At 35.5% G+C, this 144,179-nt stretch overlaps 1 protein-coding gene and 1 non-coding gene across 2 annotated transcripts; both read right to left on the reverse strand.

Moving 5' to 3' along the window:
- Nucleotides 1-22,411: 22,411 nt before the first annotated feature.
- On the reverse strand, nt 22,412-45,215 carry FAM174A (family with sequence similarity 174 member A). Its single transcript, XM_032845823.1, has 2 exons — nt 44,590-45,215; nt 22,412-22,550 (listed from the first exon to the last, which is right to left on the reverse strand). Exons 1-2 carry the CDS (start codon nt 45,012-45,014, stop codon nt 22,412-22,414), a joined length of 564 nt encoding a protein of 187 aa, XP_032701714.1. The 5' UTR covers nt 45,015-45,215.
- Nucleotides 45,216-95,739: 50,524 nt separating this feature from the next.
- Nucleotides 95,740-95,846, reverse strand: LOC116864024. The gene has a single exon (XR_004381913.1). It is a non-coding gene; the product is annotated as a U6 spliceosomal RNA (small nuclear RNA).
- Nucleotides 95,847-144,179: the final 48,333 nt, after the last annotated feature.

Consider the following 144,179-nt stretch of genomic DNA (forward strand, 5'->3'; position numbering starts at 1 on the left):
CCCCACGTGGAGCTCCCTGCTCAGCGGGAAGCCTGCTTCTCCCTTTCCCACTCCCGCTGCTGTGTTCCCTTCTTGCTCTCTCTCTCTCTAATAAATAAATAAAATCTTAAAAAAAAAAAAAAAAAAGATTGTCCTTCTTTAAAAAAAAAAAACAAAAAAAAAACAACTTCTTGCTGGTTGCTTTTGAGCCATCAATCTGATAAAATCCAGCACTATAATGCTCCAGACTCAAACGCAGATATGGAGATAGAGTTAACAGTCTCTTACGGAAACTGAAGAGCCTAATTAGGATATGTGCCTAGTTGGAAGACTGTAATTCAGTGTGCACACTGGCTGAGATAGTAGCCAGTAATGGAGTTAGCATTTTCTAACAGAACATTTCTGTTCATTTTACAACAAAAATGGCAAACTGAGATGCTAATAATCTAGCCCATATAGTATATGCCTTGTAAGTTTTTCTTATGCCCCATAATTTTAACTTTGAAAAAATTAAATAGTGTATGGCTATAATGTCTCTTTGATTGTATGGGTATGTGAACATGGTGTTGATCTGAATATGGGAGGTGAGGGAGATGCTAAGGAAGATTCTGTGACTTCTGGCTTGCATACCTGAATGACTGTTGAAGTCCTTTATTGAGAATGGGAACACAGAGTAAGGCCTATTTTGTGTGAGGATGATCATGAATTTGAGGGTTCTATGAGCCATCCACATGGTGGGGGAAGTAAATATAGGAGTTTAAATATATGGGACTTAAATGTCAGAGAAATTTAAGAAAATATACACCTGTGAGCAACCTGCTGACCAAAATGGCCTTAACATTCCATTCCCCTTAGCTTGACTAAAATGATAGACCTCTTCCTAACTCATGATTCTTTACATACATTTTTTGAGTATTTACTTAAACATAATTATAAGTCTTCTGCCCATTTGAGATGTAAATCTTAAAACAAAACAAAACAAAGAACTCCTGACAGCCTTACAACCCAGAATGTTTTTCTTTAGGGACCTGAGAACCATCTGCTGGAAGTATAAGTAAACATCAAAGGAGACAGTACCCCCTCCCCCAGTTTTTGTGGGAGAGTAGGAGCCTAACTTTAGTGGGGCCAAGATGCAAAACTATCTCTCCTTATAAAGATATGAGAAGTTTATTTTCCCATCGGGTAAAGCCAATTAGCAAACACATACGGCCTATAACTTCCCCTACATCCTCAGTACTTTAGGGCTTAAGAGCCTTTCTGATCTTTGTTTCAGTGGTATTTAGATTTTGTTCTGGCCTCTATTTTGTCCACTATTGTAAGAGCCTTTACTAAAGTCTTCCTTGCCTGGTGCAATTTTTTATTTGACATTGTCTGTATGATAACTGAAGTCATGAGTAGTTATGCCTAAGGACAGATCAAAGTGTGAAGAGGAGAGGATCTGGGAGAAACCTACAAGTAAAGAGAGCTACAAATAAAAGGAAAAGCAAACAAATGAACAAATAAAGAGGATATCAGAGAAGTGAAGAAATGATTCCTTTTATAGTTTTTTTTTTTAAATAGAATATTGTGGGAAAGGCTGCCTTAAATATCATTAAGACTTACCCTTCAGTTAGTATAAATCAGCAGGTGGTTGCACACAAACAGGATTATTTTGCTTTCCTGTGAAATTAGTCTTACTGAATTATATTGGAGTGTGAGGCTCTCAGTCTATATTAGAAAACATTATTTAAAAGATGTGCATGATATATTTTGTGAGTTTATTGTAAAGACGTTGAGGAAAGAATTCATTACTGTATCCCAGAGGACCTTCATTACATGACTATCTGAGAAACTGTGAAAAATTTCCCTCTAGTCCCTATACTAGCAATAACTGAATAGCTTTGCTGCTCTCTTCAGTGACATTTATGGCACGTTTATAGCAAGTGTAGAGAATTTCACAGGACAGATAAGAGAAAATAAAATCACATTATGACCTTATTTTCCTACCCATTCTTTCTTTCTCTGAGCCTCAATTTCCTCACCTTCGCAAACAGATTTTATCTTTTTGTTGTATGTACATTTGTAAACAACCTTATCCTTTCTTTGGAAACAAAGTAAGATTTACATTAGTAAAAACAAATTTCCTGAACTCATATTCAATAGGCCATTCTGCTACTTTCTAGCTGTTGGATTTGAAACAAAGTCTCCAATCTTTCTGAGCCTCTGTATCCTTATCTGCTAAGTGAGGATAATAATCTCTCTCTCAAAGAGTTAGTGTGAGGATTGAACGAATGAACAAATCTAAAGCATTTAGCACACTAGTGTTCAGTTAGTCTGAACTATTTGTTATAGGTGGAGAATAGGAGGTTGTGAAAAAAGAAATACTGAAGATACCAAGAGGAAAATGATGGAGCCATAATTCAGTACAGGTCTGTTAGACTCTGAAGCTCTGCTCTCAATCACAATGTGATTAATCTTTAGACTGGAGAAGGATCTCAATCTGAGTTTACAAAATAATCGCTCATGTAGCTTTCTAGCTGTAGAGATGCTTACTTAAGCCACCCCTTATGCCAATATAACAAGAATTTTTGTGTGTGGAACCAGCATATATGTACTTAATCTGCACCCCCCTGCCCCCCCACTGCCAGGTCTAGGAGCCATCACTCTGCCTAACAGAAAAAAATCTTGCTCTTCAACGTTTCTATAAAGAGTCCCACTGGTTCTACTAATAGTTTAGGCTTTCAGATCCTCAGATATAATTGCTTTTTTTAAGCCATGTACATCATAAAAAAGTTAAAAGTAAATAACACTGTGAGCAGATATCCAGAATAGGTGCTTTTGTTGGGAATAATGTTGAGTACCTTGATAGGTAACTAATTCAGGAGCAATAAGCAGTGGATTCCTATGGATATAAGAAATAAATTTGATTAATCTACCTCTATCTGTCAAAGTCTATTTAGCCACAGGAAGTTGCACGGAAAAAAAAAAAAAACCCAAACTATGGAATATTGTGAAATAAAATTAATTATCCATATTTTGAACACAGAATACTGAAATCCATCAAAAGGGTAAGCAAAGAATTGGGATAATTACTTTTGGAGCCTGGCTTGCCATAGTTCAAGAAAGAAATAATCAACAGCAGAAAAGATAGAGAATTTATCTTTTCTGAAAGACTGTATGTATTGATATCACCTAAGATCCTAGGATTTGTTAAACCCATAGCTTTGGGTATGTTGTATTGCAAATCTGACAAACCAGCACCAGCTAATCAAAGGTCACATATTTGTTGCTTGGAAACAAGTTATTATGCAGGCTTCCTGGATCTCCCTGACTATACTGGTACTAGAATACCTAAAATTTAGCTGATTTACCCACGAGAAGCTATTAGCCCAAGAAAAGCTGCCTGAGTAAAATAAAAATTTTAGAAAAGGAGAGTAGACCCTGAACAGATGAAGAGTTGCAACAGAATCAGTGGGGAAAATACATAATTTAAGGGGAGAAGAGCTAAAGTCTGAAGGTTACTATTTTGTTTTGGAGATAAAGGACAAACAAACAAACAACACAGCCCTCGAACTTTCTTCAGGCAAAGGGATGAGCAGAATCAAAGGTTGAAATGAACTCCTAATCCTTCTTAGGTCATAACAATAGGTGGGGCCCCTGGTTGCTCCAAAAAGGACCAAGGCAGATTAACAGAAATAACTATCAGAGATGTTTGGCTTACTTTGCTTCAAATGCCTATTTGACCAAAGCGATCTGAGTAATTTTGCCTTATCGGCTGGATGACACGGCATAGGCACTAAAGGAAACTGTATATTAAGAATAAAGACTGAATGTAATAAAAATAAATAAATAATTTTTTAAAATGGAAATAAAAAGGAATAATGAGAAATCCAAATAAAAACACACAAATTTAGAGTCATATGTAAAAAACAGAAACAAAAAAAAAAAAAATAGAGCCAGACAACTGCCCATACTAGGGCTCTATGACAGAAACTTGAAATGGAATACACAGCATTCAGGATTTCTCAAGCAGCTAGTCATGAAAGTTTTGGGGAGGATCCCCCCCACCCCTAATTTCTTCCCTTCTATTTTACCTCTTGGTTTGTAACATGTTAATCCCATGGGTAGGTAAAAAAAACAAAACAAAAAAACACTGGAGACTGTGGATTTAAAATGTTCAATTTCTGATACAGAGACTGATAGTATAACATGAGAGAAAATATCAAACATCTTACTAAATCAAGCATAACATCTATAATAAGAACTTTTTTCGCTTGATTTTTTTTTTTTTACGAGAGAACAAATCTACACCTTTGCTTATTTACTTTTCATTAAATTTAAATCCTTGAGGGATACAGTATCACATGGGTTCTATGGCCAATGACTTTAGCAGGAAGGCTGCTTCAAATTTGGCACAAACCATGACACTGTTTCCATGAGCATGAGTTACTTTTCCCCAGATTACTCTGGTTTGCCGCCAAGAGTCACTGTGTTGTTCTTTCCTTTGTACACATAAGCACATCTCTTGCCTAAACAGAGTTCTGTTCCATCTCGAGCATATACACCTTCAATTTAAGAAGAGCTGTGTGCTCCCTCTGGTTCTGTTGACCACGCTTATAGCCAGCAAAAATGGCCTTGGATCACAGCCTTCCAGATTATTATTTGGCGTTGTAGGAGTCCTGTTCCAAGCAGGCTTACACCCAAAGTTCAGCAATAGGAGTTCCACTCACCTCTATTTTTTGCTTGATTCTTAAAAGTTACTGAAAGTTTTCTTTGACTAGGGTAGCCTTGGCAGGGTAACCAGAGGAATATTCGGGGGAGTACTCTAAGTGTCTACAGAATAGATTATTTTGCTACATTCATCCCTTTAATCTTTTTTTTTTTTTAAGATTTTATTTATTTGTTTATTTGACAGACAGAGATCACAAGTAGGCGGAGAGGCAGGCAGAGAGAAAGAGAGGAGGAAGCAGGCTCCCTGCTGAGCAGAGAACCTGATGTGGGGCTCTATCCCAGGACCCTGAGATCATGACCCAAGCTGAGGCAGAGGCTTTAGCCCACTGAGCCACCCAGGCACCCCTCTTTATTTTTTTTTAATAATTTCTTTTTACATCCCAAAATGAGAAAGACAAACTATCTTTCCTTTATTGGTAAATTACGTAAAGCTATACTACATGAGTAAAAATAAATAAAATTAAAACTAAAGTAGCAAAAAAAGAAAAAAAAAAAAGAAAAGAATAGGTGATACAATGTAATAGATTATACCTTCAGGGAGGGAACTAAAGCCAGTAATTTCCTAGATGCTGACTGGGTGCAGTTTGAGTACCAAGCCCAAGGGCTTGTTTTCACTGTATTATAGTTGGTTATCTACCCACTAATTATAAGAAATTAGGCAGAAATAAGCTACTTAATTTTCCAACCCCATTGGTCAGTTGAGTGTATAACATCTATAAATTATTCCAAACCTACCCTTTCTCTAATTTAATCCTAAACTATGAACACAATTATATTACTCTCTATTGATCTCTAATTCTTAGTTTAGGCTCTTAACAAAATAGCCACAAAGAAATACAAACTGGGAAAGGAGAAAAGTAACAGGTTTTCACAAGATTTATGATCCCCAGCTATTTTATAATGTACATACAGCTCTGTAGATGAAAATTCTAACCATTTTATTGGCATGCTTGTTACATACCTAATGAATCTAAAATCTGGCTTACTACCTGGCATTTTAATAAGAGCGTGGCTTATTATGATGATGATTTAAGAGTAGATTTGCAGTTCAGGAATGACTATATGAATGTTATGAAATAAGAGCATATTTAACAAACATGCCATAATTTCCATATTCAGTTGAAGGATATTCTCTTTAAAGTAGTCAGTCACCTACTGAAATTGTGTATTTCTAATAAAGTTGCTGCTGCTGCTTAAAACATTTTAGTAACATCTTTAAACCTAACTTGGAGATCATTTACTAAAATTATCATTACTTTATCTTAAACAGAATTCTTATTCTAGGGTAGATTTGATTCTTAACTCCATTTAGTTTTAATGCAAATGTCAGTTTATAAATAACAGTGATCAGTAGATTAATTATTACATATAATACATATATATCACATGTACTATTATATGGGATTTTCAAATATTGCAAAATGGTAAGTATGGAGCTAAACTTAAATCCAAAAATGTGTTCTATTTCACTAACACTTCAAAATGAGGAAATGTACAAGAAATCTGGAGTCCTGGCTTCTCTTGGGAAATAAAACTATGACTTACTAGCATGAAGCAAGTGTTTCCTCAAAGTAACTGTTATGGGAGTCAAACAGAGGTTGATCCCTTTAGAAGGGGAAATACATTTGCACTTTAATTCCTCCTTACACAACACATAAAAATACAATGACATCAGGGGGACTTGACTCACTGTGTTAAAGCCAGTTAGCATACTTGGTAAAACTAAGTTGGCATTTTGGGTGGTCAAATACTTCAACTTACCTCATTGCTAGAAGATTACCTATCCTTGCCTTGTTGAACTCTGGAGTAGGCTTAGGGTTTGTTTGGACCAATAAAATGTAGATGGAAAGGAAATATATCACTTTAGGGCAGAAGCTTATGAACTAGCATGCAGTTCACACGTCTGGACATTTAGCTACGAGGCAATATTCCAAGCAGAGGTTTCTCCATTAGCCTTGACCCTGAAGAAAAGACAACGAAGAGTAAAATCATAGTCCATAACAAATGGGCAGCATGAGTGAGAAATAAATCTTTGTTGTAACCCACTGTGATTTGGGGACCATCTGTTACTACTATATGACCAAACCTATCTTGATAGACACCACATATTTACATTACCTCCCTGGCCTCTATAAGCAACTAAATTTGTGACCCACGCTTTTCCTTTAAGTTCCCCTCTAATTTTAGAATGTGAAAAACTGAAGCTCAACAGGGTTAAACAATTTGTTCAGAGCTATTAAGTCAATCTCTGTATTCAGGTCTGTCTGACTCCAGAGTCTACACACTTTAATTCCTTACTCTACCGCACCTTAATATATTACTAGAAGGCTATTCTATTACTTCTATCTTTCATAATACTATAAGTAAATAAAGTGGCTTTGAAATTCACTGTTTTCTAAAATATCTAATCAAAGCAGGTATCTTAAGTTGCTACATGCAATAACCCTTTTTTGAAAGATTTTTCTAGAAACCATATAAAATACTTTTGTTAATATATAACACTACACTCTTTGGATTTATTTTGTAAACACATTCTGTCTGTACCACTTTAAAAGTAATTTTAAATCATATTTATTTTTTGCATACAATTCATTTATTAATATTTAAAAAAACCAAATGCAAAGTAATAAACTTGGCTTCTTTTTCCCACAAAAATGGGGAATACATCTCTGTAAAGAAATTTTAAATTATTTTTACACATCAGTTTGTTGCTGGGATTAGTTTCAGCAAAAAACAATTAATGGGGAAAAAAAACAACTAATGGGCAACCCCTCCAAAAACAAAACAAAACAAAACAAAAAACCCAAAACAAAACATTAACTAATATTTAAAACTGTTTATAATATGGTAAGTAAGAAACAGTAACTGATCAGAAAACACCCTGCTCTAAAGTAATTGTCACACAGATTTCTATTATAGTGCAGTTCACTCCCAACAACTCTGAGCCCATTAAGAGCACTTCTATACATACAGACATAACAAAATGATACAGTATTTATTGCAACAACAAATTAAAGTTTTTCATAATATATGTAACTTAAATACCCTCCCGCCCCCAGTGATAAAGTGGCTTCTTATTCCTTAAACATAGAAATTCTGCTCTTCATTGTAGAAAGATGAAGTCCTCTCATCAAAAGGCACATTCTTATCTGCAAGAAAACAAAAATAAAAACAAAATTTTAATATTCATTCTGGAACAAATTAATATACATTTTAAAATATTCCCAAAGGTTTGGAGTAGCAGGAAGGTAATGAAAATATTTAGGGGAATTATAATGAATGGCACTCATAAAATACATGATTATTTTGCCTATATTAATTATATCAATCTTATTAATTAATTAATAACATAATTAATTAAATTAATTATATCTATCTTTCAAAATATGATTCTAATATTTCCAGGGATTTTATATATAATTAGTGTAGGTAATCAAAAATGATTTTAGTTATACTAAAGTGATAACCTCACATAAATTCTCAATTGACTTAAGTAAACAATATAGTTATTTGTTTCTATAGTTTCTGTAAATAAAATTCTTAACTAATCCTTTTTCTTAACTCTCAGAAATAGGGATTTAACCAAAGCTGCAGGCCTGGAAGTATATTCTGAAACAAACAAACAAACAAATAAAATGTGTTTTTTTAATTTGTTTATTTGAGAAAGAGAGAGCAAGCACATGCACATGTGCACATACACACCAGGGGGAGAGGCAGAGGAAGAGGGAGAGAGAATCCCAAGCAGACTGTACTGAGAGCAGAGCCCAACCAGGGGCTCTATCTCACAATGCAGAGATCATGACTTCAGGCAAAACCAAGAATCTGACAATTAATTGCCAAGGCCCCCAGGTGCCCCCTAAAATGTTTTTAATATTTATAATACAGTCAAAATGTATCCATATAGAGGTTTTCCACAGGTTTGCCTATTTTCTTACTCTACTCACTAGTTTATGGTAATACGAGGTTATTATTTTTATCACATCTTTATAGACCTTAATTCTAATTACACATCAGGCTGTACTGTTAATCTAAATCACAGCTTCAAAAAAACTTCTGCTAGTAAAAACTATTACAACAAAAAGTATTTAGAGTAAAAGAACAGCAAAGGTGTGTGGATCTTACTAACTTAATAAATCTTTCTTCATAATCACCATTAAAATTTAGAATTCGTTGGAGATATCAATGACTAATACTCTCTTCTAATTTATTATTTTGTCTGAATCTTTAGTAAACAATCTAAAGCCAATGAAATTCTTATATATCTTAATTTGAGGATAAGTTTTTTAACAAAAATTCTGAAGGTTATTAAAAAAAATGTAATCTAGTCCTCATTTTTACACAACTCTTGTCTTTTGCATGACTGAAACTCTTGATCGTTTCAATAATGAACTTGGGGACTATGAAAAAAATCAGATAAATAAAACTTGCAGTTCCATTTAGCAGAGTGAGAACATAAAATGACAGGTACCTAATTCCCCACTGTAGAATTAAATAGACTTTTGAATTCAGACCACTTTTGAGAACGTAAGCAACATTTAACAATGTTTATAAAATGTTTTGGAATCAAGAAATACCTAGTATATGATGAATCTCTTAATGTACAGTTTCAGGAATGCAATTTAAGATTCATAATCAACCCCAAAACAGGTAAACATGCATACCTGTCTATTATTTTACATATACCCAACATTTTACTGAACCTGTTTTTACTTTCCAGACTCTACAACCTGCTTTCCTACTTAGAATATTGCATTACTTGGGATTTCCTCAGAACTCCATCCCAGATGTTTCATCCTGACTAACACTTAAAATGTGCTATGCAGAACTACCATTCCCTAATTTTTCTGGCATGACTAAACTACAGATCACCAATACCTAAGAAAATGTTCTTTCTCTACATGCCCAGTAGGAAATATTTTTAACCCATCAAGAATCAAACCCATTATCTTCTAGTCTTAAACCTGGTCTTCCTCTGAAACTTTTTTTCTTTTTTTTTAAGATTTTATTTATTTATTTGACATAGAGAGAAAGATCGCAAGTAGGCAGAGAGGCAGACAGAGAGAGAGGGGAAAGCAGGCTCCCCACTGAGCAGAGAGCCCGAAGCGGGACTCGATCCTAGGTCCCGGAGATCACAACCTGAGCCGAAGGCAGAGGCCTAACCCACTGAGCCACCCAGGCGCCCCTCCTCTGAACCCTTTTAAGTCAAACATTTGTAACACAACCTACCTAGTCACCATTCCACCTGGGGGAGGTAGAGGACACTGAGGTCCTCCCTGCATTCTACTGAGTACTACTGTTTTTGTCATTTTTTCATTTCCCTCCCCTCCTAAACTAGCTTTTGCTTCTGCTTTGATACCTCTCAAGTGAACAGGTGAAACAGCTTCAAGATATTAGACCTTAGTTTCTTTCCACCTCTAATTTTTTCATAAGGTTATCAGGATCCATTTCCTAGAACATATATCTCGTGGTATCACTCATCTCCAAAGCAGTTGATGATTTATGACCATTTCACAAATAGTAAAATTCAAATCCTATATATATATATATATATATTCTTTTTTTTTTTTTTTTAACATGGCCTTCTAGATCTGGCCCCAAATCTGACTGATTTTCCATGACCCTAGGACATAGCCTGTGTTTTAAGAGGCTCACAACATACCACATGCATACACCCTCATACAGGGAATCCCTTAGCAATGCTTTCACTTGAAATGCAACTTTCCTTTTTCATAAGGCTCTTATTTGAATAACTCACTAGTTTTAAAAATAACTACAACTCAAATATCACCTCTTCAGTGAACTCTCTTATTTTCTACTCTAAACTCAGTTTCTCAAGAGTTCTCACAGCAATTTGAAAAATGTGGAGCTAAGCATGGCATGAGGAAAATACCAAGGGTTCCCACTGTCCAGAGACGTAAAACTGTACAAGACAGACTGGAGACTCAAAGAAACTTGGGGACAGACCCAGGATTACATAGTTTAATCCATGTGGACCTGTTAACAAGATGCTCTTTTGGCAGAAGTGGCAGGACCAGAGGCTCACGCCCCAAAACCTAGCAATACTGTAAGCCTACCTCCTCGTATGGAGACACTATATTTCAGTTTCTAAAACACAGTTTTCATATTTTAACATCTCTGATTTTGAGATGCATCTTCCAACTGATGACAGGCTCCTTAGAATTGCTACTACACAGTTATCACTGCCTATATGTGCACAAAGTTGATCAAGCTGTTGTCACTTCAACAGAATTACAAGCATTTTTACAAGGGATGAGTTTAATATTTGGAATGCCTTTAAAAAGATAATATCCTGAATCATCACTGAAGCAAAAGTTACTGTATATGTACATAAAATGAAGGTAGTAGGCTATAGTTTATTGTCGGTGAAGCCTAAGTTTATTACTGGAACAATGGTATGAATTCCATATTTTTCCAAGAAACAACCATGTCTTTAAAAATGAGAAGAGGTCCCAATGTTCCAGGTAGATGAAACTCTAATTTCTGTTCTGAGGAGCTATTACAAACCAAGAAATGCATGTGAAGGCAGAAGCAACTGCCAAATTCTTTAGAAGCAATAGGGTGTGCAACATATTGGGCTGTGTGTGCTACTAAGTTTAATACTTAAGCACATTTTTAAAAAAAGGACATTCAATCAATCACTGAACATATACTGAGTTATTATCTGTCAGGAAAACTGCTTGATAATGGGTAATATGGTGATGACAAAAAAGAATAAAGGAGAAAAACAATAACCATAATTCCCTATTCTTATTATAGAGCCACAAATACAGCATAGAAATCACTTAGAGGACAAAAAACCATGGCCTAGAAAAGAAGTCTGAATTCTAGTACCACTGATCAATTATTTACTGGGTAAGTCTTTCTTCATAATAATGGGATAAAACAGTTTCTAAAAGATTAAGCATATCTTTTTATGGAAGTTTTCAGGATGAAAAAAGAAACCTTTACAGAGCCCAAGAGCTGAAAAAGCATTTAGGGATGCAGTACAATCACACTATTGTCAGGTGATTTGGTAAGAAAGAGCCAAGATTCAGGAGACTGAAGTAAGGAGATTCAGTTGTCAATGCCAGAAGCTCATGAAAATACACTTGAGTCTACATAATCATATTATGCTGCTCCTTATTTTACCATAACACTTCTCAGTCTTTTTTTTTTTAAAGATTTTTTATTCATCCATTTGACAGACAGAGATCACAAGTAGGCAGAGAGGCAGACAGAGAGAGAGAGAGAGAGGGGGAAGCAGGCTCCCTGCTGAGCAGAGAGCCCGACGCGGGGCTCCATCCCAGGACCCTGAGACCATGACCTGAGCCGAAGGCAGAGGCTTTAACCCACTGAGCCACCCAGGTGCCCCACACTTCTCAGTCTTGAGGATTTAATCACTGAAGTCTAAGGATTAGATCAGATGTCAAATGTTCTATTGTTCAGCCATTTACAGAATTCCCACTGTACTAAAAAACAAAAACAAAAACAAAAACAACCTCATCTCTTTACGATGTTAAATTCCTATTCTTACCGTTCTGTACAACTGCTACTCATGAACAATTCATTAGAACTCATACCTTTATGCAGGGGCCTTCAAAACCAAATATTTCTCTTACCAGGTGCCAAATTTAATCTTCAGAAAACATTCTGAATAATTAGGGTGACATATTATAAGCTGTCTATTCAACACTTACTATCTCCGTTTTGATTGCTAATAAAAATATTGACTTTTTGTTTGTTTTTGTTTTTGCTAGCAAGGCGGGTAAAAGACTGTTGGGAAGAAGAGGATAGTTCTGAGAAATTTTGATTTCCTGATCAAGAGCCTGATGTGAGATGGGTTCTTGCCTCCCAGACCCTTGTTGCCTAAAACACAGATGCAATGGCTGAAATTACAGCAGTCATCTAAGCAAGGTAAGACAAGCATGAGGAAAGGTTGAAGGAAACTGCCTAACTGTAGATCTTATGATCAAATAGCCACTGAATCGATACCAGGAGCTAACTACTACAGACTTCTTATGACTTGAAAAAAACTCCTGAATTCAGAAAAAAATTCTGTAATTCTATGCTCTTTATTTAAATAGACAAAACTAAAAACGTAGTTAAAAAAAAAAAATAGTCCATCATAGAGAAGCAGAGAGTACATTAGTGGTTGCTTACATTTAAGAGGAGAGTGAAATGGAGAGTTGCTATTCAATGTTAGGTATAAAGTTTGAGTTATGCAAGATGGGTGCGTTCTAAAGATTTGTCCAACAGCATTGCACCTATGGTTAATAAACTGTAGTGTACACCTAAAAATTTAAGAAGGTAGATCTCATGTTAAGTATTCTTAACACAATAAAAAAATCACCATGCTCTTCTGTGAGGTAAAGTGAACTGCAGTTATTAATAAATTTTATGGGAACCTCAGCTTAAGTATTTTTCAAACCTCAAGAATGTTCTGCCCTTCATACTATATAATGATACAACGATTAAAAGAAAAGACACTATTTTCAAGGATAACTTAAAAACTAACTCAGAAAATCTTAAACTATAAAAACAGCTACAAATAAATGCACATCAGGCTCGGGAACAAAACAAAACAAAACTGTCCTAGTAGAGGCAAGAGTATTGTTCCTCTTTACTAACTTAAAAAAATTTGCAAATATTAGATTCTTGGAGCTATCGGGGGTTTTTGTTTTGTTTTGTTTTCTCTCTCAAGTTCTTTTAAAGATATGGTATCTAAGGATTTTAAAGAACGGATAGAATGTGGATTTTAAAGAACACTATCTGAGAATACAGGGAAAGGTTAATGACTTAACTGTGTTTATAACTTTTCTGTCCATAAACTTGAGATCTTTGTCCTGTACTGTCTTTAGCCCTATTCACACATATCAGCCTCATGAGTAGTTATGGTCTGCCTCCCATATCCATCTATATCACCATAGAGAGACTGCAATCCAAACAATCACAGAATATAAATCCTGAACAAAAGCAGTAAACATTTCACTAAATGGATCGAGTGCTATACAAACAGAAACTTGCGGGGCACCTAGGTGGCTCAGTCAATTAAGTGTCTGTCTTTGGCTCAGGACATGATCCCGGGGTCCTGGGATGGAGCCCTGCAACAGTCTACCTGCTCAAAGGGGAGCCAGCTTCTCCTTCTCCCTCTCTCCCAGCTTGTGCTTTCTCTCTCTCTCCAATAAATAAAATCTTTAAAAAATTATAATAATAAAAAGAAAAAAAAGAAACTTGTGATTTAACTGTTGGATAAGCTTTCATTTAATAGAATTAATTTGAACCAGATCAGTCAAACATACTTTGCTCCAGGTCTGTTTTGTCCAACACAACAGCGACTAGGCACATCTGGCAATTAATAGTGAAATTCAATAAAATTAAAACTTCAGTTTCTCAGTCACACTAGTCACACTTCAAATGCTCAAGAGCCACATGTGGCCAGTAGCTATCAAATTAGACAGGACAACTCTAGATCGTGCAATGAGGGAGAAAATAGCACTATCAAATAAAATTTGATGTTACAGAGCATTTGTTAAAATAATATACAAATGATTCATGTTCTTAACTAATAAGCACATTGCAATGTCTAATTATTAATGGAGCAAGGCAAATTTTCTTCTAAGGCTTGATGTCCACAGAAACGTAAAACATACCAAAAAAGAACAGCATTACAGTTCTCTTTTATTACTTTTTATCACTTACTATTTTTATCATTCAAGTAATGACAAATATAGGATAACACCCTTTAAAGCAGAAAAAGTACAGATGATCGGACTAGTAACACCACTAGACATCCTAAGATACTAATTTTTATCTAACATAAACATTAGTAATTGACTCATTCCTATAATCCTTTTACTTTGAATAACCTTAGTGTTTATTCTGATAAATGTTAAGTTTCACATTGAAATTATTTTAGAAATTAGAACTGTTTTCCAATTGGAAATTCTTTGAATAAGATCTTAATGAGTGTTTCTTGTTAAATGCTTTCATCAAATTTGCTTTCTAATTCTGATATGCTGAGGTTAATTGTCAGAAAATATTTTGTGGTCAAGTAACACTGAGCACAAATGTAACGAAGACATACAGTATTAAACTTAATGAAGCAGAACGAAAGTAGCTAAAAAGCAAATTTAGGGTTTTAAAAATTATATACTTGACAAAAATTACTTAAATAGCCTTGAAGTGATGGTATGTGTCAGCTTCTATTTTTTCTTTTTAAGATTTTATTTATTTATTTGACAGAGAGAGCGGATGTGCATAAGCAGGGGGAGCTGGACAGAGAGAGGGAGAAGCAGGCTTCCCACCAAGCAGGGAGCCCGATGTGGGACTCAATCCCAGGACCCTGGGATCATGACCTGAGCTAAAGGCAGATGCTCAACTGACTGAGCCACCCAGGCACCCCGTAAGTGTCAGCTTTTAGAAGCTGCTACTAAGGGGCGCCTGGGTGGCTCAGTGGGTTAAGCCTCTGCCTTCGGCTCAGGTCATGATCCCGGGGTCCTGGGATCATGCCCCGCATCGGGCTCTCTGCTCAGCAGGGAGCCTGCTTCCCTTCCTCTCTCTCTGCCTGCCTCTCTGCCTACTTGTGATCTCTCTCTGTCAAATAAATAAATAAAAATCTTTAAAAAAAAAAAAAAGAAGCTGCTACCAACACTGTTAAAATGTCTTATAGCGTACATCATCATAAAATACTAATAATTTTACTTTTCAGGAGAAATCAAACAAAATTACAAAAGAGTATTGTTCCCATTTGTTGTTTTGTGTTGTAAAGCACTGATTTAAACTGTTATAGGGACTGGTTATGAGTATTTGTTTCCAATATTTTTTCTTTGAGAAAATGAAGGTAATTTTTAGTCAGCATATGCTAATTCCTCATTAGTTTTTCTATCCAAGAGGGCTGAAACACCCAACAAAACAGTTAAAGAATCGACATCCATTTTTTAGTTTTATAAAATCTTTGTGCAAAATGTTTCAGTAATCAAACATAAGAAATTACCCTAATATACAAAATCAGGATGTCAATAGCAAATTTGAGAAAAATTATATTAACCAAGTTGTTCAAGATATTTTTTTCACATTCCTACATTTTCCCAATTTGATTAAATTAACCTCAATGCTTAAAGTGCTAGATATAGTGGCAATGGTGGTTAACTCCTCAGTATCTATTCAAACACAGATGATAATTCTGAGCTAATCATGATACATGGTACCATTTTTCTTCCCAGGTTTTAATTTAGAAATGGCCACATGGCCAATGACATGGAAAGCAAAAACAAACAAACCAACCGACCAAACAAAAAAACACCTCTATTAAAAGCTTCTGGGGAAATCTTTCTCATTCCTAAGGAAGGTACACAAGAGAGCAAGTCCCTAACTTCCACTGAAAGTTACCATTCTAGGTATAATTATAGGAACAGCTCGCACCATCCTATTAATCAGCCTAAAAATGAAGCCAACACATGGTGTGCAGAACCAAGGGGATTGCAAAGAAAAAGAGCCAGAGCCTTGATATACTGTGTTTAGAGTCAGCCCTATCTGTGACATACTATTATATGAAATAATAAACTTCCTTGAAATTTAGATTAAACCATATATTGGCAGATTCATATGGTTCCATCTAATCCACAGAAACAGTGAAAATAATTACCCCAAATTCTAACTACCAACAACAATCGTTAAAATTCTAATGTATTAAAAAACACAATAAAAACACTCCTCTCAGAAAGAGCTGACTACAAAAGGATAGTTTTATGCTGTGACAAAATTATAGGCAAGGAAATTCATTTGCCTCTCTGGAAATAAGTTGCTTCCTGTTATTCTGTGGATAGAATCTGGAAAATAAAGAGGAACTAATTTTAGAAAGCACTTAAACAATGAAGGCAGCATCAGTAAGAGCTAATTCCACAAGAATTACCAGCAGTTATCCTGTAAACTAATATGATTCTGCATTGCAGTTGGCAAGGTAGGCAAATCATAATATTTACATTCCTCATTTTTAGGGCCCTCATTTGCAAAATAAAGAGTAATAGCAAGAGCTGATATAGAAGATAGAATGAAGAGAATTTATAATTATTCTCTTTATAAAGGTATAAATCAAATAAATATTTAAGAAGTAGAATTAAATTAGAGCAGGAAGAAAAGCCTCAATTACTTCAACTCTCTGAGCCTCAGATTTCTTATCTTTAAAATAAGACCAAAAGAAACAACTTTATAAGACTGTCTTGATGATTCCATAATGTATGTAAGGAGCCTAGTACAGTGCCGGTATATCCTGTACTCAAGTAGATACTAACAAGTGACTATTTAATTGCTCCTAGTGTATTCTGTTACTCCACTGTGTCCAGGCTCTCCCCTGGGCTCAGTGATAAGTCCTCTGATTTTATCCTTCTAAAGATATCTCTACCAATATCATCATCCATTCTCCTGGTTTCTTCTACCATTTATATAAGACTGCTGGGAAGTCTTTGGTGGAAGTCCTCTTTCAGGGTCTAAAAATACCTTACAATACACTCTCCATATAAGTATTGATTTTCCCCCTTTATTAATGGGAGAAACAAATGGCATTAACCCTGATAATGTTACTTAAGTCAGTCACAATAAGATCTATATGTATCTTTCCCACAGGATAAATTTGAAATGTTGACTAAATTGATGGCATAATGCATGTTTAATCTCTAACACTAACATTAGAAGATCAGAGAGAGCCTTGCTCAATGAATCAGCTTCAAATAAAGTAGAAGAGTTTGGACAATGTATCTTATCACAGACAATAATCTCTAAGTTACAGACGGTAATAGGAATATTAACACACCTCTACGAAATTGTTGTCAGCAGCAGAAAATGACTGTTTTCTGCTATGAGACTGTAGCAGAAATGTGTCTACCTTCCTGTAAGTGAGAGTCAGAAAAAGGGGTCTGTAATTGCACAGACTATGAAAAAAAAAAAAAAAAAATCGAAGCAGAGGTCTAGAATCAGTGTAGGTGTTATTTAAATGATGTTTAATATTGTGTGAAGAATTAAAAAAAGGAGAACAAGAGAAAAACTGCTTCTGAATGTTTGAAATATCCATCTTATTGCTCATTTTAGAAGAGGCAAAAGTAGGTGTGCCCTGGAAAAGAACATTACCCCTGATTTTGGCAAGGTCAAAAATAATAAAGGGAACCCCAAGTCTAGCCAGGATGTCTTTGTTCTCTATTCTAGCCCATGCATATCTACTACATTGTTAACTAAAATGAGGTTGGGCGTTTTGTCTACTTTTGTTCACCACCATATCCCCATAGCTTAGTAAAGTATTTGGGGACAAACAGGCAGTTTTTCATTGTTTTTAATGAAAAAAAAAAAATGAATCCATGCAATTTGCTAAGTCCACTGGGATGCCTCATAGTCACCTCTCATTTTCATGGTTAAAACTGCTTTCAACCTTTTTGACCTATAATCCCAGTTCTGGAAATGTACCCTGAAAATGACCTGTAACGATACAAAAACACATATGCACAAGGTTATTCACTGAAGTATAACTTGTAATTGCAAAGTAATTGAAAATTACCTACATGTCAAAGCATAGGCAATGGAGTGAATAAATCATGGTACCTACACAGCATGGGACATTATGCAGATGTTAAAATTGAAAAATATCTCTATGAATTATACAGCATGAGTTATAGGAGATATCAAAAAGTGCAACAAAAAAGTATAAAAGAACATATATTGTAGGCTACCTCTTGTGTAAGAAAGACAAGTGTTAAGAAATACATATTTCTATCAACTTTTATCAAAAGAACCACAGGGAAGATAGACAAGATAAATAATGAAAGTGATTACCTACAAGAGGTAAGATGATGAGAATGGAGAGGAAAGAATACAAGAGGGAAAGATAGTTCTCTGAGTGTATGTGCATGTATAATCTTCAAAACAATGTGTACAGTTTTTAGTTTGGGAGGCATGTTGGTATTTTTCATATTAAAATGACAATGACAAATAAAAAATCTTTAAAAAAATGACAATAAAAATGGGAAGGGGAGGAAAAAATCTACAAGTTCAAATTACTTCAATTATATTTCAAGTGACTATGATAAACACACTGAAGAGGGAGGAAGAAACCAGGCCAAATCACTTACATATCTAATAATAAACTCTAAGTTTTGGGCAAGATGGGATTGTGAAGAGAGAAGAAACAAATACTAAACCTTCTTAGGAGGCTTGTTTATTTTAGTGCCATAGGAAAAGCAATTCTGAAACTGTATTAGTTTTATTACAGAATTGAGTAAATGAATAAATGCTGATGTTGGGATCCAAAAGATTGTTGGAAGTCACTTTAATGACGGAACAAAGAGAATGCCACTATGGAAAAGGAAGAAGGCAAGAACACAGTGGCAACGGACCACCAAGGTAGAATGGGAGGTATGAAGTAATACTATGCAAAGTATGCATATATATGTGAATATGCATGCGCATGGACACACATGTGTATGTACACATACATCTCACACACCTGTCTGCTGAAGGGGCCAAGAAGCAAGGACACACCCTAGTAACGAAGAGCTCACTTGGCCACTCAAAGAAACCAAAGCTCTTTGGAGAAATGGCTAATTCTACCACTAGGGCAGGGTAGGTATAAAATGAGCCTGGAACATCTTATTAGGCCAGAATGTGGGGAACTGCTTTAAAAAAATGAAAGCAAGTCACAAGGGCACAGAAGCCAGCTTGAAGAGGCTCTCACTGGCAAGGAGAGCAATGGATTCTAAACCACTGAAAAGGGAGAAAAATCATGACTCCGTACTGTCAATAGTTAGATAAATGAAACAGAAGGAATGAAGGAGAGCTCTAGCTTACACTACAATATCAACGCTGACTGGTAAATATGAAGGAAATGTTGAAGTTGGAAAATTATTATTTTGCAATTATCACAGTGAAGATTAGATCAGGCAAGAATCAAGACTAATGACTGCTAAACTTAGGCAAAATTTTGATAAAAACAGAATATTTTCATGATTTTAAAACCTCTTATTAGTTGCAATGGAGAAAAAATAGTAACATACTAGAGAAACTGGGAAAACCTTAAGCAGGTGCATCAAAGTTACTACTGCTAATGAAAGAAAGAAGGGCACTGTGGGTCTCCAGACAGGATACCCTGAAAAAGACATATCATGATCTATACAGTGTTTCAGGTAAGAATGCATAATCTGAATCTAATTATAAGGAAACATCAGAATATTAGGTAAATATAAAATGAGGAATACGCATTCTTCTGTATCTATATTATAAGATAGAAAAAGAGCACACAAGAGAACAAATGAAATAAAATGTCGGTAAATCTAGATTTAAGAACAATAGGATATTCTTTGTACTGTTTTTATTCTTATAGCTTTCTGAAATTCCGAAATTATTCCTAAATAGGCAAAATTTTTCCAAAGTAATGCATAAATATGTGATCTTTGAGAAAAGATCACATATTTATGTGAAAAAATCAACATAGAAGGATATACAAGGACAAATGAAAATAAAAATGAACTGTCAATCTCCCAATCTCACCTTTTCAATACTAGAAGTTAAGCGTCACAAAGTCAGGATTTTTTTTCTTTTTCTTTTCTATTTTGTGACTGCAGTATATCCCAAGTGGCCAGATTAGTGCCAGACATTCAACAGCTGCTATATAAATAGCTGCTCCATCATTCATTCCTTAGATGAATGAATGAATGAATGCATGCACGCATAAATGAATAAGTAAGCAGCATTTATTTGCTGTTCTTACTTTAAACATATCTATATTAAAGTTTTTTTTCTAAGTCTTTTTTTAAGTATATGGGGTCACACTACTAAAAATCTGAAGATGATGTCATTATCAATTATCATTGATATCACTGATAATTATCATTACCCCTGAAACATGCTTCTCCATTATTATAGCCATTTCTCCCTCCTTTACTCCCCAAACACAATTACTAAATTGTGTTCATAATACCTTTCAAAGTCTCTAATAATTTACTCCTTTCTATTTCTCTTGCTATTGCTCTGGTACTGGATACCCCATGAACTTGTGCCAGTCACCCCATGTACTTGTACTATCTAACTTGTCTTCCTGGTTGCCTTACTCCTTGTCTTGCTTTTCTTCAATCTACGCAATCTTCAGAACAGAACTTTGATTATGTTTCCCCTGTCTTAAAATTTTCCAGGTGACTTTTCATAACCTGTTGAGTGACTTCTCACTGACTGCCATGGATCATGATCTGTCTTTTGATTCTTTGTTCTGCCTTACCCATTACTCTTATTTTTGCATTTAAAGCTCAAAAACTATTCATTCACTCAATCTTTTATTCTTATAAATATTAATATAGCATCTATTTAACTTCTTTTAGTTCCTCGAATACTCTATATTCTCTGGCTTCTGGTACTTTGTACCTACTGTTCTCTCTCCAACCCCAACCCCTATATCCACTTTTAATTCTGCTAATTTTTACTCATTTTTTTCAGGTCTCAATTAACATATCATATCCCAGAGGCTTCTCTGGACCATTAGTTTTTGGTTATTTGTTCTATGTCACCACTACAAGTTCTCATATCACCTTATACTTTGTTCACGTAACCCTAATTAATGTCTAGCTCCTTAACAGAATACAAAATTCATGAAAAGTGGGGCATAAGAGAGGGATAAGTACTGGAGAAATATCTGTGATGATGTATGCTGCAAAATAAAAGATAACTATAGGTAATTATATCTCGTGGAAATCATTCCCTTCTTTATGTGCCTCCTACATTCCCTGGTCTGTCTCTCTTCATCCTTCATCTTTCTATGCCACCTTCCACTAATACAAGAAGTATTATTCCACAACACAAATCTGGTTATCTGATTACATACACTCCACATAAACAATACCAATGGTTCTCCAAAAACAGCAGGGTAATACCAAACTCTTTAGCAGATTGTAAAACTCTACATATTTCCCTCAAATACAAACAAACAACAACAACAATGAAAGCTTGCATATCCCTATGTCCTGCCAGAGCTGATCCTCCCGACCTTGCAGGTATAAAAACCCAAGATTTCTGTACTCGTGGTACTTCTTTACTTGATTGTGGACTCCAGTTTTCCTTTAGCCAAATAGTCTCCCTTGTATTCCAACATGTCTTTCCCTACTGAGTGGAATCTTTACTACCTCCTTTCCTTATTCCATTTGCTTTGAAACTAAGTCTATAACCATGTAATTTTGCTTATACAAATCTCTTAGGAAGGGTCTTAACACTCAGCAAGAACAGATCTGGGAATAGATACCACAGCAAAACTAGCAGACCATCAGTCCCACAATTTTGAGTGAAAGTATGATTTACAAATAAAACAGCACATACTAAAATCAAAATATCTTCAGAATGCAAAAAGAAAACCAATTTTACTAATATTTCTCTCTCCCTCTCTCTCACACACATGTAAGACTTACTATATATTACTTTGAGTATGTAGCAGTTAAAAGGACAAAGCTCTCCAAGGGGATCTATTAACACAGATTTCTTTTTGTAATGGCATTTTATTACTTAAACCTATTTCAGCAAAGCAATATACATGTGAACTATTGGTTGGGTAGCACAAAGAACATCATGAAATAGAACTGAATAAAATCTGTTAGGATAAAAACTGCTAAATGAAATACTGTATTTTTTTACTTTATTTTTTCAATTTAGTTATCTAGGATTTGCCTCCCTAATTCATGGAATGAAACTGCCCAACAGTTACTTACCTTCGAGGATGATTGGCATCAAACAAAGTGTTATCATCATCCTCATCATCTTGTTCTAAAGGTGTCAATTCCATGTTTTCTATGTTAGTGTCCAAAACTCCATATCTCCTAGTCTTTCGGTTTCTTCTTCTCATCCTATTAAACGGAACATATTGATCAATAAAAATTATTTGAATACGGCGTTGATGATCCTTACTTTATATTTATTTATAAACTACAAAATAATCCCTCGGTTGCTGACATCAGAGGCACTCAGTATCAGAATGACTGCATTTCAGAAATGTAAACAATTTACTATCTAGGATTATTTATGAAACAAAATCTATCCTAGTTGTCTTGTACCACTTTTTCTGTCTGACCTGTTCTCTTCTCTAGCAGCTTATGGTATGGACAGATAAATCCTTAAGGTACCATATACTTATGAAAGCCTTCTATTCCAGCCTTTTCCCTACCTTCCTCATGCCTTCTTACTATTGTGCAGGATTTGGTACTTTCTGCCCCACTAAGAAACCTATTATGTATATGCATGTTCAAATTCTGCACTAAGTAGCTTACAAACCTAGCTGCACGTCAGAATCACTCTGGGTATGTTAAAAAGCTTCATACTTAGTCCTTATTTCCACATAATTAGTTCAGTTTCCAAAGAAAAGGAACTAAGTATTAATATTTTGTTGAAGTTCTACAAGTTATTCCAACGTGCTGAAAACCACAATCGGTGGTTCCTGAAGTGTGGTTTCCTGGATCAGCAGAATCACTATCAACCAATAATTTTTTAGAAATGCAAATCCTCATGCCCACTCAGACCTAGTAAATGACAAACTTTGACCTTGAGGCCCACAAACTCATGTTTTAACACACACTTCTCGTCAGTAAGATGCATGCTAAAGTTTCAGAACCACTGCTCTAGAGAACTCAAATAACTTGATTTTTTCCTTCAAAGTGTTCACCTCAATCTGCATTTACATTTGCTTATGTATATGGTTATTTGAGTGTTCATTTGCCTCTCTCCCACCAAGTTCCATGAGGGCAATTATGCATGTCTTGTTCACTACTCTATTACTACTCTGTAGCAGTGTCTGATTCAGATGTTCTTTAAATATTCATTCAGGGTCTGAGTGATATCATATTCTAGCTCAGTGCTCCAAATCCTACCCTATAATTAGTGCCTAAGTTACCTCCAATGAAATAACCTCAAATCCACACACAAGAAAACATGTTTTACACAAATATCTATGGGAGACTAAGAACAAAATAGAGGATATTTCAGTACGTGACAACATGAAAATTTACTTAAATGTATGTTTCTGGGTCACTTTATTTGATGTAACAGTGTGATAACAAATACCATGACTACTGGGACAACTCTGAAGAGCTATCTATACAAGTTTCTGCAAACGTGACTATGGGAATCCCCTGGGAGAAAAACTGTCCTACCATACATACACGTAATACACAGATATACACAAACATTTGCTCAAGAGATATTTGAATTTTATTAAGCATCAGGCATTGTGCTAGCTTCTGAGTGTGAAGCACCTGGTCTCAATGGTGAAAATTCAGAAAATTATACTAAGCCTGGATAAAACCCAAGAAAAGCTTCCACCTGTCACTGCCTATAGATCTATCTATATGTCTACCCAAAGGTGATGGGACAGGAAACAAGAGGTTTAAGTACAGTATTTAAAACTACAAATGTAACCAGAGTTACATACGAGTTAATACTAATGTTAAGACCTAAAAAATGGCAATAAGAAGTATAAGCCAGTCCTTATATAGTGAGAACTTAAATGTTTAGGTTGTTATATTAACAAGTACATATATGTGTGCATGTTTGTATGTATGTGTGTGTGCGTACATTCACACACACACCCTATGTAGATCAGAAATCTAAACTTTTTCTGCAAAAGATCAAATATAAATATTGTAGACTTAAAGATCACATATGGCTTCTTGTCACATAGAGTCACCTTAATTTTTTGTTGTTAGTTTAATTCTTCATAATCCTTCAAAAATGTAAAAAAAAAAATTCTTGGTTCATAGGTCTTAAAAAAATAGGTCAGTGAACCAGATCTGGCTGATGGGCCACAGTCTACCAACCTGTGATTTTATGTAAAAATTTTATGTAAAATTTTATGTAAAATGTAAAATGTAATTTTACGTAAAAATGTATGAGGCCACATAAAATAAACACAATAGAATTACTTCTGAAATGGGGCGCCTGGGTGGCTCAGTGGGTTAAAGCCTCTGCCTTCGGCTCAGGTTATGATCTCAAGGTCCTGGGATCGAGCTCCGCATCAGGGTCTCTGCTCAGCAGGGAGCCTGCTTCCTCCCTCTCTCTGCCTGCCTCTCTGCCTACTTGTGATCTCTGACTGTCAAATAAATAAATAAAATCTTAAAAGAAAAAAAAAGAATTACTTCTGAAAGTAATTCACAGAAAAACTAAGAAAAATACTGACCCAGGAAGAAGGAATAAAAAGGTCTGGGGAATTACAGTTCATTATTAGTCCTTTTGAACCACATAACTGAATAACATCTTCAAGCATTCCTTTGGTTTAAAAAAGTTAATACACAAGAGTGAGTAAAGCCACTTGGCAGTCTAAGTTAGGATATTCAGAGTTAGAATTTCTCCTTTTCCCTTTTGCCAGGTTTCCACTCAAGTTTCTACACCATATATGGCTTTTCAAACATTCTCTCATTTTCAGTAAACAAAGAAGAAATTAATGTCATGTGACTTATTTTCAGAAAAAACAAGATCCTTCCAGGTCATATATCCCAAGTAGTCAATCTGTCAATATCCTAGTCATTGCCAGTCACAGGATACTCTGGCAAGGCTTAAAAAAGAGAAGGATACAAATATAGACCTTAAGGACTTGCAATTTTATCTCAGCTGACATTCTTCTTCGCTCCCAAGGTCTTCATCCTCTCTTGAATGAATTCCCAATCTTTCAATGAGTGGCTAATCTGGCAAGCAATGCTGTTTTCTCTATCTTTGTATAGTGTAAATGTTTGACTATCGGTTTGAGCACTTTGTTATTCTAGCTTGCACTCCCCTTTAATCATTTATATAAAATAGTATCTTCTAAACATAAAGAGCTTCCTAAGTTCTTTAAAAACAAGAACTCATTTCATATACACAGAAACTACACTGTTAGGCACCAAGTAAGTGGGGAAATGCAGTTCAATTTAAATGAAGTCAGCATTTTAGTAAATGTTACTAATTCATACAAGAATAAGTAAAAAAACAACAACTGTATATTGTTAAATAGAATTTAAAGTTGAAATGCAATTTCTAAAAAAAAAAAAAAGTTCCCTAAATCCATAGATCTAAGCACTGATGGCTACACGATTGTGACAGCAACTTGAGTATAAAAACATCAAATATATCCATATGCAGTGATTTTTCTCAGGGAGGGTCAAAAACATCTGTAAAACTTCAAAATTACTGAGCTGATTCAATGAACTATCTACTTAAAATAATAAATATTAAACATAAAATACAAACTTAAAATAAAACTATACTGAAATTTTAAGTAAAAAGACTACTCTTCTTTTTTTAATATGCAGTGTGCCTTATTTTTTTAAACAAAGGTGTAAGAGGGCTTTTAAAATTCACACAATTTTAACAGCTATAGTTCTTTTCTCACAAATGAATGCTTTCAGTAAGTTCATGACAGACAATCTTGTCTATGTGTGTTGACACTTATACACATATAATTATAGATATGACACTTTCCTCTTAGACATAGTAAATGCATACTGCAGTATGGGAACAAATTTTATTGACTCTTAACAAAAAAGTAGGGACTTTATAAATGTGTAGAGGAAAATATGGAAGATTAAAAGGGCAAAAGAAAATAACTATAGGGTTGATTATACTGAGTGATATTCACTCATCACATGGCATGCACAGGTAAATGATCTTAATCAGATCCATTGCAAATAATCACGTTATCATTCAAATAGCTCTCTAATATAGTTGTAGATTCCTCAATGTTCCATTATACTCAGGTTGGTAAGAATTATTTCTGTTTAAATGGCACGTAAAAGCTACAGTACAAAAATAAAACTGAACTGCTAAAGTAAGCTTGATAAAATTTTATGTAAAAATGTATGAGGCCACATAAAATAAACACAACAGAATAAAACTCCATTTCATTTTACTACTCTATGAAAGAGAGAAAACTGATCAATAGAACTTGCTGTGCCCATCTGGTTTTATTCTTTTTCCTTTCTTTTAAATGAAAGCCTATAGGGTATTAAGTATGGAAAGATTTAAGTAACACTCCTTAATTTCCTTAACTCCTTAATTTCTACAGCACATTCAAAACTAAACTGAGGAATATATTATTTACTGGGTATTTTATATACATACATTCTCCTATCTGAGAGGCATAATGATAAAGCAGAATAATTCTTAATAACTAAAAGTATAACCACTGATAAAAAAGTTTTATCTTAGCTATTTATGGGAAAACAATAAAATATTGATCAAGAATGATTTTGAAACTAATTACTTTGCCATTATAACATAATACAAATAAAAATTAGTGAGCCACAATTTTAGTTGTCTACGATTTATCAAGAAATCCAACTCAACTGAATACATATATATAAAAATACTTTAATCCGATACCTCTTTCATCTTCATTCCCCATTGCCAATGGGTAATCCATCAGTTGTCATTTCAAGTTCTTCAAGAAGCAGAAACCAGTAAGAAATAAGATTATGTTATGGGCTGAACTATTCAAATTCATATGCTGAAATCCCAACCCCTAGCTCCTCAGACTATGACTTTATTTCAAGATAAAGTCTTAACAGTCAATCAAGATAATATAAAGTCATCAGAATGGGTTCTAATCCAGCATGATGTTGGGGAAAAAAAGAAAAAGAAGAAAGTTTTCAGACAGACACACATATAGAAAGAATACCAAGTGGAGAAGAAGATGGCCATCTTCATGCCAAGGAGATAAATTTGAACAGAACTTTCTGTTTATTAGTCTGCTCAGGCTGCCATAACAAAATGCCATAAAATTGATTGCTTAAACAACAGAAATGTATTTGTCAATATATTGGAGGCTAGAAAGTCTAAGATCAAGGTACCAGATTTCATTCTGAGGCTTCTCTTGGCTTGTAGGCAGCTGCCATTTCACATGTGCTCACTTGACCTCTTCTTTGTGTGTGTAGGGAGAGAGCTCTGGTATCTCTTCCTTTTCTTACAAGATGCATCAGCCCTACTGAATGAGGGCACTGCCCTTATGGCCTCATGTGACTTTTATCATTTCTTGTAAGTCCTGTCTTTAAATACAGTCACATATGAACATGGTAGGACATAAATATTCAGTCCAGAACATTCCCTCACAGCATTCAGAAGGAACCAAGCCTGCCAATATCTTGATTTCAGTTATCTAGCCTCTAAAACTATGAAGTAAAAAATTTTTGTTGTTTGAGTCACCCAGTTATAGCAGGAAACCCTGGCAAACTGACAGATCATAGGGGATTTATTAGCGGGAAGGTCTCCAAATATAGAGGGAGGGAAAGGAGAAGAGGAGATCCTATGAAGGTTAATGCAGGCCTAAGGCCTGTGAAAGAGAGTGGGAAGAAAGAATGGTTGGGTAGGAAGAGCAATAGACTACAATGCAGTTCTGAGAAAGTTTTGACCAGCCAATGGGATGTCGTTAGGCAAAGAAAGATTACCCATTAGAGGAAGGAGTCCTCTGTTAATCAGGATGGCCAGGTTTGGCCACTCTCAGTCACTAGCTGGAAAAGGCCTAAGAATTATGGCCCTGGCATGGATACAATTATGGATCCAAAGCTGTGACAGCTGGAGGCTGTCAGTCAACTATGTTTCCTGCAGCAGGGTCTCTTAAAGGGAAGTCTGATCAGTATATCTCCGGGGCTGTCACAATCACAAAGTCCTATTGATTGTACTTCCTGAGAATCATTCAAATTCACTTCAAGTATTCATCACTGCTATTATCAATCACCTGGACTTGATATAGCTTAATACCTGTGTACCTCTATCTGCTCTGGTCACCCACTAACCTCCCCTCCATCCTCTAGAATCTCCAATGGTTTCCTATTGTTCAGGAGTAACAATTGTGTAATACGGCCTATAAAGTTCAACACAGGATGGCTCATACTTACCTTGCTAGCCTCACCTTGCTGTTTACTCTATATTCTGCTTCACCTTCTGCACTCCAGCCACAAAGACTTCTAACTTGTCTTCCCTTATAATGGCCATGTGTTCTCTGTCACTGGCCTCACACTTTTCCCCACACACCATGCAATTGCCGTGTAAATGCCTATTCACCTTTCAGCTCCAGCTTCCTTAGAGAAGTTTTCCCTAATCCACCTGGCTAGGTTACAAATAAACACCTAATATTGGTTTCCATAGCACCCCTGTACATCTCCTTCAAAGTACTTATTAATGATACACTTGCATACTTTTTTGCGTAACCTATTTGTCTTTCCTACTAGACTTAGTTTCATGGGAGCAGGTGTTTTTGCTCACCACTATACCCCCAGTACACAGGGAATGGCATAAAGCAGATGCCTACTATCTATTAAATGAACTAACTAAAATATATGGATTGACAATATATATTGTGTTTTCTGTGTATAACAACAAAACCTACAATTTTTATGTTAATCATCACCCCTGAGATAAGAGAAGCCTGAAAAGAACATCATCTCCAAAAATACACCACAGCAAAACCTATAGGAGCTAGCCAATTTTTTTTAAATTTTTTAAAATTTAAATTCAATTAGCCAACACATCACTAGCTTCAGTGTTCCACAATTCATCACAATTTTTAAATCATGATATGGATAACATCCTTCTGGCCCAGGACAGAAAAAAAAGGACTAGAATAATTAAACATATTAAACATGCACTCACTCCAGGACTTCTCAAATACTCATTTAGTATGTTTAAGTCAAGCCCAGGTGATTCTCATATCCAAATTAGAACCACCTATATTCAACCTGCATCCTGTTCTGAGTAGTTTCATTTTTTTCTTTTGGGTATACAATTACCATGTTGTAAAATGTAGTTATATTTCATTTACACTCTAAATAATTGAAGTTTATCCATTCAAAAGCCAAAGGGACTTTTTTTTTTTTTGGCCTTCTTTTAAATTCTCGGCATTTGAATATAACTATATGCAATGCTAAAGATATCACTGCCTTACCATACAGGATAAATGAGTTAATTCTACTCCTTTTGATGTCTCAAGATTATTATGGCTCTTCCACTTTGATGTAAAACAGTAATGCTCTCAGGAGCTGCTGATCCCATGTTGAAGTTTTCAGGCTACTGTGCTTTTTAAAAATTCCTTTGGCTTGTTTTCATAATTATTCTTCGGTCCTCTCTACTGGCCCATCAGCTATCAAGCTCTGTCACTATCATGACCTTGACTAAGTGCAGCACTAAAAAGAAGACTGTCCCAACAAGGTATCCTGCCACTGTTCATCTCCAGTAAATGTTCATTGCTAACACCCAAAACTTTGGAAAAAAAAAAAATCAAATGCATGTTCATTTATGTTTAGGAATACTACAATGTTGTTTTCTCTGATAGATCCCTCTTCTCATCCAGTTCACTATAATTCAGTACATAACAATCAATTCCTGTGTTTAGACTTGTCTTCTATTTGATGGTATACTGGTAGACAGCCACAGGTGAAGTAAATCCTAAATAAGTATTATATAACTTAGCTAGGAAGTGTCCTGTAGGAGAGTGCAGAGCACATAACCCCCTTGTTCACCTCTCACCTTGGTCTTTTCATGGATTTCCTAGTATTCTTTTCAGGTACTAAAGCTTAGGATATAAGGCTTGATAATTCTTCTGACCTATACTTCTAATAATTCAGCATGGAATTATTTCCCAACCACCTTTATTTACTTATTTTTCAGATTTTATTTATTTATTAGACAGAGAGAAAGAGGGAGAGAGAGCACAAGCAAGAGTATAGGTAGGCAGAGGGAAAGGGAGAAGCAGGCTCCCTGCCGAGCCGGGAGCCTGACGTGGGGCTCGATCCCAGGACTCTGGGATCATGACCTGAGCCAAAGGAAGATGCTTAACCAACTGAGCCACCCAGGCACCCCTACCAACCAACTTTAAATTCCTATTTACAAATCAGCATTTCCAAAGTTCATTCTACCTCACCTCCTACTCTATGATCAACCATTGCTCACAGGAGATTTCTCGTACAATCTCCCCATATCCCACCTTATCTCTAACCATGTCAGACCTACGTCTACATATAAAACACTACATACACAGAGTATGTGAAGAGATGTCCAAAAAATACAGCAAAACCCCCAAAATATATTACGAATGCTACTCTAGACATACGAAATTACTAATAATGTTAATTTTTACCTAGTGTGCTCATATGTCAGGTACTAAGGCAAGCAGCTTACAAGCATTACCTGATACAATCCTCACAACCATCCTATAAAAACCTTCATTTTAACATAGAAAGGCAGGGCTTAGAAAAAACATTAAACTTGAAATAGTAAATGGTAGAGCTAGGAGTCAACACAGACACTTGACTCCTAAGTCTGGGATCTTAAACATCAAGCAAAACTGTCTTCCTAATGAATCGAAGTAATTTTAACTGAGGTCACGAAATCAGCTGCCAAAACAGTCTTCTGATCCCCAATACAACAACCTTACGTTACACCAAAATGAATACATTATTTTAGTGAACTGTAGTTTCTGGCTCATTCTTTCATAGTAAAAAGTAGTAACCTGCAGTTATTTGCGTTAACAAGTGCATTTATGTTCTGATTAACCATCTCTAAGTTTTTATCACAGCAGCAGAATATGCTTTTTGTTTATCCGGAAGGAAACCTTATTCTGTTTTATCAGTATGGTGATTTTGTTTAGAGAGCCACTGGGCCCAGCCCTAAGAGATACATAATGATTGTAAGAATTGGTGTAAACCAATCATGAAAATATAATTTTCCTTTTGCCAGTCATTATCTAGGGCTGAGCAGAAAAAGCAGTTCACACAAATGAGACAGAACGGTATGACCCTAGCAGTGCAGTTTCTGGGAAAGATTTTTCTCCCTGATTAAAAAAAAAAAGAACATAGGAAGAGAAGGCCTCTTTTCAGGCCCCCTTCTTCTTTCTTGCTTGAGACACTACTTTGTGGAAACAAACTCATTAAAACTGAGGTAGCCATCTTATAGAGGGAAAGGATGGAAAAAAAATAAATAATTCTTGATAATCTTACAAAATCACTGAACCAACTCTGAGCCTGCCCATATTCATAAGTACATAACAACAACAAATTATGTCCTACGTTAAAGTCACTTTTAATGGGAGATTACATTACTTATAAGTAAAAACTTCCTAACTGATCAGGACACTTAGCATTTTAGCTTCTCTGAGTTAGGTTGCCAAACTTTCACCACTCAAATATGTATTTGCTTCCAACCTTCTTCTTTTTAAGAATCTTCTAGGCAGGTTCTATTACCAATCCCCCCATTCTGAATAATCACTTTTTTTTCTTTGCAGTTTTCAATAAAATAATACAGTGCCACAAAAAAGTCCACTAAAACTTTTCAGTTTCATTCTACACTTTTTTTTTCAGTAACCCAGTAGTCTCATCTCCATCTAGATCATAACCTTTTCATTTTTTTCTCTCCTCAGAGATTCAGCAGCCCAAATTCATGAACACAACTGTTTTTAAACTGGACTCTTTGAGGTCCTAGGTGTTTTAGTCAAAGTATAGCTGGTCTCTACCACTAAAAAAGATGACTTCAACATTAGAACAATGCACAAAGCCTCCCATCATGGGACCAGTCATGTCCTCTAGCCCTAGCCTCTCTAAGAAAAATTACTTTGCCTACAAGCTCTTTTGAATGGCTAACAGCAGTTAATGGTGTGTTCTACAGTGCAGAACCCCCTACTCTCAACCACAACTAACATGACCCTCTGATAGGCACTTTTTCTAAGGTTTGTCAGTCTCTAGATTGGATGATGACGGATGATGTGGCCTAGTCTACAAAGATAAGCCAATTAGAATATATACCATAGGAAATCAATGTAGAAGAAAACACATGCACATAGGTGCAAATAAGAACATGAGACAATCTGAAGCTGTGATGGAGAGTAGCTGCTCATGGAGAGGCTGCAAGGCATACATAGTAAAGGAAATAACGGGTCACAGTAGCCCTAAATTACTAAATTACTTAACTTTTATTAAGAAAGTAAAAACTAGAAGCCACTCCCTCTTACTTTCCAGCTCTTCATACAGTTTAGGCTCCTTTCTAGGCTAAACCAGTCAAGAGCTCTTGTACATTCTTTAGTCTCTTTTACCAAGTTCTGACAACTGTGGAGGTCTTAAGCTGAAATGGTAAAATCCTAAAATCAAGGTCAGCTGAACAGCTGACAACCCAAGCCTGCAGCTGAATTTTCTAAAGGAGAAATAAACTTTTACTGCATTAAGCCACTGAGACTGAGATAGTTTATTGCCTCAGCATAACCTATATTGCCCTGATTAAAATATTCAGATTCTCACATCCATTCCAATGTCTATAAAATCATCTACCTCAGAGGTGAGAATAGAGTAGCATGTTTTAAAAAAAAGCTTTATAAAAGTTCTGTATAAGCCCATATAAATTAAAGGTGTGTGTCTATTATGCCTAATAAAAAGTGTATACATAATAACATAAGGTTATAGATATTCAGAATGTAGTATGTTGCTAACATGAATTGACATTTACAGACTTGGGTAATAAAAGAAGGTTAAAACTATCACATTAACTGGAGGAATATAAGCCTACGTGGGATAGTACACATGAACACATCTGTATGTAAACTAACTAGTACAGGACGTTTATTTTTTATTTTTCAATCTTTTGTCATATTACTGAGAAAATCAGTGAATAAATAAAATTACAATATCAACTAGAGACAAACCAAGGTATATTTTAATATTTTTTACTTTAGAAAAACAACACAATTTGGCTACAAAGAAGGAATAACATTATGTGCCAACTAAAATCTTCTAAGAAGACCCTGTATCTTCATGCTATTCTGAGAATTGTCAAGTCTATGCCTACTTTTTATTATAGGAAAAAAAATGTATTAAAGAAAATAACAGTAAAGATCTCTGAGAAATGACTAGGAAAACCCTAAATGATTTCTTAAGAAAATGACTTTAAGATTCCAAATTTATGACTGAAGTATTTTTCATGCAGTTTTATATCATACTGAGCAATGCAACTTATCAAGATGTACCTTTTAACCCAATTTTAGCTTTTTATTTTATTTCTCATGCTTGAGAAAAGACAGAGCATAAGTAATTTTAAAAATACAGATTTGAGAGTTTCTTCACCAAAAATAAAATTAAAGGCAAATGTTGTAATATAAAAGATACATACAAACATGGGCAATGGAGATCATGATAAAACAACTCAAAACTTTGAAGAGGTATTCAAGATATTTAGCTATTTAACAACTAGATATTTAGCTATTTAACAACTGCAAGACATAAAAATCAACTAATCAAGACAGATACTGGCTTTAACAACTGGCCCAAGTATACTAGTGAAGTGTGCTGATATATACCATCTGAATATTAGTACTAAAGTTTCAAAATTCACATTTGTTGAATATTTCACTTTCAGGAAAACTCTGTAGTAACTAACCGGAGGCATCTCAATCAAGTTTCCCCTGTTTGTCCCAAATCCAACCTTTTTAGTTACCAGCAAATGCATCTCCCAGTTACACTTACTACAATTCATCCCGATGACTGCAGTTATCTTAGATAACCATAATGCATATTATCTTGGGTAAATATATGCATTATGTTTATGTATTTTAAACACTCCCAGTTGATGTTTCTGGAGAGCCACAGATCATGAGTCCACAGCTCTTCAAATATAGAAAGTATGTGAAGTAAATTAAAATAACTGGATTATTACAGAGTTGATGTTAATACCCATTGCAACAACTACCTCACATTTCTGAGCTTTACTTCCATGCTTTGCTTTCGTTTTTCCATACATTCTTCCTATTTCCTTCAGCTATTTATTTAGGAAACATTTGAATATCTATTTTAGAAAAAGGTCTAAGGAATAAATAGTGTACAGAGGGCAGACAAGTGAACCAACTATTACAGTTTACTGGAAATACTGCCATTATACTGGTGCTATGCCTGAATATTTGTGTACCTCCAAAACTCATGTTGAAACCTAACCCCCAAGGTAATCGTATTAGGAGGATGGGTCTTTGGGAGGTGATTAGGTCATGAAAGTGGAGTCCTCATAAATGGGATTAGTGCCCTTATAAAAGCAGCCCCAGAAAGTCCCCCTGCCTTTCCACCACATGTGGTTACAGCTGGAAGCACTGCTTATGAATCAAAAAGTAAGCTGTCACCAGTCACCATATCCGTCAGTATCATGATGATGGACTTTCAGACCCAAGAACTGTGAGAAGAAAATGTCTGTTGTTTATAAGCCATCTAGTCTGTGGTACTTTTGTTATAGCACCCTGAATGGACCAAGACAACAAAGTCTTCTGGGACCACAGAGGTTTTTTGATACATCTGATGTTTTATTTTCACCTTCAAAGACATCTAGGATTTGATAAACACATGTAAACTCTCTGTTTGAAAAATGCACTTCCATAAAAATATGGCACACTTGAGACTGGAACAAAATAAGCATGGAAAATTATGAAAAAAAGTTAGACTGAGGAGGACCTTAAATGTTAGGCTACGTAATATGAACTTCATCCCATCAGATGCCATAGAATAACACTTCCCAATAGAACTTTCTGTGATAATGGAAATATTCTACACTATGCAGTCCAATATGATAGACAGCCAGGAGACTCATGTGTTTAGAGAGCTCTTAAAATGTTGCTAGTGCATCTAACAAGCTGAATTCAATTTTAATGTACTGGAGTTTTTAAAAGGTCACATGTAGCTAGTTGACTACCATACTGTACAGCCATAAAGCACAAGTGTAAGCATGATCAGATTTACATTTCAGAAGGAAGACTAGCTATTTATTGAGGATGGTGGGTTGAAAGGGAGACAGGCTTAGGGGTGAAGAAATAACTTAGGATGGTAACAGAGTAGCCAAATGATATGATCCTAAAGGAATGTGGTATCAACAGAACTAGCCAAGTGGTAACTGTGGTCAAGAACTATTTACAAAATGAAACTGTATTTTCATTTTCATTTCACATCCATTGAGTGGATGCAAAGAGTAAACAAAAGGGAGACTTGGGGTAGCTCAGGATTCCAGTTCAAGAAACCATGTATATGGTGATACCATTTACCTTTACAGAAGAGTGCAGGGAAAGTTTGGGGACAAAAATGATGGTTTCATTTGAACTTTATGAGTTTGAATCATATTTCCAGTAAAAGTTGGCTGGACATAAGTGATCGAAACTAAGAAAGGAATCGATAGCTTAGAGGTGGTTATTAAAGAAGTGAATTTTGGATGAAACACTCAGAACACATGGGCAGTCAAACTGCAGAGTTAAGGAAAGCACCCAGAGAATACCCAAATATAGAAGAGGTGAAAGTCATTCTCCTCCACAAACATTTAATAAATATTTGTCTTCTAGAAACAGGGCAGGGGCTTTTAGGGACCAAAGATGAGTAAGATGCAGATTCTGTTCTCTAGGAGGTCAGAGGTATAAAAAACGCTAGTAACAGGAAGAAGGGTCTGTGGAGAAAGAAGTTCATGGATAACATGGAGAATAAATACTGGAAGAGTTAAGAAAATCAGAAGCTGAAAGAAATGATAAAATATCAAATGCTACAGGAAAGATAAGAAAGTGTCCATTAAACTGATGTGATAAAGTTATTAACTATCTCCTGCTAGGGCACTTTGAGAACAGCAGAAGTGGAGGGCAGCCTGGGTGGCTCAGTCGGTTAAGCGTCTACCTTTGGCTCAGGTCATGACCCCAGGGTCCTGCAATCAAGCCCAGCACTGTTTCTTCCTTTCCCTTTGTTCCTATCCACACCACTCAAGCTCTCTCCCTCTCACTTTCTCTCTCAAATTAAAAAAAAAAAAAAAAAAAAAAAAAAAAAGACTTAGAATAGTAGAAGTAGAAACCAGACTGCAGCAACCAGAGAAGCAAATGAAAGGATATCTCTGCAATGGAAGATAACTCTCCCCTCTTACCCATGTTATTCCTACTACATAGGATTTTTTTAGATTCCTTCTTTCCATGTCTTCTCAAGGACCTTCCTTTCCTTTAATTTCAATATTTCTTTTTCTATTGGCTCTTTTCCTACTACCAACATTTGAATATACTTCAATATTATATTCTTAAATGTACATCACCCCCCTCCTATTCAATACTTCTCCCTGACAGCATAGCCAAAATTGTTAAGAGTGACTAAAACATATCCAAAGAGAAAAGGCCGACTGAAAAGTAGATTCAGTTATAGAGAAAGTTTTTAGATCATTCATGTTGATTAGGAATAAAGATTCCAGGCTTCTATACAAATTTAATAGTTTTTGCTGTATTAACTGACTATCCAAATAGCTTTGTCCAGCCTCCCCCAACTAGCTTAACTTCTTGCAACTGTATTCCTCAAAGTTCAGTTTCTTATCACAAAAAGTAGTGATACTCTTCCACTAGATGTTAAGCTCCTTGAGGAAAAATACAACATCCTAGTTATCCTTTAAGTTCCCATACCCAGACTGTTATGTCACTCAAACTTATCTGATACCCTGAACAGTTAACTAAGTGACATAATAGTCATGCAAACTTATCATGAAATAATTTGACTAAATTTAAAGGTAGCCAACATAGTAACTTCTCCAACCACTTCTTTGCACAGTCCACATTCAGCACGTTACAAACATTCTCCCAACAACTGCACCATAAATGCAAAATGATTTACTGATGTGACAAAACAAAAAACCCCTTACCCTTGGTTGTCCAAAGTGGACAGAGACAGGATAAATACTATCAAACACTCACCCCACACGGATATCAATTTCTAAGTGTGGCATGACATGAAAAAGTTGGGAAGGGTTGCCCTGGGCCCAATACCCCCCAATAAATTAACCCCCTTACTTTTATCTCCTAAAACTGTATACCTGATGAACACTGCTTAAGTAGAGAAAGTCCTATTATCACATGTAGAAAAACAGAGTGGAGAGACGAGCTTTAAAAGCACTCCCTGAAGCCAAGATTATTCCAGGACAAAAGAGACAAGACCAGTGGAAGAGATCAGAAAATAGTAATGAAAAAAAAAATAGTCATTATTGCTACTAAATTCATTGAGCAGTTACTATGTGCCAAGAACTGTGCTAAGTACTTTGTATAGATTCTTGAAACAATCCTTTCTGATAAATCCTATCGTTTTCTCTATTTTACAAAACCTGGGCTGAACCTTAGATCTGCCATTTAATTCACAAGAGGATATACAGCATTTATACTCTCATGTAAAGCTACGATTAGAACTCAGGGAATCTGACTGCTCATCAGGCTACGCTGAAATGGGATCAGGACAGCATAATGAAAGAGAGGTCAAGGCAGCAAAAATAACTCAAGAATTAAATGAAAGTAACAAATGTAGCCAAACTGTTCAGAATAATGACTCCTCTGGTAGAATAAAGAACACCTGGTTCTTTGACAGTGATTAGTGACTACCAACTGAGGGTCAAATTGCAGTACACTTTTTAGCCAGTCATAGGAACTTGTACTTTAAACTGCTGTATTAAAAATACATATATATATTTAGCAAGATGGGTATGAATAATTTATATCCCTCCTTGAAACCTGGAGCAAAGGTGGATCAGGGAGGTAAACATCTCTTGTTTTTGGTAACTGTGTATTCTTTTCCTGCTTACATTCATATTCCTTTATTGGTAGTATCTGTACCACAATAAACACAGTCTGGTGAGGTAATAATTAGGATTGCAAGCATCTCTGCCAAGAGGTAAGTAAAATTTATTTCTCCTTCCATGGAATTTAATTCCTGAACTGAGAGACAAAAAGACTGAAAACCACTGCACATCTATATAGTGGAAACTTCTGTTTTGGTTTCTTACCTCCTAAACTGCTGTAGTTCCTACCTATTACCAAAACCTAATTCTTCAGTTACTTTTTGACTTTTGGGGATTAAAAAAAAATCCCCCCTAGTTTAAGTTATCTAGGACTGTTTCATGTGTTTAGCCAAAATAGTGAGTGATACAAGCAGTAACCTAATCCTTTAATATTAATTAGAAGGAAGTAGGAAAGGAAAAGTACACAGGAGATGGATGAGGGATGTTATTTCTTTTGAAAAACCTAGTAACTATTTTCCCTACCTAAATATTTATTTTCTCTGTCTGGTCAAACCTGCTTAATTTTCTAGATATCTAGGTACAAACATTGAGCTTAGTCCTGGGTAAAAAATAAGTAAATAGCCTCTGTCCTCATAGGGTTTCTATGCGTCTTCTCCAACCACTTCATTTCACAATGATTCTGCTTATAGCACTGATGCATAATCACCGTGACCTTTTGGCACTTCACCACAAAGCCACATAAGCATTTCATAATATTTTAAGAGTATGACTAAATGGTTAGGGAAGGTAAGTTGCATCTGTACAAAGAATATCAACTCATTAAGAATGTAGAGTTGTTAAATATATTTCCAAGCTCTGAGTATATACATAAAACATTCAATATATCTTACTTTGCTGAACAAATGATGGCAATCCAGGACAATTTATACTTGTTGAGAAAAGTCCACTTTCCAAGGATGTATTAACACACAGAATGTAAGTTCCAAGAAGGCAAAGGTTTTTCTCCTCTCGAGCACCGCCGGTTCTTACCACGGGGCCTACCACTAGCACACTGTAATCGCTCAAGCGTATTTACTGAATAAATGGCAGTGAGTAAATACATAAATGTTAAGTAGTCAAAGTATTCCCTGTTTTTGCCTAAAGTGAGTGATTTCTATTGATGTCTTATGATTTTATAAGTAGTGCTGAAACCATATGTCCTCTGGGAGTATAAGAAAATAAATTCTGTAATGGAGATTCTTATTAAGCAACCAGATGGAAAAGATATCATTACCAATCCCACATTCATAATTCAATAATGAATTGCTCCAGGAGGAACTGAGGTAGAAATATGTATGATCAGATTAATAGAAGTTGCCGTAAAATATCACTACTCCCTGACTGTGTCTAGCAAATTAAGAAAACCTCTGACAGAGGAAAGGGAAGTAGGGGTTGAGGTAGAATGCTAAATTATTTCAGGTTGGCAGAGATACACTATCAATAAATGCTAAGGTTAACTCACTTTTTAAAAATAAAATTTGTTTTTTTTAAATACTCACAAAAAGCATTGTTTTAAATAGAAAGGTACTGTGCATATAATATTCACTTGATTTTTGTCTGAAAATAAGCTAGTCATCTTTATGTGCAGTATCACTTTAAATTGGTGACTTTAAGTAATCACAGAAAGCAGTATAGTAAATAGGCATGTTAAAAAAATTCAGATAGGGCTGGGTTTCAATGCAGTTCTGCCAGGGCCTATTTTGTTCACTTGGACAAATTATTTAACCTCAATTTCTTTACCTTTACAGGAATACTTGCAATACTTGAATACTTTACAAGAATAGTATTATTTGTTTTGAAGGTTTTTGGCGGGTATTAAAATGGAAAATGCCCATGAAGTACGTGGCATTGTATCTGTTACATAAAAAACTAACAAATGTTAGATAGCATGATGATAAGTAAAATTTCAAAAATAATGTTTCAGTTACAAAGGAAGGTTCTTTTAAAGAAAACTAGTTTAGTGTCTTAGCTTATAGGTATAGGAACCATTAAAATTAAATTAGTATTGGGTATTTGTCAACATTAAGTACAACATTAAGTATTAATAGGACCTGACTTTTTTTTACTTTTCCAGAGATCCTGCACATTCTTTATTATCTATTTGATTGTGTGATTAGTGTCTCTCTGCTCCTCTAGTCTGTAAGTGCCATGGAGGCAGAAACATCTATTTCGCTCACATTGGATCCCCAATGCCCAGTTCTGAGCAGCTGAATAAATACTTACTGCCTGAATGAAGGCTAGTGTACTAAATTTCATGCTCATCTCACGGTATAAAATAGCTTCCCTCTCCCCATTTCACATCAAGAGATGTTAAACTAGAAAGATTAAGTGACTTGCTGAAATCAGAGAGGAGAAAAGTGTCAGGACTGGAATCTAAGTCTTGGTCTCCTAATACACCATACTGAATACAGTACTGAAAAGCATCACTGCCACAGCATGAAAAAATAACTAATTCCTTGTTTTTAAGGCAAGACGATTCTTCACAAAGTTATACCAAAATTGCTTTTAAAATAATCAAATACCTGCTAAAAAAATAATAACCCTGTCATTTTTTTCTTGCTTTATTGATTTTACTGTGAGAAGAATGTCTTACAGGGAGGAAGGAAATCTAAGTATTATTAATTGAGATCTTCATTCCTCTTTGTTCTATCAATAAGAAGCAATTACCATTAAATTTCCAAATCCTTACCACCTACCTATAACAATATTAAAAAAAAGAATACTCATTCATTAGACAACTACTTACTCAGTGCCTATCATATGTTGTACATAAGGTTCAGCACTTAGGATATAGTACCGAATAAGACAGAGAAGGAGTCTTTTCTCATAGAGACTATTTATTTTAATCTTAGGAAGCCTACCCTTTTCCTTATATATATATTTCAATTTCTACTGAGACAATCTAGTTGTTTTTTGGAATATTTTCAGATTCAAAATGAATTATTATCTCCACATATTCATTATAATTGATAGATTAAAACAAAACAACTTATAAGTTTCATGGAGTTCAAGTATTTTACAAATAAAATATTCTCAGTGTTACCACCCAAGAGTTAGGGAAATGATTTTTGCCCATTCTTTCTCCCCGGCACAAATAAACCAATGCTGGTAAGCTGTTAGACGTACTTTCAAAGTGGGGAGCCAAAATGGGCATTCACCAAAATAAATAGTTTTCATCCCATAATCTTGGAGCAAATATATGAATTCTGAACACTGCCCAAACACTGTTAGCATCAATCAAGCCTGGAACATCAGGTAGCCTCTGAAGTAGCTCCCTCAGCTCTTTTCTTGGTTGAATTCTTCAAATAGTGATGTCTTGGCTCTACGTCAGCTCTTCAGAAAGACAGTAACCATCTAAGCCACTTAAATAATGACCTTATTATAGATTTTCAACCCTAAATTTAGTACTTGAACTAAATGTTCATATATCAGATAATGGTTCAGAACAAATAAATGAATATATTAGATGCTGGTTAAACTGATTATGTGCATTTTTTCTTAGCCAAAGTTCAGAATTTGGCTATTAACATGCAATATGTTAGTGTGTCATCCAATGGAATCATACTGAAGACTGTACCCTTCCAAGCTTTACAGAAATGAAGACAGAAAATCAATGGCAATAAACATTTATATGTAAGATTATAAGCTAGGTAGAAGCAAAATGAAAAGATAAGAATCATCCCAAAAAAGTTATCATCAGACCCATAATTTACAAGTATAAAAAACATAATATTCAGGGAACTATGGATCTTTAGAGGAACTATAGATATAGCATTAAGTAACAGTGAAAAAAATAATGTCTCCTTCAATTTTCTTCTAATCTTTGTATCAAGAATAAAGTCTCATATCGTGGCTATGTCTTTAACACTTTATGAACATGTTCTCACTTCCCCTTTAACAGAAAGTGGACCTGGATTTGCTGGCTTTGTGAACCAATAGTATCTAGCTTAAATAATACTCTTTACACCAGTGGTTCTCAAATGTTTTGGTCTTGGGATTCCTTTACACTCTTAAAAATTATTCCAAACTCCAGAGAACTTATTTTATATGTGGATTACACATATCAATAGTTAATATATTAAACCTAAGAAACTTTATAATATTTATCATTTAAAATAATAAATCCATGACATGTTAACATAACTTTTTACAAAAAATATACTTGTCAAAAAGAAGACTGAAAAAGGTGAAAAATGGCACTGATAGAGACTTTCTCAAATTCCTTTAATATCTGGCTTAAACCAATAAAACTAGATAGAAGAAGGAAAACAGCCAGGTGTTCATATTTTTTCCTGCATTTGATCATTTGCAATATGTTATTTGGTCGAAATATATAAAATCCAGGTTCACATACATATGAACCCGGGAAAGGGAGGAACACTTTAATAGTCTTCTCAAATACTAGTGTTTATTTTTTTTAATACTACACCAAAACTCCACAAGAGGTGAAAACTACTTCAACAGTGCTCCCTCAGCTCTTTTCCTGGTTGAATTCTTCAAACAGTGATGTCTTGGCTCTATGTCAGCTCTTCAGAAAGATAGTAACCATCTAAGCCACTTAAATATAACCTTATTATAGATTTTCAACCCTATAATCTTATTATAGATTTCTTCCAAGTCAATCTTACTACATGAAATATTTAAATATAATTGATGTCACAAAACAATTTTACTTCAGTAATAAAAAATGTATCAAATGAAGGCGACTGATAACAGTAATAAATGTCATTAATTTGATTATATAACTCCTTTTCTGCTTTATATGGCATTAAGTAAAATAATAAGTGGCAATCAATCATCTACTTGTATTCATAACCTAGTACTTAAACAACATAATGACCTGGTCTACTTAATCCAAAGGCTGAGCGTATGTCAGACCTAGACTTCTTGTTAAGGGGGAAAAAAGACGGAAAAACATTCAAAAACATTGGAATTTATCATCATAGATATTAGACCTCGGGGCACCTGCATGGCTCAGTCGTTAAGCATCTATCTGCCTTCAGCTCAGGTTATGATCTCAGGGTCCTGGGATCAAGCCCTGCATCAGGCTCCCTGCTCAGCAGGGAAGCCTACTGCTTCTCCCTCTCCCATTCCCCCTTGCTTGTGTTTCCTCTCTTGTTGTGTCTCTGTGTCAAATAAATAAATAGAGTCTTAAAAAAAAAAGATTATCAGACAACATGGGACAACAGATAAATCACTTTATTCCTCTGAGTCATTTTCCTCACAGGTAAGGTGAAAGGTGTCATTTAAGTCATCATATATGTTCCAAATCTGAAATTTAAAGAATTCCATAATCAAGCATTCTGTAGTAAGAACAGGCTCAAAATGATTAATTTTGTAAATTTAAACTTTTGAATGACTTAGAACTATTATTTATAGATGAATTCATTTTATAAAGCCTTTTTGGTAAGTGAAATATCAAATTTATCCATTTACAAATTCAAAATTTTGTATATTTGAAGTCATATATTTAGTTTTGTTAGGTATTAAATATTTGCTCCAATATTAAAATTGAATATGTTTGCTGTATAGGTTTCCCATCTCATCATGCAATTGTTAACATTTTGCACTGAAATACTTCGTGCCATGCAAAATGAGTGCTAAATGTTTCCGATTAATGGGGTACAGGCTTAGATTGAACCACAGGAAGTTGTTACTTTTTCCGGGTCAAAAACAGTGGAATGTAGTAAACTTTATATATTATAATCTAATTACTTACATGGCAGATTAAAGACCAATATGAGAAAATGCTCATAAGGAATAACTTTTCCTATAAGTTTTATAAAATTTTATAAATTTTAAAAAATTTTTAATTTTATAAACTTAAAATTTTTTAAATTTTTAATTTTACAAAATTTTATAAAATATTCGCAAGGCCTTTCTGCAGTACTATTAATAAATAATACTAATTTTCTAATAAGTCAGAGTATTTTACAGAGAACTCTAGGTCTTACAGGTGCTATTAATAGGAATCCTATCCTTCGGAGGCTTGCATTCTGATAAGCAAAATGACAAAGTACACAACAATTATAGAGTAGAAAGAGAAAAGTAGTAGAAGATAGTGTGGTCAATAGAAGATTGCTTCGTCTTCAAGGAAAGGGTGCCCTTTGAGCCAGGTAAAGAGATTTGGAGGTGAGGTATAAATTTATAATTTATAAATGAAAGAAACTACTTGGTGGTTTAACTTCTTCCATTGGTACCACAGGCTTTTAAAGACAAATATCACAATCGCACTCAGGCAGGCATCCCTGATAATGCGGGCAAGCAAGTGCAACGCCAGATCACAGAAATCTGCCTTGCTAGGTCACCAGGCAGCCCATCTCAGGTCTGCAGGGGAAGCTCACAGAGGCTTTGCCTCACCTGACTGTCCTGACGACGAAGTACACCAGCACGGCGCCGCTCACCACCATCAACACGGTCAGGGCCCGTTGGGTCATAGGCTTGTCGCCGGGGTTGGGGCTCACAGCAAGGCTCCCACCCACTGAGTCTTCTTCCCCCGCCTTCCCTCCGGAGTCGTCTGCTGAAAGCCCCGCCCGGGGACTACTGCCATTGCCGCCCTCAGAGCCCCGCGGCCCTGCGGCTTCTGCCGGAACGCGGCCAGGAGACTGGGCCGCGGTGGGGCCTAGGGGTAGGGGTGGCGGGGTCCGCTGCCCGCGGTCCGGAGCGGCCTCGGCCGCCTTCAGCAGCAAAGCCAAAGGCCCTCCCAATCCTGGCAGCAATAGCAGCACCAGGAAGGCGAAGGCCAAGAGGTGGCTGAGACAGGAGCTGCAGTGCCGGACCTTCATCGTCCCCCCGACCGCCCTCTCACCACGCGGGAGCCGCCGGGCCCGCCGCCCTGGCTCCAGGAGGAACCATGGGCGCAGTGGAAAACGAAGTGACCAAATCCTGAACTGAGGCCCGGCCCTGGCAGGTGGTAGGGGCAGCAGCAGCGACAGCGGCAGCGACAGCTGCCCGGACAACCGGAAGTTCGTACATCTCCGCGGCCGGTGATACTAGGGACGCTTTAGGTTGCTAACAAGTAAGGGCTGGCGCGTTCAATGACGTCAGGCGCGTACTGTCTTCTGCGCACGCGCCCTGCCAGAAGGCTCTGATAAGCCCTGCGGTTTTGTCAGAAGTAGGAAAGTAAACAAAAGAAGGTGATGTAAAATGAACAGCAGCTCTCTTTAGGGAACCGTGAGAGAGCGGAAGTTCATAATTGAGTTCCTTGGTGCAAAGCTGCAGAAACACAGCTAAACATTGGTCAAGACGGGCTTGACTTTACCTCAGCTCAGGTACAAATTATGGACCTCTTTCTGCCTCTAAGACCCTGACCTCCCTTAGAGCATTTACTTTAGAAACTCGTGATTGTAAATTCATTCTCTGCCCTTCTGAGATAGAAATCCTTTTAAAAGTTCACGTTGGTTTTACCGCCAAGGGCTGTCTTTTTAAAGGAACATCTTTTTGAAGTGTAATCAAAGAAGACGGCCACCCTTCTCTATCCCAGTCAATGTGGAAGGGTAGAAGAGCCTAACTTAGGCTCGCACTCTGTGCCAAGTTGTAAAACTGCTTTCACAAAATTAGAGGGAAAAGTAAGCATTCCTTTGGGAAAGGCCAATTAGTGAACAGGATCTACGATGCACCCTACCCCAACTTTTAAAATCTCCAGGAGGTTCCGAGGGCTTGAGCTGGAACAGAGTTGTGGCCTCTCTCCTCTATTGGCATAATCTTGAATAAAACCTTCCTTATCTGTTTAATTTTGACATCAATAACAAGGAATTTCGGTTTGAGCAGATAACCAACAAACAAAAAACGCCTGACCAGACCTGAAGTTAACATTTTTTTAAAAGTTTTATTTATTTATTAGAGAGAGAAAGAGAGCATGAGCAGGGGGAGGGGCAGAGGGAGAAGCAGATGACCCTGGAATCATGACCTGAGCTAAAGGCAGAGGCTTACCCAAAAGAGCCACCCAGGCGCTTATCATTTGTTCTTTTTTTTTTTTTTAAAGAAAGGTTATTCATTCAATAAATTGATTAGAATTTCTACTTCTTGCTTAGAAGTATGCTAAATTATGGGTATCTGACAGTAGACAAATAAGATGCGATCCTTGCTCTTATAGCATTTAAGTTCAAATAGAGGTAACACAATAAGTAATTGCACTCATTCTAAATTCCGAAATGAGTATTATAAATGACAAGTACAAGGTCTATAGTAAAACTTTGGTAAAGGGCTATTGTAGTTAGTGTGGACGGGATAATATCTTTTAGCTGCTTTATGCTTTAGCTGGAAGTAATAGAATAATGCAATTGCTCCTGCCCAGTAGAATTGCAGAGACTAGGCATCTTAATGCTGGATTGCAGTGTAAGGAAGAGCATTAGTGACACACCCTAATTTTAGCTTCCAGCCTGGCCTTTATCAGTAATAAAATGGCTGTTTGATTTTCCATCTCCCTTATTCACAATTTTCTTCAGAGCTATATATGGAAGAGGGTTGGTATTTAATGCTTTTCCACCTTTCAAAAAGTCCAATATACAACACATCAAAAAAAAAATGTATCACCTTTCCTTCCTTACAATATGTCATTTTACCAGTGTGTACTTCATCTTCCTTAATGGCATTATTTGTCTCTCAGATGGTTAAAAGTAAAATCTTAGGGTCATTCTTTACCGTTGATTTACCATTTGCATCAATCCCTGCCAGAAACTAGGACATATGAAGTGCTAAATAATTGAAATAGCAAAGTCAAATTAATGCTTCCAGATGATTAGAGTATATCATGTTCTATTTTTTTCTCCAAATGTGACTCTCAGCTACCTGAATCAGAATCAGAAATGGAATATGTTTAAACTGTAGGTTCTAAGTCACTTTTCCAGAAATTCTGAACTAGAATTCTTGGGAATGGGGATAAGGATTATCTATGCATTTTTACTAAGCTCTCAGAGTGATTTTCATTTGCAGTAATGTTCAAAGATCTCATTCCTTTCCCTTGCCACCTGCATCCAGATGCTGTCAAATTATCCACTTTCCCAATATCTTTTTCATTAATTAACTCTTTTCTCCTGTGCTTCTGACAACAATCATTTTTTCATCTTACTAGGGCTATCCTCTAGCCTGCTTGGATCCTAGCCCTTTCTACCTTCCGTTAAACTTTATGTATTACTGTAAGCATAAGCTTTCAAGCTCAGATCTCTCTTACAAAAACAAAAACAAACAAAAAAATAGATTTTTTTCCCAGAGATTCTGAGTCCTCAACAACAGTGATCTTAAGCATGCAAAGCATCTACAAATTATTGTGTTCTTCAAAGAACACTATTATTTGTAAAGTATAATGAAAAAAAATATTTTCAATTTCATCTCAGGAGCTGGAGCAAAATTCTTGGGAGAAAATACTGTATTTTGCTTGTGTAATAGAAAATGACAATTTAGGCCACACATGTCTATTTAAAAAACATTATCAAACTAAGTATAATTAGTGTTTCTGGATTGTTTCTGTTAATAGTAATACCACATGTTCATTAACTTGTTTTCATCTGGCTTGCAAACAAATTGTGCCAAACAATAAAATTTTAAAACACATAGGGAAGAAAAATTCTTATAACCAGGAATTTATATGAATTTACTTAATCTGTTTACTGGAAAAAGGCCGCCATTATTCTGATTTATTAAGGAACACCTCAGCTGACATACAACAGTCTTCCATGAAAATATAGTTAAAAACCACTGGTCTACTGAGAAAAACCTAAAACCTTCAGTTTGGTATTAAGTACTAATTACATATCTATTATATACTAGATTTCATATTATCATATGTTAAACTATTATCTGTTTAATCCTCATCAAAAAAAAGCAGATTGTTTTTCCTGTTTTATAATTAAACTAAGACACAGGATAATCAATTGTGTGAAAATCTGCTGAATGAAAATAGAGGTGGGCAGTGAACCCAGGCAGCAGTAGAGGTGGTCTATTTCCTCCTACATTTCTATCTTCTAGTTACAAGTTTCCAATATTTGAGTCTAGCTTATTGTTTCAGCCAGCTTCGCTAGAATCAGTGCTACATAATCAATACCAAAAAGATCTCAGGGGCATATAGCAAATAAGCATTTATTTCTCACATCTTTGGTAAAGCTGAGATTGACTGACACAAGCTGACTTCATATAGGCTTGGTTTTAGGCCACAGATTTAGTTCATTTTTACTCCAGGCACCTCTCATTCTTCTGGGATCTCATGGCTTTCTGGGTCATGTTCTTCTTAAGTTTAAGATCAGACCTTCGTGGAACAGAGTGCGTGAGTGGAAAGGTGATTGGAGCCATGTTTGTCTTTTTTTTTTTTTTTTTAACTGGTTACCCAAAAGTCCTGCCTAATGCCCTTGACATGCATTTCTGTGAAGGGAAGTGTTACATGGCCACTTTGGGCTTGCAGGAATCTGGGAATTTTAATATTTATTTAGATGGACATATTCTGGTCTTTAGCTAAATTCTATTTGTTAACAAAGAAAAAGAGGAAATTTATATTGATAGGCATTTTATTTTTAGTACAGTCTAATAGCAAATAAGGTTCAATAAGGTTCAAGTGTTTCCTGGTGTCAGAATCTCCTTGCTTGTCACTTAAGGATGACGGAAGGTAGGAGGATGGTTTAACTGTAATAGTTATCCATAGTCATATCTGACAGAAAGAATGTCTTATATTTTAAGGGGCAGAAACTTCCATATCAGGAGACTATCTCTATCCTGAAATCCAAAAGGAAATAGAGTTCAATAGTCCAGAAAAGAGAACATGAACTGTTATTTAACCAGAAGGCCAAAACAATTTACTGAAAGCTAGAATATGAAGGCAGAATTGAAATGTCAGATAGCTAAATAAAGGGCAACAGTTAAAGAATAAGAGGATGATGCTATTGGGGTGGGCACTGCATAGCCAAGGAGGAATATGAACAAATGTTAGAATTAAGTATATCAAATAAAATGGCCACACAAATGGACTATGGTTCCTAAGAGGAAAAAAATAGGTGACCTTCTAGTTTCTCTGGACCTCTGTGTAGGGAGTATTTCCCAGCTCCAGTGCAGTGACCTGAAATTCAGTCAGAAATTGTATCTCTCTCTCACACACACACACACATCTAAAGAGGCAGAGATGAAAGTTCTGAATGTCTGAAGTAGTTGGAATCTGTGGGGCAGGAGATTAAGAAAAGGAGTCTATAGAGGTCATGCAATTCATATGAGTGTTTCCTATAAATACTTGACTGAGAGCTGGGCTAGACAACCATACACATGGCCGGTCAAGTCTTGTAAGAGAGTGACTACTACAGAGGTGAGAGCAGAACAGAGATATTAAGATATTAATGAGTGCTGGGGACTTTGGAGTTTTGACCCAGACGTACTGAATAGACCTTAACACCTCCTAACAACATGGAAATCAGGCTGAACAACTGTGTGATAAAGGCCACATCCAGAGAAAGGTCCACTTTAGACCCACTTTAAAAAGCTTGAAACCAAGCCCTAAGAAGATTCTGAGAGGAGACAGTTTGGAGATTGAACCTCTCCAGTTTAGAGGGACTTGGAACGCAGAAGTTATGGTCTCAGGAACAGAGATCTAAAGATTCAAGAAAAATGAAAAAAAAAAGAAAAATGAACAGAACCTCATGACCTCATGGGACAATATTATGCAGTTTAATATATACACATTGGAGCTCCAAAAGTAAAATCCAGATATAATGAGGCAATAAAATGTTTTTTTTTAAGATTTTATTTATTTATTTGGCAGAGAGAGAGGGGGAAGCAGGCTCCCCGCCGAGCAGAGAACCCAACGCAGGGCTAGATCCCAGGACCCCAAGATCATGACCCAAGCAGAAGGCAGAGTCTCAACCCACTGAGCCACCCAGGCGCCCCGGCAATAAAATGTTTTTAAAAAATGATAGCAAAAGAACTTTCACTGATAGTGCCAGAAAGATCAGAGAGCCGTAAGCAAGGTAAAAAAAAGAAAACCACATTTAGACATATCAGTCATATAGACAGTCACAAATATCAGTGTCCAAAATAGAAAATCTTGAGATTAAAAAAAAATGCATTACATACCAAAAAAAAATAAATAAATAAATAGAAATGAAGGCATGTATTTCAATAGAAACAATGGAGACCAGAAGACAATGCAATGGCATCTTCAAGGTGCCAAGAGAAATTTTAAAAAGCTATTAATTTTGAATTACACAGTGACAAAAAAATCCTCCCCAAAACTATGATGAAATAAAGATATTTTCAGGCAAATAAAATACAGATGCCATTGTACAACACTGGGTTAAAATTTTACAAGTTTTAAATTAAATAATTATCCTTCAATAAGCAAAATGCATTTTGAAAATCTCTTCATCCATAGGACTAAATAACACGAAACTTATTCCATGTGGTATAGTCTACACTAGTTAACCTCAACTGCATTAAGGGTTTTTATTGGACAAATTGGCATATCTAACTTCTCTGCCAGGCTTTGTAAAGAAAAACAGTAAAAACAATGTATGAGCTTATGTATGGTAAGGGTAGAAAATCACCAATGCTATAAAAATAGTAAGTTACTACAAGAATTCATGATTTTAATTTTACTTGATTGTATCTGAATTCTGTATGTCTCACATAAATTTATCCTTACACAATTTCCTCAAACAGGTAAAACAGGAATGTCTAATTTTGTAGAACTCTTCTGTATTATGTATTGACAAATCAGGATCTTTTTATATCATTCTACACAAAGCTATTGTCCTCATAAAATACTCCTACCAGAATGGGACACTGTTATATGAGTGAGATTTTAATGTTTCTAAAAATCTCTGCTCTTAAGAATTTTAAATTGAAAGATGAGCTATTAAAATAAGATTCTTACAAGAATGCCTGTGAGATTCAGTGCAGCTTCAAGTTAAGCTAGGGTTTCAAAATATTTGAATCTGAGAAAACTACTAAGATTTTTGTTCTTTTTGGTTTTTGTTTTGTTTTGTTTTGTTTTTGCAGCACAAAATGGGTTGAAAGATCTTTGTACAACCTAGTGATGAAAAGTCATTCTGAGGAATACTATATATTATTGAAGAGTAGTAATGAGGTCTGGGAAATTTAATCTCATTCTGGAAAATAATTTTGCAGATTTATATTTTGAAGTGACAGATATGTCTGCAAACTGCAGATTCTTAGCCTGTTCAGATTAAAGCAGGTATTAGACATTCTTCTCTGGTCACTAGAGAGTAGTCTTTTGTTAAAAGTAAAAGTCTGTGTCTAATAGATACATTAGGAGAATTTCAGAATTAGATTTTAGACTACTTTGTTGATATCAGAATGCCTATGAAGAAAATAATCACTTATCAGAAAAGGTTATAAGAAATGGTGAAAAAGTATATTATTAATTGATTTGGATTTTTAAATGTTCATTTAAAAACTGAGTTATTAAGTGACAGCAGATGTATTAGTGTAAGAAAAATGCATAGTGTGTGCATGTTTCCTATATCTCTGATAAGCTAAAAAATCCTTTTTCATGCTAACATGGAAAGAAATTCTAGAGCAGACTTTGGGACATCAATCAGTCTTCTTGGGGCTCAAAAGTTTGGGAAGAACCAGTGAGCCTCAAGAAGCCCCACCTCCCCTTTGCCTTCATGAATCTGTCATACTCAGGGTACTCTCATTCTCCCCAATCTCCATCCCCCAACATATTAAGTAAAAGAAAGAATTTGATATTAGTAATGACACCCTGAAACCTGGGAGGAAATGAATTGTTAGTGGCCAACGTGAGAGAATAAGAGATTTTAACGTAGACCTTCTTCTCACCTCAATATTTATTGTGTCAATCCTGATGTACTATCCTGCTTTGCGTACTCTCCAAAGAGAACACACCATCTTTAATTTTTTCCCCAGGCTTCTTCCTCCCTCAGAATCTAATTTAAAACTTTTTTCCTCTAGTGTATTTTCCCTAATTAGCCTTTAGTCAGCTTACATCTCTTGCTCAACTTTTATCAGTTTAACTCTTCATATTGCAAATAGGAGCATGCACTATCTGTCCTATGTTAATGTACTTAGGTCATCCATACCTCTTCTGAAATTTCACTATGTGGTATTTAAAGTCAACTATACTATTTAAGCTTCTATTATTGATATGGCTCTACAGAAGAGCATAGATTTGGTGAAAGCATCCAATTAAGATAAATTAAGTTCTTTTTTTCCCCTATTTTTTTCTTTTTTCTTTTTAGGATAGAGAATCTTGATAACTCTGTGATAGTGGTGTGGGAGGTTCAAACCCCCTAATTATACAATTTTGTAATGTTACCAGCCTAATCTAAATAATATTTTATATTTTTCCAAGTAATATTTTAAACTGTGCAAGATGATCAGTTCATATATTTAAGAGCAACTGACTTTGAACTTTTAAACAGATATATTTCAGAAAAATATTTAATTAAATCTATAAGATAGATTTGCAGTAGAAAGAAAGGAAGAAAGAAAGAGTTGCATTAGAATTTCATGCTCTGAGACTGATACACTTGTTTTTCCAAAACTGGTATAACAGCGTAGTGACTAGGTCTTTCCTGTACCTGGAAATTGGTAACTAGGAAGAAAAACTGGGGATAAGGAGTCTTAGATACTCTGTGTTCTAAGGAAATCTGGGGACACATGGAGACCAAAATACTCTGCTGTTTATTTAAAGGACAATATCCCTTTTATCCTACTAGGGACTCAAAGATGTTCTTAAGGAGAAAAGTGGAGAAAGAGACTTTTGACAGAGGCTAGTTGAAGGCAAAGAACAGGAAAAAATAAAACCATTTCAAGTTTATAGCCCACTAAGTTCAGATTCAGTAAAATGGTTGTGTTAGCTCTGTAGTCTTCATTGTCATTTTTGGACAGCCGCCTTGAAAGACAGGATTGTCAGCAGCATAATGCCATTGCTTACACTTCCAGGCTAGGATTCCATGTAAGACTGACTCAGAATGCCCTTTGGAAAGTGAAAGTTTTATAGGTTATAGCTTCGAAGCCTCTGTTTTACAAAGCTTAAAAAACATCAATAAATCATTAGGTGTGGTCACAGTAGTCACATCTAAAATAATATTCATTAGCATTTTTTTAGCTTTTAGCTCTGAAAAACAATATGCAGTGTTAAAGGACATCACACAAATCTTACATTATATGATCTGAACACCAAATGCATAAGTCAATTTATGACTTAGCATTTTTAGAGAGTTATGATGTAACAGGACAAATAATTATCCTACATCTTCAAGATCGTTTAATAAACTCTCAGTATATGTTGTTTCGGGCATATTCCTCACAAAACACTCTCCAAAGTGATTATTTTGTTTGGTTTATTTAATACAGATAATAAATAAAAATCTAATAGCTTAATCTCTGCTGTGATTATTATAGCAAGTTTAAAATTATCTTTCATAGAGATTTACGAGGAAATGATATGTTCGTGTGCATATTTTCAAGTACTAAGAAAATATAGAAAAACTTTAAGATAACTACAAAGGTTAATAGATTAATTTTGTTTATAGTTTCCAAATTTTCAGGTCAGAACAGTAACTTCTGATGTGAGTTTTTCAGCATTCTAGGATTTTTCTTCTTAATTTCTTAAGTGCCCCAAAGTTTAAAGTCATTTTCTTAAACAAAAACCTTAATTCAATAAACTTAAAATTATGTTTATGCTGTATTCACAATCTTAAATAATTTTGTTTAGAAAGTGCTAAAGTAATTACCAGCAACATATTAATGTACTTTTAATAAGTTAGCCATAAGTATAAATCATCAATGGTAGGACAGTTGTTCTATTAGAGAATGGAGCACATAGCATCAGCATGACCTGGAGACTTGTTAGAAATGAACGTTCTCAGGTGCCAGTTAAAGCTATTGAATCTGGAACTTTGGGCTGAGCCCAGCAATCTCTAATTTTAGAAGCCCAATGCATAATCTGGAAGCATGCTATAGTTTAAGAATCACTACAGTAGGCTACTAAGAAAAGATTAAAGCAGGCTGATGAGTTATTTTCTGTAAATTGAATCTTCTGACTGTAAAATTAGTTTTAATCTTGGGTACACATTAGAATCATGTAGGGAACTTAAAAAGATTCTGATGTGAGGTCCAAAAACCAAGTAAGTGAGATTCTCTGGGACTGGGACTGAGGCATATTTTGTAACGCATCCCAGGTTATTATAAAGTACGGTCCATTTTAAGAACCACTGCATTTATATAATCTCCTGGAAAAATAGTCCCCTGTAAGAGCTATAAAGATATTTGCTAACCATTAGGGCACATTTTGATGGGATAGCAAATGGAGGTGCTTGAATGCAGAGATACCACAGGCACCCTCTGCCTTGGGCATTCCATATCATTCAGAGGATCTGGAGTGGCCAGAGTTATTGCATCCCTAGATTTTTCTCCAGCTCTCACAGTTTACAGGAAAAAATTAACCAGAAGTCTGAAGAACAAATCTATAAAGGGTAATACTGCAGCCTAGACAAACCAGAATTAATAAAGAAACTATTTCACAATTTAAGTGTAAGAAATATCCTTAGGAAACAAATAATATTGGTAGCATAAAGGAGAAACAAAAAATTATTAGGAAGAATGAAGCAGAAATACTAAGTATAAAAAAATGGACTCTTGCCTCATTCTATTCTCCCTTCTTATCAATGCTTATATTCCCTTTTAATATCATGAAACAAGAGTTTTAGTTCTGCCTTGTTTTAGACTTTTCCTTTCTTCATTCCTTCTTTCCATTCCCAGTTTTGATGCTTGCTTTCTAGACATTAATGGATTCAATTAATTATTCACCCTTGCTTCTTAGGTATCTGTCCAAGGCAGGAAAAATAAGAAAAGGAAAGGCAGTATCTAAATAGGCAGCATGCCTGCCCTTCCCCCGGCACCCTTTCCCCTTGCAATGGCAACCACTAGACATTGTACCATGTCCCCTGGGGGACACAAGCACTCCTAGTTGAGAACCACCAGTAAACACTATTCTAGCTTCTCTTACCACTGATTAATTTTGCCTGTTGTTGAATTTCACATAAAATGGATTAAATGGTATGCATTTTTTTTTCTGTCTTTGTTCAGTCCATCACTGTCCTTGAGTATAGATCTGTGTCTGTGCTGCTAGAGATGTTTTGGCCATGGTTGTGAGATTGGGCTGTGTTGTTGCAGGTAGCTATAATTTCTCTTTTATTGATGCACCATTTTATTGTTTATAATTTAATTCCTTCTCTTGCTGATGGACATTTGAATGGTTTCTAAATTTGACTATTATGAATAAAGCTAATATGGCCAATTTTGTGCATGTCATTCTGTGGATATGTGCTCATTTCTGTTGATGTCGGTGTTAATATTTGTTGATATTGGTGTTCATTACATCTAAGAACTTCTGTTATGAAAAGACCACTGAGAGAGTGAGAAAGCAAGTTTTACTCTGAAAGAAAATATTTCAATACATACTTTTATCAAGGAATTCATATCTAAATATATAGAGAGAGCTCCTACAAATCTATAAGAAAAAGAACATTGAAAAATGAACAAAACTTGAATAGGCTCTTGACAAAAGAGAGTGTCCAGTATGACCAATAAGCATGTAAGAAAGTGCTCACCCCCATAGTTATAAAAGATATGCATGTTGAAATAATAATGAAGTAACCTTATATAGCCACCAAAATACTTAAAATTAAAGAGACATTTACAGACTTAACTAGTAGCACTTCTTTCTGCCCTTTGACCCAGCGCAAACATCCTCTGAAATAGGATGATGTAGGAAAACATGATCTCTTTATTCAGATAAACTCCATTCCTGTTTACCTCTCATTGTTGGAAGATTTCTAATATGACTTTTTATTCTATATTTAAATGTATTTATTTTTAAATCAAGGGGGCTCCTAAATGCAAAGTGAATATTTAATCTATTTGATATTTAATCTATTTAATATTTAATTTTAAGAAATTTACTATAATAAACTCTTATCTTACTTATCTTGGTTGATTTTACATTCTATGTTATTTTCTTATGCGTTCTTTTATTTTTTGTTTTTTATGGATTCTGCTAAAATAAGACTTTATTCATTCCATTATTCCCTGCACGGTTGTAATGTTTTTGTGTCAAGTTTGTATTTTTGTAGAGTTGTCCTTAATTTTTAAAACATTTATAGTGCGATGTGTGGGTGGCTTAGTCAGTTAAGCATCAGACTCTTGATTTTGGCTCAGGTCATGATCTCAGTGTCCCGAGATAGAGCCCTACATCAGGCTCTGCATGGAGCATGGAGCCTGCTTAAGAATTTCTCTCTCCCTTTCCCTTTGGCCCTCTCCCTGCTCACGTTCTCTCCCTCTCTCAAAAAAAAAAAAAAAAAATACAGCTATAGATTTTAAGAAATGTGCTGCTTTTCTGATTTCCGTTAGGTACAATCTGTTTTTCTATTTTTCTGTTTCAAAAATGTTTAAAGGCAATTCCATGTTATAACTGTTCTGAAATGTTCCTAGGTAATGGTGAGATTTTTGCATATATCATTGTCACATTGTAATTTATTAAAAAGTTGTTAAGATTATTCTCACTTTTATACTCTCCCTCGGATCTTAAAACTTCATATATGAATGTTGAAACTTTCTCTTATTATCCCACGATAGTAAAAAAACTATCTCAGTCTGAGCTTTTATGTCCTAGAAATTCTAGACAATGGAGTCTCTAGGGGAAGAAGAGAGGATCTGTGAAAATGAATAGCTGACTCTTACCTGAAAACTTTTCAGTTTATTTTGGAAGATACACGTATAACCAACTTATTTAAATCCAAATATATCAGTAATGAATAGAGATGAACTGGTGTCAGGGAAGAAAATAAGGACAGAAGGAAGAACTTAGCAAAAGAATAAGAGAAGGTGTGAAATGACTGGCATTTTCACACACCAAACAATGATAGAGTGAATCTAAATCCGAAGGGCATGGGACTGAGTGGCAAGGGATCTGACTAGAATCGATAATGGGGATGCAAAAGAGATGATTGGGAGTATGAACTTTATCCTGTATGCAATTAGAATAATTGAAAGCTTTTGTTCAAGGGAATAATATGAAAAGTATTTTGCGTTTATGAATAACTCAGGTAATGAGTGGAAAATGACTTAGAACTGAGATAAAAGTCTGAACAAGGGTAGGGGGAAAAAGAATTTATATAAAGACATTTTTGACACCAATTTATCAAAATTCACATATAAATTACATGTGGGTATTATTGTGGTCAGAATTATCTCTTAGACTTCAGGTATGAATGATTACTGGATGCTGTAACTCTTAACTGAGCTTTAAACAAGACAGAAAAGCAGGTTTCATTCTACATAAAATTTATTTTGGGAAGCAGTAGAGCAATGAAATTCAAATGAAATAGTGAACTTTAAATCACTGCACTTGTTCTTACTGGTTTTTGACACTGTACACATTACTTAATCTTTCTTAGTTTTGTTCATGATAAAACATGGAGCAATTCTTTTGATGGGATTATTATAGAAATTAAAACAGATATTGTATATGAAATATATTACTATTTCTATCATAACATTAATATAATAGTTATTAATATTATTTTTGTACCTAATATATTTTCTATTGAAGAACTGTATAGACGTTTAGAGTCTATTAAGTCGACTAAAATGAGCCTTGCATTCAGGAGAAAGTTTAATAATGGAGAAATAATTTTATATAGTGGATATCATGGAAGGGACCATATAAAATAGGAACAAAGATGGTTGGTTATCTGTGGACAAGAAAGCAGATGAGAAACTGATGGTAAGCCACCAGATAAATAATTGTAAGTATTAAGAAGGAAAATCAAAATAGTACTGGCAGTTAAGCTATAAGAGGGGAGAATTAGGAAAACAGATATTACAAAGAAAGCAAGACAGATGAAAAGTAGTCTATTTCACAATCCAGGAGTCAATTTCAAGTAGTTTCAGTGGAGTGGTAGAGAAAATACAGTGCAGTGAATTCAAGACTCACTAGAGGCAGAAGAGTGAAAAAGGTGGGTGTAGATTACTCTTGAGAGTCTATGTCAAAAACGGAGAAAGATGTGGAAGCTGAAATACATTGATCATTTTGTCCATTTTCTAGAAGGAGTGGAAAGGACTGAGCATGTTTGCAGGCTAGGGATTCAGGGAGGGGAGTAAAGTACAATGAAACCAGTGAGGAGAATGGGAAAAGAAGTCATTAAGAAGGTGTTGCCTTACATCATTCATACAAATGATCATGTATTTAAATGCTCAAGTAGAAAAAGGAAAAGGTCTGTATTCAAATAAAAATTTAAATCTCAGCACACAGCTCTGCATCTTATATTTTCTACAGTTTCTGTTAGTGTGTCCTGTTATGAGATGTATATATCATTCCTAGAGCCCTCATAAGTATGGCAAAAATACTTATGAAATACATCATACTGTGATTTTTTTTATTTTGTTTGAGCTTCTTCCCTCTTACCATCTCTTAAAGCCTCATCCTTCCTGTATCTCACTATCCATGTTCCAAAATATGCACATTTCACAAAGGAATGTATTTCCATTTTCTGCTACAGGCACATATTCTGTAGAATGTTACATTGCAGATGCAAACTTTAGAAAAAAATGAAGAGTCAGTAACTCTGATAAGCCATAGAAACAGGTTAGGAAACAATAGATATAATCTGTTTTCCATACTGACAAGATGGACTAAGTTAGCAATTACCGACATTCAAAAAGTTGGATTTGACAAATGCAACATCTTAAAAAAAAAATCAGTCCTTTCTTTGGTTTATTTATTCAATGGCCAAACAGTTACATATAGTATTAATTTACTTTTTTGTAGTTCTGTTACCAAGTAGAATAAAATTCCCAGTGAATGAACATAGATATTCATCAAGTACAGGGATGTTTGTGGAATCTTCTTTACGTAATTCTAGATAAGCAAAATTATTTTACCTTATATTATCAGGAGAGATCTAAACTGTGATTTTATTGTTGGGCATTTTTATTATGATTTTGTCCTTGGTAACCTCTACATTTTTTAATACTATCGGAAGAGCTAATTTGGAGAATATAAAGCTGCATTTACCAGTATTGAGCTATAATGATGTAAAAAGTTGCGATTCAGTAGTCATGTCATATTTGGTCAATTGCCAGCAATTGCCATTAGTGAGAAGAGAAGCACCTACAAGAAGTACCAAATCGGTAAGAGAAACAAATCAAAGGGAGATGAAATGATCCGTAATGAGCAGAGAAAAATCAATAAGGGAAAAAAGGAGCCTCTCTCTTAAAATAATGAAGAAGAGACAGGCTGATGTTTGAACTACATTTGTTCCATGTAAGTAGTCACTCTAAGCAGTAGAGCTTAGCACAGAAATACTTGTTGCTTTTTTTCAATTCTCCTGGATTGCGAGTCTATTCTAAAACCGTATACATTGGTGTACCTAATAATACACAGAAAAATGTATATCTTATTTAAAAATCCTGTTGAAAGAGGCAAGCTTAAAACAAGGTTACACTTTATAAAACCCTCTCTGTACGATGTAAACCATACACCTTATTGTCATTCTAGACTGCATCACTTCTACTACTAATTAAGAGTGAATAAAGAACAGACTGTGAATTCTCAGCCTGGAGTGTAGGTTCACCTTGGGGCTAACTTAATTCGGTGTTCTGTCTTGAAGCATATAGAAAACTTTTCAAGACAACATCAAAGAGGAATTCGTAAGTCCTCAAAGAGCTTAACTATTTCATGGATCCCAGAAGGATAAATGGGAACTTTGAAGAGAATGAAGAATGTAGCATCTCAAAGGTGCAATTGCTCTGCTCTTCTGTTCAGTTCTTCCCAGTAAGAAAACTGCTTCACCTTCTGATTAACAATAGGCTTTTCTAGTAAATTCATTGCTTTAACTAGAAAGTGCACAGAAGCAGGGGAATTCAGGATTTTAGGGCACATTCAGTGCCTCATTTCTCAAATACACTGTCTCCCAAGGAATAGACAAATTCGGGAGTATATCCAGTACCTCTGAGGGAAGAGCAAGGATGATATTTTCTAATTATAGAAATTTGGGAGAAGGTAAGGGAAGAAGTTTCATCCTCCCCTACCACCCAAATGATTTTACTAACCCAAATCTTTAGATTCCATGTCAAGGGCTTTGTGTTCAGCCTTATAGATGGCCCCTAATGCCTCCTGATATTCATAGCTTTGTGAATTACAGTAGACTCGGTCTGTTTGGTGAATCAAGTATTACAGAGGGTAATGGTATGTCACTTCTGAGTTTAAGTTATAAGAGATTATAGCTTCCAACTTTCTCGCTCTCTCACTCTGTTTTGCTTTCTCTCTCAGATCACTCCATCTGGGGGAAGCCCTGTAGAGGCCCACACGGTGAGGAACTAAAACCTCTTACTAATAGCCATGTGAGTGGGCTTGGAAACAGATTCTCCAGTTCCATTCATAGAGATGCAGACTACCATGCAACAACTTGATTGCACCCTCATGAGATACCCTGAGCCATAGATACATGGATAAGCTACTTCTGGATTTCTGACCCTCAGAAACTGTGTGACCCTATGAAGTTTCTTGTCTTACGCCACTAAATTTTGCAGTAATTTGTTATGCAGCAGTAGTGAGGTCTATTTTCATGTCTATTTTCACCTACCCTGGAACAAAGCTTTTCCTTTATGAAATGATTTTTTAAAAATAAATGATGACAAAGATTCTTTCATTTTATGATTGTCATTCATAGAGTAGGACTGTATCCTTTCAGTTTTTTGTAATTTTACTGATCTTAATTTAGTTCACAGTGTCCAGGATACATGGCAGACACTAAGATTAGGGACAATCTCTATAAGGACTGTAAAGGTTTACATTCTGCTATTAAATATTTTTATTGCCCTCTTTCTCCAAGTAATTCTCGCTTCTTGTACTAGTCTTTATATATAAGTTGAGGATAATAATAGTACTGGGTTGTTACATAAAATGAGTAAATATATGTAAAGTATTTCAAATAGTGCCTGGAATTTTGCAGTTACTCTGTACGTGCACATTCCTGTATTATCTCCATCTCATCATCTTGACAAGCAGAGATATTATTAGGAAAATCTCAACCTGTGATTCTCACTTCTTTCCAGAGTTTGTTGTCCTAGAATGTGTTCTGCATTATGAAGTACTTGGTGTTTCTCGAAATATTACCTTAACACTCTAGATTTTGGGTCCATCCCTTTGCCAGGATCAATTTATTGGATAATATTCAAACTTAAATATAGCCTACCTTTTAAATAAGAGATCATCCTAAACATCTTAACATTAAAAGAAAATGTCAATAATCATTAGTCCTTTAATGAGAAAAGGAACCACCAGTTGATTATCCTAAGAGAGTAATGGAAAAATATTAGGAAACTAGGTTTGAATGCAGACTCTGCCACATAAGCAAGGAGTCTAGAATACAGCTTTAATACAGATTTTGACAGATTAATATAGCTTTAATACAGATTTTACTGTTAAAAAAAGATTTTTCTTATTGTAAAAAATACTTTTACAATACTTTAACATAATAACTTAGAAAGTATTAAGGAAATAAAGTTATAAGACAACTAAAAAGTCATATAAATCCCTATACTGAACTTGGAAATAATCCCTCTAGTACTGGGCCTGTACATATTTTATCCAATGTAAGATACCATCAATTATAAGATGTTCCATTATGTTATGAACACTAAGAAAGAAAATAAATATGCTTCCAATTAAAACTATGATAAAATGCTTGTCCATGACACATTATTTTTACCTTTATGTATTGAAAGGTCTTTTTTGGCAATTTAGCAAATAACTCTAGTCACAGATCACAGTTGTACATGCATGCAGAAGGAAGAAAATATGAGCAAAACAAATTGGTTAAGATACTCCTAAATTGTCTTTACATGAAATACAAATTCTGCTGATGCATAGGGGTCCTTGTACGTGCTTTTACCCATAATAATCTGCTGGACTGTAAGGGCATAGATGATGCAGTGTTTCTTAAAAGAGTGTTCTGGAGTACATGAGTGGCTCAGTTGGTTAAGCTGCCGACTCTTGGTTTTGGCTCAGGTCATGATCTCAGGATCATGGGATTGAGCCCAATGTGGGGCTCCATGCTCAGCAGGGAGTCTGCTTGAGATTCTCTCTCCCTCTTCCCCTGCCCCTTCCTCCACTTACATGCTCTCTCTCTCTAAATAAAATATTTTTTTTAAAAAGTATTCTATTGTCTTCTCTGAGGTCTTCTTTTAAGCTACTGATACTCATTCTGTAAGTTTTGATGCACATACAGACAGTTGCAGATAAGTCAGTTTTGCTATCTCACCAACAAAACTGCTAGATCCACTCCAATTTCAGAGACATTAGAATAACAAAGCAATGTGAACATCGGTTAGCATCTAGTCAGAAAACAAGTAATGTCAAAAAATTCAATAGAAAGAATTTAATAGAAAACTACTTGGAGAATTTTTAGAGAACTAAAAAGGCAAAACAGATGTAGGTAAGACGACCAGAGATTTGCCACTGAGGGAAGCTGCTCTCACTTTTAAGGTAGACGTGTAATGGGATGAGGTGTTGTCATTTGGGCACTTGCATTGCCTTTTCCCTTTGCCTCCACCAGTTGCTCATGGGTACCTTCTATTAGCTGAAACTAAGGAAGTCAGCTGGGAAGAAGCCTAGGGAATAGAGTTTGCAGGGCCAGCAGAGCAAGAGATGGGTGAGAAATGGATCTGAGAGCAACCATGGAAACACCAGCAAAATAAGCATTTTAGAATTGATTAAATATGGTATTTCTCTATCATTATCCTTATCTGTGTAATGAAGGTGATCATATTATGCATGCTCTTTTATAACCCAGCTTTTTATATTTACACTGCATCTTGTATGTGTATGTCTATTATTGAAACTCTATTTGTTTTTTTGTTTTTTTTTTGGTTATGCTGGGTACTGCATTACTTGGATACATTCATTAAAGAGATTCATAAAAGAGTTTGTCTTTGTAGCTCTGTAAACTTTGCACTCATTTTTACATATTATTTGCATAATACACATTTTTGTTGCCCTTTCCTTAAAAGTGAACACCCCTCAGATGCTTTTATATTTCTTGCCTATTTCTAATAAAGATAGCACACATATGTATTTATTAAACTAGACTGATTGGAATAATAAAATAGACATCCAAATTATAATTTTTCTAAGGAGGCTGTTTGTTATAGTGGAAAGCTCATGTTTGCATTTTAGAGTCATATGAATGTTGCACACCATTCTATAATTAACACATGCTAAGTAGTGATTCGTTATTTGGGTGAGTTATTTAAACTTTATGGGCCCAGCATGCTTCTGCTGCACCACTCTGCTTATTTAAACTTTAAATTAGATTTCTTTTTCTACCAAATGGGGATATTAATTCCCACCTCTTAATTTATTGTGAAACTATATAAGATATGCCTGACACACAGCATACACTCAATGTTATTCCCATCCCTCCAGCATCAATCTTAAAACTTCCATGCAATTTTCCCTTTCTATTTTGTATTTAACAAATAGTAACTAGCAACTAATTTACTCCCAGTTGAGTTCAGTTGTTCCTTGTGACTTAAATTTAAGGACTTGCCTGGGAGGAAACAACAGGAAAAATGTAGTCTATGAAAAAAAAATGTGATCCATAGCAGCTGACTTGTTGAAAGCACCTGAACTATAATGTGCTGCATCATGTTATATATACAGTAAAAATTCAATGATACGGTCAAATCATTGCTTTAGTTTGATTTTGATAATGCAGGGCTCTGGAACTGGGACTGAGAAGTGATTATTAATATGTATTTTTTTAGGGCATGGGTATTATTTGTATTATCTTTTTAATTTAAATTTTAGGTAGTTAACATACAGTGCAATGTTGGTTCTGGGGTAAAATTCACTGATTCATCACTTACATACCACACCCAGTGCTTATCCTAACAAATGCCATCCTTAATATCCATAACCCGTCTACCCCATCTCCCCTCCACCTCCCTCGATCAACCCTCAGTTTGTTCTCTATTGTTAAGAGTCTTGTATGGTTTTGTACCCTCTCTCTACTTTTATTCCTTTCTTCCTTCTTATATAGTCATCTTTTTTCTTTCTTGAATTCCACATATGAGTGAAATCGTATGTTATTTTTTTTTCTCTGACTTATTTTGTTTGACATAATATACTGTAGCTCCCCTCATGTCATTGCATATGGCAAGATTTCATTCTTTTTGATGGCTGAGTAATATTCCATTTATATATATTTTTAATATATGTTTAATATTTATATATATAAAATAGTGATATATATAAAAACCAAAACTATATATATATATATAGAGAGAGAGAAAGAGAGAGAGAGAGAGAGAGAGATTGAGAGAGAGAGAAACCAAAAACATTTGGTTTTTCTCCATAGGTTGGCTATTGTTGACAATGGTACTATAAACGTCAGGATTCATGTATCCTTTCAAGTTTGTATTTTTGTATCCTTTAGGTAAATACCTATTAGTACAATTGCTAGATCACAGGGTAATCTATTTTTAACATTTTGAGGAACCTCCATACTGTTCTTCAGAGTGACTGTACCAGTTTGCATTCCCATCAACAATACAAGAGTGTTCCCCTTTTTCTGCATCTTCACCAACATCTGTTGTTTCTTGTGTGGTTTATTTTAGCCATCCTCACAGGTGTGAGATGGTATCTCATTGTGGTTTTGATTTGTATTTCCCTTATGATAAGTGATGTTGAACATCTTTTCATGTGTTTGTTAGCCATCTGGTTGTCTTTTTTGGAAAAGTATGTGTTCATGTCTTCTGCCCATTTCTTAGCTGGGTTATTTGTTTTTTTGAGTGTTGAGTTTGATAATTTCTTTGTAGACTTTGGGTACTAATCCTTTATCAGACAAAACAAGAATGTCCACTTTCACTATTACTATTTAACGTGGTACTGGAATAAAAAGAAAAGACATCTAAATTGGCAAGGAGGAAATCAAACTTTCACTATTTACAGATGGCATGATACTCTATATAGAAAACCTGAAAGACTCCACCCAATATTTGCTATAACTCATATATGAATTCAGCAAAGTCACAGAATATAAAATCAATGTGCAGAAATCTGGTGCATTTCTATACACCAACAACAAAGCAGCAGAAAAAAAAATCAAGGAATTGATCCCATTTGCAATTGCACTGAAAACAGTAAAATACTTAGGAATAAATCTAACTAAAGAAGTAAAAGATCTGTACTCTGAAAACTATAGAACACAAGAAAGAAATTGAAAAGGATGCAAAGAAATGAAGACCATCCCATGCTCGTGGATGAGAAGACAAACATTGTTAAAATGTCTGTACTACCCAAAGCAATTATACATTTAATGCAATCCCTATCAAAATACCATCAGCATTTTTCACAGAGCTAGAATGAACTATCCTAAAATTTGTATGGAACCACGAAAGATTGTGATTAGCCAAAGCAACCTCAAGAAAGAAAAGAAAAACTGAAAGCATCACAATTCCAGACTTCAAGCTATATTACAAAGATGTAGTCATCAAGACAGTGTGGTACTGGCACAAAACAGACACATAGAGTAGTGGAACAAAATAGACAAACCAGAAATGGACGCTCACAGCTCTATGGTCAACTAATCTTTGACAAAGCAGGAAAGAGTATCCAATGGAAAAAAGCCTCTTCAACAAACAGTGTTAGGAAAATTGGACAGCCATGTGCAGCAGAATAAAACCAGACCACTTTCTTAACACTATATACAAATATAAATTCAAAATGGATGAAAGACCTAAATGTGATACCAGAAACCATCAGAATCCTAGAGGAGAACACAGACAGCAACCTCTTTCACATGGGCTGTAGCAACTTCTTACTAGACGCATCTCCTGCAGCAAGAGAGACAAAAGCAAAAATGAACTTTTGGGACTATATCAAGGTAAAATCTTCTGCGCAGTGAAAGAAACAATGAACAAAACTAAAAGGCAGCCTACAGACTGGGAGAAGATAACGCATGGATATTAAACCAGCTACTCATTCTTCATCCAGCTATTCTTCCATTCATTTCATCAATTTAACAAATAACTGACTTACTGCCTTCAAGTTTCAGACACAATATTGGGTGCTGACGATATGATGGAAACCAAACCCAAAACCAAACCAAATGAGAGAGAGAGCAAATGCAACCTAGCATGACTGAATGAGAGCAAGAGAGGGAGAGAGAGTGCAAGCAAGCCCAAGGGTGAGCTAGTAAAGAAGAAAAGAGAAGGAAAAAAACAACACGAGACATTTTCTAAGGGTGAGGAGTAGTACTATGAAATGATTCTACAAAGGTACAGAAATTTAATTCGTAATGAAAAGCTATACAAAAGTAAAAGGTAAAACTAGAAATTGTAACAGCACTCTGGTTTAGTTTGTCAGGTGAAGGAAGGTTTTCTGAAAAAGAGACATTTAAGTATAGATCTGAAAGATGAGTAGTAGTAACAAGGGAAAGCAGAATAAGTTTTGTTGAAAGAAATGTATCCATTTTTATTAAAGCAAGCTTCTACTTTCAGTATATTATGGTCCTAGCCATGGATATCCCATATAAAATGTTTAGTAAACTATGTTCTTGACAATTTGTAGTCAGGCCTTTTTATGTCAACTTCTTCATTTGAAGAGTAGGCTAGCTTAAAGTATAATTTCATCACTGAATTCTGTATTATTCCTCACTGTGGAAATTTCTGTTGACAAGAATATTAAATAATGCTGAACTTTTGTCAACCTTACTTTGTCCTTTATCTCTTGGATTAAAAGTGACCAAGACTCAAAATAGTTTAATAAAAAAAAGGAATTCAGGGACACCTGGGAGGCTCAATCAGTTTTAAACATCTGCTTTCAGCCCAGGTCATGATCCCAGGGTTCTGGGTTTGAGTTCCACATCAGGCTCCTTGCTCAGTGGGGATCCTCCTTCTTCCTTTGCCTGCCGCTCTCCCTGCTTGTGCTCTCTCTCTCTCAGTCTGACAAATAAATAAAATCTTTTTAAAAAATTAAAAAAGGAATTCATTGGTCCATGTAAATCACAGGTCTGTTTTTATCAGAATAATCTCTAAATTTATGTCATACATATATAATACCTAAGTTAAAAGCTATATGGGATCTAGGTAGATAACCTCATCACCAATTTTTATGCAGAACTCATATTATAAAATTTTTTTTTAAATAAGTTTGGTAGGAAAAATTTTGACTTGCTGACACTTTTGCCACTTTCTTGAGCATGTCCTTTACAGATAGAATAGGACACATTATCTTTGGGCAAATGACAAAAATCCATTTTCTTAAGTTTGGAGCCAACTGAATCAATTAAGTAATTAATGTCAGAAAGAATAAATTCACATCAGCTCTTCTAAAACCAAAGGCATATATTACCTTTTGGTACATGTCTTCCAACAATTTACTGCTTTGTTTCCGGCGATGACACATATATTGTAATATGTACTATGATCATTCATTAGTAAATATTTGTGGGTACAAATATTTTTTGTACCCACAAATATGCTGAAGAATACACAGAGATACACACTTCTAAAAAAAATCAGGAAGTGTGACTAAAATGAGCTGCACATCTTTTCTGGACTAATATTATTGCCATCATTTTTCCTACAGACCTCAAAGCTTTCACTATTTATGCTTTCATTCAATGGTATGATTTCCTAATAGCTCTGTGGAGACCCCAGGAACTGTTATATGTCCTCAGTGCAGAGAAGAAAGACCTGTTAAATTAAGCATTGTGTGTGTGTGTGTGTGTGTATCATTTTTATTCTCTCTGTCTTCACCTCTCTCTCTCTCTCTCTCTCTCTTCTGCTGTTTCTCCTCCCTGCTTTAACAATTAACTCCTGTCTGGCTTTGGTTTAAGAGCACAGAATCCGTGCACTAGAGCTTATCAGGCAGAATAACCTCAAACTCACTATTGCTCAATGTCTGAAAATCTTTGTGGAAATAAATACAAAGGATTTCCTGAAAATTAAGTAATCCATCTATTTTTCTAGCTCAGAGTTTCTTAACCTTGGGTAAAGGAGTTTCAAGAGCTTTATAAAATTGTATACAAATTTTATATTTCTGAATTTTAATGGACAGCCTGTTATTTTCACCAGGTGTTCAAATGGTCTGTAACTAAGAAATCATTAAGAATCATCTCATCCGATATTTTAAAATCTATAATTGGATTAAACTAAAGACTAGAACACTGTGTGCTGTGTACTTGGACTTCAGTACTCCAGAAATGCATACATATTTAATTGTGCCTAAGTTGAATATGTTAAAATTATGCATACATGAACACACATTAAAAAAATAGCAGAAACAAAATATATCACTTTGCCTAATGAAGATATTTACCTTTCGTCGCCATATGAACAATAAATATGCTTTTTTGAGAAACTAGCCTATCTTCATATATTTGAAACAATGGGTCAAGGAATTGGTTGTGTTTTGTCGGGTTTTACTGTTGTAGACAGTGAACTACCAAATTAGAGGCTTGATGTTTGCTGTTGTTCTCCAGGACATGCATTTTGTGTAACTTTTGAATTTATTCTTTTATTTCTACCTTTATTTACCTTTGCCATAAATTCTTCACTTCTTTTCTTACGCATTTTGTTGTATTGTGTATTTTTGTAAGTTGCCCTAAATCATTTCCAAAAGTACCAAGAGTACAAATATAAATGAATAAATAACAATAGTGACTGAGACAACCTATAAATCATTTTGTTTGTTTTATATTTTTTTAACATGGTCCGTAGTTTTAAAATGCTTTCAGAAATGTTTCTTTAACAACATACTTTTGTAGTTTTTTGTTGTAAATACTTATTATTTAGGTTTAAAAGGTGGTAATGTATTCTTAATATAGTACTAAGAAAACCAATACTGAAAAATGACTCCAAAGTATTTTACTTGGATGGTGAAGTGGGGAAGCTCTTTTTTTCCCCTTTTAGGTTTAAAAACATATTTTGGTATCACTGCTTTCACTAAATGAACTGTTTTGCAGTTGCTTATTCAGGTACTCTAACAAAATTGAATATACTACTTAGAAAGTGTCTACTATGTCTTCTACTTATAAACGTAATTGTGAGTTTCTACCTTGGGAAGTGTTTTAGTGCACACCAGTATATTTTGGATGTGGGTATGTACAACTAAGCTTTGTCTTTTAGTAAAATTGCAGTCATTTATATAATCCCTTTTTTTTATTTCTTTTAGTTTTAAACTTGGATTTGTTGTAAGTTAACAATAGATAATGCTCCTTTGCTGCTATTAGGTATGAGTGGGTTGCTCACTATATTACTGTGTCGTGGTAGGATGTGCTGATGAATGGGGAAAAAAGTTTGAAAAGGAATTGATTTTTCTTTTTATGCCCTAAAAGGGATCCCCCAGTCTACATTGCAATCTATAGAATAATTATTTGAATCTATGTTTAGTGGATAAGTTGAAGCCCACGCCTTTGGCACCCCTTATCTAATGGGCATACCCTAGAGGTCAACTATAAAACCACTTCTTCCCAGCTACATATTGTGCTGTAATGGAGGCTTTAAGAGTTAACTTGGAGAAAAGAATTAGAGTCCACACAAAACTCTAGCAGTGACAGGTTAGGTAAAAATTAAAAACTATATATACTTTAGGTAGCCTGCATCCCCAAGAAAATGCTGTGTCCTCAGACAAACTAAAAAGTCTTCCTCATCACATATCTCATTCCAGGCAAGGCCTAGGCTTACTTCTAAGCCAGGTGCATGATATGTATTCAGTTAATACTTACAGAGTAATTGATAAGGAACTGTAAGGGAAAAGAAGGGCCCTACATAATGGACCTGTGACTCAGATATAGCTGTCAGGAAAGAAAAATGAAGTGCCCAAGTTACCAAAAACTAGGTTTGCTGAAATAAAAGGAAATGGCTGTCTGGTAGCTCCTAGGCTAATATCCACTGCTGCCTTCCACATTATGGGTGATTTAGTGCTGTGCAAGAAGATGTGGTCATTGCTCTACTGTGCTTCTGCTAGAGATAACACAGCTAGGCTTTCTTCTTTAAGGAAGGAAAAGAAATTGTGAGCATCTTTTCCTTCACAAGTTTGCAGGGTATTGCTAAACTGTAAAGACTTCACTCTTAATTAATGGAGAGAAAGCCTATGATAGTTTTTTGTTTTGTTTTGTTTTTTGTTTTTTTAAGGGCTGCTAAAATAACCTGAGGGACAATCTCTCCAAATAGTTGCAAGTAGGCAGAGAAAAGAACCAAGTCACTTCAGACTGAAGACTTTAGTGGGTTTGAGAGTACATAGCTGAAGGAGTAGCTATGAGAAGCTATATTCTTTCTACTTTGGAGAAACTCAGTATTGTTGTGTAAAGTAGTCTCTAAAATAAAATAAGGACTATCAAGGTATGAATTCAGGGCCGTGAAATCCACTCAAAGAAGATAAAGGCTTCCAGGTTCTTCTGCTAACTGCCTTTGAGAGTGTTTGGACATTAATCCCTTTGATTAATTTCTTCATGTCACTGCATTACTGCTTTATCTGTCAGGATTTGGCCTGAGAAATAGAATCACTCTGAGTGATGTAGAGTAGAGATTCATCATAGAGACTTCTACTTCGTACAGTTGTGGGAGCTGGTGTAGAAATCTATGCAAGGCTGTTGCCTGTGCGTCTTATGCTCGGTCTCAAGTCTCAAAAGATCAGCTAGGCCATCAGTCTAGAAGGAAAGCTGGATGTGTAGCAGGGGAGAACAGAGAAAAATTGAAACCTCTGAGGACTAACTGCAACCCATGAAGCCAAATGGGGACCCACATCTGTGTTTTACCGCTACTAAACCTGTGATGTACATAACATGTAGGAGAAGCTGCTGCCATTTGCCATAGAACTGAATAAAAAACTTGAAGTTCACGGTTAGCATAACATTCTTCAATCACAGCTTATTATCAGCTTACTCCCACCTTTCCACTCCCACTCTCCCTTCTATACACTCTTCAACTCTCCATAGAAAATTTAAAAATTTCCAAAATATTTGAAAAAAGGCTACCCAATATCATCTGAAATTGAACCATAGTTATCTTCAAGAAGCAGAACCCTTTCTGAGGGTACTTTTAGATTAAAAGTGGTTTTCCAAGAAGGTGATTTTCAATACAGACATACCTAGAAATAGTATGGGTTCCATTCCAGAGTGCAATAAAGTGAATATCGCAACAAAGTGAGTTAAATGAATGTTTCTGTTTCCCAGTGAATATAAAAGTTATGTTGAGATGCCTTCGTGGCTTAGCTGGTTAAGCATGTGCCTTCCGCTCAGGTCATGATCTTTAGGTCCTGGGATCCAGCCCCATGATGAGCTTCCTGCTCAGTGGGAAGTCTGCTTCTCCTTCTCCTTCTGCCTCTCTTTTCTGCTCCTGCTCTCTCTCTCTCTCAAATAAAATCTTTTAAAAATAATAATTAAAAAAATAAAAGTTACATTTATTATACTATAGTCTATTAAGTCTGCATCTGTATTATGTCTTTAAAAAACAGTGTAGGGGCACCTGGGTGGCTCAGTGGGTTGAGCTGCTGCCTTCGGCTCAGGTCATGGTCTGGGGGTTGTGGGATCGAGCCCTGCATCGGGCTCTCTGCTCAGCGGGGAGCCTGCTTCCCCCTCCCTCTCAGCCTGCCTCTCTGCTTGTGATCTCTCTCTTGTCAAATAAATAAAATTTAAAACAAAAAACAAAAACCAAAAACAGTGTACATGCCTTTATTAAAAAATACTTTTGCCAGGGCCCTGGGTGGCTCAGGGGACCTGGGTGGTTCAGTCAAGTGTCCAACTTTTGATTTCAGGTCAGGTCATGATCTCAGAGTCCTTAGACTGAGTCCCACATTGGGCTCTGCATGTGGAGCCTGCTTGAGAGTCTCTCCCTCTTTCTCCCTCTGCCCCTCCCTCTGTGTGCATGCTCTCTAAACAAACAAGCAAGCAAACAAATACATAAATAATACTTTTTGCTAAAAAGGCTAACCATTATCTGAGCTTTCAGGGATTTGTCATCTTTTTGCTGATAGAGGGTCTTGCCTCTTTGCTGAGGGCTGCTGACTGGTGAGTGTGGTGGTTGCTGAATGTGGGGTGGCTGTGGTAATTTCTTAAAATAAGACAGCAGGGAAGTTTGTCATACCAATTGACTCTTCCTTTCATGAACAATTTCTCTGTAACATATGATGCTATATGATGGCATTTTACCTACAATAGAACTTCTTTCAAAATTGGAATCTAACCTCTCAAACTCTGCTGCTGCTTTATCAACTAACTCTGTAATATTCTAATATTCTAATATTCTTTGTTGTCATTTCAACAGTCTTCCCATCATCTTCACCAGGAGCGGATTCCATCTCAAGAAACCACTCTCTTTGCTCATCCATAGTGGTAAATCCTCATCTCTTAGAAGTTTAGTCAAGAGATTGCAACAATTCGGTTACATCTTCAGGCTCCATTTGTAATTGCAGTTCTCTTGCTTTTTCCATCACATCTGTAGTTACTTTCTCCACTGACTTGTTGAATCTTCAATTTGTAAAAAATTCCATATCTATGATGAGTACAATAAAACAAGATATAACTGTACAGTGAAATGGAGTCTTTCTCTTAGTTTTAGAATCTTTGTGTAGCCTTGGTAACATTCAAAGTAGATTCATAGTTCACGTAAAAAAGATGACTCTTTCCATTCCTGCTTCTTCAGACTTAATGTTGTGTTTTGTAGCAATCTCCAAAAAGGCTGTGTCCACAAGATTAATTTCTGAGCACATGAATGCTGTCCATTCGCGGTCATCCAGATGACTTGTGTTGTAGTACTATGCTATTCAAGAACTGAGTGCCAGCTAACACAGTGACTGGCTAAATAGTGTAGCTTTGATGTGCACAATTATAATGCTATTTTTATTCTTTTACTAGGGAAGAATATTGGAGGCTGGCTCTTTAAAAATAACCAGTTTGGAACAAAGCAGGCATATGGTTCATTACAACGGTGTTTTTCATTTTAGTTTGGTTTGGGTTAAGTTAAAATCTGATATTTTAAATACTCTTTCATATAACAACAGAACAAAACCTAGGCATTTCAATCTTAGCATTTATGTTTGTGTATAAATCCTGAAATTCTAAAGTTAATATGAAGGACCAAGCACTATGTACATTTTAAAATTATGATAATTGTTTATATTCTTGTATCTACACAATGCTTTACTATATAGTACTTTAAAATTATCACAGGGTGCCTGGGTGGCTCAGTCAGTTGAAGATCTGACTCTCAGTTTCTGCTCAACAGGGGGTGGGGTCTGCTTAAGATTCTCTCCCTCTCCTCCTCCCCTCACTGGTGTGTGTGCTCGCTCTCTCTCTCTCGCTCTCTCGAATAAATAAATAAATCTTTTAAAATAAAATTATCACATTTATATGATGTCTTAGTATAGTATTTAAAATAATAGGAAGCTTGGTGGAAATGGAAGAAAAAAATGAACATACAAAAATTATTCCTTAAAGAATTTATGAGACACAGTTTACTTAATGCAGGTGAACTAGAATCAAGCAACCTATAGACATGCATGTTTGCATCTTTAGGTTCGGTTCACATTAACAAAATTTAAAAAGAGATTCTTCCATCACATAAAAGGAATAATTCTCACCATGATTCTCCCTAAGAACCAATCAGTGTTGTCTTTTGTAGTTATTTATTTATTTTTTTACCTGGTTGATGTCTTCTGATAAAATGAAAGATGGGGAAACCAGAGAAGGAGAAAATAAGGGAAACCTGATCTGTGTGTATTGTTGCAATGATTTTTAATTTGTTCAAATATTTTTCCATCAAGTTTGCAAAAACCGTGTTTCCCAAACACAAATGCAAGAACAAAGTATATCAAATTGCTACAGTAAATTTTAGATAGAAAAAGTTGATAATATTAATTTTAAAGCTTGTATTGAAAATTTGCCTTTTGAAAGACATCACATGTATTTCCAAATCTTGAAATATACATACTGTATTATTCTTGTGTCATAATATCACATATTATTTCTGTCTTTCACATAATATCAGGTGTTGTTGAATTACTCTCTATATAATTTCATTCTTAGACATTGAACATCCCTTAATTTTTAAAAATTAGTACACTTGTGTAAAGTGGCAAAAAATGGTGGTTGGATTAAGAAAGATTTAGAGATTTGCTATTTTTAGAAATTTGTCTCACTAAAAGCTATTGAGTAACTTGGTACTCCAGATATCAGGTTTGTCAATGATGTTTGACATTGGAAGTTTACTAGAGCCAGTAGGAATTGTAAACTTGACCCTCCCTGGAGAGTGCCAGTCTGTCAGACAATCAGTGAACCAGTTATTCTATAAATCAGCCAATCAGGCATTGAGTAAGTCAAGCAATTAATTTACATTTACTTGTTACTAGGTGGAACATTTTGGAACACAAAAGAGAGTGCAGACTTTCTCAGCACCACAACCACATGATTTTATTCTCCATCTAGGATGATATATGGAGGGCTACAAAGAATCACTTAATAAGTGAGAAGTTTTGATAGGATAAAATGCTAATCCGTAATTTGTTAAATTCAGATAAGTACATTCAAATACTGCTTTTATCATTGTATCCATGCCATTTGGGTGACTGTATAATCTTTGGCAAGGCAGTAGGCTATGATGTACACAACAGTAGGTCCAAACCTTGGCTCAGGTACCAAGTCAATTTAAGAATTTTATCAAAACTAGTTTTTGGCCCATGGCCTGTTTAATTAGAGTGTTGACCTAAATAACTTTTAAGCTTTATGATTCTAGAAGTCTATGATCTTTTTCTTCATATCAATGTGTAGAATAGTTATTGTAAACAATTTACACAGCTTTCTGGTACCCCGAGCTCTTTTCAGTGTACCACCTCATGTTGAAGATTGTGTGACATTTTTGTTACAATCAAATATGCGAACTATTTTAGTGATGTACATCAAATAGATCATTAATTTGAGTAGATCATGTTATAGAATTGGGGATACCTTGTTGCCAGTAAAAAGTAAGAAGCATAGGATAGTATTAATCCAATGCTAGAGAAATAAAATTTCCTTAAGACAGTATTCAGCCAGTTATGTTAAGTTAGCAAACAGGGACTGAAACTATATCACAATGCTAAGTGTGAAAATGTGTGTGGTAAAATAATAAATAACTGTGAATGGTTTTCTAGATGCTCTGAAAACTTAATATACCTTAGTTGTGAGTGTGGTTATCACTATAATTGCCTCTTAAAGAGGTGTTCTATTGGGTCTTTTAAATCTTGCTAATGTATTGCCAAATAATTTTGGCATTCATAAGGATGTGACAAACACAGAAAATTTAAGATTTAGTATAAAGGGGTAGATAATCAATCTGATCCGTAATAAATTTAGCTCAAACTAGGTGGAACCCTCTGAATCTATTCTTGAAATTAAAACAAAAAACAAAAAACACATCTAGAGACAGACCAGTTTAAGTCCACTATGACTTAATGCAGCATGTTTTTCTGCATTTACTATAAATAAGGAAAGTTATAAAAAGCAAAACTTGCACCCGGGGGTCTGTCAGGGAATTTTTTTTTGAGTACTGTGCATTTAAGTTGATATGTTGAATTCCCCTTGCGCTCATATTCAGATGTTAAGGTTGTCTCTTGAAAATTAAATATTTCCCCAAGTTAGGAAATTCTTACACTAAAAATTAATAATCAGATAAAAAAAAACCACTTTGGTGCTTAATAATAATTATGAAGAAATACCTTGGCTCAGAAATGGAAAATGAAAAACATGAATCGAATTGTACAGCACCTCTTTGATGGCTTGACATGAGGCCAGGAGCCAGAGTTTATACTAAACATTGTTTTTAAAATGCAACCTTTAGTGTTATTTGATTTTCTTTCCCCCAAGCAAACTAAGATGTGAAATTTAATAATCCCTTCTGACAATTTTATAAAAATGGGCTGCCATGCTTAATTGATGAGAGGCCTCTTCATCTGCCACCTCCAGGCATTCGCTCTAAGTTACTGATACGGAGTTCACAGCCTCTATCCATCAGATCTTTGACTGCGTCTGTGTTATTAACCTTTGGGTTGATCTGAGAGTGGCATCGCCCCAACTAACTGGCTGTCACGTCAGCTTGGCAGCTGGGTTTTGCATGTTCTCTTTCACTTTCACTTTGTCTCTCAAGATCATCTGCACAGATAGGGACAAAGCAATGTAGCCAATTACCTTGTAATTTCTAGATTGTCCAGCTTTTCTCTGAGATAGTGCCAAAAGGTACTATTCGATTTCCAGGAGGAAATAAAATTCTAAAAGATATGAGCAGTTGATGCCTAGAAATGTAAGAGTCAAGAGTCTTTGAGTCATAGAGACCCCAGGTTCTAATTTTAGCTCCAAATTTTTGTGACTTTTTGCAAGATTCTTAACCTCTCTGGAATGCAATGGTGAAAAAAAAAAAAAAAGAAGAAGAAGAAATTTCTGGGGGACAGAAACACTAACTTTTCCTCCAGAATTTGTTCTCTCTGTGTATCTTTTATAGGTTAGCTCTGCCTGTCAGGGACAGATTTATCTTTCGGAAGTGTGAAGAAGAAAAGATAAAAAATAAATAAATGAATAATTTACTAGTTTCCCCTTCTCCAGGGCCTTGGAAGGAGGCTGTGTAAGTGAGGGACTCTAAAGGTTATACCACATTAACATCACAGTGATTCCCAGAGAGGCTATCTCAACCTACTCCAATTACACATAATTATTTTAGAAGGGCTCCTGCTCTCCTAGCTAGAGACTACATTTCTTAGCCTACCTTGTTACTGTGACTGTCTGACCCTATTCTAGCGGAAAGGAGACGTAAATAATATATGCAACTTCCAGATAATAGCCTTTAAAAACCTGGCTTGTCTTCCATTTTCTTTTTCCCCTTTCCACTGACTGGAAAATGGCAGTAGCTGGATATGGGAGCCGGCCCCATCTTGGATTCAGCTCTACCTGGAGAATGGCAGAGCCATTTTGGGAAAATCTACTCTGGGTCACCCTCTGTAATTAAATATTCCTTGAGGAAGAAATAAACTTGTATTTTTTTTAAGTCAATGTATATTTGAGTCTATTTTAAAGTAGCTTAGCTATATCTTAGCAAATACAAATACCTATATTTTAGTATTTTTATGAGGCTCAAAAGATACAGTGCATGTAAAATACTTGCATGTGGTGCTCTGCAAATACTAGCTCTCTTGCAGACAGAATCTTCAATTATCTAGTTTTTGGGGGCAAAGAAGTAATCCTAAAATCAATAGAGAGGTTAATGCTTGGGTAATTTTAAACTAAAGTCGTTCTAAAATTTAATTCAATTACCAGTTAATTTGGTTTAGAATAAAGTCATTTTAATAGTTAATCTAATAAACAGTTACTGGGTGTCATCATTGTGCCAGGAAACGTGCAAGCATCAGGAATACAAAATTAAATATAGTTTCGTATGATAAACATACTAATTGAGTATTGCCTATGTGCAAAAGTGAAACATATTGCCTAGTTATTCAAATAAGAAAACATGAGAAAAATGTGTGTTATTTCCCTGTATACATAACTGTGTGATGTATTTCATCTATGCCTTCATGTTTTATTAGTTGTGGTTTTTCAATATATAATTGAATTTCTACAATAGGAAAGGGGAAACAGGCAATAATAGTGTTCTTATTTCTAAACTATTAAAAAAATAGTATGTGTATTTTATTCAGTTTGATCATGATTGTTTACCCAAAATAAAAAATTGACAGAAATTTACTTGTGTATAAATAATTTTACTTGCTCAGTTATCTGAAAATAATACCTACATGGATTACTGAATATGGGACTTGCTTTCTTGACTAACTCTTTTATTTTATTTTATTTTTTTATTTATTTATTTTTTATTTATTTATTTATTTATTTAAGAGAGCTGATGTGTGTGTGCAGGGGCACACGCGCGCGATTGAGAGATATTGGGGAGGGTCGGAGGGAGTGAGATAATCCTCAAGCAGACTCCCCACTGAACAAGGAGCCCTACTTGGGGATGGATCCCAGGACCTTGAGATCATGACCTGAGTCAAAATCAAGAGTCAGATCCTTAACCAACTGAGCCACCCAGATGGTCCCTATAAAGTTTTTTTTTTTTTTTTAATTAATCCAGCCTTTCCATAGTCTCCTGTCTGCCTTCTATACAGTTGATTAAGGGACACGTGGGGCTAAGTAGGGAGAGATAGGTAAAGGGCCATGGGATCAGGCTCACAAAATTGAAAATGTGGGAGCTGAAAGGAAACCAGAATTAAGGGAACAGACCAGACCAACCTGTCCCGGGCGTCAGAAGTGGGGTCTTATTATGACAGGTACTTATGACCAATCGAGAATTACTGGACCCTGAAAAGGAAGGGAACCATTGAAGGTATTATCACTAGTCCTTACTCATTGGTGCTATCAATAGAGATGTTAAAAAGACCATCCCTAAAAGCCCTCAGTGACAACCCTGTCAGAACCCCTTACATTCCGGATTTCTGTATCCTTGCTTAATAAACTTCTATTGCTTTACTCACTCTCCCTTGTCTGCAGTATTCATTCTTCCACTCTGTGAGACAAGAACCTCACTCTCCCATGCCTAAGTTCCTACCATAGAGACCCCAACTATTCAAATATTGGGAGATAACATTTTGTGATAAAAATAAAGGTAGTTAATTTTATGTAAATGTTTTGATTCTTGATATGTAAGATGTAAGGGTAAAAAGAAATTTTTCTCCCTGTGAAAAATAAGGGAACAGATAGCCTACCTTCCCTTTTTTCAGACTTGTGGTTACAAATTCTTTTTGAAATGTTTGTAAATCTTTTTAAAGGCTAAATAAGCCTCTTGTCATTTTTATAAACCGGAATATCTTTCTCTAGGACCTGGGAATCACCTCTTTGAAATGTAATCATTTCAAGAAGACAGCACGCCTAGATCCCAGTTTCTGCAGGCAGGTAGGAGGAGCCCCACCTTGGCCAACTTGCAAAACTACCTCTGGTCATAAAGGTAAGAATTTAATTGCCTTTGGGTAAATTCAATTAACTAACACAATGAATCATCTCAATTATCAGGTGAATTTAGAATGAACTACATGTGACAAATGGTGCTGTCAAGTCCTCTTACTTGAAACAATAGTTACTGTTTACCTTGACAACACAAATGAAATGCATTGTATCCACTTGGTTGTGTAGAAGAGTGAGATTTCCTTTTGCCTTTGCAATGTCTTAGTGGATTGCCTATTATGCTCATCATATTCTGGTTTAATGCTTATTCAATAAGTATTTTCTCTCCTTCCTGTGTGGAAACATTTTTCTGGGTTGGCAGAAGTGCCAACAAAGCTGTTTTTATATTTCTCCAACAAAGCTGAACACAGATATTATCCATTCATATAACCACTCATATATCTTTTAAAGATTTTATTTATTTATTGAGAGAATGAGAGACAGAGAGAGAGAGATTGAGGGAAGGAGTGAGAGGAGGGGTGGAGGGAGAAGCAGAGTTCCCGGGGAGCCTGGAGCCCAATGCAAGATACCATCCCAGGACCCTGGAATCATGACCTGAGCCCAAGGCAGATGCTTAACCAAGTCAGCAATTCAGGCTCCCCACCATTCATATTTTTTTTCAAAGATTTTATTTATTTATTTGACAGAGAGAGATCACAAATAGAGAGGCAGGCAGAGAGAGAGAGAGGGAAGCAGGCTCCCTGCTGAGCAGAGAGCCGGATGCGGGACTCGATCCCAGGACCCTGAGATCATGACCTGAGCCGAAGGCAGCGGCTTAACCCACGGAGCCACCCAGGTGCCCAGCCCACCATTCATATTTTTGAAAATATTATTTGAACATTGCTCAAAATCTTTTTAAAAACATAGTAAAAATCTCTGTACACGTACATATGTAGTAGGTTCAGTCATTTGATACTGTTATAAGTAAAAAAACCGTAGAATATCAGCAATTTCATGTGTTGCAACCTAAATTATGTGAGTATAGAGAAATGTGTGGAAGAATCTATATCAAACAACTAAAATTAACTAATTAGTTAGAGAGAGATTACTACATTTCCATTTATATATCTGTTCTCATATTTTTTTAACTGTGGTAAGTTCACGTTACTTTTTTTCTTATCTTACAAAGAATAAATTGATAGGAAAAGATGCTGATTGTATTTGCAGCATAACATCATTAATAAAGGCAGGGACACTTTCCCTTTTTCATATATATATACATGTGTATGTATATGTATATAATGATGTATATAAATTTCAGATTATATCCTTAAAAAACCCTGCTTGTCTTCCATTTTCTTTTTACTTTTTTCACTGGCTGGGAATGGCAATAGATGGATATAGGAAATGTCCCCATCTGTCTACCTGTCAGTCTATCCATCATCTATTTATAATACAGTATTATAAATTATATGTATATGTGTAACTCCTAACATAAAGCTGTGTAAATATTTGTTAAATGAAAAAAAAATGCATGAATGAATCAATGAACATAGCCAGAGAAGGTTTTGAGGAATAGTGAAGATTTGAAGAAGCTAAAATGGAATGAGTTGACAGATGTTTGGGGGTAGAAAAACAAACAGTATAAATCTATTTTGAAAAGTTTGACTAATAATAAGGCAGGTAAGGTAGACTTTAATGTTGGTTAGAGGAAATCTTTTTGTAGAATAGACTGATATTTGTTAAAAGAGATCTTTCTTGTAGTTTTACCTTCCTGGAGCAAACACATCTGCACGCTTATTAGCATTATTTTTGGTAGTAAGTTACTGAAGAGACAGGGTAACTAAAAGCTGTAGATCACAGAGAAAGCAGATCCTAGTCTTGAACTGGTTCACAAAGAGTTCCTCTATTGTTATGAAAAAGAAGAAAAGGTTGCAGATGTAGGTTTGTTTGTAGATCTGTTGGAAGACTGGGAGGATCTAGCTGCAGATGACTTTTCTATCTCCGTGAGGGATGGAGATGAGATATGGTGCCTCTGTCTTTAATGCTGCAGTGGCTCTTGCTGAGCTTAATATCTACACAAGCAGAGATGGTATCTTACATGTTTTCAAAGTTACAACTTTTAGTTGTCATTTGCATACCCAGCTAATAATTCCAAAGCGTGTCATTTTCCCTGGCTGCCTGGGACATGTGGTTTTTAGCCTTACTTACACATTTCCAAATAAACTCTGTATGGACAACCCTGAAGCTGATTCCACATCACCAGCCTATTCTCACCTTTCCTCTTGGTGAGTTCCTATTTGGGATCCTTGGTTTCTTCCCTCAGTCAGGACCCCCAAAGTGCTTTAAAAAGGAGATAGATTCTGGGTCCCTTTTCTTGTAGAGGCTCTCATCTATTGGTGTTCAGTGAGGAGACTGGAAAAGAACTCCAGCTATTTCACACAACAAATGGATTTAAATACCATTAGAAGGGATTTAAAAAACCATTAGGAGGTTTGGGAAAGAAGAAATTAGAGAGGCCAACTGTATCATTTAGGAAATCATAAAATGTTCAGATCATAAAAAATCAATGCCACTGATTTCACTGTCCCCTGCACTAAATCAGGTGATTTCTTTGGATTATGCCAGGAAGCTGCTGGAAAATTCTTGATGCTAACGCCTTGGAAAATGCAATCCACAGCCATGAGCATAATTGTTTTTGCTTCTTCTCTATCTTCCAGAATTATATCAGTTCCTCTCATTGGCAGAATCTAACCTAGGACCATACTGGCAGGAATTCTTGAAAATGTAGTTGTAGTTCCCAGGCTTCCAGCTCCTGTGATAGAAGGAGAACACAGAAGGGGGGGAAATGGGACACAGTGGCCAACACAGTTTCACACAATCCAGCACATTTCTCAGCCAAATTACTCACATTCTTTCCCAGGGAACAGTTCCTATTTAACCTACAGTAGGAGATGCTGAATATATATTCACTGAGTAAGATGGATTTAATTCAGGGGAGACCCTAGGAAAAACTTAGGCCAGTGAGTTAAGCTAGTCAAGCATTAGAGGGCTAGGCTGATTTGCCTCTAGCTGACATTATAACAACTCCGTAGCAGTAGCCTGAAGGACAGGGCAAATTAGTGTAGGAGTCATTTGTAGGGTTGCCAAGCAGAAACTCAGTACTATATCCATGCTTCTTCTGACTCCGACCTGGTTGTTTGAAAGCCAAAATAGGGAGAAAGGAAGTGCCAATTTCAAAGCATCACTAAAGAGTTGCATTCAGAATAAGTTATACTTCTCTATCTATAAATGTAGCTCTGATGTGTGTAATAATTTCACAAAGGTGATTTGTAAGAAAGTTCAAGATAAAAAAAATTATGGATGGAATTACTTTGAAGATTTTGACTTAAAACAACTTTGTGAACTAACATTGGTAAAGTAGAATTTTAAGAAAGTTTGAGCAGGATGTAAACACTAGAACACATTATCTTTACTCAGTCCACAAAGAACCATTACAGTTAAACTTAGTAGTCAAACTTTGGAAAAGCTGAGAATACTATAATAAAATCAGTGAGTTTTATGAAACCATGATCAACCTTTTCAATTTTATGAAATGTCAAGAATTTTTTATTTCTGGATTTAAATCTCAAAGTCTTAGATATCCTGCCACTTACTTCTTCCACAAGAATATTGGCAAGCATTCCAAATAACTATCTTGCTTTGTAGGAGCCTCATTTTACTCCTGTTTTGGGAAAAGTCCAAATTCCAAGAAGATGGTGATCATAACAGGACCATTAGATGCTTAAATTGAGACTGATGGAAAAGGGAACGGGAGGCTTAGAACATATTTTTTAGTTTAAGGAGGAACTGAAATTTAAAGGTCATGCTTGGCAATGTTTGAACTTCTGTCTTAGTAAAATACACAGTTTAAGACTCTGAAATACAACACATACAGCTTTTTTTTCATTGATTTTTAAATTTTTTTATAAATATATAATGTATTTTTATCCCCAGGGGTATAGGTCTGTGAATCACCAGGTTTTCACATTTCACAGCACTCACCATAGCACATACTACATACAGCTTTTAAAACCTGAAAATGGCAAAATAAAAACCTCTGAACTTCTCACCTTTTTTGTTTTCAGAGTTGAATAAATTCCCCGTTTGTTTGTACTCTGCAACCTAAAAAATGTGAAAATCTGTTTTTTAATAAAGCATTACTTCTAAAATTATGAACATAAAAGGGACCATCTAAAAAAATTGAGAATTTGTTTATTAGCTATCTGTCCTAAAATCTTCTGTAAGGGATTTTATAATTTAAGATCAAGACCAATTTAATCTGACATATATATCATATGATAATATATCATATATATGTATGCATTGCCCATTGTATTTAAAGATATCCATAAGGTATGTCCTGTGTTGGATACATTGATAGTTATGCTTAGGTTTTTGGGCTCATAGACTATCATTTATGTGGTCAAAATAATTTATTAAGTTGTAGCCTAAAAAAAAAATTAGCAGCAATGGTTACTATTTTAATTTAGTTCTTTAGTAAAATATTTTAATTTTGTGCAAAATGCATAAATCAAAGGAAATGCATATTATTCTTTTCTCTCAGGTAACCATGAACATGAAAAGACAAGCTGCTTAATGCAGAAGAGTATCTCTAGTTTCATTTAGTGGCAGTATGTACTTCTTTCAGCAAAACTGTGTAGAAGTAATTGAGTTTTGACTGATGGTTTAGAAAATCTAAGTTAAATTGAAATTAAATATTAAAATTTGGTAAGAATGTGAAGCTTAGGAGTCCTTTGCCAAGTGAAATGAAATAGCATTTAGAAGTGTGTGAACATTCATGATTCAATGAAAATGAAGAGGCTTATCTGGCTAGAGGAATGGGCTCTTTCCTTTAAGAGAGTAATAATTAAAATCTCCAGGTATATGAAGGCTTCCATATAGATCTTTTATAGCATTTTCTTCCATATAGAGCTTTTATAGCATTTTCTGTTTGTGTTCTTCACCTAGTCCTTATTTAACATTATTCTCCAACTTATATGTTAATGTACATGAAATCTCTACTGATTAAGTAAACTCTTATGGGCCAGAACAATATTTCATACTTTATAATTCTCAATTGTGCATGGCACAGTGCATATTATAGGCATGCAATAAACATTGCTGTTGGCATGGTTGATTATGATGGTATGTTGGTGGTGATGATGGTGGAAAGGTAGATTAAGATGTGACTGGGTAATTGTTTGGAAGCCAATCTATAACTTTAAATACAATTTAGGACCATCGGATTAGAGGCTAGAATTTATCATGAAAGAATTTCAAAGGCAGGAATATCAAGGTATTTGGTGACTAAGTCTAGGTAAGAAGGGCACAGTTGGCACAAGTAATAGTTGACTATAAAATTTAAGTGTTGGAAAGTAAAGGGATGATTGGAAGGGAAGCTGATTGGTCAAGAAAGAAGATTAAAACGTAGTTTTAGGGGCACCTGGGTGGCTCAGTGGGTTAAGCCTCTGCCTTTGGCTCAGGTCATGGTCTCAGGGTCCTGAGATACATACGGGTATCAGGCTCTCTGCTCAGCAGGGAGCCTTCTTCTCCCTCTCTCTCTGCCTGCCTCTTTGCCTACTTGTGTTCTCTCTCTCTCTCTCTCTAAACAAAAACAAAAACAAAAACAAAACGCGTAGTTTTAGTAAATTTGTCATAACAATGAAGAAAGTGAAAATACCAAGTATATTATTGAAGATTGTAAACTGATGCTTATAAGTGAGTACGGAGATATGTTTGGGATTCATTGCCCTCCAATTAAGATATGATAAGGCAAGAAAGAATGTTCTAGTTATCTTTCATGGAAAGAATAAAGAGTAAAGCAAAATACACATATTTTATAATGTGGCATAAGTATTCCTGGAAAACCTTATTTCTGTCAAATTGTACACTACAAAGAAGGCTCACATGAAAGATAGACTTGGGGGCAGACCCGTCAAATTCTGCAACTTTGTAAACAGAGACCAAACAGAAGGAAAACAATACTATTATTTTAAAAAGATTTTCTTTATTTACTTGAGAGAGAGCAAGAGATAGTTGTGAGAGACAGAGAAAGATCATGAGCAGGGAAGAGGGGTGGGGGGGTTAGTAGACTCCCCTCTGAGCAGGGAGCCCATTGCGGGGCTTGATCCCAGGTCCCTGAGATCATGACCCGAACTGAAGGCAGATGCTTAACTAACTGAGCCACCCAGGCACCCCAATAGTACTAATTTTAACAAACACTGACAAGTTTTTAAAAAGGCAAATTCTCAATAAATTAAAAAATTGTACTATAAATAAGGATTTTAAAAAACAAACAAAGAAGTTTGATGGGAGGCATATAAAGAAAGGTGGAGTTACACAGACAAAAGAAAACTACAAAGACTGGGGAGAAGTAGGTAATAAGGACTACATAAGGGGCCGAACTAAGCCAAGGTAAAGAACATGTCCTGACGTGGTTAAATCCTCCTCGGTGGCTTGCTGCAATTTAGCTGCTAACAGTAAACAGAATAACAGGCCCCCCAAAATGACCATATCCTAATTCCTAGAACCTGTACATATATTAGCTCATGTGGCTGAATGGAAGTCCTGACTTGTACAGATTTGGAGATTGAGAGATTGTCCTAAATTATCTGAGTGCCCTCAGTCTAATAGCATGGGTCCTTAAAAGCAGAGATTCTTTCCTGGGTATGGTCAGAGGAACATGTGAATATTAAAAAAGTTCAGAGAGATGTGTTGCTGATTTTGAAGTGAGAGTGGGGGGACCTCAAGGCAAGAAATGCATGCAGCCTCTAGAAACTGGGAAAATCCAGGAAACAGATTCCCGTCTAGAGCATGTGGAAAGGATAACAGCTCTGTAGACACTTGGATATTAGCTCATTGAGATCCAAGATCTGTGTCAGACTACTACTGCAGCTAGTACTACTACTATTAGTACTACTGCTGCTGCTACTATTATTACTACTATGAATCTGTTAGGGGAAATTTGTGTTTTATGCCACCAAGATTGTGAGGATTTATTAGGCAGAAATAGAAAAATAATATAACATTTTTCAGTATTTTGTATGTCTTTCAGATGCTATTAGTGGTACCACAAAATATTAATAGGCTAGAAAAAGTCCTACATCATCCAGTGTGAACTTTACATTATATTAAATTTTTTTAAAAGATTATTTTTTATTTTTTTGACCAAGAGAGAGACAGTGAGAGAGGGAACGCAAGCAGGGGGAGTGGGAGAGGGAGAGAGAGTGAATACCAAGCAGGGAGCCCAATGCAGGGCTGGATCTCAGGACCCTGAGATCATGACCTGAACTGAAGGCAGACGCTTAACGACTGAGCCACCCAGGTGCCCCACATTATATTAACTTTATATTGATTTATACTAATACTTTTTAGAGTCATTTGCATTTTAGAAACATGTGAAGGCAGAAGGGACTGCTCTCAAAACTGATACTTGAATAAGGTCCTCATTTAAAAAGCAGTTGAAAAAAGTGAAGAAAGTACAAAAGGCAGGGCAAATGAAACATAAAAGTAGAATTATATCTTATACAGGATGGCCTGTGGGAAGGGTTTTATGATTGTATGAGTAGAGAATTCTATCCATGTTGAATGGTCATAGAGAAATTTTTCAGGTATTTCATCTTATCACTAGAGTTGTCTGATAAAATACAGATTGCCCAGTTAAGTTTGTATTTCAGATAAGTAGCATATAATTTTTGTTTGAGTGTAAGTATGTCCCATACAGCATTTGGAACATACTTATACTAAAAAGTTATCCATTGTTTATCTGAAATTCACATTTACCTAAGTCTTCTATATTTTTGTTTGCTTAGTCTGGCAATCCTACTTGTTTTTAAAATTCTTTTTTTTTTTTTAAGATTTTATTTATTTATTTGACAGACAGAGATCACAAGTAGGCGGAGAGGCAGGCAGAGAGAGAGGAGGAAGCAGGTTCCCTACTGAGCAGAGAGCCCGCTGCAGGACTCGATCCCAGGGCCCTGCGATCATGACCTGAGCCGAAGGGAGAGGCTTTAACCCACTGAGCCACCCAGGCGCCCCTGTTTTTAAAATTCTTAAACTTAAGACATTCTTGCTATTAATACATCAAAAATTGAAAAAACTTTCAAATTAGGAATTTGATGTTTCACTTTACTTAAAAAATCTTTTAATAAATTTATGGTGTACCTTATACAGCATCTTAAAATATGGAAATAGGTATAAGCTTTTCTAATAAATTTTTTGTATTCCCTATGTTTAAGATTTATAGCTAATTGGTTAGTTGATATTTATATTTAATTGTCTAATATACAGTGCATGTATATGTGTTCGTGTGATCTGTGTCAGCAAATTAAAATTTAATCTATGATAGTGAAAACATTGTGTGAAAAAAATTCATTCTGTAGCATGTTACATGAAGGTAAAGCAAATTTGTTGAATTTTTGTTTTGTAAGGCAGCCTGAATTTGAAAACTAGGTGAGCAGTGGAGCAGGTTGATGTGTTCCTGAGTAGTGTGCAGAAGGTGCAGTGATTCCAAAGAGAGTCTGATGCTGATGGACTTTTCAGCCATGACCGATCTTCAACTTGAATTGACGCCTTTTATTGTTTTTAAGATTCTATTTATTTATTTACTTATTTTAGAGAAAGAGCGTAAGCTGGGGGTGGGGGAGCAGAGGGAGAGGGACAAGCAGACTCTGTGCTGAGCATTAGCCCCATGCAGGGGTCTGTCTCCAAGCCCTGAGATCATGAGCCAAGCCAAAATCAAGAGTCTGATGGTCAACTGACTCAACCACCCAGCTGCATCTCCAGTCACTTGACACCTTAAGTGTCCAAAGACTTTTTTACTCAAAATTCTAATTATTTGTATTTTTATTTCTTTGTGTTTTCTTGTTTTTAAAGTTTTTCTTTTTTCTCTGCATATTCTCCACACTTGTAAAAGTCTCTGAATTTTTAAACCTTTATTCTGCAAACTCTATTTCAATTTCTCTATACCAGGAACTGTAAACAGATTGTGAACTGATCAGTTTTTAAATGTGTTACTTTGCCAACTGAGGCAAACAGTACCAGGAAGATCAGAAAGAAAATTATCAGTATTCTGTAACTTCCATATGCATTTATGCAGAAATTTTCTGGCCATAAAATCTTCAAATAAACTAAGTTTTTAGGTGAGTCTGAATAAATTTACTCTGTGGCTTATATCATAGACTAGTAAGTGATCATAAATACACTTGGCATGCCAAAATGGCACAATGGAAGGGAAATTTTATTTAAAATTCATAAATGGGAAATTTTCTTCTGTGTAAATGATCTAAATATTCATCTGTGGATGGCCACAATTGTCTCCAAAATGAAGATGAAAATTAAAAGAATCGTCTAAAAGAGGACTTCTAAAAATATATATATAAATTGGCAAGACAGTTTCTTTTAACCAGCTGTACATGATGTTTGCCTGATTCAATCTGACTTTTTTTTTTTTTAATAGGTGAAAGAGTTGCATGCAACTTTGTGGTATTTCATTTGCCTTCTTCTTTCTTCTTTTTCTGTATTCATAGTTTTTTTTTTTTTTACACTTTGTCATACTTACAAATTAAATACAAAGCTTAGGGAACTTTTGTAAATGATAAACTTTTCATCACAATAATCTTAGAGAAATGCTTTCATATAATATTTGACATGAAGTTAAACAGCAACACTCCCCTCTGACTTCATGGAAACGGTGTCAGTGGAATACAGACTGAATTGCAAAGGGCACTATTTCCCAGAAGCTGTGAAGGATTGAATAGTATCTCAATTTGTGGCATTCTATTTGATACCATATTACTTTGTACTGCCTAAAGATTCTTTTTAAGAAAAAGAGAAAAAAAGAATTGCAATCTTTTATTTCATGACCACCGACATCTGTGGGAGTTTCTGTATTAAATGTTCATAAGCAGTCATATTTAAAGGCAGAAAAATGATGTTGTATGTGTATATATTTTATAGGTTGTGACAATTTTTTCAACAAAAATTCCCTTTTCACTTATATCTGGTACATGGGGTATATGACTTCATAATCAAAAGTATTCTCTCAAGTCCTATTTAAGGAAGGAAAGGTTTCCAGCTATAAATAGTCATAGCTTTAAAACAGATGTTTTTCAAAGTCCACTTGTATTTGGTTGGTTCCTATCAGGAATAAATTTTCACTTGTATTTAATGTCAGAAATCATGATTTCATTCCAAGCAGAGTCTGAAGCAGAACTAAATTTAGCAAATAATAAGATAAACTATATTTCCAAATATTCTGGAACTGTAGTTTAGGATGCCAGAATCCATTTATTTATCCTGTATCCTCTTCCCTTGGCACTTGTTCCCCGAAGTAGCATAGCTGTCCATGAAGGAATAAGGGATTTTGTCTCAAAGACATCTAGGCTAGTTTCTTGCCATCACTGAGTTCTGTTTACCTTTAAAGTGGAGTAATGTTAGTGTCCTGTTGTTGGGAGCAGCTCTCCATAATTTTTTTTTTTTTTCACATTTGTGTATGGTCTGGGCTTTCTAAACAAAAATCACTGGAAAACTTTGTTAAAGGATGATTACTAGCAAACATGCTTTGAAAGCTTGAGATGGTGCTTTGTTCCAAAAAATATTTAGAGACTTATTTCCCCTGAGGCCATTTGTTCTTCCTGCTTTGGGAGGCAAGAACTTTTCTCTGCCTTCTCAGGAAAATATTTATTTATATTCCTGCTTAAAGTCTTCTCTCTCTCTTTTTTTTTTCTCTCTCTCTCCCCCTCTCTCTCTAAGGGAAGGAGATACAGATCTGTCAACTATCCTATACCACTTCAGAATCTCATAAATTCAGTGTTCCTGCTATGTGGTACAAACCCACTACCCCAGGGGGACAGCAGACTTTTACCATTGTTGCCCAGTGGAGATTAGAGTTTGGGGAACCAGGGCTAAAGTACTCTGTGTATAATGATCCGTTCTCTGATCCAGAAACCTTGTGTATGAAACATGAATCAGTTTTTATCTATCTATCTATCTAATCATCTGTCTATACACACATACACACACACACACACACACACACACACACACACATCAGCCATTTCCTACCTAAAAGAATCTAGAATCTTTGTTCAATGGCAATGTGCCCAGCCTCAGAGGATGATACATGTTTCTATTGCTAGCATGAGGTTAGATAGACCAGTCCCCCTTTTCCTCCAGTTAAGTTAGAGGTAGGTTAAATATAACCAGCTATCAAAGAAGTCAGCCAAATCAATGGCAGCTCTATGAAAGGTTCTCCTTGTAACTGAGAAGTGTCATATTAAGAGAATCTTATTTCCCTCCCAATTATTTGTATTTTGGAGCTTGTCTTATGAAGATGTGATGCCTAGAAATGCAGGAGACATATTGTGACCATTAGAAACAAGTATGAAGAAGGAAACCAATAGACTGGGGATGGAAGAACAGAAGAATTTCAAGATCAATGATCATTCAAATCAATGATCAGAAGAATGTTCTGGATAACATCTTTAAGCTGCTGAATCAACCCTGAACTCATTCCTTTGATTTTTTTTTTTTTTTTTTTTTTTTTGCTGTTGTTAAATGTAAAAGAAGTGCTCCCTACAATTCAAATGAGCTCTTGTTATTTTCATTTACTTGGAACTAAGTAATACAAGAATCTAGGAATTGTGAAGATTAAATGAAATGAGAAATAAAATAACTAGAATAGGACCTAGTAGTTATTTAGTTAAAAAGAAAAAAAAAAAGAGAGAAAAGAAAAAAAATACCGTCACTGCTGTTGTTACTACTGCTACTAATGGGGATTATCCCAGGTCTAAGCACCTGTAGGCCTGTCATCTAAGTGTATGTATCATAGATCTGGGGAACTCGTTTGGGGGATATAAAAGAGGGGTTATTTATCACAAGGACACAAATGGGCATGTTGGTAAATGAGAGGAACATCAGGGTAAAATATAAAAGGGATAAAATTTAATTAGAGCGATTATTCTCAAACAGGAACCCTTTATACTTTTTTTTTTTTTAATTTATTTATTTGACAGAGAAAGAGACCACAAGCAGGAGGAACAGCAGGTAGAGGGAGAGAGAGAGAAGCACACTCCCTGCTGAGCAGGGAGCTTGATCCTGGCCTCACTTGGGCTCATGGCCTGAGCCAAAGGCAGACACTTAACTGACTGAGCCACCCAGGTTCTTTATACTCTTTCTTTTTTTTTATACTTTATCCTCTTTCTTTTTTTCTCTACCATCAATAATCTTTATTATTGGTCCTCCTTGGGGATTTTTGTATTTTTAAACATTTTGTCTATCAATATATTTTCTCAGGTACTTAGACAAAAGGACACAACTGCTTTGGTTCTGATCAGCAAAGGTAATGAACTTAAATTATTTACCTGACCAAATCACTATAAATTTGCATTGGATATTTAAAAACAAGGTATCTATTATAGCTTTTGAAGCATTAATGTAGATATGGTTTCTGATAGGCTTTTATAAATATTGAAAGTAGCTTCCAGGATCTCTTCTTTTAAGGATCTTTGGAGATTCCTAAGAACTACCAGATTTGAAGACTGCACCATCCAATAAGGACAAAAATTAACATTAAACTATAAGTCCTGATTATTCTTATTTACTTTTTCACAAAATGTTCCATAGAGTTTTAAAAAGACACAAAAAGCATTTTTGTATTTAGATAAGTTTTAAAATATAAAGACAGACCACAAAGCAGTGCGACAGGTTTTCTTCTGTCACTTGTAAACTCTAGAGAAGGCAATCCTCAAAACCCTAGAAGTGCTGTGAAAATCTCTTCAATTACAATCAGGATAAACTGTGTCCAATGAGGAGTCAAGGGACCAGGGTTCTAGCTGCCATCCTGCACGGTGTGATCCCGAACAAGTCTCTCAGCTTCTGGATAGGAGAAGCCCCATCCTAGGATGAAAGTGGTTGAATGAAGTCATCCTGAAGATCTTTTCCAACTCTGTTACTTTGTAACGCTATGAAATAAGACTAACATGTTCCAAACTGTTCAGATGTTAGAACCTACATTAAATATATAGTGCTTTTAAAATTCCTACTTCTTTTTTGAGTCCTGTTCTTAGATTTTTTTTTCATGTTCTTCAGTGCACTGAACTATATCTTCCTACTTAACAGTCTCGTTATGAATAGCAATTAAAAAGCTTCTCAAGTACGTACTTCTCGTAAGTTGCTTTTATTTATTTATTTATTTATTTATTTATTTCTCTATCTATTTTTGACTTGCTGCTTTAATTTCTCCAAGATCTCTGCTGCACTTGTGGATACTGGTAGCTTCACCACTTTTTTCAGGAAATTTACCCTTCTGGACCAAAAGGAAAAGATGGTGTCAGGATCTAGTTCTATCAGAGACAACAGGGCTCAGCAACAGCCATCATAGCTGCGTCCTCAGGGCAACCGCAGGTGGGCTGCAGCTTTCTCCTGGTTATTTCTGGATTTCTGGTCTAACCAAAGATTGTCTCTTCTATTCCACCATAATATAAATGTTTACAATTCTCCAGTGTTTTTATCTTTATACATCAATTTATTTTTTTTAATATTTTATTTATTTATTTGATAGAGATCAAGTAAGCAGAGAGGCAGGCAGATAGAGAGGAGGAAGCAGGTTCCCTGAGGAGCAGAGAGCCTGATGTGGTGCTTGATCCCAGGACCCTGGGATCATGACCTGAGCCGAAGGCAGAGGCTTTAACCCACTGAGCCACCCAGGTGCCCCATCCATCAGTTTCTCATCCAAAACCATGTCACTCTTCCTGAGCTCCCAGACCTTGGAAAGGTACTGACAGAGCTGGGCATTAGGCCCTCCTTACCAGGAGGGGGAATTGGGGGAGAGGGTGCTGCTGTGATGGCCTCCCTCGCAGCTTCCGCTGTTACCTCTGATACAGGGTTTTGTTTGGACCCAGGTTTGTCATGGATGGCTATGGTGACACAACCTTTACCATCAACTGCCACAGGACCTAAGGGAGGAAGTGGTCTCTCTGGTTCCTTGCTCTGGCTCTTACCCTTTTTTGTAGCATGAGCTTTCTTGGGCATCTCTGCGCCTAAGGGGAGCCAGGCCGAGGCTCTGCCCCACGGCCCCACAGGAGCTGCCTGAGCCCACAGCCCAGCCACAGCCCAGCCACAGCCTTTACTCTTTTAATAATTATTTAGAGCTCCAAGAATTTTTGCTTATATGAGTTGTCTGTATCAGTATTTATTATATTAGAATTTAACACTGAGAAATTTTTAAGCTGAGTACTTCATTTTAACTTTATTTAAAACATTTTATATAAATTGCTTTTTCCAAAATTTAAAAAAAAAATGAGAAATATCATTCTTTAAATTTTTTGTGAAAAACCTTAATGTTTGGCTTCTCGTATCTCTGCATTCAAACAGTTCTGTTCTATTTGAAGTATAGTGAAGACATTTTGGTTTTATAGATATGCACTTAGAAAGGGAGGAGTATTGTAATAATGTTTAAAATAATTGTGGTTATTCTTTTTGGAATTATATCAAAACTTATCAATGGATGGTTTCTTAAAAGTTGATTATAATGTAGAATTTTGATCTATAGCAACAAATATTTCAAAGCAATAAATGTGAAATACATTGATTTGTGTTGCATCTTAATTACCTTTACTCATGCATAATTCTGGAACGTCATGCATTACTATTTGGAAAATATTGGTTAACTGAGTTATGTATATCTTTTTAAAATTGGCAAATTCATTATCACATTTGTTAGCAACAGTGGTGTTCTCATAAGAATATTATTAATGTATTGGGAAACTGTCAAGTTCATGGTGGCAGACCTGCATTTTCCAAAGTTCTAATTTTTCCTTGAAAGCTTGAAATATATCATTGCAACAAATATTGTCAGTTGTTTTCCTTGAAATGACAGGTTCACTTCATTAATTTTTGAAAAAAATGATTGTCAAAACATGTCTGAATAATTATAGTCTGTCACTGTGTTTTCAGGTATAAATGGCGCGTCACTAAAGAGAGCTAGTTGAGCTTGCCTCTGAAACAGTTGTACAAGGGCTTTTACTAGATACAGCCACATGCTTCAGAATGTAGCAGAAACATTTTTTCTTTCTCTCTCGTTTTGTCACATAGACTATTAAAGAGGGATATATGCAAAGGTCGAGGTTAATTAAATTAATTTTACTGCTTCATCAAGAATACTGTTATGTGAAATTCAGTGTTTTTGTTTTTTATAGAATTATGAGTGCATGACAATATAAAATGACTCCTAGACTACTGATACAGAATTTAGTGCTGCTACCTTAATTCATGTTAAGGTGTCAGTAGTTTTACCATCATTGTTTTTGCACAATCAGTGTATATGTCAACCAAGTGAAAAGGCAAATTATGTCTGAGTATTATTGTGAAATAGTTATGACCTCATTGGCCCCTGAGTGGGTCTTACCAGCTGTTTTTGGTTCTAGAGATCATATTTTGAAAACAATTGATTTAAGGAACAAGGGGATGGGAAGGAAATGCATCAGTGTGTCAAAAATCCCCCAAATATAGGGGCGCCTGAGTAACTCAGTCATTAAGTGTCTATCTCAGGTCATGATCCCAGGGTCCTGGGATCGAGCCCTGCATCAGGTTCTCCACTCTGTGGGAAGCCTGCTTTTCCCTCTCCGACTTCCCCTGCTTGTGTTCCCTCTCTCTTGTTGTGTCTGTCTCTGTCAAATAAATAAATAAAATCTTTAAAAAAAAAAAACTCCCTAATATCCTGACAGACTAATAGACTAAACATGTCACATCAAGCCCATTAAATATAGGCCCATTTATTTGCATTCATCAACCATCCATCCCAGTAATTCCTAGTTCTTATTCCCACTGGTCGATGTGATGTAGGCATCTTTCATTTGGATGGATATTGTTGGAGAAAGCGTGATGGTTGAGAATCTTTAATCATTGATTCATAGTATCTGGGTCTTCTATGTAGTGGAAGGGAGAAACCAAGAGGAAGTTTTTGGGTGTTATCAAGTCATTCAAACAAAGTGCTTATTGCAGTAGATTCAGGTTGTTACCCAAATTCGTCTTTTTCTTGTGTTATCATTCCTTTTCTGTCATCTGATGCAGGGGTCTGCTGCATATTTATCCTTCTCCCCACAGGCTTACATTAGAAGCAGGCAGGCGTATTTTTGCATTATTTACTTATAACATCTGCTTTGTGGAAGAGTAATTCCTGTTGACTCAACTATTTTATCTTGCTTAGTGAGATAAAGTTCAGTAACACCCAAAGCTAAAACATTTTTGTGGTCAGCAGTTACTGATGGGTACAAAGTTATTACTTTTATGTACTTATCACAGTACTTTCAGCTCACGAACCGCTGACATTTGTTTTTCTTATCCTAAGTTAAGAATATCACACACAAACCTCTAAGAACTCTGCTTGGTATGGTAAGTAAAGTTGAGATTTAATTTCTGGAGGCTGGAGAATGCCTCTTTATCCAGAGCATGATGCTCTTTACTGATGTATTAGAAACTTTGTATACTCTTACTAATAATGAGGTGCTAGTTTTTACTTTTTAATTTATTAATTTAGTTATTAAATATGGAACACTTCATGAATTTGCATGTCCTCTGTGCACTGGGACCATGCTAATCTTCTCTGTATCATTCCAGTTTTAGCATATGTGCTGCCGAAGCAAGCACAAGATGTTAGTTTTTATACTGGTTTCAATCTTTATTTTTTTAATATGTAAATGTATTTTATTTTTGTCTCATCTACTATTACTTATTATTTTTTTTTAAAGATTTTATTTATTTATTTGACAGGCAGAGATCACAAGTAGGCAGAGAGGCAGGCAGAGAGAGGAAGGGAAGCAGGCTCCCCGCTGTGCAGAGAGCCCGATGCCGATGCCGGGCTTGATCCCAGGACCCTGGGATCATGACCTGAGCCGAAGGCAGCGGCTTAACCCACTGAGCCACCCAGGCGCCCCAACTATTACTTATTGTTAATTATATTTTATTGATCCCTACTAAGCACTGTAAATTATTTTTTAAATACGGTATTTTATAAGTAAGTAAATAAATGTCTAACAGTGACTTTTCTTATGCTAATCTGTTCGAATTCTCACCTTATCCCAATTTTTTCCTCTGAATTTCCTCTGAGGGCAATTTTAAATGGCACAAAGAGTCTGATGGTGTGTCTCTGATATTTACATATAAAATCATGCACAAGATTTACATATAAAATCATGTTTTTCTTAGACCATGATTGTCAGAGCTATGTGATCACTGAAACTGAAATAGGCTATAGCATTCTGGGGATAACTGATTGGACAAACAATGAAAGCATGAGATAATACTACTAAGAATCCTCAGGTAAATTAACCCATGGGACATGAAATCCTCCTAGTCATACATATAATGGTTTTTCGTTCATGTGAGAATCTGTAGAGAACACTAATACATTTAGACAATTGATTCTAAGCGATGCATGCTGAAGGCCACTGCAAAGGCCGTTTGCGTTTTGTACAAAGGAAGAATGAATAATGCCTTTTTTTTTTTTTTTTTTTTTTGGTGAGGACTTTTTTTTCTCAGTGTTCCAAGATTCATTGTTTATGCACCACACCCAGTGCTCCAAGTACTACATGCCTCCCATAATACCCACAACCAGGCTAAACCATCCCTCCACCCCCTCCCTTCCAAAACCCTCAGTTTGTTTCTCAGAGTCTATAGTCTCTCATGCTTTGTCTCCTCCTCAGATTTACCCCAATTTACTTTTCCTTTCCTTTTCCTAATGTCCTCCATGTTGTTCCTTATGCTCCACAAATAAGTGAAACCATATGATAATTGACTTTCTTTGATTGACTTATTTCACTCAGCATAATCTCCTCCAGTCCCGTCCATGTTGATACAAAAGTTGGGTATTCATCCTTTCTGATGGAGGTGTAATAAGAATGAATAATGTTTTGAAGAACCATACATTTCTTTAGCAATTCAGATGTCTGCTTACAAGATTTCAAGATTTAATTGGAACTCTTCTAGTATAAGACTAAGTTAATTTTAACTTTTAAAAATTCCTGCATTAGAGAAGGTATATACCTAATTTGAGCAAATCATACAGTAGTTTTAGAGTAAGGGTAAGACATCATCACATGGGGAAGTGGCAAACATGAGCAGCACATAGATATTGAGTCTTTTTTCCTATATCTCCTTTCTTGTATTTCCTTTCCTATATCCTGAACTCTCCCAGTCTCATTATTCAACAAGTAGGTTCTAGAATGTAGTGAGTGAAGCTTAGAATTTGGGAGAGGAAAAACAATGATCACAAGAAAAAGTAGCAAGTCCCTTCAGAGAGTATGAGTCTTTTCTAGGTTGTCATTCATACATGAATAACTTAAAGAATTCATATGTAAATCTGGCAGTGTCTGAAAGGTATTGACCCCACATACAGTGTAAACTTTTCCTTTCATTCTGTCTTTTAGGGACCAATAATATTTAATGAGAAATTAGCAAAGCATGCTCATTCTTATTTTATTCTTTGGGGGTATGTTGTATATATATATATCATATGCATATGATATATATCATATTCTCATTTTAGTATAGAAATCCAGTGATTGCTTCTACAAGATGTTTTTGCCATTTGTGTTGCTATTATATACCATGGCCCTAAAGCTTGTATGTGAGAGATTTAGAACAAATATTCTATTACAAAAAAAGTTATTATTTCCTGACTTTCTCGAACGAAAAGTGTCCCTCCCCACCCATTGTCCAGAGAAGTTTTCAGATTATTTCTTTTCCCTGGATATCAGAAGATAAGGGAAAAACCCCAGGTACTAAAACATTAGTCTTAAAAAGTTCTGCTCTAAGCACATGATTAAGTGCTATAATACAGTTATAATTTGTTACACTTAGGTTCTTTTTTTTTTTGATTTCAGATTTATTGACTATTTTTTAAACAACATTATTGAATTATATATTACAAATCATAAAATGCACCCATTTTAAGTGTTTGATCTGATCATTTGTAGTAAATTTTAAAAAGTTGTGGAGCCATCAGCACATTCTAATCTTAGAATCTGTCCATAAACCCAGATAGATTCACTGTGCCCATTTTCAGTGAATCCTCATTCCCACCGTCATCTCTAGGCGACCACTAATCTACACATGTCTTTAAAGACTTTTCCTTCTGGACCATTCATATATATGGAGTCATATACTATTTAGTCTTGCATCTGAGTTCTTTAGCTTAGCATAATGTTTCTGAGGTTCATCCATGTTGCAGAATCATGTATTAGCAGTTTATTCCTTTTCATTGCAGGATAGTGTTCCATTATATGGATATACCACTGTTTTTTAAGAAATTTTTAAGAAATTTATCAGTTATAGGCATTTGGCCACTGTGGATACTATTGCTGTGAACATTAATATACAAATTCTTTTGTGGACATATATTTCTATTTATTTTGAGTTAGTGCCTAGGAATGGAACTGCTGAATCATATGATAAATTTATGTTTAACTTTTTAAGAAACTGCAAGAGGTTTTCCAAAGCGACTGTACTATTTTCTGTTATTATTAACCATGTACAAAGGTTCCAGTTTTCTACATTCTTACCAACACTTACTATTATGTCTTTTGATTATAGCCATTCTAGCAGTTATGAAATCCCTCACTGTAGTTTAAATTTACGTGTCATTGAACATGTGTTTATTAGAAATTCATAAATCTTTTTAAAATTTCAAAATATTGTCAGTGACTACAAGTTGACAGTAAGGTATAGGATCTTGAATTCACCTTTTAAATTTTCTTGATGGTCAGCCTCCCAGGCTTTTTTTTTTTTTTTTTTAAAGATTTTATTTATTTATTTGACAGAGAGGCCATAAGTAGACAGAGAGGCAGGCAGAGACAGAGAGGGGAAGTAGGCTCCCTGCTGAGCAGAGAGCCCAATGTGGGCCTCAATCCCAGGACCCTGAGATCATGAGCCAAAGGCAGAGGCTTAACCCACTGAGCCACCTAGGTGCCCCTCCCAGGCTTTTTATGGTAAAATGCTACTTTGCTCTTCAGTAAGATAGATGAACATTTCTAAGATATGGTACTGTGATAACATATGCTCTCTTCTGCTTACACTGGTTAGGAAAAGATACCTAGCCCTGGTTACCCACTTGCCATATTTCCCTGCAAGACTCTAGCTTTCTTTTGAGCATTGGTAGGATTTTTAGGCAGAATGTCTTGTGTGCAGGGTGCCTGCATGGCGTGGTTGGTTAAGGGTTGGACTCTTGGTTTCAGCTTAGGTCACAGTCTCAGGGTTGTGAGATCAAGCCTCATGTCCATCTCTGCACTTAGTGTGGAGTCCGCTTGAGAATCTCTCTCCCTCTCCCTCTGACCCTCCTGCTCATGCTTGCTCTTTCTCTCTCTCTCTCAATGTCTTTCTGTAAAATAAATAAATAAATCTTAAAAAAATAAGTTGTGTATCCATTTCCAAAAGTGAAATACAGTAGCATAGGGAATTTAACACTCCATAGTGATTATTGTGTTAGTCACTAATGGACCTTTATAGAATCTGAATTGAGATTATTTGCCTATAGAATTACCAGCTGACCTTCTTGACTCAATCCTCTGCCTCACTACAACTATGGTATATACAAGACCCGTATAAACTTAAGGACTTGAAGCTGGGTACTCTTTACTCTCTGCTTTTCAAATTCCTGCACGACATTTTTATTCTGAGTGCTGTAAATAAGACAAGAACATAGTAATATTTTTTAAGAGCAAGAGTAATATTTACTACATTTTTTGGATATTTTGATGCCTGTAACCACAAACTTACAGTAATACTAATTTAAAGATTACAAAAGGAATTAGCATAATTTTGACAAGTTTTTGTTAGATAATCTTTCAAAGTTCCTTTCCTTCCCCTGCACTACTGTGGTATACACACATCACATATAGAGACATTTGCTCTACTATGTTACCAGCAACTATGTAGTAGAATAGTTTCACAATTCTACTTTGTGTCATTACAAAAATAACTGCTATTAGACCTGTTCTGCCACCATAAATAATTGCAGCACTGGACACAATATATGAACTGTTATCAGATCTCGAATAACAGGTGTCATGGGACAGCAGTCACTGAGGAAAAGGAAACAAATGAGACCAGCTGCATGATTGCTCTGGTTTTCTGCCTGAATGTGTGTTCCTGACTGTAGTTCAGGGAGAGGAAACCCAAAAGCAGTCTCATCAAACTGAGGAGACAAAGGTCAGAACTGGAGCCTACTGACATGGCTAGAATTTTCAAAGTAGGGTACCAGAGAAAAGATATCTATGTAGAGAAGGAGGTTCAGAAATCTGTATACAGCTTACCTTGGGTCTTTGGTTGCATACTCAGCTGAACATGTGCAAATGACATGCCAAGAGACTGCATAAATAATGACTACCAAAAGACACAAAACTATTTGGGAGCCAGGAGCCAAATAAGTACTACAGCTGGTACAGAACAGATGTTGTCATTCCACTGGGCCAGTGTGGAGAGACTTCGTTTAGTATGATGGATAGCAAAGAGGTCATGCTTTAGTGGTTGGGCAATTCTAGCTCTCAAAGCCTGCACTCTATTTCAACTAACAAAGATTTAAAACAAAACAAAACCTTGGAAAGGTAAAGAACATGTGTAAACAATTTAACTGTCGGACAAAACAAATGCTTCACTAAAGAAAGCAATAACATGTAAATAATCAATAATATAGTATTCATAATGTCCAGTATACAGTGACAAATAGACATTCAAGAGGCAATTAATGAGACTCATAACCAAGAGAAATACCAATCAATAATGAAAATGGCAGAGGTGTCAGAATTAGCAGATGACATTATAACAGCTATTAAAACTATAGAACACTTATCAAAGAAATTGAAGAAGACAAAGAAATGGAAAAACATCCCATGCCATGGATTGGAAGAACAAATATTGTTAAAATGTCTATGCTACCTAAAGCAATCTACACATTCAGGGCATTCCCTACCAAAATATCATCATCATTTTTCACAGAGCTGGAATAAACAATTCTAAAATTTGTATGGAACCAGACAAGACCCTGATTAGCCAAAGTAATGTTGAAAAAGAAAACCAAAGATCGAGGCACCACAATTATAAATTTCATGTTGTATTACAAAACTGTAATCATCAAGACAGTATGGTACTGGCACAAAAACAGACACACAGATTAATGGAATATAATAAAGAACCCAGAAATGGACCCTCAGCTCTATGGTCAACTAATCTTTGACAAACCAGGAAAGAATATCCAGTGGAAAAACAGTCTCTTCAACAAATGGTGTTGAGAAAATTGGACAGCAACATGCAAAAGAATGAAACTGGGCCACTTTCTTCTACCATATACAAAAATAAATTTTAAATGGATGAAAGACCTAAATGTGATACAGGAATCCATCAAAATCCTAGAGGAGAACCCAGGAAACAACCTCTTTGACCTTGATAGCAACTTCTTGCTAGACACTTCCAGAGGCAAAGGAAACAAAAGTGAAAATGAACTATTGCGACTTCATCAGGATAAAAAGCTTTTGCACAGCAAAGGAAACAGTCAACAAACTAAAAGGCAACCTACAGAATGGGAGAAGATATTTGCAAATGACACATCAGATAAAGGGCTAATACCTAAAATATATATAGAACTTATCAAACTCAACATCCAAAAAACAAAAATCCAGTCAAGAAATGAGCAGAAGACATGAATAGGCATTTCTCCAAAGAAGACATACAAATGGCCAACAGAAACGTGAGAAATGTTCACCATCACTCGGCATCAGAGAAATACAAATCAAAATCACAATAAGATACCACCTCTCACTGGTCAGAATGGCTAAAATTAACAACTTAGGAAACAAGAGATGTTGGCAAGGATACAGAGAAAGGGGAATCCTCTTACACTCTTGGTGGGAATGCAAACTGATGCAGCCACTCTGGGAAACAGTTTGGAGATTCCTTAAAAGTTAAAAATAGAGCTACTCTATGACCCACCAATTTCACTATCAGGTATTTATTAAAAGGATACAAAAATAGTGATTTGAAGGGGCCCAATTGTACTCCCAATGTTTATAGCAGCAATGTCCACAGTAGCCAAACGATGGGAAAAGTCCAGATGTCCACCAAGAGATGAATGGATAAAGAAAATGTGGTATATATATACAATGGAATTTTATTCAGCAGTCAGAAAGGATGAAATCTTGCTATTTGCAATGATGCAGATAGAACTAGATGGCATTATGCTAGGTGGAATAAGTCAGAGAAAGACAAATACCATATGATTTCACTTATATGTGGAATTTAAGAAACAAAACAGATGAACATAGGGAAAGGGGAGGAAAACTAAAATAAGATAAAATCAGAAAGAGGCAAACCATAAGCGACTCTTAACTAGAAGAAACAAATAGCGTTGTTGGAGGAGATGTGGGTGGGGAGATAGAGTAATTGGCTGATGGGCATTAAAGAGGGCACTTGTAATGAGCACTGGGTGTTATATGCAGTTGACGAGTTACTAAATTCTACTCCTGAAACTAATAAAAAGAAATTAGTAAAAATATTAAAAACAATTTAAGGGCAATTTTGACTTTAAAATTTAATTTCCTATACAAGATGCAACTTTTTCAAACCTCACATTAAATAAGTACATAGTAGATATAAAAAATCAAACAACACACACATACATACATACAAAATATATATATACTTAGCTGACAGGGGAACATCAGAACATTGTATGTGGAAGAAACATCACAGAATATTGACCTGTACTTCTTTTTTTAAAGATTGTATTTATTTACTTGACAGAGAGAAACACAACTAGAGAGGGAACACAAACAGGAGGAGTGGGAGAGGGAGAAGTAGACTTCCCACTGAGCAGGGATCCATTCCAGGACCCTGGGATCATGACCTGAGCCAAAGGCAGACGCTCAATGACTGAGCCACCCAGGCGCCCCTGACCTGTTCTATAAGATGGGTTGTAAAGGAGTGTAGTACATTAGGAACAATAAAAGATGAAATTAGAGAGGTGTTAAGGAGCCAGTTGATACAGATTTTGGAACCAGATTGATGGGTTTGAATTGGCCCTAACCATAGCAGGGATTCAAGATATATCTTGATTTATCCAATTTTTATATGTGGTTAAGTCTGGAAAATGAAACACTGGATAGGTGAGAACTTGCTGCCATTGCTGCAGGTTAGGGAAGGGCACACCGTGTGTGCTTCACATGTTTTTAAATTGAAAGACCTGTACAGTTAAAGAAATTTGTCACACGATGCCCTCTGCTGAGCATAGCCCAAAGAAGAAAGGACAATTTCCTATAACTTCTGATGACTATTGCATCTAAGTAAATAAGTGGATTGGCTTCCAGTGAAGGCTTAGGATCATCATTATCCTAATAGGGATATTAGGGAATAAATCATTATCAACAATAAATGAATAATCATTATCAACAATGGAATAAGGGAATAATCATTATCAACAATAAATGAATATGAGCCCTGCCTTATAATTAGTGTCTTATCAACATTGTTTTATTATAATAACTTTAGGGTACTGCTTATCTTTCAGATTTATTAGAAACGTGACAGCAGTTTTAATATTGATAGTGTTTCAATTTGAAGCCATATTTTTCTTTTTTCTTTTTTATTTTTGAAACACATATTTTTCTTTTATGCTTTTTGTAAGCATTTATTTCAGTTAAAATATCTTGATATATTTTGTAGTTACTTATCTGTTTGAATCAGGATTTTATCTATATTATGCAATCAAGATTTTAAAAAAGACATTAGATGTTAGACTAATGTACAATAGCAATCATAATTTGTTTTTGTTTTCAACTTTTAAAATCTAAGCACTTTCAATTTTCTCATTGATTGAAATGATGAATAAATGTTATAAATATTATCTTAAAAACCAAATTTATACTAATGGCCATGTTTATATTTTTACTTATTGAGATTCTATGCAAGATGTTGTTTGGAAAAAAGTGCTCATTTACTAACAACATTTAAAACCACTATTCTGAGTTATTTATCAAAAGGGAACCTAAAAAAGAAAGGTAGCACTGATAGTTACCTGTGAAGATAAATCTAATTTTAGAAATTTAAAGTTCGATGCAGACATTAAACTACATTATATGCATTTATAATAAAAGGTCTCTTTAATAATTTCCAAGAAAATTAATTATGAATGGGTGATCCAAAGACGTAAAAAAAGAAAGAGAATACAGGGAGCTGTGTCTAAGTATTGAGGACATCTCATAGTTGAATGAAGTTGGGGAGAAATTGCGTAGTGCATATTGAAAAATTTACCTCATAAAAACCCAGTTTGAAATATATGGAGTTTTTATTAATACATTTGTGTTCATGCTGTAAAGCAAACACGTTTCCTGAAATTATGGCCTGAAAGCCCTAGTACAAATGTGCCATTGCCGCTCTTCCCATTCAGGTGGGTCCTATTCTTCTCCCCCTTTGAATCTGGCCTTGGATCTTTCTTTGACCAATGGAGTGTGATGGAAATGACACAGTGCAACTTCTGAGACCTTGAATTCCTTGTAATGTGGATGTCACATCTCTGGAAGTCCAGCCTGATTGAGTCTCCTGGATGACAAAAGACACCCAGAGAAAGGCCAAGGTACTCGAGATGTTACAGCTGAATCCAACCCCAGCCAATTTTTCCTTCGGATGCAGCAGCAAGAAGGAGCACAGATGAAAACAGCGCAGGAATCAACTAATCAGACCAAAGATTGGTAAGAAATTACAAATCATTGTTGTTTAAGCTGCTGAGTTTCCGGGCAGCTTCTTAAACAACAATGTGTAACTGACACACTGGAAATACAAGCTATTTTTGTTGTTCATGTCACCTATTTTTAAATTCACATGTGTCATACTCAACTTTGTGGTTTGATAAATAATGTGATATTGTATAATGTTTTCTAGGGTGGTTGAAAGTAGTAGAAATATCAACAGTCATTTGCTCCTTTTGTGTATATTATGATATAATTCAGTTTAAGGATCAACTAAATTTTCTAGAAGAAAGAATGAAAGATTTGGAGATAAGAGAACCAATTTACAGCAACAATTTGAGAAAGATTTGCTTTCTGTGTGATTTGAGTCAAATTATTTCATTTCTTTAGATCTCCATTTTTAAAAATTTGGTTAAAAAGAATTTTAAGACAGATAATTCCCAAGTTTGTAAGTAAGCACATGTATCTGTTCTTATTGTTGTTTATTTGTCCGTTTCTATGATTATAGTTGAATTAATTTCTTGGAAATTGTTGTCAATATTTCATTTCTTTTTTTTAGCATAATGTGTAGTTGAATGTAAACTATGAGGAGATTACTAAAGATGTTGTCCCAAATGTGTTACTGGAAACTATTTTAGGTGATTTAAATAACTTTCATGGCAGGTTATCTTTTTCAGTACTAAGTTATAATGGCAGTTTATTCATATTAACGTTAACAAGAATAAAATTTTAAAATTAAGTAATAAGTAAAACTAATGCATCTTCATGACTCTGAAAGTATATGCTAAAACCATGAATACTGAGTGAATAGGTGAAGGCTAAATAAACAAATAAATAAGGTACATCACCCATATGCATTTGTCAAATAATATTTTCATGTGATAAGGAGGCTCTGTCACAGACTTCTGGGTGTGGCATCTTGTTCATTGTTGGCATGATTATCAATCATCTTTTGACATATGTGACAAGTCAAATAAGGAAGAAAAAGTACTTGCCAAAATACTTAAATTATTCAACTGTAAGGAGATTTGCTCACAAAGAGATGACACCAGAAATTCTTAATATTGTCAATTTGAAAAATTATTTTATGTCAATCATACACTTTGGTTTTGCTCCCTGTGATTATTACAATTTAATATGTAATTCTAGTTGTATGCAAAAAATCACTCTGATTTATAGATACTTGTATAATATATGTCATACATTTAAAATTTTCATTTTTATTTTGAATTTTCATTTTAAAGTTTAGGGGATAAAAGAATTTAGAATAGTGACAAGTGGGATGGGATGGAGTTGGAATATACAGGTTTTATTGGTCTCCTTAGATAACTTATGAATGGCTTATGAACTATTGAAAAAGTAATTAAATTAAAGTCTAATTTATTTTATGTTATTTTGACATGGTTAAAGACACAGGGTATTTCAGAATTATAGTCAATTAATGGTAAAGAATGAAAAATAATAACTTTTTGAAAAATATATACAAAGGATTTTCTTTTTATTTTCTAAGACACATTTTTTTCCTTTTTTTTAATCATTTTTTTAATTTATTTTCAGCGTAACAGTATCATTGTTTTTTGTACCACACCCAGTGCTCCATGCAATCCATGCCCTCTCTAATACCTACCACCTGGTTCCCCCAACCAAAGGATTTTTGTTAAAAATTTAGATTGATAGTACAAATAGTTAAAAGTGGCTACTCTCAAAAGAGACTCTTAATCTCAGGCAACAAACTGAGGGTTGCTGGAGTGGAGGGGGGTTGAAGGGATGGGGTAGCCAGGTGAGGGACATTGGAGAGGGTATGTGCCATGGTGAGTGCTGTGAATTGTGTAAGACTGATGGTTCACAGCCCTGTACCCCTGAAACAAATAATACATTACATGTTAACTTAAAAAAAAGTGGTTAGTCTCATAGAAACTCAGTTTTGGGGGTGCCTACATGGCTTAGTGGGTTGAGCCTCTGCCTTCAGCTCAGATCATGATCCCAGGGTCCTGGGATCAAGCCCCGCATTGGGCTCTCTGCTCGGCATGGAGCCTGCTTACCCCCTCTCTCTTTCTCTGCCTGCCTCTCTCCCTACTTGTGATCTCTGTCAAATAAGTAAATGAGGGGCACCTGGGTGGCTCAGTGGATTAAAGCCTCTGCCTTCGGCTCAGGTCGTGATCCCAGGGTCCTGGGATCGAGCCCCGCATCAGGCTCTCTGCTCAGCAGGGAGCCTGCTTCCCTTCCTCTCTCTCTGCTTGCCTCTCTGCCTGCTTGTGATCTCTGTCAAATAAATAAACAAAATCTTTAATAAATAAATAAATAAAATCTTTAAAAAAAAAAAAGAAACTCAGTCTTGTTTACAAGTTACTTGGACTTTTTTTTTTTTTAATTTGCACCTCTTCGTAAATGTTTTGTAGCATATTTATCTATACATATGATTAGATTAAAATAATCATGAAATTTTATGCATATATTAGGGTTTGTCTCTCAAGTTTATTTCTACAAGAAAAGAGAACTGAAAAGAAAATAGAGGTTTATTATATCCTGTTAATTTCTTTAAGGAACATTTAATAGTCTTGCTTGCTTTGAGAAAGAAGCTGTGTTATTTTTGTACGAATTTAATTCATATAATCAAACCAAAATTCCTCCACTGAAACACCACTATTTCTGTAGATGAAGAACTATATCTCTCATTTTAGAAAATTTTGTTGGACTGGGGTGCCTGGGTGATTTAGTCAGTTGGGCATCTGATTCTTGGTTTTGGCTGGGGTCATGATCTTGGGGTCCTGGGATCAAGCACTCAGTCAGGCTCTGTGCTCAGCAGGGAGTCTCCTTGTCAATCTCTGCCCTTCCCCCAGCTTCTGTGCTCCCTCTCTTTCTCTCCCTCTCTTTCAAATAAGTAAATAAGTAAAATGTTTAAAAAACTAAAGAAATATTGTTGGACTATAATCTCCTATGCTTTAGTCCATTTACATAGCAAAGTAGCTTAATCAGTTTTAAAAAGTTTATTTTCTTAATATCAATGAGATTGCAGCCAATCAGTGAGGTGAACTGTACTCTAGATCATACATATGTTCAGTAAATGGTTTTATCAATCATTTAAACCTCATGAGATAGAATAAATAGAAGATGAGGAAAAGTCCCTCCAAAGCACTGTGTGAGCAAGTCTTCATAAATATAATGCAGCAAGTCTGTGAAGGCTGGGAAGGGGCAATGGAGAAAGATTTCTCATGGTACAGAACGTAGAACAGACTTTCAACTTTAAAATTCTGTGATTTTTGCTGACCTATATTTCTTAAGTTCATATTGGTAAACCATATTTACAAGAGCAATTACAGTATATTTCCTTATCAGTCCATGGAGCTAAACTAAGATAAAGATATAACACTAATATGAGAACCGTTATTTATTTTTTCTTAAGTATCCTCAATATATTCCTAAAAATTGTTATGTGTTTGTTTTTTATACCACATATTATTGGGCATCAAAATACAAATTTCGTTTAAAAAAATATAAAAGATCAAAGCAATTGGTTATCCTTTGTGTTGCAAAGACATCAGCAAGGAAGGGACGATAAGATAGATTGGACCTGATAGGAAAGAACTAAAGTGTAGAGCAGAAAGTAACTCCATACCACCTCGAAAATTACTGAGATTTTACAATTCTTATTTATGAGTTCTTGATCTTGATAAGGAGCTTCTTGTATAAGACAAATCTCAGAGTAAAAATAAAAATATCATCCCTTAAGTATTTTCTCACTTAGGAGATTAAAAAGCAACTTCTTAAGGTAAAGAAAGCGGAGGGGTTTATCTCAGTGTCCATTGCTCTGCAGATGTTTATTGAATCAATAAAGGTAAAGAACTGCACTATCAGTTAAATGGTAGAGGTCTAATATTCATGGTCATGCTCAGAGGGGAGCAATGAAAAGAGAAATTCAGTTTGTCTTTTTCCTTTTAACAGGGGGGTTTCTAAAGGAAAATATGTTAGAATAATGGAGGTTGGAGAGCAAGAAAAATGAGACTACATAAAGTAAGATGGAGAAGGTGCTGAGGAAAATTGGGGTCATTATGTGTTCATTGGGAATGCCAAATATATGATTCCGTTAACAGTTTATTTTATTGACAGAGTGCAGGTGTGAACTTAAGATCATTGAAGAGATAAATTTATTATTATTTTGTTTTTTCTATTTCCTAAAATCTTTTGAGGTTTGGGTTTACATGTGGTATTTGGAAAGATTTCTGTCATTATCAATAAAATAGCCTCTTACATCACGATAACAATTTGTATAAGATTCAAATGCAGAAATATGGAGAAGGAATAAATACAGAAGAGAGCAAAATTTGTGAAATCACTGAGATGATTTAATATAATTTGAGGAAATATCTAGCCAAGTTTATGAAGATGGATAGGTATTCATTCACATAGCGAATAATAAAAAATGATATTTTAGCACATAAATATACATGGAGTTATGAGGCAGAAATATTGTATCCAACATACTTTAGTAATTTTGTATTGCTGGAATCTGATGTCCAAAGATCAAAATACAGCAAGAAAGAAGGAAGACAATTTAAGATGCCAATGTAGAAATCCAGGCAAATGTCGAAAGGACCAGATCTAAGTTAGTGGCAGAGTTAGAGAGGAATAAATAGGTTCAAGGATAACTTAGGAAACAGGATATTTGAGATTTGGTGATCATTGGAAGTAGGGGATATTTTAAGCATTTTGTTTTAAAAGCATTATTGATCCTTGAATAAATGTGATGGCCCGAATTATTAGGACAAAAAAAAATGCCCGTGTTTACATGATGATTATTACATGTATATGCTTGCCATTTAAAAACCTAGATGGTTAGGGGTGCCTGAATGGTTTGGTCTTTTTAAGTGTGGAACTCTTAGGTCCACATGATCTCAGGATCTTCCCCTACTCATGCGTGTATGTATGCGCGCTCTCTCTCTCTCAATAAATTAAAAAAAAAAAAAAGCCTAGTTGATTTAATTATTCACTTTTTATCCAGATATTTTATTGATGAGTAGACAGAAGAAAGCAGTTAAGATTACAGTGTGTTAGGTTTTAAAAAAATAGTAACGTAGAAGATAAAATATATTAAATTTAATTAGTATGGATTTATTTAAATCCTAAAGTCAGTTAAATGGCATAGAACAATGTTTTCATGATATTCAGTATTTTCTAAATCCTTTTTACTATTTTGAGAACATACTTCAAAAATGCCCATGAACGTATTTGCTTTTAGTTGCAATATAAAAGGACAAAGTAGCAATTCCTTTTTGGCAGAAAAACAAAACCACAGCAACTTTTCTTTCTTTGATGTATGCATCTTTTTTAATATCTCCATCTGTGTCCCCTTCCACAATATAGCTAATTAAATTTTTGTTTTCTTACACTGTAAATGCAGCTGGAATGCCCTAGTTACTAAAAACGGCTAAAGTAATGTAATTCTTGTTAGAACTCGTTTGATTGCAGACTTGCTCACTACAACCAGGCGACAGCAATTTCTTCTTGAGAAAAAGAGGAAATAATTTATAAAAATCTATTTCAAAATATTTCATTGTTTAGCAGTGATCTTTGCTGGGCATAGTCATAACAGTCATTCTGTTACTAAAAAATTTTTAAAAAAGGAAATTATGATTTAATAATATAAGAAGTAATTGTAAGAAGATATCTACTCTATTTAGGTCACTTCTAAAATACAGTCAATATCAAGTAATATTTATGAACCTGTAATTTTATACATATACACACAATACTCATTGTGTGTGCACATACATATATGTGTGTCTACAGTTATTGGCTATAATCAGTAGGTAATTTCTTTGGCTGTATTTTGCTGCTGAATCAACAACCACAAAACCTAGTGGATTTGAAAAACATTTGTTTAGTTCCTGATTTAGTATCAGCAGTTTGGGTGGGAATCAGCACGGAAGTTCTCACAATAGTTTAACTTGGGTCTACTCATGCTTCTGCAGTCTTTTACTGGCCAGGTGGGCGGCTCTGCATTTAAGTGTTGACTGACTATTGGCTGGGGTACTAGGCAAGTAGGTTATGACTCTCTCATCATCTTTTTTTTTTTTTTAAATCTCTATAATGGTGGCAGATATCAAGAACCGTGATAAGGCAAACCCCAATGCCTGATTACTATCCAAGTCTCTGCTTGTGACCCGTTTGCCACTGTCTCATTGGTCAAAGCAAGTCACATGGCCAACTACAAGGTCAGTGTAGGATGAAGATTCCAATGGGGAAGGGATATGAAGAGACATGGAGACATGAATAAATTAGGGGCAATTATTACACCAGTTTACAGCAACATGATACTCTGACGGTATGCTTATGTCTATCTTCTATCTATCTGCAAATCTACAGAGTAAATGACTAAATTCACGTTCTACCTTTATAGTACAACCATTGACCCACAATAAGCCTTTTTTTTTTTAAAGATTTTATTTATTTATTTGACAGAGAGATCACAAGTAGGCAGAGAGGCAGGCAGAGAGAGAGAGAGGAGGAAGCAGGCTCCCTGCTGAGCAGAGAGCCCGATGCGGGGCTCCATCCCAGGACTCTGAGATCATGACCTGAGCCAAAGGCAGCGGCTTAACCCACTGAGCCACCCAGGCGCCCTTTTTATTATTTTTTAAAATTTCTTTTCAGCGTAACAGTATTCATTGTTTTTGCACCACACCCAGTGCTCCATGCAATCCGTGCCCTCCCCAATACCCACCACCTGGTTCCCCCAACCTCCTACCCCCCACCCCTTCAAAACCCTCAGGTTGATTTTCAGAGTCCATAGTCTCTCATGGTTCACCTCCCCTTCCAATTTCCCTCAGCTCCCTTCTCCTCTCCATCTCCCCATGTCCTCCATGTTATTTGTTATGCTCCACAAATAAGTGAAACCATATGATAATTTTATGATTTTTCTAACTTCAGTTGCAAACAGACACTGAGGTGACCCTCAGTGATACCTGCTTTCCAGTATTCATGCCTTATATAATCCTCTTATTTTTGACTTCCTTCTTCTTCATGGACTGTGGGGAAAAGGATGTCAGTCCCATGATTGCATTATATTTTATAAGACTCTGTCTTGCTGGCAGTCTTCTTCCCACTCTACTGCTGGCCTTGAATAATGCAAACAGTAATGTTGTGAAATGCTCACAGAAAGGGCTACATGGCAGGGAACTATGGAACCTTTCTCTAGGAGCTGAGGGTGGCCTCTAGATGACAGCCAGTAAGAATCCAGGGCCATCAGTCATAACTTAGAAGTTGACTCATCCGCTTTCAAGTCTCCTGATAAAAATGAAGCTCAGAGGGTTGCTTTGTGTGAAAGCCTTGTAAGGGACCCTGTTAGAAGACCCAGTCAAGCTGTGCCTGGACCAGGAAACTGAGATAGTGAAACTATTGTTTTAAACCACTAAAGTTTTGGTAATTTGTTATGTAGCACTAGAAAACTATGGGGTGCCTGGGTGGCTCAGTTGGCTAAGTGTCTGCCTTCAGCTCAGATCATAATCCCAGCCTGCATCTGGCTCCTTCTCAACAGGGAGCCTGCTTCTTCCCGTCCCTCTGCCTGCCGCTCCCCCTGCTTGTGCGCTCGCTCACACTCTCTCTGTCAAATAGATAGATAAAACCTTAAAAAAAAAAAAAAGAAAGAAAAGAAAGAAAACTAATACACAGGCAAATAATCCACTTCAGTTAAGCTCTACATTGAAAAATGTTTAAATTTGGACTTGGTTGTTTTTGTTTAAGGCTTATTTTTACACAAAGCCCATCAAAAAAGCAATAGCTTTATGTTTTATAAGTGGAAATTTAGAAATTTCTTGCATGACGCATTTTCCAGACTCTGTTAACATATTTTCATATATTATACTTCATATTTAGGCAAAAGTTCTGTTTAATTAACTCTGGGAATAGCAGACTTAATCGAAACAATTTGAAAATTGCTATTTCCTCACTGTATTCAACCCTAAGCCTTGACATGATGTATGTTGTTATAACTTTATTTCTTCCAAAATAGTAGGAAATAATCACTTTCATTTTCATTGTAAAGTACTGTGAATTTACAATGGCTAATCTCTCCAAGTTAATTATGTATTTAACCTGAAACCATTTTAAATATACGCCAAGTTTTTCATGCTTTATGTCAAGGATATGTGTTCAGTTATCTAAGGATAAATTCAGTGAAACAAAGGACTAAAGCCAGTTTTTGCTGTTTGTGGACCACAGGAAAAGAAAAATGTGATACTAAGAGCTCACATTTTGAGGTCCTTTATAGAAGAATATTTGACCATTTTAGCTTATCAAAATATATTGATTATAAGAAACAAAGTTTTTTTTCCTGGTACACAATTATTTTAACAGAAAGTTGCTCTTAACATTTTATTTATTTTCATCTTCTGTAAATATAGATGCTATGCTCACTTTATATTGTATGAAATGAGTTTCAGCTGGTAAAAAATCATTTTGATACAATTTTGACATTGAAGCATTCTGTAACCCTAAAATTTATACTGCAATGGTAATGTTAAGAAGTTAAAAAGCCCAGCAGAATTTCAAGGGAAATATTTGTAAGGAAAAGGCATAATATTATTTGTATTAATAGTATTACTTAATTAGGATTAAGTATCTTCTAATTATTTCCCCTTTGAAATGTTTTCCTTTCTTCCTTTTTCTTTTTTCTTCTACTTTCTTTCCAAAATTAACATGTCCACTTGAAATGGAAGTTTCAGAATCAAGTCCTACAATGCCATATAGTAGAAAAAAAAGAGGTAAGCAGAGCTTAATAAAAATCCTCTGTTTTAAATGAAAAAAGATTGCCATTTTATTCCAGAGTTACTCTGAGGAGAAAGAATGAGTGAATAGAGAGTAGGAGTAGAAGACAAGTGCTGGTGATGACAGCTTTAGAACTAAGTGAGAAAAATATAGGTTTTTATTTTTATTTTTTTTCTTAGCATCTATTTTTTATTTTATTTTTTATGTTGTACAGCATGATGTTTTTCTTCTAAAGGTATAAATATGATGACTTAACATACACACACATATAGGAAATTATTACTACAGTCAATTAATACATCACCTCAAATAGTAAGAACACAAGATATACTTGTTTTGCAATTTTCAAGTATACAGTACACTGTCAACAGCTATAATCACCATCCTGTACATGAGGTAACCAGAACTTAATTCATTTTTAACTTAAAGTTTATACACTTTGGCCAATATCTCCCCATTTCCCCTGCCCTCTAGGCTCAAGACCCACTGTTCTACTCTCTGGTTCTATGTAATACAATTTCTCAGATTCCACAAATAAGTGAGATCATACAATATTTCTTTCTCTGTCTGGCTTACTCCACTTACTCCCCTTAGCTTTATGTATTTCAAGTTCAACCATGTTGTCACAAATGGAAAGTTTTCCTTCTTATTTATTACTGTATAATATTCCTACTATATATGCATAGATATAGTAGAAAAATATATACAGTAGAAAAATACACACACACACACACACACACTATATATATATATATATATATATAGTGAATAGTCCTATAGTGAACAGGGAATGCAGATAGCTCTTTGAGATTTTGATTTTTTCCCCCCTTTGGCTATATATTCAGAAGTGGAATTACTGGATAATATGACAGTTCTATTTTTTAATTTTTTGAGGAAGCTCCATATTACTTTTCATAGTGTTTATACCAATTTACACTCCAACAGAGCACAAATGTTCCTTTATTCCATACTCTTGAAACACTAATTATCTCTAGCCTTTTTGGTACTAGATGTCCTAAAGGGTGTGAAGTGATATCTCATTGTGGTTTTGATTGGCATTCCGCACATAATTAGTGATGCTGAACACCCTTTCATGTACCCGTTTGCTATTTGTATGTTTTCTTTGGAAGAATGTCTGTTCAGGGCCATTGTCCATTTTCAGTTGTGTGTTTACTTATATATTTATGTTTGCTATTTAATTTTATGAGTTCCCTATATATGTTTGATATTAACCCCCTTTCAGGTATTTGATTTGCAAATATTTTCTCTCATTCCATAAGTTGCTTTTTCATATTGTTGGTTGTTTCTTCTACTCTCCAGAAGCTTTTTAGTTTGATTTAGTCTCACTTGTTTTTACTTCTGTAACCTTTGCTTTTGTTTTCATAACCACAAATCATTTCCAAGAACAATATAAACAAGATTTTTCCCTACATTTTTTCCTCAGTGTTTTATGTTTCCAAGTGTTACATTTACGTCTTGAATCCATTTCAAATTAATCTTTATGTATAGTGGAAAGGTTGAATTCAATTCTATTGCATGTACTTCTGCAGTTTACCAATACCATTTATTAAATGAGATATTTTATTTTAAGATTTTACTTATTCACTTGAGAGGGAGAGAGAGACAGAGAGCACAAGCAGGGGGAAAGGCAGAGCGTGAGGGGGAAGCAGGTTCCCTGCTGAGCAGAGAGCCCCATTCAGGGCTGATCCCTTGACCTGGAGATCATAGCCTGAGCTGATGGCAGACACTCAACCATCTGAGCCACCCAGGCACCCCATCAATATCATGTATTGAAGAGACTATCTTTTCTTTATTATTCTTGATGCTTTTGTCAAATATTAGTTGACCATATATATATAGGTTTATTTTTGGGCTGGTTCTTGTTTCTATTCTGTGGGGCTATGTGTTTGTTTTTAGGCAGGTGTCATATTGCTTTGATTACTATAGCTTTGTAATAGAGTTTGAAATCAGGAAGTGTGATGTTTCTAGCTTTGTTCTTTCTCAAAATTGCTGTGGCTATTTTGGGTCTGTTTGGCTGTTTGTGGTTTCATGCAAATTTTATAATTCTATTTCTGAATAATGTCATTGGAAATTTGATAGGAACTGCCATGAATCTGTGGGTTGCTTTGCACAGTATGAGTAGTTTGGCTATATTAATTCTTCTAATCCATGAACATGGTATATCTTTATTTGCGTCTTCCTCAATTTATTTCATTAGTGTCTAAAAGTTTTCAGTGTATAGATATTTTACCTCCTTAGTTTAATTTATTCCTAAGTATTTCACTATTTTTCATGGAACTGTAAATGGAATTATCCTAATTTCATTTTCCAATAGATCATTGTTAGTATATAGAATGCACCTGATTTTTGTATATTAATTTTGTACCTTGTAACTTTACTGAATTTGATAGTTTCAAAGGACTTTCAGTCAAGTCTTTAGGGTTTTATCTATATAAGATCATGTCACCTACAAAGAGAGATAGTTGAACTTCTTCCTTTCTCATTTGGATGCCATTAGTTCTTTTTCTTTCTTAACTGCTCAGGGTAGGATTTCCAGTGCTATTTTGAAAAGAATAGAAATATTATTGAATAGCATTGAAGTAGTAAGAGTGGGAACTCTTACCTTGTTCCCAACTTCAGAGGGAGAAGTTTCACTTTTCACCATTGACTATGTTAGCCCTAAGCTTGTTATATATGGTCTTTATCATTCATTTGACATTCATTCATTTGACATTCGTATCATTTGACATTCATTCTTTCAATAACTAACTTGTTATTACAAATTGAATTTGTTGAATTTTGTCAAAGGTACTTTCTGTGTTTTTTGAGCTGATTAATATAGTGTTTTTCTTAATATGTTGTATCATTTTTTAATGTAACTTGTCATGTTTATTGATTTGCATATATTGAACTATCTTTTCATTCCCGGTATAAAGCCTACTGTATCATGGCATATGATTCTTTTTATATGTCGTTGAATTCAGTTTGCTTGTATTCTTTTAAGAATATTGCCCTATGATTTTCTTGTCTTTTACTTATTTTGTTATCAGTATGATTCTAGTCTCATAAGTTTGAAACTGTTCCCTCCTCTCAGTTTTTTTGGAAGAGTTTGAAAATAATTTGCATTAATTATTTTTTAAATGTTCGGAAGAATTCAACTGTGAAACCAGGTGATTTGGGGCTTTAATTTGTTAAAATTTTTTGTTTACTGTTTCAAACTCCTTACTTGTTATTAGTCTGCTTAGATTTTCTATCTCCTCATGATTCAGTCTTGGGAAGTGGTATGCTTTTAGACTTTGTCCATTTGTTCTTGGTTATCCTATTTGCTAGTGTGTAATTGTTCATAGTAATCTCGTTTGATCCTATTTTTGTGGTGTTAATTATAATGTTTCCTCTTTCATTTATAAGTTTATTTGAGTCCTCTTTTTTCTTGGTCTATTGAAGATTGGTTGATTTTTATCTTTTCAAAAAAAACTATAATTCTTAGTTTCATTCATCTTTTTTATTGTCTTTCTAATGTCTCATTTATTTTGCTCTAATCTTTATAGTTTTTTCCTACTCTAATTTTGAGCTGACTTCGTTTGTTTTTCTGTTTCCTTGAAGTGTAGTGTTAGATTGTTTCAGTCTTTTTCTAAATGGAGGTGATATCACCATAAACTTCCCTTCTAGAACTACTTTTGCTAGATCTTGTTAAGTTTTGGTATGTTTTATTTCCATTTTAATTTGTCTCAAGATACTTTTTGACTTCTCTTTTGATTTTTTTTCTTTAGTTTTTCAGGAGTGCATTGTTTGATTTCTACATATGTGTACACTTTCCAGTTTCCTTCCTGTTATTGGTTAGTTTCATATTGTTGTGGAAAGGAAACAAAACTTGATGTGATTTCAGTCTTTTAGAATTTGTTTTGACTCATTTAGTAGATCATACACTCTATCCTGTGGCATGTTCCATGTGCATAAGAATGAGTATCCTGATACTCATTGGATGGATTGTTCTACATATATTTATCAGATCCATTTGATCTATGATATTATTCATCTCTGTTTCTTTATTGATTTCCTGTTTGGATTATCTAAACACTGATGAAAGAGGGGTAGTGAAGTCACTTTCTACTATTGTTATTGCTGCCTATTTTTCTCCTCAATTCTATTAATGTTTTCTTTATATATTTAGGTATTGCAATGTTGAGTGCATATATATATTTACAGTTGTTGTGTTCTATTGATGAATTGACCCATTTATCATTGTATAGTCACCTTCTTTGTTTCTCGTGACTGATTTTGATTGAGAGTCTATTCTGTCTGGTATAAGCGAGTATTGCCATCCCCACTCTGTTTTGTTACAATTAGCAAAATATCTTTTAAAATTCCTTTGCTTTCAGTGTATGTGTGCTCTTAAAATTAAGATTTTAGATTGCATAATATTAGACCCTGTTTGTTTTATCCATTCCAGCACTCTGTTTTCTGATTTAAGAACTCAACCTATTTACATTTAAAGTAATTACTAATAAGTAGAAACTTACTATTGCCATTTTGTTAATTGTTTTATAGCTGTTAGCATCACTTTGTTCTTTTCTTTCTCTGTTGTCATCTTTCTTTGTGATGTGTTGAGGATTTGTTTGTGGTGGCATATATTGGGATTTCTTTTTCTTTCTCTTTGGTGTGTCTACTAAAAGTTTCTTCTTTGAGTTTACCTTGATGTTTATGGAATATTTATAACAGTCTATATCAAGCTGATTACTACTTACATTTGAATGCAAAAACAAAACAAACAACTCTATACATTTACCATCCTCCTCTTATTTTTTCATTTAGTGATGTCCCATTTTAGATCTTTTTATATTTTGCATCCATTAACAAATTAGTGTAGCTATAGTTGTTTTTAATGCTTTTGCCTTTTAACTTTTATGCTAGAGTTAGAAGGGATTTATGTACCATCACCACAGTAGTATTCTGAATTTAACTATATATTTACCTTTACCTGTGAATTTTATAATTTTATATGTTTTCATGTTACTTTTTGGTGTCCTTTTGTTTCAACTTGAAGAACTGTCTTTTGCATTTCTTATAAGGCAAGTATAGTGGTGATGAGTTCCCTTGGTTTTTATTTGTTAGTGGATTTTTAAATCTTTCTTCATTTCTGAAGGGCATCTTTGCTGGGTATAGTATTCTTAAATGACACTCTTTTTTCTTTGAGCATATTGAATATATCTTTTCAGTCCCTCATGTCCTGAAAAGTATCTGTTGAGAAATCTTTTGTAATCCTTGGTGGCAGGGGGAAGGTTCCCTTATACATGATGGGTCAGTTTTCTCTTGCTGCTTTCAAAATTCTCCCTTTTTCTTTGGCTTTTGACAATCTCATTACAATGTATATTGGGATAATCTTCTTTGATTACTCTTGCTTGGGTCCTTTGATCTTCATGTATCTGCATGTCCATATCTCTCCCAAGATTTCAGAAATTTTCAGCCATTGCTTCTTTGAATATGTTTTCTAAAAGTTTGTCTCTATTCTAGTTCTTGAATTCTAAAAATGTGTATAAATTTGCTTTTTGATAGTATCTTATAGAACCCATGTCATTTCTTCACTTGTTGATGTTCTTTTTGCTTTTTGTTTCTTTAACTAGCTAATTTCAAATGGCTTATTTTTGAGGGTTTTTATTTAATTATTTCTTTTATGTGACTGTGCTATTAAAGCTATTTACCTTTTCAATTTTATCATTGTATTCTTTAGCTCTAGAATTTTTCTTTTATTCATTTTTATGCTTCTATTTCTTTATCTTTCATTGTTTTATTTTTCTTTATTCCCTGTTGTTTCCCTGATTTTGCTTACTCATGTATCTGTATTATATTGCATCTCATTAAGCTCCTTTGAGATGATTATTTTTAATTCCATGTCACATAATTTATAGATTTTCATTTCTTTGGGGTCATTTACTAGAGCTTTATATTAGTTTATTTTTTTAGTGTCACATTTGCCTGATTCTTTGTGATCCATGTAGCCTTGTTTGAAGGAGCAAACACTTCTTTCAGTTTTTATAGACTGGTTTTGGTTGAGCAGGGTTGAAGCCAAGTCATATGGCTGGTTCCACAATATAGTCTGTGTTTAGAGGTCTTGTTACCAGGATCTTGAGCAATTATGGATCCTCTCTGATACTTGGGTGGACAGGATATCCAGTTGGGCTGGCACTCATACAAATGCCCACTTCAGGGTTTACAGACAGTTGGTCTGTTACCCAGTGCATGGATGGATGTGGCTCCTGACAAGTCTCTGGGTGGCTTCTGACAGATCACTGGGAAGACCCCGGGTGGGTAGGATTGACTCTCGAATATGACTGAGATGGCCTGGAACCATTAAAGGGCGACTTTAACATCCACTGTTAGGACTGAGGTCAGTAGGGGTACCTCTGAAGACAAAGATGAGTGTGTGGCCCTAGCCAGGCAAGACTGCTATGTGACTATGGGTGCAAGTTACTAGAGCTGAATTACAGAACTACTTGAATTTCCATAATTTGATTGAGATTGATGGGTCTATCTAAGATTTGGGTGGTTATATCTTCTGGTGAGTCCCTGGGTGGGCAAGAGTGCTCTTTAACTATGACTGATAGGTCCCGGAGCCAAATTACAAGTCCATTTCAGGATTTGTAGTTGAACTAAGGTCAGAAAGGCTGCCTTTGAGCATGGATGGGTGTTTTCCTGGCTGGTCCCTAGGCAGGTATGAGAGTATGAATAGTGACCAAGGGTGGCTAAAGCTAGGCCTTAGGCCACTTCAAGGTCTTCAGCTGGGACCAAAGCTGGAGGGCCTGTTATATGCAGCATGAGTATGTGTCACCCGGGGCAGATTCCCTGGCGGATGGTGCTGGTAGCAAGACCAAGGCCAAACAGTGCTACAGCTGAGTCCACAGAGGGACAGAGTTGTTTCGGTGTCTGTAGCTGGAAACATGGTCTATAATTCTGTCCCTAGGGAATGGGCCTTCCTTCTCAAAACATCTTTCTTGAGTCATGGGCCCCACTGGGGTTTTACCATCTCCTATTTGCATCCCAAGCCTCCCACAAAGTCTCTTTCTTTCTGTGAACAACTAAATTATTGTTGGATACCAGAGATGATATCAATGGAGGACTTTATGTTCTTCCATCTTTCTGATGCGACACAACATACAAGGCTTTAATTGGGGATGCTAGTCATTCAGAAAGTCATAGGTAGGTGCAGGGGTTTTTCACTTTGTTAGTATTATTTAAGTTTATGGTTTAAAAGTTATGTTGTTAAGGTACAGAAGAATAGAGACAATGTATGCAAGCAGATTTGATACAAGCTCTTTATTTTTTCAAAAGTTATTATGGTGTTACTTAAACTAAGCTGCATAGAAAATAAGCACTCTGATGAATTATGTCGAAATGTTGTGGCAGGGAGGAGTCTTCATGGGGTGAGTAAGAATCAGCCAGTGTCAGTTTCCATTTCTCCAAAGCTTATAGAGCTGATTAGACAGAAGAAATTTATGATTATATTACATATACCAATCCACAATTTCATGCATTTTTCTAGGTCATTTACTTGAAGATAGATTTCAGCAAAAACAGATATATCTTATTTCATTTGGGATGCCAAAATGGTGTGACATTTTTGCAATTGAAAATAGTATTGGTGGAATAACACAATTCAATACTTGATAAATATCATTTTCTCAGGCCAAAGGCATTTTAAGTTTGAGTATTGCAAAGTCCATTGTAGGAAAAAAGAGACAAAAAGGAAAACCATGGTGGATATGAAAAAGAAGTATTCAATTTTCAGGGAAAGATAATCAAGGCACTTAAAATTTCTCCATATTCAGTTAAAAAATACAACAAAACTGAAACAGTAATGCATTTAAGCAGAACAAACAAGAAGCGATTTCAAAATGGTAATATTTACATTAAAAATAATTATCAATTATGCTATGGTGTTTTTCAAAACAATTTTTTGCAGGTGAATGGAACTCAACACATGACTAGTTTAAATAAGTTTTAGATCTCATTGACTAAATGGAAAAAGAAGATAATTTAGAAAAGATATAATGAAGTTTTCTCATTGTATCAGTGAGTAAACTGAGGCCAAGGATAATCAAAGATTCATCCTAAATTATTAATTGTGGAAGTCAGAATAAGGATTCTAAACACCTGACCTGAGCTCTATGCTCTTAATTTATATTATGCAGCAATATTTAATGAAACTTCTTATGATTAAATTGAATATTTTATAGTTCTAAGTTTAATACTTATATGTCAGGGTAAATGTGTAAATTTTTGTCATATTTTGACATATAAATGTCATAAACTTTTGTAGATGTTTTAGTCAGCCATTAATTACCTCACTATGAGGAATTTAAGTGAATTATTGGTCCAAATGTCAGGGGAATTTTCAGGTTTTTTGCTAAGTCCTCAATTAATGGAGCAGTAGATGAAATTTGCAAAACACTAAGAAATGTACAGCAATAAAAAGGTTTTTCAGCATGGATTCTTGAAATCCATGATAAATTATGTAACATGGTATTATTCACAATTTTCATTATTTCTTTACACTGTTTCATATGTATATTCACAAGCAGTGGAGACTGACTCCTTCTGCCTGCCCACCATCTCAGGAGATATTAAAAAAACTGATTAGTTCACAAAAAGTTTCGTCAGCCATTCCCAAATCTGTTACCAATTTCCTACCTTCCTGAAATCATGAACACAGATGATTTCCAATTGCAACTTCTTTCCCACTTGAGGGGTGGGCATCCTCTATCATTTATAGAGGCGTTACGAAGTAGAAAAAATGCAAATCCCTCATGTTATATAAAAATATTTTAATTCAAACAGCATCTCATACTTGTGTTCCATCCTTTTGTAATTTATACTAATTATCTCATTGGAAGAAAATAGTCTAAGCCTTATGAAATCGTATTCTCCTAGAAATGGAAATAACTATATAACCTGATAGTGATGCTCCTCCTTGTTTTTGTCTATACTGTAAATTTATAGATTTATAGATTTTATAGATTTATAGTATTTTGTTAGTTCCAGGTATTAAATTTAAGGAGAGACCTCAACAAATAATAATAATGATGAAATAGAAGTGTGTGTCAAAATAATGTGATGTGAAAAATAATTGAAGAATATAGAAATATTTTATCTGAATGTCTAAGTGTCTTGCAGTAGCTGCCATCAAATATATTTTGGTGCTACAGTTGTAAGGATAGAATTGGTGGAATTGGGATCTATGATTCGAAAATATAGCAAGACAGAAACGGCTCCAAAAAATGAAGGACCTGCATTACAGAGAAATCTGTAAGTGACAAGAGCAATCTTGGTTTTCAGAAATTTCTGATTACAAGAAGAGTTTATGCAGAGACTGATAGTCATTTGTTAGGATGCCGATTCTTTAGCAGTAGATGTGCCTTCTCTTTAACCCAGAAATCCTAAGATTCTGTGTGTTACTTAGTACTACTTTTCATCCAGTGTCATAGGCTGACACAGAATTTATTTGACACAGAATTGTAAATCTTATGTATTAAGAAGAAATTTGTGAAGTTGGAGATAAAAGCAATGTGAAAATTATAAAGGAAAACCCTGTGTTGCTTTATTCCAATTATGAATGAGCCTTTCTTAATATGTTTCTTTTTAGCATGTGTATGTGTTATGTTAGTGTACATATGTATAGCAGAGAAGAGGTGAGCAGAATAACCTAAGCGGAAAACTCACCATTCTTTTTGGAGTCTAGGAAGTATTACATATTTGAAGAGTTATTTCCTTATGATATTTGGGCCAAATTTTCTCATTTTAACTCAATCCATTTGTTCATTCCATACCTCAATAATCTACTCAGTGAAATGCTCAATAATTCTTTGTCTTCCTTGTTCTTATAACTTTCAAATATTTGTAGGCTTTTATCATCATACCTTTTAGTCATCATTTTGCACAGTTATAGAGACTGAGTCTTTAATCTTCTTTCGTAAGTCAGAACCTATATTCCCTTAATCATGCCTGTTCCGCTTCTCTGAACTTCCTCTACAAGTCTTTTATCTATAGTGTTCTGGTACTGAGGTGTCTAAAACCAAGTCTTTAATATTAAGTAAAAATGTGTAAGTGTAACATATCTGATCTTGAGGCCCGCTACCTAGGGAAAAAAAAGGGTTACTGTTTTTCTGTTCTGTATTAGTCTGTAGAATGTAGAAGAACTTAAGTTTCTAACCCCTTGGTTAGAGGGAGAATCTGCAGTGGTAAGAGCTGATTTTTTTTTTCCTTCTAGTTCCCTGTGTTGCATTTCTTCTTAAGGTATTATTCATGCTTTCTGATTTTAATTTGATGATCAGTGTTTCAATTTATTTAATTACTTGTTATGCTTTTCCTGTTATTTAGCACTATTTATTTTAAATCATAACTTGGATTCAAATGTTTTATAATATAATACCTCACTATATCTAATAAAATGTGGATTATGGGAAGGTTCACAACAGGGAAGGAAGGCAGGTGTCTTAAAAGATCAAAATTCAATTACACTGTGGATATTAAGCACATCTGAGAGCAGCATCTTCACAATTTTAAAATTCCTCTTTTGGAGTCTATGGCTGGAAGAAAGAAGGATGCAGTTTTTTTTTTTTTTTCTCCCCCCCCTTCCCTTTCAATTATTTTCATTTAGCCTCTGAATATCATTCCTGATTTCTACAATTTTCATCAGCTTGCACATTGGAGAGCCATTATTTCATTTGATTAGGGGCTTTATTCTTCTCTGCCCCACAGTCAAATTCTGCACTTTGACTCTAGGTCTCCAAGAGACATTAATGTCTTTGGTTGAAACTTGACCTGCTTTCACTAACCATTTTTACTTCTTCAACTTTATCATTTTCTGATCTTTAAGCCAAAGGGAAAAGTCACCAAACCTTGAATTCAGTGGAGAATTGAAAAGCTAGTTCTTCATTAAGTAGTACCTTAAAAATATAACAGGTAGATTTCTTATAGCTGTCCATTAGACTTTGACTTGCCAATCGCATTTTACCATGCAACTAAAGCACACAATAATTTCTACAAGTGATGGGATTAACCTGCAATATGCTCCAAATGAATGTAGTCGATATGTACATGAATCATGTTGTTAGTATTTCAAATGACTTATTTTACTTCAGGCAGTGGTGCCAATCATGAACTGAAGCAGAGGTTTGTGCTTTTTTTTTTTTTTTTTTGACATGGGAGAATGTGACAGCCAGTTTAAGTAATTCCTCCAAGACCAATGATCTATGTGGTTATTTTTATAATTCAAATTACCTGGATAATGACAATAGCTTGTTTTGAAAGGGTAGGATGAGTTTCATTTTTGAAACCATGGTCTGTAGCTGAAGCTACTGATAGACTTTGCAATTAACAGTACTTTACAGACCATGGATTAAACATGTATACACACACACACACAAATACACAAAGGGTTAAAAAATTCAAAGTAGGCAGTGCGTGCATCAGGTAATTAGGACTAATATGTTGTTTGAATTAAAGTCGAATCCTTTTAATTGGCACATCTCAGTGGGAATAGAAATACAAACTTGTAATTAGGTGATTGGCCTGATTATCAAAGCTTCGTTGGCATAGATTGTACTGAGAGAATTTTTTTTTTCTTTTGGCATGGGTTTCTCAAACAACTACAGCGTGATATGGGAAATGTATTGAACAACCATAGCAGTTCTTCAATGTTGCCTAAAATGAACAAATGTATAGTGAAGAATGTAAACCAGCTGAAGCTATTTCACAACTGTATGAGAATCAGCATTTTTAGAAGAAAAATATATCTGTGTTATTTTAGTAAAATAATGTATGCTTTATAATCAGTTAGATATAATAACCTAAAGCCTCTGACAATTAAGTGGTTGTGAAGTAGGTTTGTCATTATAAGGCACCCAGTGATTTCAACTCTGAGCTATGGTCAGGAGACCAATTATATTACTGTGAGGTATACAGAGGGATGTCAATAAACAAGAATGAGAATTATTCTTTTTTTAAAAGGTTTTATTTATTTATTTGAGAGAGAGTGAGAGAGAGAGAGAGAGAGAGAGAGAGAGCACGAGAAGGGTGAAGGGCAGAGGAAGAAGCAGGCTCCCTGGTGAACATGGAGCCCAATGCGGGACTCGATTCTGAGACTCCAGGATCATGATCTGAGTTGAAGGCAAATGCTTAGCTGACTGAGCCACCCACACGCCCTGAGAATTCTTCTTTTTAATCAAATGAAAAAAACCTAAGGAGGTGGAAAGAGTGTAAAACCCTTCAAAAGTTAAAGAGCTGTAACTAATAAGTAACTATAAATTGTTTTTATGAATGCATCATGTAGCATTTAACAACATGTTATTGCCATTTTGTTTCCTTCATGCCACTGTCTGTGTTCCTGCCCCTGCAAATCAAGACTTCAACAGATAAAAAAAGTCATCTAATTCATATTGTGACATAGCAGCCCAAAAAAATTCATTGAAGATCATTTATGCACTCTTAATTAGGAATTGTACTAATAGAGGGTCGTGGGCACAGATTTCTGTACTTAAGAAAATGGGTTTTAAATAATAAGAATAGTTCACATAAAGTCTTAAAGAATATGTTGAAATCCTGGCACACCAGGGTCGTTCAGTTGGTTGGGCATCCAGCTCTTGATTTTGGCTTGGGTGGTGATCTCAGGGTCTTGGGATCAAGCCCCAGCTCGGGCTCTGTGCTCAGTGGGGAGTCTGCTTGAGGATGCTCTCTCTCCCTCTGCCCACTCCTCCCCATTCTCTCTCTCTCCAAAATAGTTAAACCTTTAAAAGAAAAAAGAATAAACTATATCAAACACTTTAGAAAATTCACTTGTATTTAGTTCTTGTGTTATATAGGAATTAAATTTTATATTCCCTAGATGCTATTTAGGTAGCACATTTCTAATTATTATATATAGCTGAGTTTGAATGTCATGTGAGAGTGTGTGTGTGTGTTTGTGTGTCTGGCTCAAGGTACATTTCCTGCAAATAAAAAAAGCTCTATGATTTATAGTAAATTGGATTATATGAAAACAGGGAGGACAAAATTAAAATATATGAGTACAAGTTATTTTCCTTGTCGAACACACTGAGGAGTAGTATCATTTTCAGGGTACCACAGGAGGTCACCTTTAAAAAATAGAAAACAAAAGGAAATATAAAGTCTTACTTATTGTATTTGTACAGTTTGGACAGGTGTTCTGGGTAAGATAGATGCTACCTCACCCCCAGTCATTCATATTAGCTCTGTAGGCCATCAAAGACTATTTATACCATAAAGATTGTTTGCTGTTATTTTATAATGGAAATCTGGCTCAATAATGCTTTGTGTAATACTCTCTACTCCTTGAAAACAATGTTAATAGACATACTAATAAAACATACAGATGAACTTGCACTGTTTTTTGGGTTAAAAGGTCACCTCAGGAAAAGATAATCATTTTCTATTAATGTTTAAACCACTATGCACTTCACTGAACTATATGAAAGGACACAGAGTCTTATTAAAAGATTAGTTTACATTATAGGCTGACAAGAATGGCTTGTAAAGTGTGATTCATGCTCTGAAACAGCACACTAAAGATAATTTCTCCCCTGTCTTGTCTGTAATAATGAAAATAACCAAGAAACTCCATCCTAGACTTTATAAGTCCATAAACATATACAAAATCAGGTCACCCTATGCCACTATTGTTACTTTCCATTCCTATTCACTATGGTTATTCCCTTTATCCAGAACACACTTATATATAAAAGAGAATAGGGTCAGCCATATTAGTTTTCAGGAATACTTTCTCACTTCTAGAATGAGCAAGGAATCACATGCCAAAAGATAAGAGGAGAAAGTACCAATGAAATATGCTCTGTGAATTTAATCTATCATTTATCTATTGAACTATTCAGTGTAGGAATAATTTTGTCCAGTTAATGTAGTTACTCAAGACCAAACAATTAAAACATATTATAGTATTTAAGAAACTGTCAAAATAACATAAAAACAACAGAATTAATTCTGTATTATTAGTCACGGTGCTAGGTTGAAGGGTATCTAGTGGTGCATTCACTATTACAATTCATATAATTATCATTGTATAGACTATAAAAATATGGAGGAGGAAATTTACAATATACTTCCCTACTATAAACATTCTCATATGGCTAAGGAGAGATATAATAATTATGAATTAAGTCAGCTTTATAGTGATTGGTTACTCACTGGAGAATTATTTACTATATTAATTATTGATTAGAAGTGCAGTAACTTTTCAATGTATATTATTAAACAGAATATACCTTAACTGAGACAGAAAAGATTATTTGCCACTTACATTATTTTTTTATTTTTATTTATTTATTTGATAGACAGAGATCGTACTTAGGCAGAGATGCAGGCAGAGAGAGAATGGAGGAAGCAGGCTCCCCACTGAGCAGAGAGCCCATTGTAGGGCTCGATCCCAGGACCCTGAGATCATCACCTGAGCCGAGGGCAGAGGCTTTAGCCCACTGAGCCACCCAGGCACCCCACGTTACATTATTTGTTAAACAGATGGTATCTACATTTGGGGGTTTCCTGTCATCCAAAATATAATATCATTTAATATTACAATTAATATTAATTCATGATAATAATATAATTTGATTCTATTCCCCCCACCCCAAATCCTACTTATTTTTTGAAACCCAGGTTAGGTGCCATTTCATTAGTAGAGATTTCCTGGGATTATACTCACCAATGGTATCAGCATATAAACATTTGCCTTAGACATTGTCTTCTAAGGCATTCAGATTAAATCAGAAGATAAATACTGGTGACACTGAAAAGAGTTGTGTAACTTCCAAGTTAATGGGTCATTCAGGGAATGAAGAGAATCAGGTACAATCCAATAACTCAAAAAGAGTTATTCACTCCTCTGTTTCTTGTGCAGGTTTCTATTATACATTTCCCAATATAATTCAATCACTTCTTTACATGTAGACTCCCTTTTGAGATTTTGAATATATGGAAAGAATCTGTCCTTACATGGGGAAGAAACTATTAGTTACTTAGGACAACACTTCTTAAAATAAGACACCGTAATATGGCAAAGCCCAAGAGAAGAGGTTACCCTGGAAAAAGTCAGGTTGATCACTGGCATCAGAGATAAAAATGGAAGTGACATGGCTATGTTTTAAGCCATCATCAAGGGGCTGCAGATGCTGGCATGCTCCTCGTTGTACATGGTCGTAAGGAAGGCCTAACCTGACCCACCAGGCCTAGGATACATAGTGGGAATTCATTCTTGGTGAAGTAGTCCATGTGACTGAGAGAGGATTCCCTGTCTGCCCACTGCAAAGGAAAGGCCTGAGAGGTGGGAGAGGTCTCTCTGTACCCCATTAGACCTCTCCCAGCTTACCTGACCAACTAAAACAAAGCGTATGTCTCCCTCCTCTTGTTGGTTTGCCAGTGCAGGAGAGAACCCAACAGGTCACCTGAATGACAATTGTGGGAACACCAAATTATGAATAACCAAAAGAAAAATACTAGTGATAATCAAAATAACTTAGGGAGGATGACCAAGCCAAAAACCTAGACAAGCGGAATCTGCTAAGGCAGAAGTGATGAAGTAGAGAAGAATTTCAGAAAATAATAATGGTCAAAGAGAGGTACTTATAGTCAACACTTTCTCCAAAATCTTCAGCAGTCAGAAAATATGATTTCCAAATTAAAAGAAATCACTACACAGGCAAAGACCATGATCATTGTTGAGGAAGATGCATCACCAATATGAAAGAAATATGAAAAGTGAAAATCACAAGTAAAGAATTTAGAACAGAATTTCCCAATTTTTGGACTTTGTCAGATCGTTGAGCAGCTGATGGGGTACATGTGTACTGAAATATTTACTCCCCATAAACACTGGATCAGCTATAAAGGGCTTCCGGTGGTCAGGGGGTTCATACTGTTATCATGAGCAGCCTACTCCCATTTGCCACTGATGCTCTGAAAAAAGATATGAAAAAGGCTGGGAGCTGTGGTTCAGAAGCTACATCTAGAGGGCTCATGTGTGAATAACTGAAGTCCTAAAAGGAGAATAAGAAACATAGAGGAGAAATAATGAAGAAAAATATTCCACGAAAATCAAGTGGAAAAATCTCACCAAGGGGCTGACACTATAAAGGTGAAAACACAAACATAGAGAATATACCTTCATATACTCAGTTTGAAGAAATACTTGGAAAAGTCCTGCAGATGAATAAAATTTGAAGCAGAATGATATAGGAGATAGAAAAGTAGAAAGAAAACTGAGAAATTAACATTAGGACATCAATTAAATTAAAATTATAAATTATTATTGATATTGAGATTAGTATTAGGATCACATACCTTAATATTAGGATTATGTAGTTATACACAAATATATGAAAATTACATGGCTTAGAATTTGTAATAGTAAGATTAGGCAAACGGAAGGTACTTTGGGAACAAAATCTCTAAAAATACTCTAGTTAGAAGGGGAGTGTAGGGAGGAAGAAAGAAATATACAACATTCTAAAGATTTTTTTTTTAACATGGGAGAGGGCATTGAGGAAGTTAAACCTTTTTGTGTTGATTTCATAGTTATTATTTAATTTAGATGTGAAACTAGTGATGTATGACAGTTTGAGATGGGGAGATACAGCAATCTGTTTTAGTACCATCCCAGGTCTGTGCACCTGTCTTGCTTTTTTGCCAAAGTAATCTTGACAATGGTTTAGAATAGTAGAGCCAGTTTGCTGCAGCTGCTGCTACCTACCTATAGGGTAGAAGTACTGGAGTATGCGGATTAAGGAAGAGGGACCACTGTGCTAATAGCTCTGCGTACCTCCTGCATCTGCTCCCAGTGTCTCACCTTGCATCCAGGCCGCCTGCCTTTAGCCCTCATCTTAAGGCCTGCCTGCATGGTATCTGATATCTATATCTTAAAACTGCTCCTGAGTTGACACCTCATGAAGCAAACTTTAACATAAAATTAAATAGACAATATATCCTTCTTTCATCACTTGTCAAGGAGCTACACCAGCTCAGCTATATACTCCTTCCCTTCCCATCACTTGTTTGTTCTGAATCCTGTGTTCCTGGGATTATACTCACCAATGGTATCAGCATATAAACATTTGCCTTAGACATTGTCTTCTAAGGCATTCAGATTAAATCAGAAGATAAATACTGGTGACACTGAAAAGAGTTGTGTAACTTCCAAGTTAATGGGTCATTCAGGGAATGAAGAGAATCAGGTACAATCCAAAAAACATAAAGACATGGGGCGTCTGGGTGACTCAGTGGGTTAAGCCTCTGCCTTTGGCTCAGGTCGTGATCCCAGGGTCTGGGGATCGAGCCCCTCATTGGGCTCTCTGCTCAACAGGGAGCCTGCTTCCTCCTCTCTCTCTGCCTGCCTCTCTGCCTACTTGTGATCTCTGTCAAATAAATAAATAAAAAATTAAAAAAAAACATAAAGACACATGTAATTAAGAGGTGGCAACTAAAAAGTAAAATAACTAGTGAAAACACAATCGTGAAGAAGGATGCAAAACAGCATTATCAATTAATGACGTTTTTAAGGTATTGATTTTCCCGTTAAAAGATCCAGGCTTTAAGATTGTGTTAATTAGTCCAGCTACCTAGGTTTGACTAGAAACATTTAAATCCTAGTAACAGGATGTAAATAAAAGGATGACAAAGGTGTTTCAGGCAATTGCAACCTGACAAAAAGCAGGAATCCCAATGAGAACTTAAGTAAAATTCAAAATTCAAAATATTAATTGAGACATAAATTAAGTAAGCAGAGACCATTAGACAGAGGTGGTTCTAATATTTTAGCAGCCTTCCTAAGCAAATCAGAACCTAAACCTGTAATGCACCAAAGAAATTGAAACCCAAGCGCAACCAATCACAAACAGCCAACTAGACTTGCCCAAATAATACAACCCCCTTGAGCTATAGCCAATTTCTTGTTTGCTTCAGTCTCTTCTCCAAAAAATTTTCCTTATCTTCTATTGGTGGAGTGCTTCTGGCCATTTCCAGGTTGTTTGAACTGCCTGGTTCGAGTTGATTTTTGCTCACATACACTCTGTAATTGTTAATGTGCCTCAGTTTACCTAACAAAAGAAAACATAATGAAAGCTACAGAAAGTATACCATATTTGCTACAGTTTGTGATGTTACTGTGCTATTCCCTTAATTAGAACTTGGAGTTGTATTATAAATACTGTCATGGGAAAGCTCACCAGGACTAGACATGGTGATGGGCCTTGCACAAATCAGCAATCCGAACATTTTTGCATTCTCCCTTGTCCTGTTCCTGACTACTTTAATTGAATAGCAGACTATTAATCAATAATATAAGTTGCATACAAATTTACATAATACTATAATTTTCTACCTGAAGTTCATGCCTTAAGTGGTTGTTAAAATGGTATAGAATTTAATAGGTATTTAGGATCTACTTGAATTTGACTTTTTCCTTGAAAAGAAATGAGAAGCATAAAATACTTCTCAAAAAAGAACTAGAATGGATAAAGTAGCTGAATTATAATTGTATAATGATTAATCATGCATTGGTTGATATAAAAAGTGACTTAGGCATATGCATATCGTATCTGAAACTGTAATAAGAAAAAACGATTTCTAAGAAATAGAAAATAGCTTTCAAGAAAAGCTGCAACCTAATAGTCAGTATGTTGGAATTAGTTAAACACTCGTTAAAACTCTGGCCTAATTCTTTTTTTTTCTATTTTTTTTCCATTTTATTTTATTTCATTTCTTTTTAGTGTTCCAAAATTCATTGTTTATGCACCACACCCAGTGCTCCATGCAATACGTGTCCTCCTTAATACCCACCACCAGGCTCACCCAACCCCTCTGCCCTCACTCCCCTCCAAAACCCTCAGTTTGTTTCTCAGAGTCCAGAGTCTCTCATGGTTTGTCTTCCCCTCTGATTTCCCCCCACTCCCTTCTCCTCTCCATCTCCGGTGTCTTCCATGTTATTCCTTATGCTCCACAAGTAAGTGAAACCATATGACACTTGACTCTCTCTGCTTGACTTATTTCACTCAGCATAATCTCTTCCAGTCCCATCCATGTTGATATAAAAGTTGGGTATTCATCCTTTCTGATGGAAGCATAATATTCCATTGTATATATGGACCATATCTTCTTTATCTGTTCATCCATTGAAGTGCATCTTGGTTCTTTCACAGTTTGGCAACTGTGGGCATTGTTGCTATGAACGTTGGGGTACAGATGGCCCTTCTTTTCATTACATCTCTATCTCTGGGGCAAATATCCAGTAGTGCAATTGCAGGGTCATAGGGTAGCTCTATTTTTAATTTTTTGGGGAATCTCCACACTGTTTTCCAAAGTGGTTGCACCAACTTGCATTCCCACCAGCAGTGTAAAAGGGTTCCCTTTTCTCCACATCCTCTCTAACACATGTTGTTTACTGTCTTGTTAATTTTGTTCTGGCCTAATTCTAACCTCTTGGTTTCATACCAAAGAAATCGGAGAATGAATATTTTACCTTGAATACACTTTTTCTCACTCTGAATCAGTGCCCAGTGCTTCTCCACTTCTAGTTCTCCTTCTTGCCTGCCCCCTTACCAGAGTCCATGAACTACCAGGGCCTTTTTTGGGGAGCTCCCTCAACAGTGAGATGATTCCCATATCTGTGCTACTCCAACTGACCCCTGACTGGTGCACTGTTCCATGAAATAGAACAGGGAACATTGTTGACATTTTCTCTGGTTTTACACTCTTGCATGTATCATTACAGTAAGCAATTACAGGCTTAACTCTTTTATTTTTTGGCTTCTTGCTTTAACTGGTTACTCTGGCAGCTCAGCACTCTCTCTCTCAGCTCAGCTGAACTCCTGACAGGATAAGTCTTAAAGTAAAAAAATAAAAAAAAAATTATACACACACATACACACACACACACACACACACACACACACGTGGAAGCAATGTCCAAAATAACCAAACTGTGGAAGGAGCCGAGATGTCCTTCAACAGACAAATGGATAAAGAAGATGTGGTCTATATATACAATGGAATATTACTCAACCATCAGAAAGGATGAATACCCACCATTTGCATTGGCATGGATGGAACTGGAGGGGATTATACTAATGGAAATAAGTCAAGCAGAGAAAGAAAATTATCATATGGTTTCACTCATATGTGGAACATAAATAATAGTGTCAAGGACCATAGGGGAAGAGAGGGAAAACTGAATGGGAAGAAATCAAATTTAAATTTCCAAGGAGCCCTGTCAGGGAGTTTATATTACTTTCTTGGTTCCTAGACTTTTTGTGCTTACGCTTTTTCTTTCCATGGGTGATGTTATTCTTTTCCGTAATTACAACTATCAACTATGCTCTTTGCAACTTTATATTTATCTCTCTGCCACATGACTCTTGCCTAAAATCTAGGTCTGTATTTCCATTTGTTTATTAATCACATGCATCTTGAGGTCTTGGTTGCATTTGAAAGTTAGCCACTAACAAAGCAAATGAATAATAATAATAATCAAATTTACTTTTCCTTTATTATATACATTTTCCAGTATTCTTCTTCTAAGTTACTTCTCACATTTTTCTTTTCTTGCCTCATTCCACTATCATCTCCTTGATTCACACCCTTATCACCCCACTTTTGTATCATTTCAATAATTTATTTGGTTCTTCACCACCCACATTCCCCACCTAACAGATCCTTGTAACTGCTGCCACTTATTTTTCTGAAACAGCAAGTCTTGATAGTAATCCCCTATTGTAGAAGTTTCGTTGCATCTCTGTTACCTTCCTAAAGGATGACGTGAAACTTCTTAGCATGGCATTTAAAGCCTTTAAGCAGCCCCAAATTTCCATTGCATTCTCTCCTGCAACCCTCCATCATACATCAGTTTTAGCTAAAAGGAAATAGTAGAGGAGTGGTAAAAAGAACCTAAGAACTTTCTTGTTATTAAGTCTTGTTTTCATATTTCCTTCATTCTGTAACAATCAATAGCTATTAGTGACTTGTAGGACTAAACTAAATACTATCTCTGAATTACTAGACTATGACTTTGATCTCTGCAGCCATTCATTCAGTTATTAATTCAGTGAGCATGTCTTTGAAAGCTGTTATTTACTAGGCACCCTGCCACACATTAGAGGTGTGGTGCCAGCCTTTGTGAGTGGGAACATGTATATTTGACCCTTTGTTTTCCCTAATCTTAGTTCCTGTAATGCCCTGTCCAAATATGATCTCTTTTATGAAGCTGTGTAAACACTTTTTGCCAACCCCAGCATAATTCACTTTCTTCTCTGTATCTCATAGGGTAGTTGTATCCTATTAAAACAAACAAACAAGCAAAAACTATATTCTTATCTAACGTGGAATATGCATATATGTTTGATATCTGGTTTTAAATGCTATAATAATATAAACAATATAGTGAGCGTGGGCACCAAACTAGTACCACAAGTTGAAACAAACTGATGCAAAAACAAAAACAGAAACAAAAAATCAGTACAACATAGGTTACAGTCCAGTATTCTTTCTGCCACTTACATTTGATCTTTAAGAACTCTTAATTCTAAAAATCTCTTTTTCATGTTTGTTTACTTAAGCACCAGGTCTAGTGTTCAAAATAAATATAATCGACTTAGCCCTCCATGCCTCTTTCCTTTCACCTTTCCTTTTCTACTCAGTCTAAGCATCAAGTTCATGAGTGCAATCAAGGTATCTGCACACCTTTAATATGCTCGGTCATGTATGAATTTACTGAATACTATGGAGGGAAGTACATAGGACTGAGATTTTTCCCCTGTGCCTGAGAATTTTGGAAGACAAATGTTGGTGCTCATTGCTTAGACATACCTACGGCAATCAGGGCAAAATATGTTACTAACTCTATGGAACATACTTAGGTATTGGTGTAAAACAAGGAGTCAGAAGACCTTGATATGTGTATTTCTGTAAGTTTACTTATACATGTAAGGATGCACAAAAAGTACTTCTGAACAAGGGATAAATATAGTTGTACATGTATATGCCTATTTTATACACACAGACATATAAAGCAAGATTCAGTAGTCTCATATTTGTAAAGCAATCACCAAAAAACAGTGCGTGTGTGTGTGTGTGTGTGTGTGTGTGTCTGTGTATGTGTCCACTGAAGGCAACGCTGCAAGAAGCAACTTTTTTTTTTTGTATAAGGTTACCTATTGGTGGCTTTATCTTAGCAGATAGGTTCACTGCACTGAAGAATATATATATGTAATTGTGTTTGTGTGTGTACCCACAAATCTTGTTCTGTATTGTTTCATGAAGGGATACAAGTCATATTTCCATCAGCAGTGTATGTGAACACTTTTCTAAAACATCCTTCAAGAATAGGTGTTACTTGGGGTACCTGGGTGGCTCAGTTGGTTAAGTCTAACTCTTAATTTCAGCTCAGGTTAGGATATCAGGCTCCTGAGATCCAGCCCTGTGTTGGGCTCCATACTTAGTGCAAAGTCTACCTGAGATTCTCTCTCTCTGTGCCTCTTCCCTTATTTCCTGCTCTCTCTGTCTCTAAAATGGATGGAGAAGTGATACCACATGGCTAAGAGGTGTTTCTGAAATTTTCTTTTTATTAGTATTATTCAAAATTTAATGATTATCTTTAGCGTTCTAGGGTCTCTGATATAGCAGGTAGCAAGAACATCATGTTACTTGCCTTTATAAATCTTATAGTAAAATAGGGGTCAGAAAACCATAAGAGACTCTTACTGTCACAAAACAAACTGAGGGTGGCCGGGAGGAGGGGGGTAGGGAGCAGGTGGTGGGGTTATGGACATTGGGGAGAGTATGTGATACAGTGAGTGCTGTGAAGTGTGTAAACCTGGCGATTCACAGACCTGTACCCCTGGGGCTAATAATACATTATAGGTTTATAAAAAATTAAAAAAAATTTAAAAATAGGGGGTCAGAGACAATGAACAGTATTATATACTAGTGATAGGAGAAGTGCGTTTATATAGAAAATATAGGCGGCATACCTAACATGGACCTAGGAATCAAGGAACATTTCCCAGTGGAAGTGACACCAAATTGAGACCTGAAAAAGAGTAATAATTATGTAGATGGGGTCAAGTATCCCAAGGGGAGGGACAGGCACCTAGAAAGTCTAGGAGACAAAAGAGCAATTTTTTTTTTGAAAAACGTTTTGAGTATCTTAGAATTATAAATGGAGAATAGCAAGAGATGAGACTGGATAGCAAGAGAGAAGTTAGAGGATGAAGAACATTATTAATCATGCTGAGAACATCCTGTAATAATGAGAGGGTATAGATGGTTTAGGAAATATAAATTTTCTGGATATTATATTTTTAAGTAATCACTATGTCAGACTCTAACATCTGGTCTTGACATTCAATACTTGGTTGAGAATTAACATCTGCTATTGAAATTCTTTGTTCCTCAAATTCTTATTTGGTTGCAGGGAATGTTATTCTCTTTAGGTAGGTTTTACCTATTTTAAACCTAGCAATGAATCTTTTCCAGTTTTCATTGATCCTTTAAAAATATTCATATTGTTTCACATTATTTTATTTCACTTATTACTTACATCATTATTTCTTTGGAGGAAAAAAAAAAGAACCAATGTTATAAACAATGTTGTAAGCATATTGATTAGTTCAACCCATGGTGTGTAGTCAACAAAGCTAAATTTCATATTAATCAAAGAACCAAGAAGAAATCCAGTGAGAAGATATACCTGTTAGGAACCTTCTAATGTAATAGTAGTTAAATGTTAACATAATACATTTTTCTAAATGTTTCTCCTGTGGACACACAATGAATTATATTTCTCCATTGCCTTGCATGGTTGTTGTATCATAGGCGATGATTGAGATCATATTGCTAAGTTCTTTCGTTCTTTCTTTCAGTAAGAGAGGGAAAGAGAGAGGGGAAAGACAGAAGAAGGAGAGAAAGAAATCTTAAGCAGGCTCCATGCTAGTGTGGAGCCAACACAGGGCTCGATCTCACAACCCTAAGATTATGACCTGAGCTAATTTGAAGAGTTGGATGCTTAACTGACTGAGCCACCCAGGTTCTCTGCTAAGTGCTCTTTAAATGTTATTAATCATATTATCTTTGTGACATCAGGCTACCTTTAGAAAATCCTTGAATAAGCATTGGCATGTCAGTTTAGATGATTATCCTTTTCTTTGGAAATAAATCAGTTCCTTTCTACTGAGAAGGCCAAGACATGTTAACTAGATCAGACCTTGAAGAATGAAATGGATATCTCAGTGTTTTCAAAGTAATAGAGATAAATTTTAGTACTATAGCTCAACTAGAGTCCAGAACCCTAATAATATCATGTGCTTATGAACTAATACAACTTTCTATTATTTTCCTCCTTTTAATTTTTTAATTAATTTTAACAACTTTATTTTTTTCTAAATTTTAAATTATAAGAAACACATAACATAAAATTTGTTATCTTTTTAAAAAATGGATATATAACCGACAGAACATTCTATTAGTTTCAGGTTTGCAACGTGATTCAGTATTTATAGATATTGCAAAATGACCACCATGTCTAGTTAACCATCCATCACCTTACATTATTACAAAATTTTGTACTCCTTTTACAGATAGGTTATTATTATTTTTTTTATAATTTTATTTTTTATAAACATATATATATATATATATATATATATATACATTTTTTCCCCCCCCAGGGGTACAGGTCTGTGAATCTCCACGTTTACAAACTTCACAGCACTCACCATAGCACATACCCTACCCAATGTCCATAACCCCCCCCTTCTCCCAACCCCCCTCTGCCCAGCAACCCTCAGTTTGTTTTGTGAGATTAAGAGTCACTTATGGTTTGTCTCCCTCCCAATCCCAACTTGTTTCATTTACTCTTCTCCTACCACATTAACCCCCCATGTTGCATCTCCTCTCCCTCATATCAGGGAGATCATATGATAGTTGTCTTTCTCCGATTGACTTATTTCGCTAAGCATGATACCCTCTAGTTCCATCCATGTTGTCGCAAATGGCAAGATTTCATTTCTTTTGATGGCTGCATAGTATTCCATTGTATATATATACCACATCTTCTTTATCCATTCGTCTGTTGATGGACATCTAGGTTCTTTCCATAGTTTGGCTATTGTAGACATTGCTGCTATAAACATTCGGGTGCACGTGCCCCTTCGGATCACTACGTTTGTATCTTTAGGGTAAATACCCAGCAGTGCAATTGCTGGGTCATAGGGTAGTTCTATTTTCAACATTTTGAGGAACCTCCATGCTGTTTTCCAGAGTGGTTGCACCAGCTTGCATTCCCACCAACAGTGTAGGAGGGTTCCCCTTTCTCCGCATCCTCGCCAGCATCTGTCATTTCCTGACTTGTTAATTTTAGCCATTCTGACTGGTGTATCTCATTGTGGTTTTGATTTGTATTTCCCTGATGCCGAGTGATATGGAGCACTTTTTCATGTGTCTGTTGGCCATCTGGATGTCTTCTTTGCAGAAATGTCTGTTCATGTCTTCTGCCCATTTCTTGATTGGATTATTTGTTCTTTGGGTGTTGAGTTTGCTAAGTTCTTTATAGATTTTGGACACTAGCCCTTTATCTGATATATCGTTTGCAAATATCTTCTCCCATTCTGTCAGTTGTCTTTTGGTTTTGTTCACTGTTTCCTTTGCCGTGCAAAAGCTTTTGATCTTGATAAAATCCCAATAGTTCATTTTTGCCCTTGCTTCCCTTGCCTTTGGCGATGTTCCTAGGAAGATGTTGCTGCGGCTGAGGTTGAAGAGGTTGCTGCCTGTGTTCTCCTCAAGGATGTTGATGGATTCCTTTCTCACATTGAGGTCCTTCATCCATTTTGAGTCTATTTTCGTGTGTGGTGTAAGGAAATGATCCAATTTCATTTTTTTGCATGTGGCTGTCCAATTTTCCCAACACCATTTATTGAAGAGGCTGTCTTTTTTCCATTGGACATTCTTTCCTGCTTTGTCGAAGATGAGTTGACCATAGAGTTGAGGGTCTATTTCTGGGCTCTCTATTCTGTTCCATTGATCTATGTATCTGTTTTTGTGCCAGTACCATGCTGTCTTGATGATGACAGCTTTGTAATAGAGCTTGAAGTCCGGAATTGTGATGCCACCAACTCTGGCTTTCTTTTTCAATATTCCTTTGGCTATTCGTGGTCTTTTCTGGTTCCATATAAATTTTAGCATTATTTGTTCCATTTCTTTGAAAAAAATGGATGGTACTTTGATAGGAATTGCATTAAATGTGTAGATTGCTTTAGGTAGCATAGACATTTTCACAATATTTATTCTTCCAATCCAGGAGCATGGAACATTTTTCCATTTCTTTGTGTCTTCCTCAATTTCTTTCATGAGTACTTTATAGTTTTCTGTGTATAGATTCTTAAGTCTCTTTGGTTAGGTTTATTCCTAGGTATCTTATAGTTTTGGGTGCAATTGTAAATGGGATGGACTCCTTAATTTCTCTTTCTTCTGTCTTTTTGTTGGTGTAGAGAAATGCAACTGATTTCTGTGCATTGATTTCATATCCTGACACTTTACTGAATTCCTGTACAAGTTCTAGCAGTTTTGGAGTGGAGTCTTTTGGGTTTTCCACATAGAGTATCATATCATCTGCGAAGAATGATAGTTTGACTTCTTCTTTGCCGATTTGGATGCCTTTAATTTCCTTTTGTTGTCTGATTGCTGAGGCTAGGACTTCTAGTACTATGTTGAATAGCAGTGGTGATAATGGACATCTGCCGTGTTCCTGACCTTAGCGGAAAAGCTTTCAGTTTTTCTCCATTGAGAATGATATTTGCGGTGGGTTTTCCATAGATGGCTTTGATAATATTGAGGTATGTGCCCTCTAGCCCTACACTTTGAAGAGTTTTGATCAGGAAGGGATGCTGTACTTTGTCAAATGCTTTTTCAGCATCTATGGAGAGTATCATATGGTTCCTGTTTTTTCTTTTATTAATGTGTTGTATCACATTGATTGATTTGCGGATGTTGAACCAACCTTGCAGCCCTGGAATAAATCCCACTTGGTCGTGGTGAATAATCCTTTTAATGTACTGTTGAATCCTATTGGCTAGTATTTTGGTGAGAATTTTTGCATCTGTGTTCATCAAGGATATTGGTCTGTAGTTCTCTTTTTTGATGGGATCCTTGTCTGGTTTGGGGATCAAGGTGATGCTGGCCTCATAAAATGAGTTTGGAAGTTTTCCTTCCATTTCTATTTTTTGGAACAGTCTCAGGAGAATAGGAATTAGTTCTTCTTTAAATGTTTGGTAGAATTCCCCCGGGAAGCCATCTGGCCCTGGGCTTTTGTTTGTTTGGAGATTTTTGATGACTGTTTCAATCTCCTTACTGGTTATGGGTCTGTTCAGGCTTTCTATTTCTTCCTGGTTCAGTTGTGGTAGTTTATATGTCTCTAGGAATGCATCCATTTCTTCCAGATTGTCAAATTTGTTGGCATAGAGTTGCTCATAATATGTTCTTATAATTGTCTGTATTTCTTTGGTGTTAGTTGTGATCTCTCCTCTTTCATTCATGATTTTATTTATTTGGGTCCTTTCTCTTCTCTTTTTGATAAGTCTGGCCAGGGGCTTATCAATCTTATTAATTCTTTCAAAGAACCAGCTCCTAGTTTCGTTGATTTGTTCTATTGTTTTTTTGGTTTCTATTTCATTGATTTCTGCTCTGATCTTTATGATTTCTCTTCTCCTGCTGGGTTTAGGGTTTCTTTCTTGTTCTTTCTCCAGCTCCTTTAGGTGTAGGGTTAGGTTGTGTACCTGAGACCTTTCTTGTTTCTTGAGAAAGGCTTGTACCACTATATATTTTCCTCTCAGGACTGCCTTGTTGTGTCCCACAGATTTTGAACTGTTGTATTTTCATTATCATTTGTTTCCATGAATTTTTTCAATTCTTCTTTAATTTCCTGGTTGACCCATTCATTCTTTAGAAGGATGCTGTTTAGTCGCCATATATTTGGGTTCTTTCCAAATTTCCTCTTGCGATTGAGTTGTAGCTTCAGAGCATTGTGGTCTGAAAATATGCAGGGAATGATCCCAATTTTTTGATAACAGTTAAGACCTGATTTAGAACCAAGGATGTGATCTATTCTGGAGAATGTTCCATGTGCACTAGAGAAGAATGTGTATTCTGTTGCTTTGGGATGAAATGTTCTGAATATATCTGTGATGTCCATCTGGTCCAGTGTGTCATTTAAGGCCTTTATTTCCTTGTTGATCTTTTGCTTGGATGATCTGTCCATTTCAGTGAGAGGAGTGTTAAAGTCCCCTACTATTATTGTATGATTGTCGATGTGTTTCTTTGATTTTGTTATTAATTGGTTTATATAGTTGGCTGCTCCCACGTTAGGGGCATAGATATTTACAATTGTTAGATCTTATTGTTGGAGATCCTTTGAGTATGATATAGTGTCCATCTTCATCTCTTATTACAGTCTTTGGTTTAAAATCTAATTGATCTGATATAAGGATTGCCACTCCTGCTTTCTTCTGATGTCCATTAGCATGGTAAATTCTTTTCCACCCCCTCACTTTAAATCTGAAAGTGTCTTCGGGTTTAAAATGAGTTTCTTGTAGGCAACATATAGATGGGTTTTGTTTTTTTATCCATTCTGATACCCTGTGTCTTTTGATTGGGGCATTTAGCCCATTAACATTCAGGGTAACTATTGAGAGATATGAATTTAGTGCCATTGTATTGCCTGTAAGGTGACTGCTATTGTATATTGTTTCTGTTCCTTTCTGATCTACTACTTTTAGGGTCTCTCTTTGCTTAGAGGACCCCTTTTAATATTTCCTGTAGAGCTGGCTTGGTATTTGCAAATTCTTTCAGTTTTTGTTTGTCCTGGAAGGTTTTAATCTCTCCTTCTATTTTCAATGATAGCCTAGCTGGATATAGTATTCTTGGCTGCATGTTTTTCTTGTTTTGTACTCTGAATATATCATGCCAGCTCTTTCTGGCCTGCCAGGTCTCTGTGGATAAGTCTGCTGCCAATCTAATATTTTTACCATTGTATGTTACAGACTTCTTCTCCCGGGCTGCTTTCAGGATTTTCTCTTTATCACTAAGACTTGTAAATTTTACTATTAGGTGACGGGGTGTGGACCTATTCTTATTGATTTTGAGTGGGGTTCTCTGAACCTCCTGGATTTTGATGCTTGTTCCCTTTGCCATATTGGGGAAATTCTCTCCAATAATTCTCTCCAATATACCTTCTGCTCCCCTCTCTCTTTCTTCTTCTTCTGGAATCCCAATTATTCTAATGTTGTTTCGTCTTATGGTGTCACTTATCTCTCGAATTCTGCCCTCGTGGTCCAGTAGTTGTTTGTCCCTCTTTTGTTCAGCTTCCTTATTCTCTGTCATTTGGTCTTCTATATCGCTAATTCTTTCTTCTGCCTCATTATCCTAGCAGTGAGAGCCTCCATTTTGGATTGCACCTCATTAATAGCTTTTTTGATTTCAACTTGATTAGATTTTAGTTCTTTTATTTCTCCAGAAAGGGCTTTTATATCTCCCAAGAGTGTTTCTCTAATATCTTCCATGCCTTTTTCGAGCCCAGCTAGAACCTTAAGAATAGTCATTCTGAACTCTAAATCTGACATATTACCAATGTCTGTATTGATTAGGTCCTTAGCCTTTGGTACTGCCTCTTGTTCTTTTTTTTGTGGTGAATTTTTCCGCCTTGTCATTTTGTCCAGATAAGAGTATAGAAGGAGTAAGTAAAATACTAAAAGGGTGGCAACAACCCCAGGAAAATATGCTTTAGCCAAATCAGAAGAGATCCCAAATCGTGGGGGGGGGGGGGGGAAAGGGAATAAAAAGAGGTTCAGAAAGAAAAAAAAAAAAAAGAAAAAAGAAAAAAGAAACAAATAAAAAAAGAAAACCAATAATGAAAAAATATAAAAAGGAAAAAATATATATATATATTAGATAAACTAGTTAAAAAACATTAAAAAAGAAAAGGGTAAAGGTTTAAAAAAATTTAGCAGAAGAAGAGAAAAAAAAATTGAAAAAGAAAAAAAAATTAAATTAACTGCAAGGCTAAAGAATCATGGGGAGAAAGCCATGAGTTCCGTGCTTTGCTTTCTCCTCCTCTGGAATTCCGCTGCTCTCCTTGGTATTGAAACTGCACTCCTCGTAAGTGAACTTGGTCCTGGCTGGGTTTCTTGTTGATCTTCTGGGGGAGGGGCCTGTTGTAGTGATTCTCAAGAGTCTTTGCCCCAGGCGGAGTTGCACCGCCCTTACCAGGGGCCGGGCTGAGTAATCCGCTCGGGTTTGCTTTCGGGAGCTTTTGTTCCCTGAGCGCTTTCCGTAGAGTCCGGAGGATGGGAATGAAGATGGCGGCCTCCCAGTCTCCGCCCGGAGGAGCCGAGAGCTCGGGGTCCCACTCCTCAGTGCGCCCTCAGGGAACAGC

This window comes from Lontra canadensis, unplaced genomic scaffold (genome assembly GCF_010015895.1).
Source record: "Lontra canadensis isolate GAN:19392208 unplaced genomic scaffold, GSC_riverotter_1.0 scaffold4, whole genome shotgun sequence".
Classification (NCBI taxonomy): Eukaryota; Metazoa; Chordata; class Mammalia; order Carnivora; family Mustelidae; genus Lontra; species Lontra canadensis.

What these genes read in the sequence shown, in the direction of transcription:
- FAM174A (XM_032845823.1), bottom strand. Translation starts at nt 45,014, where the DNA reads ATGAAGGTCCGGCACTGCAGCTCCTGTCTCAGCCACCTCTTGGCCTTC. An exon ending in TTCGTCGTCAGGACAGTCAG is followed by an intron (nt 22,551 to 44,589) that starts GTGAGGCAAAGC and finishes TCCGTTTAATAG; the next exon opens with GATGAGAAGAAGAAACCGAA.